This window comes from Ambystoma mexicanum, chromosome 3p (genome assembly GCF_040938575.1).
Source record: "Ambystoma mexicanum isolate Mex_15411 chromosome 3p, UKY_AmexF1_1, whole genome shotgun sequence".
Classification (NCBI taxonomy): domain Eukaryota; kingdom Metazoa; phylum Chordata; class Amphibia; order Caudata; family Ambystomatidae; genus Ambystoma; species Ambystoma mexicanum.
This window is the reverse complement of record NC_090925.1, coordinates 754,591,891-754,736,069: the sequence shown is the minus strand read 5'-3', so window position 1 is coordinate 754,736,069 and position 144,179 is coordinate 754,591,891. Positions and strand designations below refer to the sequence as shown.

General features: G+C 48.5%; 1 protein-coding gene across 2 annotated transcripts; it reads left to right on the top strand.

Moving 5' to 3' along the window:
- The first annotated feature begins 61,200 nt into the window (after positions 1-61,200).
- LOC138580807 (uncharacterized) lies at positions 61,201-103,290 on the top strand. 2 transcript variants are annotated; one of them, XM_069651658.1, is made up of 5 exons: positions 61,201-61,308; positions 66,794-66,857; positions 84,651-84,683; positions 89,629-89,787; positions 103,017-103,290. In XM_069651658.1, the coding sequence occupies exons 2-5, from the start codon at positions 66,809-66,811 to the stop codon at positions 103,115-103,117; spliced, it is 342 nt and encodes a 113-aa protein (XP_069507759.1). In that variant the 5' UTR covers positions 61,201-61,308; positions 66,794-66,808; the 3' UTR covers positions 103,118-103,290. The 2 variants fall into 2 exon arrangements, with proteins under 2 accessions (XP_069507759.1, XP_069507760.1); XM_069651659.1 differs by having other exon boundaries at positions 61,274-61,438.
- The last annotated feature ends 40,889 nt before the right edge of the window (positions 103,291-144,179 follow it).

Here is a 144,179-nt window from a genome sequence, read left to right as displayed (position 1 = left end):
CAATTGGTGTAGAGTGTTTCAATTTAGATACACTGTTAACTGTTTTGTGTTCTCTTGCAGCATTGGTTTGGCGGTGTGCGTGTGCCCCGCTCTTTTGTCTGATCAATTCCTCTGTCTGTCCAAATAGGAATTGCAGAGAGGTAACGCTTCGAATCTTACACTTCCCGCTGGGTCGTCTACCATCGCCCCGAGCTGTCAGGGGTGGTGAGTAACAATGGGCTCTTAGTCTAAAGGACACTTGGCACCTTTTCTACATCTTCCTGAAAGAATGCTGGTCTTTGTCGCATCAGTGACATTTGCTGTGGGACTTCCCATTTCACAATCTTTATCCAATATGTAATGCTTATGAAAAACACCAGCTCATCATCTATACCTTCATCTCTAAACATATCTTCATCTGTTATATCAGTCAATTTGTAGCCCTCCCCAAGAGCTATCACAGTTCCCCATGATCTGCCTTTGTAATCTACTCCCTCAAGCATTGCTATTTCCCCTTGTACCATAGCTGCTTCCAATTCTGTTGGAATAATCTACCCATCTTCCTCATTCATAGGTATGTGTGGTCTAAATATAAATTCAACAAGTATCCTCACAGTTTTCCCTACTAATCCAGGTAGTCATGTTAATAAAATACTCAGCCCATACATGAAGACTTCCTGATCTACCGGAACCCCTCGTAGGGCCACTTGTCCTGTGAATGCTAGTATAAACTCTCCTACGTTTAAATAGTGAATTCCTGGAGTGGAGCACACTGTTCCTTAATCCGTGAATGAAATCGTCATATTAGGTTTTGTCATCAAATCTCTACCCAGAATGTTAACTGGCGTTTGTCGTGAATATAACAAGGGGACAGACATATCACATTCCCCTATAGAGACCATGCAGATAAGCTGGATAATATATCCAACTATTCAGTTGCTCTCATGATGTCCCAGAACCTGGATTTCAAAACAATGTTATATATGTTCATCCAATGTATTCCTTGAATTTAAATTAATTCTTGTCAGAAAGAATAGGCCAAAGTCATAAGTTTCTTTTTCATAAAGTAATTATATTGAGTTAGATTCACTAAATATTCAGGTGAGGTGGACTTCAGCACAAGTGTAAATATCTTTAAGGATTATAGTGCCAATGCATTACGGAATTATTCCTTCGTCAGGGATATCCTTTACATATATCGAATCAAAAGATTACTTCAACATAAGTATAGACATGTAATTTTACAAACCAAATGAAGCAAATAAATGAAACACATACCATGAATTCAAACATTTCATGTAGTTGTCACACTATTTGATATGCAAGAAATGGAAATACAAAAAAGGTATATCAGTGTTTCGACAATGTCTTCCTAGTTTTTTTTAAATGAGTGGAAAGATTCTTTCCACATACCTTCATATGTTATGTCTTTAGCTAGTGCTGGATTAGTCCATTCTGTGACTAAACAGCCGCACTGCAAAACTCAGGAGCTGTTTAATAGGCAGATCCTTGTTTAGTATCACATTCACATAGCCAGGTTTGTGGTAACTGGATACTAAGTGTCCCCTGCTTACCTCTCCATGTAGACTGCTTCGTTTCACATGGGCGCGTCGCTGCTAGCCCGCGTGCCCAGCTCAATTCCCTACTTAGAGTTCGTTGTCTTGGCAACGGGACTCTTTCATTGTATTCTGCCCCGTATACGAACGGTATACTTTTTTTTTTTTTTTAAATATATTTTTATTTTGTTTTAAGTGAAAACAGTATAAACAAGCTTGTGACATTATATACAATAGGACAATGAACACTTAAGAAAACACAACACTGCACTCCCCCCCTCCCCCCCCAAGAGCTTATCAACAGGGTAGTTCTGTATCGACCTGGAGTGGCCGGGTGACTTCCTCCTCCGAGGCAGTAGGTTCTCCTCGCACCCCAAACAGACCAGTGACTAACAATCTCCAGGCTACTAGGTTGCCCACATCCTCCTCCCCGCATTTACTGCATGCCTCTTGCCAGACCATGGTTTCGGCTTCCGCCCATTTTTGCAGATCCCTCCACCACATCTCTATCCTAGGTTTGTAGCATTGCTTCCAGTTCATAGCTATCCTCCTCTTAGCGAGTATATACGCTAGGTCTCTCAGTTTCCCCAGATGTCTGGTGTTCTTCGGTCTGTGGAACCCCCCTAGGAGGCAAGCCCAGGTCGTGTCAATGCTTATCGAGACCCCTTTGTCAGCTAACTTCTGTGACACTTCTCTCCAGAAGACTTCGATTACTGGGCAGGACCAGAACATATGCGTCATGTCCGCGTCTTCCTCGTTACATTTCGGGCATGCCTGCCTGCCCGAGTTCGCAAACTTAGCTATTCTCTTGGGGGTCATATACGCTCTGTGTGTGATATATAGTTGGATTTGCTGTAATCTAGCATTTCTGGACACTTTTTTATGATATCCCAGAGCCCGTTCCCACATCCCATCAGTCATCTGAGCCCCCACCTCCATTTCCCATTCTAGTCTCAAGTCTATCAAGTCCTTTCCCACCCGGGACATCACCACCTCATACAATCTGGAGATCTCGTGTCCGCCCTCTGATATATCATATATTGTATCAATCAGGGCGTCCGGATCCTCCGCTAACACCGTCTCAGGCCAAGATTTTCGGATAATCCGTACCAACCTGAGGTATGTAACGTATTGGCCCCCATGTAACCCAGTCTCTTCTTCTAGGTCTGCAAAATCCTTGATGGCCCCATCCTGCCATATATCTCCTAACGTGGCCAACCCAACCGATTCCCAGTACATTCTAATCATTTTTCTAAGTTGACCATCCCCCGCAGTCAAGGCGACCAGTGGCACCTGCGGCGAACACGGATCCGGGCTTTCCAGTAGCCGACATGCTCTACGCCACATTTTCCACCCAAGTAGCAGCATACCAGGGCGAAGATTTAAGTCTTGTCTAGGGACCCAGATGATCTCCTTCAAATAAAACGGGGTGCAATCTGTCCCAACCAACCTGGACTCGGGAGATTCCTCATCAGAGAGCCACTGTGTAACATATTGCAATTGGCTCGCTATCTAATAGGCCTCAAAATGTGGTAATTTAATCCCTCCTTTATCGTAGAAGTTTTGCAGCTTCCACAGCGCCACTCGGTTGCGAGTGCCATGCCATAGGAAGTCCCTGCACATACTGTCGAGTTTGGTAAAGAACCTCCTAGCTATTAAGTATGGTATGTTGTTGAAGAAATGCAGCAGTCTAGGCAGGACAACCATTTTAAGCAACGCCCCTCGCCCTATCATCGCCAGCGGCAGCTTTTCCCAAAATCGCATGGACGCACGGATTTTATCCACAGCAACCGCGGTATTGTGCAGATGTTCGTTTCCCACAGTGTGATATATGTCTATTCCGAGGTATCGGAAGGACTCGGCTGCCCAAGGCATGGGCAATACCGGTAAGCGTTCCGTGGGGACCCTCGAATAGTACCCTAGGGGGAACATGCTCGACTTGCCGGGATTAACCGCTATGCCGGACAATTCGGCATACTTTTGCATGACCTCCAAAACATACTGGAGGTTCTCTTCCGGATACTTTAGGTACAGCAGCAAGTCATCGGCATATAAGGATATCAAATGGCTCTTTCCTCCCACCTCGATGCCCACCAGGTCATATTGCTGTCTAAGATATACCGCTAAGGGTTCCAGGGCCAATATGTATAACATCGGGGACCAAGGACATCCCTGCCTAGTGCCCCTACCTAGGCGCCACTTATCGGATATCACTGATCCCGTGCGCACCCTAGCCATTGGCTGGCTATACAGCAGTCTCGCCCATCTGATATAGCCTGGCCCAAACCCGTATTCCCCCAGGACCGCAAACAGCCACGGCCACCTCACCGAATCAAATGCCTTAACTGCGTCTAAGGAGATCACTGCCATTTCATCATCTCTTCTGTTCCCTTCTTCTATCACTCGGTGGAGCCGCCTGTGATTATGGGTTATATTCCTGCCAGGGACATAACCTGTCTGATCCGAGTGTATCAGTCTGCCGATGACCTTGCGCAGCCTGTCCGCCAAGACCGCTGTCAGGATCTTACTGTCTTGGTTCAACATCGACAGCGGTCTGTACGACCCACAGTGTTGTCTCGGCTTGTTAGGCTTAGGTAGTGGTACGATCAGCGCTTCTCTGAGCGTGTCCGGCAATCGGCCTCCCTCGAATGATTCGTTATACATCTCCAGCATAGGGGGGAGTATCTCTGCGCTATACGTTTTGTAGAACTCACTCGGGAATCCGTCAGTGCCCGGGGTCTTGCAAGTAGGCAGCCGTTTCACCACCTCTTCCAGTTCATCTAGCGTAATGGGACCATCTAACTCCTCCCTTTCCTCTGCACTAATCCTGGGCAGTTCTATATCTTCCAGTGTGTCCCTGATTTTATCCAGATTGTCTTCCCCTTTGTCCTCATACAGCGCTTTATAATAATCTAAGAAAGCAGCGTTAACCTCTTCCTGAGTGTGAGCCTCCTCCCCGTCTTCCCTTTCTATCATCATGATCGGGGCCCTGGGGGTTTCCCTCTTATAAAGCCATGCCAGTAGGCGACCAGTTTTGTCACCGCCTGCATGTTGCCTCTCCACGTATTTCCTGTAATTGAGGTCACAAAGCCGCCCCCAAAGCTCCGAGCATCGTTGTTGTAATTCGAGTACTAGGTCTGTGTCCCCTCCCTCTCTGGTACATTCACGCTCCAGTTCTTTCTCCACTTTTTCAAGCTCGGCTAAAACCCCCCCCTGAAGGCCCTTTGATTTAGAAATAACGTCGCCCCTCACTACCACCTTGAAGGCCTCCCAAAGTGTACCAGCCGAATCCACACTGCCCGTGTTCTCCTCAAAGTACCTTATAATCGTCTCTCTAATATCTTCTCTAAAGACCGGGTCTCTGAGCGCCTCCGCCCAAAGGCGCCATGTTGGAATCCGCCCTCTGGGGCGGCCATATTGCCAGGCCATCACCAAGGGCGAATGGTCCGACAGGACCCTCGCTCTATATTCAATCTGTGTAGTTGCTATCGCTATTTCTGGCGTAGCAAAGAAGTAATCTAGTCTCGTATGCAACTGTTGAGGGGCCGAAATAGTGAGAGTACTGCAAGGCCGTGGGGTGTTTCAATCTCCAGACATCTTCTAGTCCAAAGTCGTCTAATAGTACCCGTAGAGCCCTAGCCGCTGGGGTGGGCCTGTCCACTTTACTGTCGGACCTATCTATCTTGGGGTCAAGAACACAGTTGAAGTCCCCCACCCAGATGATCGGTTCCTCTGCGCACGGGCCCAGGCGTGTACATAGAAGTATGCAGCAGTATTCTGATTGGGGGCATATGTATTAATAATACTCAGTCCTCTGTTCTCAATCAGTGCCCTCAGTATTACCAGCCTACCCTCCGTGTCTACCTCCTCTCGTACAATTCTGAGTGGGACATGTGGGGCCACCCAGATCAGCACACCTCTGGCATAGGCCGAGTACGGGGAGCCCACCACTGTGCCACCCCATTTTTTCTTTACAAGATCTAGTTTATGTTGGGTCAGGTGCGTTTCTTGTAGTAGGGCAATGTCGATCTTCTGTCGTTTAAGATACAACATGACTTTATTCCTTTTCAGGTAATTATTGAGACCACAGACGTTCCAGGTGGCAATCTTGAGGTCACCCATGGCGGCTATGTGTCTTCCCACCCCACTTACGGGAACCTTCAGCGGTTCTCATGACACAGAAGGCGTCCCACTGCAGCCACTCCGCGAATAAGCTCATTCCCAAACTAACCACACACACAACCAAACTCCAACTCCCTTTCCCCTCCCTCACCCACCCTCCCCCCAACACCACACACCCCAACTGTTGCCCAGCTTCAACAAAAGAGCTCAGGCACCCCCACATCTAGTTCCGCAAACACCGGTCCGTGCACGGAGCCCAGTAGGGTGAGGTCGCCCTAATGGCCACCTGTCCTAAGCTATTGTGGGGAAAGAGTATCGCTCCATGGGGCTCCTGTTCGATAATAATCCTAGTGTTTGTGACAAACAGTACAACCAACTGACCTTCCATACCGAAGGTTCCGAACCGACTATAATCAAGTCTCAGAGTCCATGAGTCGCGCCATCTTGCGACGCCATTTTACGCCTTCCGCAGCTCCTCCGAGTCCTTCTGGGGCCGGTCCGCCGATTCTTGAGGGCACCCCTGTGCGTCGAGCCACTCCATGGCGACCTCTGGGGTCTCGAAAAATAAAGTTTTATGCGCCTGTATGACCTTCAGTTTTGCAGGGTAAAGCAACATATATTTATAACCTGCCTTCCTCAGCCTCCGTTTCACAGTCCCAAAGTTCATGCGGCTCCGCTGCACAGCTAGGGTGTAATCCGGATACGCCGTGATGTTTGCTGCTCCTCTCTTGATCGTGCCTCCTTTTCGAAAATGTTCTAATATTCTTTCCCGATCACGATAGTTAAGAATTTTGGCAATGATGGGTCTGGGCGGGTTTCCGGGAGGCGGCCTCCTGGTTAGGGCTCTATGTGCTCTCTCCACTGCGAAGCCTTGGGATAAGGCCCCTCCGGATATCTCCTGCAGCAACATGGTCTCAACAAAGTCAGTAGGGTCACGGCCCTCCGTCCCCTCCGGTAGGCCCACAATGCGGATATTGTTGCGACGGGCCCGTCCTTCCGCCTCCTCCACTCTACTTTCCAAGTTGCCCACCCTTTGGATTAGGGCGTGCAGTTTTGCCTTGTGGGTGGCACAGTCCGCCGTATTCGGGCCAACTTCTTTTTCCAGGGACTCTGTGCGCTCCGCCAGAACCCTAACGTCTTGTCTCAGTAGATTGACGTCCTCCTGGACCTCCCCAACTTTGAGGTCCAATGCCGTTTTTAATTCAGAGACAGCCAGTTCTAATTTCGACTCCCAGGCCGCTCTCAGGTCCGCAATCGCTGCCAGGATTTCTTGGTTAGAGCTCGAAGTCGTCGCGCTACCCACGGCCGGTGCATCCTTATTCTTGGTGGCGTCCGGGCCCGGGGACGTTTTGGTGAAGTCGTCCAGCGTGGGCTGTTTCGCCTTAGGTCGCACTGCCTTACTGGACATGGTTCTGAGGATGTGCAGGTCTGCCGAATGATGAGTGGGCGCACTGCACGCTGACCTGGTTAGGTCTTCCCGCAACTCTTTTCAATTCCGGCTCGGGCCTATGTCGGCCATTTTGAGTCGCCCTTTGTTCTCAGCGTCTCTCGACTTTTCTTCTCCGATCTTAGCCGTCTTAGCTGCTATGACCTCCAAAAGTTCACAGTGCTTCGGTAGCACCTTCACACGCTGGCATGCATATCGTCGGTATTCAATAAGCAGTCGTACTGCACTAATTTGCCCGGATCTGTTCAGGATCTCGGGAGCTCCGCTGGAACGCGTCCTCCTACATGGCTCTCGTAGCCACGCCCCCCACGAGCGGTATACTTAATGGAGAAAATATCGATCTTGTGTTTATTTTACCATCTTAGGCGTTCTGCGATTCACAAAGAGTAACTGTGCAACTTTAGCGTGCCCTTCCAATGTGCGTTGTTCTTACTTTCGGTTTCTCACAGGCACATAGCTGCAAGCCCGCATGATAGTTCCATTTCCTATTTACTGTTCGTTGCCCTAGCAACGAGACTCCTTTGTTGTGTTCACCACGTTTCAAAGCGGTGTATTCAAAAGGAGAAAGTATGAGATGATGTATATCTCTAATTCGCATGAACGTTCAGGAATGGGTATGTTAAAAGTGTAGCTGAATTTTGTGTTGCTACCGCTTGCATGCTCAAAGTAAGTTCCCATGGTAACTAAGGCATGCTCATAGGTGATTGGATGTACCAGTGTGTCAAGGATTACAGTTGCTTATGGGGTGTGTGTAATCGGGCCAGGCTAATTGGTGTCGCTACGCGGCACCTCAGATCCCAAAAGTCAAAAGGAACGTTTGAGATGTGTAGTCTAATCCCCAATAACGTAAAGGTTAGATGTGTACAATCCAATGAGTTAATCAACAATGTCACACATTATTACTAGCACATAACACGTGCTGGTTTTCACTTATCTATACATATAATGGTTACAGATCTCCAATTCAAATACAGCAGATGGTTACAGATGTCCAATTCAAATTTAGCAATGGAAGTTGATCTCCTCATTCATTCCATTCGGAGTAAGAGACCCCAATCGATCAATCCGAAAAGTTTCTCTCTGATCCAGTCTCAGATCAATATCTTCATGTGGATTGTTTTTCAAAAGTACTTCAAGAATCACACATCTTATTTGGGATAAATTGTGTCCTTTTTTAATCCAGTGTTACCGCTGAATTAGTGTTGCAATTCCTAATGCATGAAGGGTGTTCATTCCAGCGAATTATTGCTGCTCTTGTAGATTTACCTACATAATATTGTCCACATGGGCATTTTATCCTATAAATAATATTGGTGCTGTCACATGTTCCCAAGGTATTCAATTTTATCTTCACACTTGTATGTGGATGGTACACTGTGTCACCCTTATTCACAAAACCACAGCTGGCACAATGCAAACAGGGATAGGTTCCTTTGCGTTGCGTTGCTAATTCTCTTTTGGGTGCTTTGGTTTTCTCCAGTTAATCTCGTAGGTTATGGCTTCTCTGAAATGCAAAAACCGGAGGCTCCTTAAAAAGATATTGAACTCTTGTGTCCTCATGAAAGATCTTCCAATGGTTCTTAACAGCGTTTTTGATCCTACCACTCTGTATTGAAAATGTTGACACGTACACTGGGGTTATGAGTTCTTTTTTAGTCTTAACTCTGGTGGTGAGCAGTGTCTCTCGGTCTGTGGTGTTGATCCTTTGTATTGTGGATTATAGTTCTTTTTTATAGCCTTGTGCTAGAAATGTATTGCACATCATGGTTTGTTGCTGGTTATAGTCTTTTGGGTCACTCACTATCCTTTTCACCCATAGTAGCCGACTAAATGGTAAGTTGCGAATTAAGCTTGGCTGGTGAAAGCTGAGTCTATGTAATAAATTGTTCCTGTCTGTTGGTTTCCTGAACAGACTACTGTTGTATCCTTCCTCTGTGATTTTAACTCTGACATCAAGGTTATGGATCTCTTTCTTGGAGATTTCACTTGTAAATTGTATTATTTCATCGATGATGTTGATGTACGTGAAGAAATTGTCAAATTATGTTTCCGTTCCATCCCATATCCCGAAAATATCGTCTATGTATCTTACCCATAGTTCAATATATCTATTCCATTGGGAGTTCTTCAGCACATGATCTGTCTCATATTTATGCATGAAGCAGTTTGCATAGGTGGGGCCATGGTACCCCCCTTCGATGTACCAGGTGTTTGTAGAAAGTAGTGGTTCTTGTATTGGAAGTATTAGTTTTCTGATATGAACTGTAATATTGACATGATGAATTCCTTTTTGGCTTCTATTTTGTAGTGCTTCTAAGAGTATCCATTCTACTGCATTGATGCCCAGTGTGTGTGGTATGGATGTATATAGACTCTTGACATCTATTGTGAATAGAAGATGGTCTGGATGAAAGGTGGTGGCTTTGAGTATCTGCAGGAAGTGTGTTGTGTCCTTAATATACAATGTAGTTCCTTGTATTAGTGGTTGCAAAAAATGATCAATGTAGATTCCTAAAGGCTGAAGTATACTGTTCATTCCTGCTACTATCGGTCTTCTTGGGGGGATGGTGTAGGTCCTTGTGTATTTTAGTTAATGTGTAGAAATTTGGAATCCTCGGATGTTGGTTGATCAGGAATTTATGTGTATGCTCTCTGATCAATTCTAGTTCTTCTGCTTTTTCCAAAAGAATCTCAAGGTTGTATTTGATCTGTGTTGTAGTGTCATTATCCATTGGAGCATTAACGTTGCGGTCTTGTAATTGTCAGTTGCATTAATTTTCATAGTCTTTGGTGTCCATGATCCCCAGAGCTCCCCCTTTGTCAGCGGGTCGTATGGTGATTTCTTTTGTGCGGTATAGCTCTCTAATCAATTTCATTTCATGCGGCTTCAGGTTTCTGTGGGATGCCTGTAGGAATTGAAAACAATCCACATGAAGATATTGATCTTGGACTGGATCAAAGAGAAACTTTTTAGATTGATTGATTAGGGTCTCTTACCCAGAATGGAATGAATGAGGAGATCAACTTCCATTGCTATATTTTAATTGGACATCTGTAACCATCTGCTGTATTTGAATTGGAGATCTGTAACCATTATATGTATAGATAAGTGCAAACCAGCATGTGTTATGTGCTATTAATAATATGTGGCATTGTTGATTAAATCATTGGATCGTACACATCTAACCTTTACGGTATTGGTGGCTAGACTACACATCCCGAACGTTCCTTTTGATGTTTGAGACCCGAGGTGCAGCGTAGTGACACCAATTAGCCTGGCCTGATTACAAATACCCTATAAGCAATTGTAATCCTTGACACACTGGTACATCCAATGATCTATGAGCACGCCTTAGTTACCAAGGGAACTTACTAAGAGCATGCAAGCGGTAGCAACGCAAAATTCAGTTACACTTTTAACATACCCATTCCTGAAAGGTCATGCGAATTAGAGATATACATCATCTCATACTTTCTCCTTTCAATACACTGCTTTGAAACGCGGTGAACACAACAAAGGAGTCTCATTGCTAGGGCAATGAACAGTAAATAGGAAATGGAACTATCATGCAGGCTTGCAGCGATGCGCCCGTGAGAAAGCGAAAGTAAGAACAACGCACATTGGAGGGGCACACTAAAGTTGCACAGTTACTCAGTAAATCGCAGAACACCTAAGATGGTAAAATAAACACAAGATCGCTATTTTCTCCAATAACCATACCGCTCATATACGCGGCAGAATACAATCAACGAGTCCCTCTGCCAAGACAACAAACTCTAAGTAGGGAATTGAGCCGTGCATGCGGGCTAGCAGCGACACGCCCATGTGAAACGAAGCAGTCTACACGGAGAGGTAAGCAGGGGACACTTAGGATCCAGTTACCACAAACTTGGCTATGTGAATGTGATACTAAACAAGGATCTGGTTATTAAACAGATCCTGAGTTTTGCAGTACGGCTGTTTAGCCAAAGAATGGGCTAATCCAGCACTTGCTAAAGACATAACGTATGAAGGTATGTGGAAAGTATTTTTCCACTCATTTTAAAAAAACTAGGAAGATATTGTCCAAACACTGATATACCTTTTTTGTATTTCCCTTTTTTGCATATCAAATGGGCTGACAACTACATGAAACGTTTGAATTCATGGTATGTGTTTCATTTATTTGCTTCATTTGGTTCGTAAAATTGCATGACTATACTTATGTTGATGTAATGTTTTGATTCGGTATATGTAAAGGATTGCCCTGATGAAGGAATAATTCCGAAATGCATTGGCACTATAATCCTTAAAGATATTTTTACTTGTGCTGAAGTCCACCTCACCTGAATGTTTAGTGAATCTAACTAAATATAATTACTTTATGAAAAAGGAACTTATGACTTCGGCCTATTCTTTCTGATAAGAATTAATTTAAATTCAAGGAATACATTGGATGAATATATATAACGTTGTTTTGAAACCCAGGTTCTGGGACATCATGAGAGCAACTGAATAGTTGGATATATTATCCAGTTTATCTGCATGGTCTTCGTAAGTCTGGGTGTCTCTGGGCTCTTTTTCAGTTAGCTCCTTTAAAATATTAGGCAGGAAATGAACAATGATTAACTAAAACTTAAAACATTTACCAACGTGGTGCCCACCGTTCAAGCTTTGTTACATTCCCCTGTAGAAACATGTAATGTATCAGTAAAAGGAACTAGATTTGTAGCTACAGAGAACCCTTGAGCATTTATGGGAAGGCCTGACATTGGGTATTTTCCCTCCCTTATACAAGAGCGAGTCACCCCGGTGACAAGAAAAGAAAAAGATTTGCCTCCTATCCTCACATCGATCCTTGGTTCCTCTTGGGTCTGGTGTTACTGTTAGTACTGAGCACATCAAGTCACCCTGTGAGCTGTCCTATTGACGGTACAAATTCATCCCTGTCCCTGTACAAGGATTCCCTCCTACCACAGTGACACCCCCTAACCTAGGTGCAAGTGGTTGCCCTATGTTCGCATTCTGTTGTGTCTGCATAGGTGCTTGTTGCAACTGCCATTGCGGTGAGTACATATTCACTGGCTCCTGCTGTTGTGCTTGCTGTGCTTGTGGTGCCAGCGTCTGATAGGATGTGTGATCCTGGGCACAGCCCTCTTACATTTGTGTGCTGTATGGCGGTGGATGACCTGTCTCGCCTCTTGAGTTTTGTTCATTTTGTTGCATGTTTCCTTGGTTTCTACATACACATGCAATATGCCCTACTATCCACAAATTCCAACATGATGGAGGTGGCCCTCAGGCATACCCACCATTGTATCCTCCCTGACTGTTCTGACTTCGACCCTGAGCATTTTGAAATCCACCTTGGGTGCTCTGAAATCCACCTCCTCTTCCTCTGATTCCTCCACCTCTTTCTTGTGGCCTAAACCCATACCCACTTTGATCCACTGGGTGTACATTAGTCACCTGTCGATGCACACATTGTGTCTTGCATTCCTCCTCCTTCTCCACTTATCAATACCTGCCCCTTCTATAGCAAATTTTGACAATTCTTTCTGAACTAACTTGGCTTCCTCAATCTTCCTGTTCTCCTCTTTCTTTCTATTCTTTTCTTGTAACAATCGGCAATAATGAACAATAGTCAACTGTATCTCAGCCCATGGCTTGGCTTTCATTCCTACTTGTTTTTTCATTTGTTTCTGTACTGTATCTGGCAATCCCTGACAGAAAATATGATAGAATAATGCCACTGTTTTTTCTCACGGCTCACACATCTCAAGCTGCCATCTCTCTTGAATATCCTGATTAAAAGCAATAGGGTCTTCTTCTTCTTTCATTTTATGTGTCATAATTGCACCAATATCTGACGTATCGGGATACTGTACCCTGAGAGCCCTCCAAACATCTGCCCTGCAATTATTAAATGGCACTCCATCATACGCCATTTTTGTGTTGTCACACTTGCATATCCGTCTCGTTTCCAAATGTCGTCAACTAACTCGCCAAGAATAGCTGCCAGTAGACATTTTATGTCCCCGATGGCCAACATAATTCCCCCTGTCATTTTCTCTAGTTCGTACATGCATTTTCCAGCCCACGAAGTTAAACCATGTAACTTGCATTTTAAATTATCCTTATCCATCTGGAGCCATGGAATATATTGCGGTCTTGCCACTCCCTTTTCTAACAATGGGAACTGTGGGTTCCCCGTCTCATAATTGGACCCCATTACTCAGTTATTCAATCCAGAGGTAACAGCCCCTGTTTGTCTTCGTGCTTTTAACAACCTTAACCTACTCACATAGGGTGGGGATTCTCCTCTCATACTACACAATCGTCGTTGGGAAAATTTGGGATATGGTTTAGGATCTGGTGTTCTTTCCGTAGGGTGTTCCAGATCTGACCATCTTACCTCTTTGTCCAGATTTTGACTTCCCAAGGGACGCATATACCCTCCCCTTCTATCTTACAAGCAGACTCCCTTTCTTAGTCTGACATTGTTACACCCCAACTGGTGTGACTATCATCCTCCTCTCCCCTATCTAAATCTAATTTACTCAAAGACAATGAACATGTTTTCCTCCTCATCCCTTGTTTCTGGTATCAGGGATTGTCTGCCACTCCCCTGAGTCCCATATTCGCTGTTCTGTCTTATTTGTTGATATAACTTATCGATCCTCTCTCCAATACCTTCTGCATCATATCTTTCCTCTTCTTGTGCTACTTTAGGTATTTCTTGACTCACTTCTCTCACTGGGAAAAATGTCTCTTATCTTTTCCAATCGCTCCTGTATTTCGTTGCTCGATCTTATTCATACTTTAATAATGAGACTAGCGTCAAGATCTCACAGCCTTCTATTCTGTTTTATTCCTTCTTCCACTTCCCTTTGCTCTTTCGCATCTCTTCTTACCCTCTCTTCTTGTTGTTTTTGTGCTTCCCTTCTTATTTCTTCTGTTCGTTCTTCTTCTTCTCTTATTCTCTGTAATCTTTTTTCCTTCACTCGTTGTGCCTCTACTTCCTCTCTCTTTATTTCTCTCCTAGCCCTTTCTTCCTTTTCTTTCTTCAGACTTTCATATTCCTTTGTTACTCTACCCGCTTTTAGTCTTTCTCTTGTTCTTCTCTATACATCTTTTCCTGTTGTTCCCTGCTTTTCCGTCCTTGCTCATCCTCCCTAAACCACTTCTCTTGTTCCTTATCCTTCTTTTCTTTTTCGTATTTGTCTTCCTTTTGCCTAACCTCCCCGATGCTTTTCCCATCAAACTTGAGTAATATCTGTCCTCCCATCCATTAGTTCTGTAAAAGCGTTACCTCATCAGCCCTATCCTTCTCTCCTTTGTATCTCTAAATTTCTTTGTCTATATTTGTTCATGTATTCGATCTCTCCCCTCGTTCCTCTCATATGAACCTGCATGCATCTTCCTTCTGTTTAATTTCTTCTCGACTGTGATCACTACTATAATATATATAATAATCTGCCTCTTTCCTTGCGCGAGACCGTTGACCATTTCACTTTCCGGTGAAACCTGAAAACATTACTGTTTTAAATTTTCACTCTCGCCCTCTGTTGGCTCTCCTGCTCCTCTCTCTCTTTCAGCACCAAGATACCTTTGGGTGAGCGTACGCTTTATAAAACTCTATAACATAACATAACATAAGCGGGGATGCATATACTGTGTTACTATACCGTGCCGCTGCTTTTAATTCCTTTAAAGGATAACATCCTGTCTCCTATGCATATACATTCTTGGTTTCAGGTGGAGTAAGAGGAGACGAGGGCTCGATGTCCCCCACTTCATGCTGATTAAGACTCCTCTCCTCCGGTGGTGGGTCCCCTTTCTCCTCTTGATACATTTTCCAGAGTTCTAAAATGGACACTCTTTGCTCTAATTTCTTTCCTGTGTATGCAGTGTGCACATATGTGGTAATGTGTTGTAATACTGCCTTTGACAATGATCCCCCTTGTGGCCATGGCATGAACATTTTATCAGCTGTGCTCTTTACCCTATTCTGCACCGTACTGTTTGAGCTAGGGCGCATTTTGTGGTAGTGTTTTACAAATGTGCATAAGAGGAGTGTCCCCCATAATGACAAGTCGTAATTAACTGTCAATACTTACCAGATCATTACCTTGTTATATTTAATACATCAATATCTCTACTTATCTCAAAGCTTATTGCTCACCACTTTTAACCACAAAACAATACATATGAGCAAGCACCATCAATCGCTGCTCAATCCTCTTTTGTCTCAACAACCTATCTGTTTTCTGACTGGCCCTATCTGTCTTCTGACTGGCGCCAATCGTTTACTACACTTAACTCAAACAAACTTCAATTCCAACTTTCACAATGTATCATTTTTCAGAACTTCATGCATCAAATAATAATAAAAATAATAACACAATACACATTAATAACCCCTGTGATCACCTTCTCTATTTTCTATAATCATTCATAGGAAGAGGTATTCTTACCACGCATCCAATTATATTACCAGTTTAAGACTTCACCTTTAAAAGTCCTGACCGTGGGTTTCCTCTCTCTTTAATATTCAGCATGGCATCTAAGACGTCTTCTTCTATCTCACTTGAAATAGGGTTACCTAGGCGTTCCTTTATCTGCATAAAATTCTCGTTACCCAACTTATTTACATAAAATATTACAATCCCGCCACTTTATATTGCCATTTCCCTTAGTCTACTTACATCCATTTAATCGATTTGAGGCCTTCGGTATCGACTCGTCCTCCAATCCGACCATTCTGCCTTCTGTCGCGGAGCACCTGTGGAAACAGAGCAGGGATTTCTTCAAAGTGGGACCTGCACACCTTCTCGGTTTTTCTTGCAAGTTTATTTCTATTGGCCGCTCTCCACAGGTCTTCCATCTAATGGCAGAAGATTCCCGATCGTCCGAAACTCTGAAACCAAACTAGTTTATATCTAAACCATCTGCACCGCTGCCATATGAGGTAATAGCCCTTGGAAACGTGCATCTATTACTGGATGGGATTACACCAGAATAATTCTGAGTCCAAATAACCCGACAAACTCAAGAAGATGGAAAGTTGCTATTTTATTAGCAATTATCTAAAACAGGGCATTACAACGAACTCCAAGTTCAAGCCCTATTTTCAGCCTGCACTCACGTGACAAGAGACCACGAATCTGCTCATTCTGCTCATTCTGTAAGCTTTTAAATGTTTTAATGAAGTAAAACTTTGCATCTTCTGTGCACTTTCTTGCACCTTAACGTGAGAGGATTCCTCCTCTGCACACATACATGTTCCCCTTCAGCGTAGATAGCCGACTTCTCAGTTCTTGACTTGAGGCCAGACAGCCTCCCAACGCAGCTCCAACAACCTGATATTCTACTGCGACACAGCCTTTCATTTTCTCTTCATTGTTCCTTGGCTTATTTATTCCATGATACCAATGTTGAGTTTCTGCACAATTGCGGCTCCGCCTGCATTCTATTCACTACTTGTACCTAGCCTATACGATGACTTGATCTATCTTGCATTTCAGCACATGTACATATATTATACTTCTGATTTCTACAGCACTTTCTATCATGAAATCTTCTTCTTTTACACTTTTAAGGTTCATTTGCTTCTTTACTTCGTCATTTCTCCTGTAGGATTCATACGCTGTCTTCATTCAGTATTTTAGGACTTTGTGCACACTTTCTTATGACGTCTACACTATATTTTCTTAGCTCCTTCTCATATTCCTTCAGGGATCTCCTCCTGCAGGCTGTCATCAACTCAAGGGTACATTTGATATGGTTGTATTAGTGGATACTGGCTTCCAAATGCTAGCTACAGTATTGGCTCAATAGCTGGTGTCAGACAGGGCACGGCCTCATGTCTCCAATACAAGGGAGGTAGGGGGGTAGAATTTTCCGCAGATGTGGACGTCTGCTCCTCTACACCCCTCCTTCCCATGAATAGGAAGTCATCCAGGTAATGCAGGACCTGTGTCCCAACACATTCCTTCTTTACCACCCACTCGAGGAATGTGCTATGTTTTTCAAAGTAAGCACATGAAATGGAACACCCCATCGGTAAGCACCTGTCATAATATAATGCGCCCCCCACTTGAAACCCCAAGAGGTGATAATCCTCGGGCTGCACTGCCAGCAACCGGAAGGTGGCCGCAATGTCCTCCTTTGCCAGTAATGCACTGTTTCCCAATTGTTGCAATCGCGTTACTGCAGAATCAAAACATGTATACTTTACTGCGCACAGGTCGCTATCAATGGCATCATTCACAGAAGCCCCTTTTCGGAAACATAAGTTATGAATTACCTGTACTTCCCTGGTTCTTTTTTCGGGATGATCCAAAGCGGAGAACAGACCAAATCCCTCAGTGGCGGAACCGTAAAACGCCCTGCCACCCTCCCCAAATTGACTTCCTTTGCCACTTTATCCAACAATATCATTGGTAGTTCCCAAGCGAATCTCTGGTTCTCCGGCACTGGGGTCTCTGCAACCCCTCGACCAGTATCCAAAAACCCTGTGCAAACCCATTAACCAGCAGGCATGCAGCTTTTACCCAGGGATACACATTTGCCCATGCCCTCAACACCTCCACACCTACAGGTGAGGGTAATCCCTCTGGCGGCCCACAGAACGCTGCGCTCCTACTTCTGTTCTTTGCTTCATTTAATGCATTTAACTTCCCCGTGCCATAACATCTGGCAAAATGAACAGACTGGCCTCCTGCAGGAGGATTTGTTGAAAGCCCAACATGCCCCTTTTTTGTCCCTGCTACCCCCGCATTCCACACTGTTCCGAAAGGGCTGCACTGAGCGTCTGGTTGTGAAAACCTTGTTGCTGGATGGGCGTGCTACCGTGCAATTAGCCCACAAGTCCATTGCCCTAGATCCTCGATCAAGTGCACCAATGCAAGCCTTTGCGCTCCTAAATCTCTCATCGTGCACCAACCAGGCGCCGAATATACAATCCTGATACATGGTTATAACACCACAATTTCTGACTCAGCTCTGTGCGTTTTTCTAGTAGTTTGGCTGCAAATATCGAAAAATGCCTGTCACCCAATTGGCTAAAGATCTTTCCACAAAGATTTTTTTTGTCTTTTCCCTCACTCTTTCCATTTTTGCATTCCTCTACCCTTCTATAATACAAGAGAGAGACTATGTCAATGTACTTTCTTTCCATATTTTTTCTTTTGTTTCCATAGGTACATGCTAGGCTAACATCCCTGGCACTGTTGCCAAAAATGGTGCAGAGGCTTGCTTTGCCTGCTCGCCCCAATAAAACGTTGCCCCTGCACCTGCTGTCATTGTTTCTTGCGCTCTCACCCCACCTGCATTATTCCCCACACTCCCGGATGCCTGTGAGTGCTCACTTCTTCCCCCATGGATACTCATTGTTGGTTCCATATGGGCACCGGCTCCTCCTCGTGCCCCCAACCGGGCTGGCATTCCTCCCCCCATTATTTGTTTGCACTGGGCACTCGCCAACCTTGGCTGCTGTGTTTGCTGCCCTGGAACGTTCCCGGCCGTTGACACCCAGCCTCCCTGCCGTGACCCTCCCTGCCACCCTGCCTCCCCAACTATTTGTGGAAGGGCCCACTATTGCCCCACCTTGAGGTCCAGAAGACGGGAGGCCACACCCGAAACCCGGGCCCCTCATTCATTCCCCAGGATCCTGTCAGAGCCGGACCCCCCTGTCCCCAAGAGGTGCCTGACAGACCCATTTTCACATTGGCCCTTGCATCACTGGTTGTGTTATATACTCCCGCTTGTGTGCCTCCTAGAAGGAGACTCCCGGAGGTACCTGCGACACCCATGCTCACATTGACACTTGCCTGCAAAAGACCCCCTGACCTCAGAGGTTCCAGCCAGACCCAGGCTCCCATTGCCGCATTATTTGCCCCTACTTGTGTGGTGCCGAAAATCTGTGTTACCTGGCCCCATTTCTTGACACAACTGAATTGCTAGCTGCATGGGATTGCGTGGGTGGCGGTGCCGCAGCCTTACTCCCCCCTCCTCTTTTTTGCTGGGGAAAAGCCGCCCTCTGGGGCACTTTCTTCTGCCTTGGCCTCGAGGTCAGAGGCTCCACTGAGTCGTCCTCCGCCTGAGAACCCTCAGCCTGCCCCACACACCTACTATCTGGAAGTGAGCCCAGCACAGATCCCAGCCCCTTCCCTTGTAATAAGAAAATGATAGCTGCTATCGTAGCAGGATCCATTATCCCTTCTTTGCTCCCTTTTATGATTCCCTCCCGAGCCCTTACTGCCCACAACAACACCCCTATGACCGAAAAAAGATCCTCCCTTTCTGTTCCACGAGCTACAAAACTACTGCAACTTATTTCACACTTTTATCATCAAAGCAAAAAACAAATGCGTACCTTCTCCCGGCAAAACAAGCCTAACATAAACCATACGTCTCTGATTGCCTGCCACACTAACTAACTGTTTTCCCGTTACAAAAATTATGCACGAGTTTCAAATATATGGGAACAGTGCATGTAATATAAACAGGTGTGCTCGCTAACGTGATGAGAACACACGCCCTAACAAGCACTCGACCCAAAAGCCTCACTAGTGTGCACACTAGTTTAACACATAGAAAACGTGCATGTAATATACATACCAGGGAGATCCCCATTGGACACCCCCACCTCCTTTGGTCAGTACAATAAACAATGAAATGACTACACAGACAACTTTTAAAGTTTGGAAAACACAAGGTCACAGTTTATTAGGAGCAAGACAACTTGGGACGGTCCCAGCCACATTACAAACAGTCAGATACGGGTGAAACTGTCACCTCTTTAGCTACTGGCCAAACTGACAAACTGCTGGTTACTTCCAGCTACACTGGTACACCAGTGAGACACTCAGGGGCACTGACCAGGAGATTGTTGGCCTATCGCCCTAAGGAAGGGAGTCAGTGCCCGTCGAGGGATCGGCTCGAGCCCGGCCAATCCCGAGCCGCTGCAGCTGCAGCGTGAAATCCCTCATTGGCTAGGACCGCCCCGATACTTCGCCACGCTTTGATGGTGGTTCACGCTGCCATCAATGCCCCCAAACCTTAGGCCCTTACTTCTCTCTTAGCCTCCATCTTGTTACCATACTCACCATTAGTTCATCTGCAACCAGCCCTCTTTAGCTCACCCAATATAGCCGTCAGGAAAACATCGTTGCCTTTGTCAGATAAGTGGACCCCATCCGCATCAAAATGAGAAGGCAAGGAGCTCAAGCAGGAATGCCCTACAAACCCCAGGCCCTCTGCCTTGGTGAATTTCGCAACACTTCTGTTGAGGCGCTTACTGGATTTCTCCATGCCGGGCAGGGAGATGGCGTCTCTCCACACCCGCCTTTGCACCATTTCCGACCAGAATATTTCCGTGCCTGGTAACTCGTGCGCCGCTATGCGCAAAGCCACCTGTATTTGGGCGAGCAGGCGTCCACGGCCCAACTTAGCCAGATCATTGCTCCCCAAATGAATCAACAACCACCTTGGTGCACTCTTCCTCTGTAGCCGCCATTGAATGGCCGGCAGCAAGGAATGCCACCTCATTCCAGGAGTGCCCAGCCACACACACTCGGTACCCTTGAATCCCAAGTTGTGTCCGATCGTCCATTGCCTAGCCCTTTTTTCCGCCCGTGTCACAAATGAGTGGCCGATCAGCCACACCGCATCATCTGTGGGGAAAAAATACCATAACATAAGTTTTGTGCTTCACCTGTATCCAAACCGCCCCCCTTCCTTGCCCTGGCTCCTGAGTGCTCTTGGCATCTAGTATTCTTCTGGGCATGCACTGTGCTGGGGCGGACATAAAGTCGATAGCGGCCTGACTCCCACCTACCCACCTTCATGAAAACCCGGGGGGGACATGCCTTGTTGAAAGGCTGTGGTGGCTGCGCCTATCCTAAAACTATGTGTGGACCAACCTACGCCCTGGATGCCCAAGGCTCTCAATGCTATTGACAGCACTTTGCGGAATTGGAATACAGAAAGTGGGGAAGTATCTGCGTGAGTTAGCAGGGGGCCGGCACTCGTGGCTCTTAACTGTACAAAGGCCTTAAAAAGGAGCACTGGGCAACATTCTGCAAGGGGTGCCCCATGCAAGACTATGTTATAACCTTTCCCTTGCTGGTCCGTTTTGCTTTTCCTTAATAATATACTGACCCCTTCCCCGGTTTCTTTGTGGAAGAGAGATACATCCCTCAAAGCAATGGCTCTCCCCGATGTGTCCTTCTTGGATGAAGAAACTAGCTCACTAATCCTAAATGCCCCAAAAAAGGCCCAAGCGAATGCCAACCTGAATAGTGCCATTTCGTACTCACTGAAGCATATGCTAGGTAACGTGGCCAACAACTTCACCAATAACCCAAAGTCAATTGGTTTGCGCACATCCTTAGACCTTGGCTCCGAACGGGCCCAGCCTTTCAATGCAGAGCGCACCAAAAAACTTTTTGCGGGGTCACCCTTCCCATCCAATTTGAAGTGGAAGGCAACTGCAGCCAAATGCGATGCCGCCCAACTCTTTGACATGCCCTCTGTGTGTGCCCAGACCACAAAAGCGTGTATCTGATCCTCCGCAGTATGTTCCTCAACCTGCAGCTGAGAAATCACGCTCTTGAACTTACCATAACCTCGCTGGTATTTACATATTACTCTGGGCGTGAGTGAGCGCTCACTCAACTCAGCGAGCGCCCTGTCCACACCACCAGCTGCCACCACTCCTTTTTGAACTGCTCCCCCTCGAGTCTGCCCTCCGGGTGGGCCTTCCGGAACGTGGACCACTGAAAGCGAGAAAGAGCATCAGCAGCAATATTTGACGTGCCCGGCACATGTCGAGCTCTAAATTCAATGTTGTGATACAGACATAGTTCCACCAATTTTCTCAACAGGCTCAACATTGCAGGGCAGGATGTGGACTGTAAGTTAATGGCTTGAACTACAGCATTGTTGTCCGACCAAAAACGAACCCTCTTGTTGGCCAGAACAGTAGGCCATAACAACAGTGCGACAACAATGGGAAACATCTCTAAAACCATTATGTTCTTTGTTCTGCCTTTCTTGTGCCACTGCTGTGGCCACTTCTGCGCACACCACTCAGGCCCTAGGATTACCCCGAAACCTTCACTTCCTGCAGCCTCTGAAAACATCTGTAATTCAGTGTTGGTTTCCCAAGGGGTTCGCCAGATTTGTACACCATTGAAGCTGTCTAAGAATCTGTACCACATCCTTGAATCTTCTTTAAGGGCAGTGCTTAATCTAATGTGGTGCTGCTTCTTAACCACGCCAGCCGTTGCCCTGGCCAGCCTTCTTGCAAAGACCCTGCCTGCAGGTATTACTTTGGCTGCAAAATTCAGCTTTCCCAGGAGTTGTTGCATTTTTTCTAGGGTGGTCCTATCCTTTGACAAATTATTTTCAATCTCAGCCTTCAATCCAACAACCTTATCATCCGGTAACCTACAAGTGCCCTTAACCGTGTCTATCTCAATGCCAAGGAATGTCAGAACCTTGCGAGGGCCCTCTGTCTTCCCAGGAGCTAAGGGAACACCCAACTCTCCCATCAATTGTTGAAAAGCAGACATTGCTATTGCACAATCCTCTGGCCCTTCCTTGCCAGAAAATAGAAAGTTGTCTAGATAGTGAACCATTGCCCCCGTTGCTCTCTTCTGCAGGCCGCCCATTCGAGGAATGTGCTGAATGTTTCGAAGAAGGAACAGGACACTGAGCACCCATGGGCATATATTTCTCCACAAAGAAACCCTCATTCCACTGGAAGCCCAGCAAATGGAAGCTGGCCAGATTCACTGGTAATAAGCGGAATGCAGACTCAATGTCGACTTTGGCCATCAAGGCACCTCTCCCCATACTGGCAACCACCAGCATAGCCTGGTCAAAAGAAGCGTAATGAACAGAGCATAGTTCAGGGCTCAGCCAGTCGTTCACCGACTCACCCTTCGGGTAAGAAAGGTGATGAATGAGCCTGTACTTACCCAGCTCTTTTTTGGGAACTATGCCTAATGGTGACACAATGAAGTTGGGGAGGGGGGGGCAACAAATGGTCCAGAAATTCTGCCTAGTTCCAATTCTTTGTTCACTTTCTTATTGACTTCCCTAGGGAGATACCTCGCTGAAGATAAGTTCCTAGAAAAGCGGCAGGTTAGGGGTCCATCGTAAGGAATAACAAATCCTTCTGTGAAACCCTGAAATAGCAAATCCCTCTCGCGCTTTCTGGGGTAATAGTTTAGCTGTTCCACTAAGACCTGCAAATTGACTGGAGAGGGACCCTTTTTAGACAAATCCAAATTCCGTGTTGCTGCACCTGTTGCCGGGGGTGGAAGGGTGGTGGTGGGAGACCTACTATCATTTTCGCTGTCCCCTGCCCCCTGAGGCACCTTCCCGCTTGAAACATTTGACCAGGGGATGGTTCCCCCCACATTTCCCACACTCGTGGCTGAACCTACACTTAGGACCCCAGTTGCAGCTGCCTTTATTAAAAAACCGGCACTTCCTATTCGCTGCTTTCTTATCCTCTTGTGATCCATTTTTGCTACCAGATCCTGTAGATCCTGCTTCTTGGCCCCCCCGTCCATGAGGGGCACTGAGAAAGGGTTGCCCCTTAAAGGATAGTTCCGGGACTTTTTTTTTATTGTTCCTACGGTTCGGCCATGTGTTTTTAAGCATAAATCGGTAGATCGTCGAAAACTTTCCTATGGACCTTACCCGACTTTTCGGCCATTAACGCACTCGAAATCAGCCGCCATTTTGTGATAATCCTATCATTTCCCCCCATCGACCTGGCTCACCTGCGTTTGCGGCACTAAATCATATCCCCCGCCCCTGAGCCTGACATCAGCAGACGCGTAGCGCCCATTTCCCAACGCCAAAGCACGTTTCGTGTCAACAATCGCTGTGCCTCAGCTAATGAAGTGTCGCCATGGAAATGGCAGGACGCCTCTTTCCTCAATAAGTATAAACACACCGTTTCACAACACACAGCAGCAGATTTTCGATTCCATTACTCTCTCTGTGTTACTTTGAGTATTCTGTGACTCGTTTCTGTGCTCTGGTCAGCTACCTTCGCCGCTTCTAGGCCTTGTGAACACCTGTACCATCTCTGTAAATTATTTTACTTTCTTTACCACACAATGGCTACAATAATGCCGTATATGTACGAGCCCGAGTACACCGAGGAGGAACTACTGGAAAGGCAAGCACGCGAAAACGATGGGGATTCGGACGGCAGTTGGGAGGACCAGTCAACGGATGAAGAGCCTGGACCATGTCGCATGGACGGCGTCTCCACCTGGTGCACGTGCAATCGGTGCGAGCTAATGCCAACTGAGGAGGAGAACTGCTGCTGCCGTGAAAATTCCGGGTGCTTGGCCTACATTTCGGAAGGCGAGCCAAGTCCGCAATGCATCACCGAGCTGCCAGAGTTCAGGGAAGCCTGCCTCTCACGGACCGTGTTGAGGATGATGATGGTGCTTATGCACGAACTTCACGGCACTGTTCGTCCGCGTAATCCGAGTAACGAGTAAGTATACTCTGGTTGTGATGTCAGTGATGCCACTACTATTTCATGGTCGTCTCCCACATATAAAATTACATCTACATATCATTCGAACGCATGTAAATTGGTTCCATATTGTGCATTTTCTAGATTGAATTTTTTTCAATGCAGAATGACATTTTTTACCTTCATCGACATTGATAAGAAAGTTTTGTCATTTTAGTACCGTTTGCATCTTTCTTTTTCACCGGTGGTACAGGCTGGTGGCCTATCGTTGCTTCACTTGGTGGCTTCACGGGAGGCTCCCACACCGCGTTCGGAGAGTAATACCTGCCTGTGCGGTACTTGCCATTAGACAACATTTCCCCAGCGACAGTGGACAATACTGCGGATTTTCCCTGGATGTGCTGCAACCGGAACTTTACAATGTGTAATGTTTATTATTTACGTTCAATTGAAATTAAGATCTAAAATAAAACCCAACATATATTTTAACAATGGTTGTTTTGATGTTTTAAATGAATCTAGTGTGTCTCCATTGAATAGTCTTCCTGTGCCTTGTCTTGTCACACCACATGTCTCCGGCCAGCATCCTCCCTCACGCTGGCCGCCCACCTTCAATCCACATAACCGTTGAACCCATATGCAGCAGACATACATATGTTATTTTGCGGGTTGGCATCAAGCCTCCCGGCCTTTCCTCCTCCCCCAAAAATACTTACCACACCACTTTGTTCAAGCGTTGGCAATAAAAGGCCGTTGGATTTTATTGATACAAAACATGGTTATAGGTAAATAATCAATATGGTTGATCATAATAAATCATCCTTTTGGGCACCGGGTACAGAGATGACCCCCTCTGGCCCGTGCCGCCTTGCCACCACAGGCCAGCCTGCTGCTGACTAACTGCCTAGGCATCCAGGGTCTCCAGGGTGAACTGCACCCATATATTCTCCTGGGAGGGTGAGGTATTTATAAACTCACCCCCCTGCCTTCCATGTACTAGATCCTGCAGCCTGCCTCTTACATGCAGTTAGATGGCCTCTCCTTGGTGAGGCCCTGCCGCAAACGAGTCTTGTCTGCACGACCACCGCCCCAATCCACCCCCCCACCCTATCAAAGGCAGTTTGCACCGGGGTACTTGCGCTGGCAAGTGGAGCTGTCAGGGAGCGATAAAGGCCAAGAGGTGCCAAAGACCATGTACACTTCAAAGTGGTCTATAGAGCATGGGTTGTTGTTTCCATGTCTACCTCCAGACCCCGTGTCTCCTGCCAAGCATCCCCCCTCACGCTGGACGCCCCCCTGCAAACCGCATAATGCCACGACATATTCACGTCATTCATTCACAAACACACCCCTGTTTCGAATTCTTTATAACCCACTTCATATTTCTAATGAGAACTTCTTTGCGCTTTGCTAGTCAACCCGTGAAGGTGCTGGTTATCTGCTCTTCGTCTCTGTGAACTTCCATGACCACTTCGAGCAAACTCGTCAGTTTGCAACCTGTGAACTGCTCCCTGTTCTACTACAAGAAACTACTCTGATCCCTGCATCTAACTGTTTGTTCGTCAAGGTAAGGCCATGTACCATAATCATTTTGCGTCCAATTTTTTAATTTATATCTATTTGCTAGTAGTCATCAAATTGCATCCATGTTTTCTTTTCGTTCAAGACAGTACATGCAAGGAACTAGTCACATGTTCTGAGTTTAGTCAAATTATTTTTCTATTTTTTTAAAGTTATTCAAATACTTAACCGCATGTGAATAACGTGTATAGTTCCAAGAACCAAAACGAACCTTGCATTGAACCTTTTATGTGTCATTTAATTTTTTAACACATTGGTATTCATAGACAATTGTTGATCTTTACTTTTCAGAACTTTCCACAATGCCTGCCTGTTCCATTGGCGGTTGCCCTTCGAAGACCCATAAAAAATCTGAAGGTACTATAATGCATGGTTTCCCTAAGACAATAGATCAGATAAGAGAATGGGTCCGATATTGCGGATATCCACCGTCTGAGCTTGAAAGTAGAGTCCTAGAAGTCTTTGCGGACAAGAGGGGTGATCGATACCGCATCTGCAGCAGGCACTTTAGCTCAGACATGTACTCCACATCATTGCTAATAAAGAAGAACACACCGCGAGCGAAGCGAAAATTGCTCTCAACCGCTATTCCCACTCTATTCGTCCACATCCCTCCACTGGTGAGTCAAGTTTACGGATTTAGCTCTCGGCCTTGCGGTAGTGTATAGCATTAGCTAACAATAATTTCCCCATTTATGTATCCACTCAATATGAAGGTGGAAGATTCTTCATCCGTGTCGTTATTGCAGTCATCAGCCACTTCAAGCGCCTATCGGGTAATCTTACTTAGCTATTCTGCCACTGACTTGTTTTAGGCATGTAAATTAATAGTTTTAATTTATCGTGTAATTATTTTACCTAATGGTACACCCTAGTACTCGTCCTCTAGTCTTTCTTTGTTTTCAGTTATAATTATTGTTATCGAAAATAATGCAAGTACTGTCTTTCAGGGAGATGCTGAGGAGTCCAACGCATTGACGACAACCGTTGATGTCACTCAGATGCTCGAGGTACGTTTCCGGACAGTTCCATCGATGGAGATCATCAGATCTTGCATTCTTGTAGCGTGATTGTTACACACAATGTTTCTTTCGTTTTTAGCCATTGATATGTCCTTCTGTCGTCGCCCTCCTATGTGTCCTCTTTTTTCAATATTGTGTTCATTACTAATGAAAGTCCTATGTTTCAGGGAGTCGATGGAGCATTAGTCCAAGAAGAAGGGGGAGCATGCAGTTACGGGTCGGCGCAATGTTCTACAAGAACATCACCCCTAGTAGTTGATGCAGATCTCTGGGTGGTGACACTTCCAACTATCGAGCAAATCGAATCATATTTAGATATCCATTACTTATTTTAGACAACTGATCATTTGTGCAGGTCTATTTAGATGAGCCGTTGACGCCTGCACAAAGTTTATGTTCTTTTTAACAAAATAGAAAACCATACTAATGCAATTACTGTGTTTCAGGGAGTTGCTGAAGCGTCATCTTCAATAATATCATCAATGGAAGTCTATGCGGAGCCCGAGGTATGGATCTTGACAGTTCCATCTAACTAGATCAACAATGCGTGAATAATTGTCGTTTGAATGTTCTACACAATGCGTTCATTCGTGTTTTGCTATTGAGATGTACGTGGGTATTGGTCCCCAAGTACATTTTGTGTTTTCAATATTATTATACATACTAATGAAAGTTCTATGTTTCAGGGAGTCGATGGAGCGTCAGTGCATGATGGATGTGCTTATAATGAAAATATAGTCGTTGCAGCGCAAGAGGAAGTGGAGACATGCACACACGAGTCGGAGCAACAGCGTCCTGATGTTGAAGTTCGAGGCAAGAAAGTTTCAAAGAAAAGAAAGCAAAAGAAGGTTAGTGTCCTGGTCACTATATTATGTTGTTTTTCACTGTTAATAGTTCAATACTGTAAGTTGTGTTTAAACTGAACATCCCTTTTCCAATCTGTCCTCTAGTTGCGAGTGGGTGTACGAACTAGATCTACACAGACAGTGAAGCGAACGAGAGATGTTGCTTGTCAAACCTTTTGGCAGGGACTTAAGACTGGAGATGCATCGTGCCAATGGGAAGAATATGAAGTGATTGACAACGGAGCTATACCACCACCAGCCATTGATAGTGAATGTCCTCCTGGTAGTTCGGATGCAGTCGGAGATCAATTCACAGAATCCACACCCGCAAAAACTAAGACCGCGAGAAAGTTGAAGAAATTGTTTTATTCACCCATCGCCGGAGAAGGAACAGATGTTGCAATGGAAGAGAATGAAGTGGACGACAATGAAACACCATCAATATCACTGAACATAGCGGAAGACGATATCAGAGATTCTACCTTTCATGTGAGTGACATGTCCTCAACGTTACAGGCCGAACCAGCTGGGATGCAGAGTGACAGTATAAGGAAAGAGGCCAAATTCATTGTATTCGATAGTTGTCTGATTGATATTATTATTAGGATGAAATGTGGGCATTCGGTTGGTGGGGAAGTATGTGGGGAGCCATTGATTAATGTGACTCGTGCAATTCGAGGCACTAACCTTAAAATACATGCCACCTGTACAAAATATCATCCTTTCTCATGGTCTGCACAACCCATGCTGGGGCAACTGCCAGCAGGCAATCTACTTTGTGCAGCGGCCGCACTTTTTAGTGGTTCAAGTTTTAAAAAGTTAGAGTATTTCTTTCAGTTTGTGGGAATCCATTTCATTGCGAAAACTCAGTTCTACGAATACCAAATCGATTATCTATTTCCAGCCATTAGCGAAGCTTGGAGAATGGAAAAAATGTCTATTGATAGTACATTCGCGGGCAAACGGTTCAGGCTAGCCGGTGATGGATAGTGCGACAGCCCAGGATTTTCAGCCAAGAACTGCACCTACCACTTTCAGGACATGGAAAGTAAGAAAATTGTGAGTTTGGTGGTCGTGCAGGTGTCACAAAGTACATCCTCAGTGGCCATGGAGAAAGTTGGCTTTGTAGCATCATTGCAAGAACTACAATCGCGGGGAATGGTGATCGACCTGATAGCCACGGACAGACACGTTTCAATTGCCAAGACAATGAGAGAAGAGTACAAAAATATAAATCACCAATTTGACGTATGGCATCTTGCAAAAACAATCAATAAAAAAATGTCGGCTGCAGGTAAAAAAAAAGATATGCAAGGTATTTCACAGTGGTCCAAGTCAATCAGCAACCATCTTTGGTGGAGCTCAAAAACATGTGGAGGGTCGTTGGAAATTCTACTGGAAAAATGGCGGTCAGTAATGCTACACTGTAGCAACGTTCACCGCTGGACCACAAACCAACATTTCCACAATTGTGAACATGGCCATTTGTCCACAGAGGAGGCACGGAAGAAGAAGTGGTTGATTCCTTCATCACCCACTCACAAAGCCATTGAAAAGATTGTATTTGATAAAACTATAACAAGAGATTTGAGGGGACTCACGGAATTCTGCCACACAGGAGATTTGGAGGTGTTCCACAATATGTGCCTAAAGTACAGGCCAAAACGATTGCATTTTGGCATGGAGGGCATGATAAATTGGACTCTTCTAGCGGTCTTGGCACATAACCATAATGTTGGCCGTCAACAAAGTAGGACGACCGGAACTTTAGGGACACTTCGCTACAATAAGGCCTTCACTAAAAGAAGTAAACAATGGGTGATCAAACCAGTGTTTCAGGATATGCAATATGAGTTTATTGAGAGACTTATTGTTGATGTCCTAGATAGGCACATACATGGAGTTGTGAACGAACCTGTGCAGGGGACAACTGCATTGCCACCCAACATTGCCTCTGTTCCATGTCCACCTAAAGCAGAGCTCATTGAGAAATACACATCACGGTTTAAATGATTGTAATTTGATTGTCTGTTCTCTCGAGTCTCCTCATGTTGCAGGCCCATTGAATATGTGTATCTATGTAATGTGTAAATAAAAGTGATTGCTCAGTGTACATGCAATGTGTCTCTCCACCGTTGCCCCTCCCTTCACCGTGCAGTTGTGCGAACCACCCGGGTGTCACCTGTGACTTTGCTCTGGAGTCTCCTCATGTCGCAGGCCCATTGAATATGTGTAGCTATGTATTGTGTAAATAAAAGTGATTGCTCAATGTACATGCAATGTGTCTATCCAACCTTGTTCATTTGCGCATTAAATTAAACCAAACAGTAATATAAATCATTTTTCAAAAAATATAGAATGTCTCCGTATTTATGGTTCTCTGGGGCTGCAAATGCACGCAGACAAAATGCAAAGATGGAGTGTAAATTTCAAGTCCTGTGAGATGGCCTTACACTGAATGTAGCTAACTAGGAATGTGTGCTCGTTCAAAGTGAAGGTCAGCTGCTTTGATTTTTTGCTCGGGTGCCGGAATGGCCCACGACTCAGTATAAGGTTCTATTGTTATTTGACCTTGACAGGCCGGGACCATCCCGAAAGACTTCTTTTTGGGGGTGTGGTGCAATAACGTAAACGATAATGAATATAATTTCAGAAACGAAAGCCATTTAATGTTCGTTCATTAGAAGAAATAACGTCGGCATAGAAGGAGTGGTATTTCGGGGCTGCCCTACGCACAGACATAATGGAAAATGCAAATATAATGTAAGTAACTCTTTAGATGAGTTTATACCGCAATTTAATTACTATACAGTAGCTTTAAAGACGGGTTAAGTTGTACTTGTTCGTTCTATGTGGCATATTGTTTTGTACCGCGCACTATCTTGAGGAGAACCATCTCCTTTTACGGAAGCCCCCCTCAAAACCTTCCTCTTTGCTTCTGCTTTCTCTCTCCCTCTCCCCTGCTACAACTGGTCCACTGTCTGCGACCTCGGTCCTGGGCCCTTCCACTCTCCACATGCACTGCCTCCCTGTCAACCCCTGCACTGGGGGACTGTCTCAGTATCCTACAGCCCCCCCTTCCCAGCACTTGTTCTGCACTTACCTTGCACTCGCCACCAGCTGGCCCTATGTATTTATTATTTTATGCTACCTACCTTGTACTCCACTTCCCCCCTCCCCTTCCCTTTGCACTTTTAATTTCCCCCTACCACTGCACTTGCGCGATCTGAATGACACCTGGCCTAGTAGGATCGTTGTCTGTCTTCTCCTTGTTCCCCCCCTCCCTGCCTCGCCACGCCTTGAAACACTTGTGTATAGGCGCGTTGCAATTGCCATATTATATCATATCAGTGACGAAGTGGTCCACTGGCGCTCAGGCGGCTCTGAAAAAGGCGGAGGAGAGGGGGTGGGTTACTGGAAATGACGTATAATACCCAGTTGCACTGTCCTAGCTATGAAATAATTTCCCGACCTAATATATAAAATGAATAATTTTAATAAAGATCTGATTGTGAGACTAATTTCATTTCTTATGTTTTTAAAACAGGTACATCCTTCATTATTGTATGTGTCACGAGTACCAGACACCGGCGGATGGCTTTTACAACCGCCAGTTGCTTCTCCGCGTGAACAACGTTACCACCCTGACCATTTTATGGGACGATCGCCAAGTACAAGAATGCCCTAATGCGGTACTAATGGCTAGATGCAACATACATACCGTTGTGGTGGCCTAGTGCCTCGTTGTTGGAACAGCCATGCGATTATCAGTGCGACCGAAGAGCTTATTTTATCGTAAACCAACACCCTGTGTACTGCACACGAACATCGCTTGCCTCAAGACGAACTATTTTGGATCGAGAGCAAAGAAAAATGCAAATCGCTGAATATTCTCTAAACATTTGATGTCAAATAAATGTACTTTACCAAATTTACAATCTTGCGGTTTGATTTAAAAGTACAGTTTCATATTCCGAATGGTGGCGCGCTGTGTTGTGAGCTGATCTGTTTTGGTTTCCGGGTTCTGTGTGGAGTCGCGTAGAAGACGCCTGGGCGCGTTTGCCTACGCAGCACAGTCACGTCACGGATAGAGGCGGGGAATATGAATGTTTTGATAAAGTCTGTTTCAGGGGCGGGGGATATGATTTAGTGCCGCAAACGCAGGTGAGCCAGGTCGATGGGGGGAAATGATAGGATTATCACAAAATGGCGGCTGATTTCGAGTGTGTTAATGGACGAAAAGTCGGGTAAGGTCCATAGGAAAGTTTTCTACGATCTACCGATTTATGCTTAAAAACACATGGCCGAATCGTAGGGACAATAAAAAAAAAGTCCCGGAACTATCCTTTAACCCCATTATTTTGCTTATTATACCAATTCTTCTTCCCGCTTTTGTAAATATCTGTCCAGGCAATACTCTTCCTTTGTTTACCACCCATAAAAGTGACCCAACCGTCCATCATTTTTTGATCCCATGTCATAGCGGGGCAGTGTTCCATCATCTGTCTAAACTTCCTGTCATAGTCTATCCACCCTGTTGAACCGTATTCCCTAGCTTCCTCTACAATTGCTTCCCTGTATTTAACCAGACCTGGCCCGTGCTCGGGATTCTTTTTCATCACTACAACTGACATTATATCAAACGCTTTCTCCCAGTTAGTGATGTTCTCCTCAGGATGATACTTCCGGTGCCTCTTATTGTTATCTTCAGCACTTAATGTGACATTGGGGCCGGCATCCTCTATTGCCAAAAGGCTGAATATGTCAATACTCTTTCTGGCCCATATCTGTTCCCTAATGTCCTGGGGTATCTTACCAGGCCAAGGATGACCAGCCCGATAACAAGGGGGCAACTGTCACAGGTTTTTCAGCTCTTTTTTAACGGCGCTGAAGGCGAGGCAAGAGGAGGGCTGGGTGTGCTGTTGGCAGGACATGGAGCTGTTGCGGGAGCAGTGAGGGAGGTAGTGGTGAGATGATTGTTAGTCGTAGAGCCCACACTGCTACCCTCCCACACACTCCTTGCCACAGGTAGGGTCGCCGCTGCTGCAGCGGGGGGACCATTACCCCTGACCAACAACAACAATTCTTCTAAAATCATCCCAAACCTCTCATTGCCTACAGCGCCACCGCCCGATGGCGTCATACCTGACTTCTCCCCCGAAACCTGTAAAAGGGGGGTGCTATGGGACTCATTTGAGCTACGTTCACATTTGCAATACCTGGACCTGCTACCGGTGGCAGGGCTGTAGCCCCTGTCCCAATTTGCGCCAGCTCACTGGCAGTTTGCATCGTAGGCGCAACCTGCAACATCTCAGTTGTTTTCTTAAATTTACACGTTACTAACCGGCCTTACTGCACTACACATTGCTCTACCGAATAAGGTGCACTATAAAAACGACTGTTTTACCCCTCTTGCTGTAAGACAACATTCCTGGCCTTTACCTTACTCCACTTCCTTTCTTTTCTGATAAAAGCCTTAGAATTCCTCTTACCGCTGCTCCTTTGCCTGACCTGTATTCAAAGATCAAACAGCTAAGCATTTCATTTCATTCATACCATATTGCAAATCGAAAACTCCCCACACCACCACTGGCAGACAAAACGAAGCAATGGGAAAGAACATGCCCATTACCTTCCAGACATTGGATTAGAACTCAGGTCTCCAGCATTACAAGACCAAGCCCTCACCACTTCAGCCACTGGTGGCTATGCAGAGTTGAGGGGAGGGAGGGGGGAATTGGAGGGGCGTGTGGGATTGGGCGCTCGCTAAACCGTGTACCCCCATGCCATAATTAAAAACATTGGCTGCGGTGAGATCCGAACCCACGCCTCCAGAATTATTTAAATAATAATTTGGTGCTTGTAAAGGCTACAAACCCCCATGTATCTGCTGAGCGCTGCTTATTATTACCCACGGTATGCGGTGCTCATTTATCGACCTCGGAAGATGAAAGGCTTATTTCGACCCCTCCATGCAAGCGCTCTACTCGTGCTCCACTAGAGCCAAATTCCAGCGCCTTAGCTCTCGGGCCACAATAACATCACCCGCAAGATCGAGTCCCTACACGGCTGTAAGACACTTTAAACGAACATTGCATCATAAACAAAACAAACGCATGTACATAAACGGTGTTCGCGCTCGGGGGGAATCCCCCCAACAATGCATTTTTCTTTATCGACCTCAAAAGATAAAAGGCTTATTTTGGCCCTGCTGAGATTCGAACCTGCGTTAGCAGGCTCTGCCTGACTCTAAATGTGAGCGCTCTATTCCCTGTGCCACCTGACCGGCTCGGCTAGAGCCAAAATTCCAGCGTCTTAGCTCTCGGGCCACAACAACATTACCCGCAACATAGAGCCCCTACACGGCTGCAAGACACTTTAAAACGAATATTGCATCATAAAACAAAACAAACCACACTCCATATATCTAAATGGTGTTCGCGCTTGGGGAATCCTGCCCACAATGTATTTTTCTTTATCGACCATTGGCCCCCCGCCGAGATTCAAACCTGCATGCTCTGCCTGACTGTAAAGGCGAGCGCTCTATTCGCTGTGCCACTTGACCAGCATGGGTAGAGCCAAAATTCCAGCGCCATAGCTCTCGGGCCACAACAACCTCACCCGCCAGATCGAGCCCATAAACGGCTACAAGACACTTTAAAACGAATATTGCATCATAAAACAAAACAAACGCATGGCACGGCGGCCATGAATACACACCCCGTATACATAAACGGTGTTCGTGCTCGGGGGAATCCCGCAACAATGCATTTTTAACGAAACCTCCGGCACGGCGGCCACACCAACGAACCTCTAATACTTGTGATAACAGCCCGAGAGTCTTATACACAAAGCGACCCTTGCTCACGAAAGCCAGTTGCCGTCACATTATTAACCAAAAGGCACCCGTTAACCATATTATTGGTGAAAGAATAAAGGGCAGTCATATAGGAACATTCAAATTAAATTAATTATACTCTGATAGCTCCCTTGAACCCACAGTCTTTTGTACTGTAGTCAGAAGTTCAACCATTACTCCAATGCATTACCCCTGCCCATTACGTCTCGTAGCTGGCCCCCAAGGCCACCATGGAAAAAAGCATAGAACAAACCAACATATTAGGGATAGTTCCCTTGCACAAGTCGGGTCCGCTCAAGCTGACGAGGATGCCAGCGAGCAGACCCCTGTCCCCCCCATACTTACCACTCCTCTCGGAATCCGACGATCGCCACAGGACTGCTTGGTACGGACGATTCACACCAGGGGGGAGCTGCTGGAACAAGAGACTGATGGCCAGCAGCTCCCGCCCTTATAAGTGCCCCCAGGAGACCTGACCGGAAGCCAGGTGTCCCCGGGGACGCCCCTTCCGCCTCACAGAAGGGGGGGAGGAAGAAGAGAGGCATGACCCGCGCCCGGAGGGGGGTGGCCAGAGGGGACAGCCCGCTATGTAGGCTGTCCCTCTAGCGCCTCCTGCGGGGGCCGGTCAGCCTCTAAGTTGCGCTCTCTAAACGCAACAGAAAACACACTGCCCCGCAAGTACTCGGCCCCGGATCTGCACCCCCGAGCCCAGACCCCAACACACAACCACCTCAGCACAGCCCCCACCGCACAAAACGCAACCTGCCTTACCTCTGCCGCAAGTGCTCCCCCCAGCCGAAGAACGGGTATAGCTACCCAGTGTTGGCTCCTTTCTCCGTCCGGGGACAGCACACAGCAGGCAGAGACGGCAGCTGGGTCCAGGTCGGTGTGGCAGGAAAAGACTCTGAGGTGGCTTCGAGGACTCCCAGGTAGTGGTGCAGGCACAGGAACTCAGTCAGGCAGGGCGAGGCGAGGCAGAGACTATGCTCACCTCGTCCTCTGGGGGCTCTATTTAAGCCTGCATGACTGGAGCCATGCCCGCGACCAGAGCCCGCAAAACCTGCCATGCTGGCCCCCACTTGGGAGCCGGCTTAAACAGACATCCACCTGCTCCTACTCCCCTGGCCGCCACCTGCCTGCCCATCCCGGCGACCCCGTAATGGTGGGGTTCCACCTTCGATTTCCTGACCCACCGTCTACACTGGCACAGATACAAAAGGGGATCATACGAAAATAGAGAAGGAAATAATGTCGAAGCCAAAAATCCCCTGCATATATATGTGGTAAAAAGCGGTTAACAAATCTGTCTTTTTTCTGATTCGACGTGATTTTTTCACCGTATTCCCATAGATTTGGCTAAAAGGTATAAAGCACAGGCAGCAGCACTGAAAGCTTTACACACACACTGCAGACACACTGCACATGCAGCATTAATGAAGCGTCACACACTGCAGACATGCTGCACATGCAGCATCAATGAAGCGTCACACACTGCAGACACGCTGCACGTGCAGCATCTATGCAAGCTTCACACACTGCAGACACGCTGCACATGCAGCATCAATGAAGCGTCACACACTGCAGACACGCTGCACATGCAACATCAATGCAAGCTTCACACACTGCAGACACGCTGCACGTGCAGCACCAATGCAAGCTTCACACACTGCAGACACGCTGCACATGCAGCATCAATGAAGCATCACACACTGCAGACACGCTGCACGTGCAGCATCAATGCAAGCTTCACACACTGCAGACACGCTGCTCTTGCAGCATCAATGTAAGCTTCCCGCCTCAAACAAAATAAGAAGTACGGGGCAGTAAGCAGCAGTCCAAGCTTCACACACTCGAATCATGATTACATGCAAGGAAGAACCGGTGCAAGCTTCTCAATCTGCACAGTGACAAGAATGGCAAGACATAACCCGTGCATCCGTCCATTTGGACCCATTACATAGCAATTGCTCCTTCCACCTTTCCCCCTAGAAATGTGTAGAATGAGTCTTTGTTTTTGTTTTTGGCATAAAAAGGCTGCAGAGTTATTTTCCACAACATCATAAAAACCACACTGCACATATTAGTGGAAATAACTCAGAAGATGCGTCAACTACTCTGTGTCCAACAACCTGCTTCCCCCTTTCCTTCCAAAAGTCCAGCAAAGGCCCAACTCTCCCAACCCTTTGCGCCTGAGCCTCGCCTGCCCATGCAGGTGTTCCTGGGCGGGGAGAGTGCCGTTTCCTTGGGGGAAGCTGATCCTTGGGGGAAGCTCAGCCCTTGTTGTTCCTCCCCAGACGCCTCTGCCGCTTAGGCTCCCAAGGGGCGCTGGTCTGAGAAGAGCAAAGACCCTTCCGGCTTTCTCCTGGCTCATCCGGAGTCTGTCTCTTGTGCTTGGTCGCCCAAACACCGCCACCACCACAGGTGGGTTACTGCCTACCGCGGCTCCCCCTTTCCTTGCCTCACATTTCTCGGATTTTGATGCAGAGATTCCAGTAAAAACGATCCATTCCCATTGGTGACAAGTGCACCCCATCCTTGCGATAATACTCTGGGGATTTCAAGTTAATTAGGCTGTGCCTGATCTGCCCAACTCCTCTGCCCCTGCAGAATTTGGCCACTGCACAATTCAGCTTCCGCTTGGATCTCTCCACGGCTGCGTGATTCTCCGTGCCTCCCTATTCTGGTCTCAGGATTATCTCCGACCAGCTGATTTCTGTTGCACTCAGTTGTCCTGCTAGCTCCTGTAATGAGAACATTATTTCCTGCATTAACACCCCCTTCCCCAGGCTTGTCAAATCATTACCTCCCAGCTGTATGACCAGTATGTCTGGTGTTTGTTGATTGCCCAGCCATTTGCGCACCTACCCCTGCAGTTGCGCCTATCTCATTCCTAGCACCCCGTGCCACCCAATCCTGAACTTGCTGGCCGTCCACTCCTCCTGTTCCGCCATCCAGCTTGCCCCTGCCCTATACACAAGTGAGTGTACTATCACTCAGCCAGATCTCCTTCTCCTCCGGCTGGTGCTAGTGGGATGAGAAGGCAGCATGTCAACCTTACAGTTTCTCCGGGGGCGTGGCCTGGTGCTCATGGAGTGAGGAGGCTGGAATCCCGAGCTCCGGCCGAGCCCGTAATCCGATCCTGACTAGCGAGTTCATCCACCAGCAAAACCGAATACAAGCGGACCCACTTGAAGCTGGGACGATCCCCCTTCTTTCCCAGCTAAGCCCGACGAAAATCGGACGGCGGGGACAAAGCGGGAGCTCTGGCGACGGCATCCCCCCGTCCCCGAGTGCGACGCGCAAGATGGCGGCCGCGGGGCACTGACGCTGCGAACCTGAGCGGCGAAGGCGGAGCGCCATCAGCGGCCGCTCCCTCTCCTGTCGCCTGGAGGAGTTCGGCGGACCGGAGAAGGCGAGACCCGGCGAGACCCGGCGCGGAACCTCTGGAGCTCCCGGCGCCGACTGAGGACCGCGGCGCTGGGCGCTGCGGACCGTGCGAACCAGCGGCCCAGCGCCCTGCAACCCGGCCCATCCGGGCCGCGCAACAACGGGCGGGATTCCCCCCGTGGAGCCCCCAGCGGAGGACAGACGAAGAGGCGGCCAAGACCTGGGGCCAGCGCTGGTTCCCGTAGGCGGTGAGTCGCATCCCTGGGCCTACCTGGGTTGCTGCCTCCCCCGCCCTGGGGCTAGCACACTGAGGCCGCGGATGACGCCCTCCACCACTAGCCTCCACAACTAACGGGGGTGACCCCGAGAGTCCTGTCTACCCGGACACACTGCGACACCGCCCCCAGCCCGTCATCCTTGCGGAGAACAGGCCCCCGGGGCCAACATCACGCCCAACACACCCAGGCAGGGCACGGCCCTGCACCCGGCGCCACTGACCTCAAGACATCAGGGACCCTGGGGCAGTACGAACCCCCCAGACCTAGAGGAGCATACCGCAGACACTCCTTACCACGACAACTCGGAACACCGCAGGAGGGGCCACCGGCGAAACGGACTGGCGGGGCCCACGCAGCAACCCAGCCCGAAGAGGCGTATCAGCCGATCGAACAACGCCACAATGTCCACCCTGAGGAGCAAGCCCAAGGCGGCCACAATGGACCCCTTCCTCACAACCAAGGTCCACCCATCCGCCCAATCCACCCCAAAGGGGACGGCGCCGCAGGACACTCAGGGGGAGAGCCCCGCAAACAGCCAAGTACTTGAGGCAATAGCGGCCCTAAAGGAATTCATAGACACCAAGATAGGGGAGGTAAAGGCCGATATTCAGCTCATCCGTCAAGATGCTCGCAACCTGACAGAACGTGTCACTAACATCGAATCCGCCCAGAAAGACACCATGGAGGACACGAAAGATCTTAAAGCCGAGGTGGCAGATCTCAGGAGGAAGGTGGACATCCTAGAGGCTAGGTCGGAGGAGGCGGAGGGACGAGCCAGGCGAAATAACATCAGGATCCTTGGCGTCCCTGAGGGAACAGAGACTCCCGACCCAACCGCATATGTAGAATCCCTAATTCAGCAGGAGATCGGGGCCGAGAAGTTGTCACAGGGTTTCGCTATAGAGAGAGCCCATAGATCACTCCAGAAGAAGCCTCCCCCAGGCTCGTATCCCCGACCCATCATAGCGAAGGTTATCAACTTCCGAGACAGGGAAGTGATCCTGAGATTCTCCAGGGAGGGCGGAGCGATCAACAGAAACAACTCCAAAATCACCATCTACCCGGACTATACACAGTCGGTGCAGAGGGCAAGGAACTCTTTTGTCCCAATCAAGGCCAGACTGAGGCAACTAAACCTGAAATACATGCTGCTGTACCCATCCAGACTAAAGGTTATCTACAAAGGGAGAGCGATTTTTCTTGAAACCCCGGACGCGGCCACCATGTGGATGGAACACAACAATCTGGCTGAGGCCCCTGAAGAGCCTATCCCTGACAACAGCGTCGCAGCCCGCAAAGCACGATAACCTGGAGCCAGCGCCTTTTCTCCTGATCCGCGCACAGAACTTCAACCTAGCACAATACAACGAGCATGCTGGACCTCAGCATGACATGAGAGTGCAACATGATTACGGGGCCGGCCGGGCCTCCCACACATGGACACGCAACGACAACCCCCGAAAGATCAGTGCTGGCCCGTTGCCAGCACGACCCTGCTCGCGCCGGAAACCCAGATGGGGCCAGATTGCGCGACAGCACCTGAGCACTGCACCTCACCGGCAGGAGCTGGGTGCACCAGTTATAGTTATTTTGTATGTGTTACTGTTGAGACCGCCCCGCTACCCGAAACAACCCAAGTAACGAATGAGTACCTGACACCGAGAGAAGCACTCGGCCGATCCGCAGAACTAGAGCAAGCAACGGCACCCAACAACACGAGATCGAGCGCAGGAGAGGCAAGGGACCGCCCAGGACAGAAACTGCACTCCAGCAATGGCATCACCACTTAACATAATCACATGGAACGTCAGGGGGATGGGATCCTATGTAAGGAGAAACCGCGTCCACTCTTACCTGAGGCGCAAGAAGGTATCGATTGCGTTGCTCCAGGAGACACACCTCCTGGCGGAAGCCACACACAAACTAGCAGACTACTGGGGAGGGCAGGGCAGCGGCGCATCTTACTCCAAATATGCACGGGGGGTATACACATGGATAAGCCCACACACACCATTCCACCAAATGGGAACAGAAGCAGATAAGGACGGAAGATATGTAGTGGTGTGGGGCATGTTGGAGAACACACGGATATGTATAGTAAACTCATACTTCCCCCAGCACGGGGTCCCTTCCCACCTGAAACAACTATGCACCAGAATAGTGCACCACAGAGAAGACGCCTTCCTGTGGGGAGGCGACTTCAACTGTGTCATGAATGAAGAGATGGACAGGTCCAAGACGCCACAAACCACCAACAACTCTGTCTCAAGGGCACTTCGCAACGCAGTGGAAAACCTGGACCTGGTCGACATCTGGAGAGACCTTCATCCAGCCGATAGGTCCTACTCATTCTTCTCATCCCCGCATGGCCTCCACACCAGGATAGATTACTTCTTCATCAACGGTGAACTTACCCCACAGGTGCACTCTGTGGACTACCTGGGCAGGTCGATCTCGGACCAGTCTCCCCTGCTCATGCAACTACGCTTGCAGGGCCCCAGGCCCCCCATCCCGATGTGGCGTATGCCCACGGAGACCCTGACGGATCCTTCCTTCAAGGACACCCTAGGAGAAAAACTGGAAGAATACGTAAGAATCAACACTGGGTCAGTTGAGAAATGGAGCACGCTCTGGGAGGCAATGAAGGTAGTAACCAGAGGCGAGGTGATAGCAGAGGCAAGTGGAATCAGGAAGCAACTGAAGAGGGAACTTGAGGCCAAGGAAGAGGAGATCAGGCGACTGGAAAACAGCCCGACCCCACCCAGCGAGAGGGAACCCAAGCTGGCAGAAATCAGGAACGAATGCCGACTCGCCTGGGACAGGCTGTCCAAATTCGACTTCTCCACACGCACAGCTAAGGCACACAAGGAGGCGGACAAACCGGGCAGGATACTGGCCTGGCTGTGCAGGAAAGAGCAACCAAGACAAGCCCTCAAGGAAATCAAAGACAAACACGGAGTAACCCAGCAGGCAATTAACGATGTCTTCTCAAACTTCTATGCTAAGCTCTATGCCCACGATGAACTGGTCCCAATAGAAGACATTCGAGACACCCTGGATGAAGTGGGTCTCCCCAAACTGAGCTCGGAGCAGCGAGAGATGCTGGGAGAAGCCATCACGAAGGAGGACATCTCGGAAGCAATCAGGTCCCTCTCTACATGCAAGACTCCCGGAACCGACGGCCTCACACCAGAATTCTATAAAGCCTACGAGGAGATCTTAGCCCCGGTTCTACATGGAGTATATGTAGAGGCATATGAGACCGGCATACTACCTGGCAGCATGAGAGAGACACTCATAATACCTATGCTTAAACCTGACAAGCCCATTGATGAGTGCGACTCGTACCGTCCCCTGGCAATGCTGAATTACGACAGCAAAATCCTTACAACCATACTGGCTAAGAGGCTGTCCAGGGTGATCGGGTCTATAATACACGAGGACCAAAACGGCTTTGTCCCGGGGCGCAACACCACAGCCAATCTGAGGAGGCTCCAGCATGTCATAGCACAATCCGCAGGGAGCAACGAAGACCTGGCTGTGCTCTCACTGGACGCCATAAAGGCGTTCGACTCAATATTCTGGGAATGGTTGATCGAGACCCTGAGGGAGTTCGGACTAGGCGAGCGCTTTATACGACGGATCAAGGTGCTCTACAACACCCCAGTGGCGAGGGTGAAGACAGGGGGCGTGGTGTCTGGATCCTGGGACATCCAAAGGGGAACAAGGCAAGGATGCCCACTGTCACCAATGCTGTACGTCCTGGGCCTGGAACCGGTAGCTATCTATTTCAGGAAGCAGCTCTTCGACGCAGGGATCAGAACGGGTGAGACTGATAACATCATCTCGCTGTATGCAGACGATGTCCTCCTCTATCTGCGCAACCCCCGAATGAATGCACCCACAGCGCTGGACATCCTCGACAACTTCGCAACATACTCCGGGATAAGGTTCAGCAGGCGGAAATCATGCTCCTTCCCCCTGGCCGGGCTTCAGGGGAAGGAAACAGAAGAGCTACCGGACATTGGGATCCAATGGCAGACGGCAGCATTCCGCTATCTCGGACTCACCATCATGCACACGCCTGCCTCCACACACGAAAGCAACACGGAAGCAGCAATGCGAGGGGTACGCAAATCCACCAAATTCTGGTCCCGACTCCCACTCTCCGTGATGGGCAGAGCGGCCATCGTGAAGATGATAATATTACCGAGATTCCTGTACTACTTCACCAACATAACGCACTATATACCCCCCCCCCTTCTTCAGAAAATTGGAATCTCTCATCAGGGACTTCCTGTGGGGCCCGGCCAGACACAGGCTTTCGCTGCACACCCTCACTCTCCCGCACAAAGAGGGCGGAATCCAGTTGCCTGAATTCCAAAAATACTACCTCGCAGCGCAACTGACACACGTTGTTAAGTGGTTGTCCGACGAACCAACAGCTGAGACAGGCCTCCTTCGCCAGCTGATAGCCCCAATGCACCCCAAAGAAGTAGTATGGAACTCAAAGGTTGGGCCTCCCGACCCGCCCATGCTGGTGAGGCTGGGGAGACAAGTCTGGAACAAGGCACGCACGTCGCTCGACCTGGGCCAACCATACATGCCTGAAATCCCCATGCTCGCTAACGTCTGTAAGACACCCACCGATTTACCAGCAATGAGGAAATGGGAGAACTCTGGCTTATACACCTGGGGGGACATGTATGAGGATGGAAGCTTCAGAGAATTTGACTCACTACAGATGAAAGAAGGGCTTGCTGCTGGACAATTTCTATGGTACCAAAGGGTGAAACAGGTCGCTAAGGAGACATGGAGCACATGGCCAGAGGAACCGGAAACCCACCCCCTCGTGCAAGAGATGCACAACTTAAGCGACGGCTGGAAACCCACGGCGAGGCTGTATGCCCAACTGAATGACAGGCGCAACCCGAGGAGTGCAATCCTGAAGGAAAGGTGGGAGGCGGACCTGGGGACAGACATCACGGAGAGCGAGTGGGACAGGGCCCTGATACACCCGAAGGAAGTGTCCCGCAACGCCAGGTTCAGGCTCATCCAGCTGAACGTCCTATATAGGACCTACATGACCCCACAGAGGGTATCCACATTCAGTAGGAAAACCCCACCAGTGTGCCCATGGTGCACCAGCGAGCACGCAGACCTAATCCACATGTTCTGGACCTGTCCCAAAACCAAGAAACTCTGGTCCGCTGTCGAGAGGACTTGCAGGGGAGCCAGATTGGAAGGGTACGAGTGGACGCCCAAGGAGTGCCTCCTAGGCACATACCCCAGACTGAGCAAAATCAAGCATACGGTGAAACTAATGGACATGGCGTGCATTCTAACAAAAAGAACGATAGCAATGGCCTGGAAATCCCCAGGAGGCCCCAGATACGAACCATGGAGCAGGGAAATGGAGAGATGGACCAGCGCTGAGACCAAAGCCTGGGAGGAGGGGAACAACCGGGGAGGCGAAGACGTGAGCGCAACACTGGAGTCCTGGAAGACCCTCCTGAAGGACATGATCTACCTGACGGACTTTAAGCCCCCTTGAGTGCACCCTCAGCCACGAACTGTCGCCCTGATGCAAACTTAACAGTCACATCCACAACAACCCTAACCCTGGGACTTTAAGAGACAACCGGATGGTGCCTGGAGCGAGGCCCGAAGCGGGGCCGGCAGGTACCCACGCAGTGGAGGGAGGCGGGACGGTCAAAGTTATGGTTTGTTGTTTGTTTCTGGTTTCTTCTCTTTCTTTCCTCCCTTTTTTCCCTTTTCTCTTTTTTTCTTTTTTCCTTTCTTTTGTTGCTGTTATGTAATGTTTATCGGGCGAACTCGCGACAAGCCGGATGTTGTTGTGCATCCATGTTTAACTGTTCTTTGTCAATATAAATGCCAATAAAAACATTTAAAAATAAATAAATACAGTTTCTCCGGTCTGATGTATCTCGTAAAACACCCAGACCTCCATTTCCCGATCTGCTTGATTTCTTCTGCTCCCCGGCCCCTGTCTGCGGTCGGCGTGGCTGCCCCATCCTATGTGAATGCATCCCACACACCCCCTTTGTCACCCCAATTCTCCCTAGCGCTCGCTCCATACCCCTACTACTGGAAGCAGCTTAGTGTGGACCTATCCTGCCTCGAGATTATTTCGGACCAGACGTCTCTCCCAACTGTGCTGCCAGTCCCTGCAATGAGAACATAATTGCTCTCATCAAAGCCCCCCTTCCCAGGGTTCTCAAGTCATTACCCCGAGATGTATGACCCAGACAAGCAGTTTATTGCTGCTTACCCAGAAATGTGTGCACGTGCCCCTGCCACTGCACACCTTTCCACCTGGGCACACCATGCCACCATATTGTGAATTCGCTGACACAAAGGAGTGTCCTACTACCCAGAACCTAATGGAGGCAGAGACTTTTCTTTACCCTGTGACCCTGAAATGGGCATTGCCCCCAAAGTGCAACTGTACCTGGGCTGGCCCCATCTGGAACTGACCATTCCCCATAATTGTCTGACTTAACCAGACAATTTGCATGCAATTATTACTCCCCATTCCTTTCCCTTATGACCCAGTACCAGTGGCACCCATTACAATTAAATAAGCTGCCATTCGTGTATTTCAGAATCTGCACCAGCAACCCTGATCGAATTCTGCACAATCCATGCGTAAACGTCTTTTTTAACATCAACCTCCATCATGTTCATCACAGTGTTTACATTGGGTGTACTGCTAAGCCAGGCGTTGGTGTCGCCCTTAGCAGGCTACGCCAGGCTGCCCACTAACTGGATACAGCTCCCCCCTTGCTGATGAGATGCCAATTTGTTCCTTTTAGGCGGCATCTACTGTGGCCCACTGGTGGGAAATTATGTACTTGCACAGCCACGCTTACTCCACTGTGAATGTCCATTAAAACCCATTTTTACCTGTTTTATACCCGATCAACCTTACCATTCCACTCCTGTATATTGACCACCTTGCCTAGTGATCTTCTCCACTTATGGCATCCTTAAACCTGTATTTGCACATAAACCATTTATTACCCAAAGCAGACACAAGGCATTATGTTCCCATCCTTTAGGGACTTATAAGTTTTCCTTTCCCAAAACCATTGCCTTGTGGAAGAACCTTCCCCATACCTAAACTCAGTAGTCACCCTACTGATTAATTCGCCAACCTGCCCCAACCGGGAACTCTTGGTCGATGTAATCGCTACATTGCCATCTGGATCATCTACCCTCCCTAAGTAATGCCCCCTGAACTCGCTCCCGATCAGCCCAGCATATTATCAACTCGTAACTACTGCGTTGCCCCAAATTCGAACCACTGCATGCTATGTTAACGCTGTCTGCTCCATTGCACCCTGGTATTTGTAGTCTCCTTATCCACGAGTGAGGCATATTTATATCCATACAACATCCACCTTATCACCTAGCTGCCATGTGTATTGCCCCTAATTTTATCCCCCAGTAGTGGCCCCTCGCAGCGCTACCAAGAGCTGCCGCCCAGCTTTTGGGCTGTGTATAAACATGGGGGACCTCCGCCAGGCACTCGCACCATTCTTGCACCTGCTAACATCAAAACACCCACTGGCAAATGCCTTTCTTATGCTTCCCCAAACCTAAGCATACGAGTAGAGCCACAGCTTGTCGGTCCTTGAGTGCCATCTGAGACCCTTTTCTTTAGTGCGCAGCAGTGTCTGGTCCATGAGCAAACCTTTTACCTTTTGAAGAAAGATTCATAGCAATGTTTCCCTATTATGCGGGTGGTCCGTACAGGGAACCAGCTCTTATTACTTTTCGTTCTGGAAAAGAAATCCCATGCATTTGGATTGAAAGAAAATTGTGTGCAGCGGTAATTCCTTCAATTTCCAAAGTGCTCTCACAGAGAGCGCCACAATCAATGCAGAGCAGATACCTGAAAGCCTCCCTATGTAGGAATGTCATTGATAAATGAGTTAACTGCATTCTGAGACTAGTAGTCTTGCATGTATATGAGGATGCAACCAAAGCAATCCACGATAGCGCATCAAGGAAACCCGAAAAAACCCAATTCCGAATTGAAAGCCCAGCCTGGCGGCCGTTAGCCCCAGCTCATAATCATGCTAGTCCTAACAGCTAAGAGTCAACTTCGACCTTGTCAAAGCACCCGCAAAGCCATTTCCTGTAATGCCACCATCCCCTTGCCGCAACTTTCCTGTTTGTAACAGGCCTCTAAGTTTACCCCCTGAGGCACGTCGGTCAACACAGGGCACCTACCCTCTACGTGGCTCAAAAAGACCTTCCCCTCTTGCTAAAAATAGCAAGGGGCAGAGGGTTCATCCCTTAACCAATCCTGTATCCAAGGGCGCTGCTCAACCAAACACCCCTTGTTGCTCTGCGCCGAACTGCTTCCAAAACTTGCGCGCTTCCCATGCTCTCAATTCCCCGAAGAGTAACCCTTTGGCGACCGTAAGATCCCCTTTTCCCATGTGGACTAATTTGTTCGCTGGCTTGAGCGCTCGTAAATAAGCATGTTGGGGTTGGCCCCCCTGTTATGTAGATTTAAAGTAGCAAAAAGACGTTTTCCTGAAGTCCCCCTTTGTAAGTAAAGCGAAGCCTGTTCCCAGGTTCCCTAAAAACGATTGAAAACCTCTGTATTGCAACCGGACATGCGGCATGGCCTCCGACCCTGAGCGTCAACTTAACATTCACCGCCACAATCCCTGCGTTCTTAGTTACACATGCAGTCCTATACTGACGCGGGATAGCGGACCCGACCCCCAGGCAAGCACAATTCACCCCAATGTACATGTCCTTGAAAGTACTCGCAACCAGCACAACACTGAACTTCTGCACCACATGCCCCATGCTAATGGCAAAACTGCCAGCGCGGAGCGGACCGCCTAAACACGGGCCTGTTCTACCTTGCCCATGGCGCACACCGTTGTCATACATTATTAATCTACTCATATTTACGCAGCAAGGCCTGCCACAGAATGGCCAGTGCAAGAGACCCAACAGACCTCCCGAACACATCATGGCATTTATGCAAACACAGTAATATAAAACCCAGGCTTTCCGGCCGCTGCATACCTAAACATCCTGTGTTGTGACATGTTTATAAAAGAATGATAAGAAGCTTCCTACACTTGAATCCTTTTGGCAGCGCAACCCAGATATTGTGGCGCTGCCCCGTGATGTAACACGCACGCGGCGGCGTGACGTTGCACGCCGCCGCGTGCTGCATAAATAAACAGGGCGTTCCCGGCCGCGGGAGAGCGACCGGGAAGCCCGAAGTGGCAAGACGTGTGCGTGTGTGTCTGTCGAGTGTGGGGGCTTACGGGACCGCATGGGGCCCCGACCGACCCCCAACAGTGGCGACGAGTGGATGCGGATGCCCGGACCCGGTGGTGATCGATGTCACAATTTTTCTAAACGAAACAGAACGAATGACATTTCGTTTCACGCCGTGGCTGCGGATCGCACACGCGGCTGGTGGCCATTTTGTCAACACGATCGTGGAACTTCTCCAAGCTCCGGTTTGGATAGGGAAGGTGATCCAGGTCTAATTTTTGGACAAACTGCTTGCAGGCAGTCTAACCTGCATATTCATGCCCAATTTATGGTTTTTCCTTCACATTTGGGCCTCCTACTTCGAGTGAGAGCAAGGAGAAAGTCTAAAATGGCAGGGCTTGCCTAGCCCAGTTTTTCTTCTTCTGTCCTTCAGCCAATTTTTGGAACATTTACACCACTGGTGTTGCTGCAGTGGAGGGGCACTGTGCTTCTTTATCCTCTTCATCATCAGGCTGCTGTGGCCTATTCTTCGTCCTCTTCATCATCAGGGCGGAGTACTGCAGTGGCGGATCCTCAAGTGGGCAGTCATCTCTTCCAATTCATCAGAGCCGAAGGCAAGTTTCCACCATACCTTTCCCAGTTTTGACTGTTGCTGTGCCTGTGGAAGGGGCATCCAGGTGCGTGGTGGTGGTGGGTGACTGAGTTGCGGCCCCCAGGTCCTAGTGTGGGGGTGCCTGTGCGCTCAGGCCCAAGCAGGAGGTCAACAACAAGCTCCTCAGGCTCCGGTGATTCCAGCTCTACAAGAGGTGGCCGCTCCACAGCCACCCCCTCAACCTCACATAGGTGGTCAAGCTCCTGCGCCTTCGGGGCCACCGGTCGTGCAGCCAGTTGCCCAGCCAGGACCTCCCATCATGGCCCAAGCGCGAGCCCATACAGCCCTGCAGCCCATCCCAGAGTTTGATGCGTCGGGCCCGCTGTCCAGCATGGGGCCTAGGTGGAGGAGGTGGGTCGGTCGTCTCGACATATACTTCCGGGCCACCCAGGTGACGGATGACGACAGCAGGGTGGCCACGATGCTGTACTCCGCTGGGCCGTCGGTCCAGGAAATCTTCGAGTCGCTTCCTGCAGGGGATGGCAGCTATGATGCAGCCAAGGCGGCACTCCTGGCCCATTTCCTGCCCCTTGCCAATGTGGACTATGTTTGTCATGCTGTTGGCCAAGCAAAAGGACGATGAGACATTGGACACTTTTTATGGACGCCTGCGTCGCCTCTCCCAGGGCTGTGCGTGGGAAGACGCGGAGGACATGATTCGCACAATGCAAATTCAGGCGTGCTCCTCAGACAAACTCAGGAGGCAGGTCCTGAGAGAGCTGGGTATCACTCTGCCCCACATCCTGGAACTGGCCCGCTGCCATGAGGTGGCTGAAGCTCGAGCAACTAAGATCGAGGTGGGTTCCCGCTCAGTAAAGTCTGAGGAGGTGTGTGCCATGTGGCGTGGTGGAAGAGGAGTGAGAAGACCTGGGTTGGGACCCCGGGACAGAGCAGGGAGAGTGGGAGAATCATGCCAGAAGTGTGGATACGACCTCCCTCACCCGACACAGTGTCCGGCAGCTGGAAAGACATGTGGTTGGTGTGGCTTGCCTGACCATTTTTCGGGGGTGTGCAGGGCTGCCCTGCCCGTGTTGGTACCGAGAGGACAGGCTCGAGTGTGGGTCCCGCACCAGAACCGCCCACCAAATGTGGCCCAGGTGGACCAGGGCGGGGAGGATGCCCAGGAGGAGGAGGCAGAGGAGGATGAAGAGAACATTTTCTTTGTCTCCGGTGTGAAAGTTCTAAAAGGAAAGAACAGAAGGCAGCTGAGGTGTGTGGTTGAGATCAATCATTCGCCTGTCCCGGTGCTGGTGGATACGGGAGCCTCGGTCAATGTGATGGCCAGGGGGCACTATGATACCCTTGAATCCCCGCCGAAGCTGCTCACACCGAGGGCCCGCATATTTGCGTTTGGAGGACTGGAACCAATACCACTGGACGGTGCCTTCGTGGTGAAGGTGAAGCATGAGGGCTCGCAGATCAAAGCCCGGTTCTACGTGACGCCCATGAGCAACAACACTCTGCTAAACTGTGCGACTGCGGAGGCCCTCGGAATTGTCAGCTTCACGTACTCGGTGTACTTTAAGACATCAATGACTTACTCGATAAGTATGCCGCCCTCTTCAAGGGCATTGGAAGGATGACTGGTGACCCGGTGCGATTACACATCGACGGGTCGGTGCAGCCCGTTGCCCTGAAACACCGGAGGGTATCGTTCCATCTCAGAGAGCAGGTAGATAAGGAGCTGGACAAACTGGTGAATTTGGAGATTATTGAAAAGGTGGAGGGCCCCATGCCTTGGGTATCCCCGATTGTTGTGGCTAGGAAGCCCAAGCAACCTGACTCTGTCCGCATTTGTGTAGATATGAGGCTCCCCAACAAGGCCATTAAGAGGGAGCGGCATCTCACCCCCACCATCGATGACATTATTGCGGAGGTGCAAGGGGCTCAGTTCTTCTCCAAATTAGATCTCCGAGCGGGATATCACCAGGTCGTTCTCCATCCGGAGTCTCGGTATATCACCACCTTCACCACTCACTGGGGGCTCTACCGATACAAGAGGCTCAGCTTCGGAGTATCATCAGCTGCAGAGGTATTTCAGAATATTATTCAAGGTGCCCTCGCAGATCTGGAGGGCGTTTTAAACATCAGCGATGATATTCTGGTGTTCGCAAAGACCGAGGTGGACCATCTGAGAAAGCTGGGGAAGACTTTTGAGAGACTGCAATCGCTAGGTTTCACCCTGCACCGGGACAAGTGTTAGTTCCTGCGCCCCTCCTTCGAATTCTTCGGATTTGTTTTTAAAGAAGGGGGTGTGTCACCAGACCCGAGGAAGGTCCAGGACATTAAGAAGGCGCATACTCCAGAGTCGGTGTCGGACATTAGGAGTTTCCTTGGCATGGTGACATACTGTGGGCATTTCATCCAGAACCTTGCCTCAAGGTCAGAGCCGCTCAGGGCTCTGACGAAAAAAAGAGTCAGCCTGGCACTGGGGCCCATTTGAGCAGGCGGCCTTTGAAGACATCAAAGGCGCCCTGACAGTGGAGGACACCGTGGCGTTTTCTGATCCAGCGCCAACATCGGAGATTGTTGTGGACACCAGTCCATTCGGTCTAGGGGCCGTCTTAACTCAGGTGGACCGGGACGGGAGCATCCGGCCACTGGCCTACGCCAGCAAAGCGCTCTCCGAAACTGAACAAAGACACTCGCAGATCGAGCGTGAGGCTCTGGCGGTCCTCTGGGGCTGCAGGCACTTTCGCCTTTACGTCTTGGGGCGTCCAGTGATGGTGGTGATGGACCACAAGCCCCTGGTGCCCATTCTGGCAGGGTCATCCTCCAAGCCACCGGCCAGAATCGAGAGGTGGATGCTCGCCCTTCTCAAATACGGAGTGACACTGATGTACCGGCCAGGGGCCAACAACGCAGCAGACTATCTCTCACGACATCTGGGAGTGCGTGGGGGAGAGGAGTACGACACCTGCGAGGAGGAGGCCGACAATCACGTCCGGATGGTGGTGGAGGCAGCCACGCTGAACGCAATGCCTCTCTCAGAGCTGGAAGTGGCAGCTGCCGAGGACGAGTGCTTCAAGATCCTCCAGCACTCCATGCAGCACGGCTCCTGGAAGTCCGTCCTAGAATCCCTGGTGGGGCGGACCCAGGAGGCCAAGACAGCACTCGAGCAGCTGTAGAAAGTTAAGGAGGAACTCTCATTCTCGGCGTCTGGCCTGTTGCTGCGAGGCGACCGGATCGTTGTCCCCCAGTCTAAAGTACAAGATGTGATCGCTCTGGCTCACCATGGGCACCAGGGCGCCGCCAAGACTAAGGGCAGGCTGCGTCTGAAGGTCTGGTTTCCCGAACTGGAGCGCAAGGTCGACGACTTTGTGTCGGCCTGCATATGGTGCCAGGCGGCGTCTCCCTTACAGCGAGAGCCCGCAATTGAAGCAATGCCCCGGGACACTCGGCCGTGGGAGGTCATCCATGCGGACTTTGGGTCGACATCTGTGGGCACCCACTTTCTGGCAATCGTGGACGAATATTCCCGATATCCGGAGGTGGAGATTGTCGAGTCGGTGGCCTTCGAGCATGTGGTCATGGCTGTGGAGAAGGTGTTCGCAGCTCATGGGTTTCCCCACACCTTGTGCTCGGACAACGGATCGCCGTTCCAGAGTGAGCGTTTCACGGAACTCATGGAGAGCTGCGGGGTCCAGCACCGGAAGGTGTGCCCATTGTGGCCCAGGGCGAAAGGAGATGCTGAGAGACTGATGTGGACGCTCAACAAGACTTTCAGGATTGCTCAGGGACAAGGACAGTCACTACAGCGAGCCCTGTATCAGTTTCTTAGGGTGTACCGCAACACCCCCCATGGATCCACGGGGGACGCTCCAGCAGAGGCCCTGTTCAAGCGGTGCCCCCGGGGACTACTACCCGAGGTCAGAGAAAAGGAACCCGGGGTGGTTTACAATGAACAGGTCGAGGCAGACCGGCTGGTGAGGACTGATCAGGAACACCTGCGAAGAGGGCTCCGCCCCCAGCGGCTGGAACCGGGGGACGAAGTCCTCATCCGTAATTGACACCCCCACGGAAAGCTGTCGCTCCCCTACGAGCCGGAGCCGCTGGATGTGGTGGCTGTAAAGGGATCCATGGTAACGGCATCCGACGGAAGGTCTGCTGTCACCCGGAATGTCAGCTTCTTCAAGAAACTGGGTGACTCAAGAACTGAACTGCCGCAGGAACCGGATGTGGGGGAGATACCTGAGGACGGAGGAGGTCCCTCCCGCACCCCTGCGTCCCCTGCCAGGGAGACGCCTGCTGAAAGACTTCACATGCCGGAGGTGAGCGGGAGGTACCCCCAGAGGGCTGGGCGAGGGAAACCCGCTTACTTCAGCGATTATATTTTGGGACTGTTGGTTAACCAACCTGAGTAAGGGGATCCGGGTGGTTGAAAATAAATGGGTTTTGGGCAAGTTGTGTTATTAAGTGAAGCAGTTTGTGTTCGGGTGACTTGTAGTGTGTTTAAAGTAGTTTTGTGTTCTCCCGAAAAAAGGAGGAGTGTGGCGCTGCCCCGTGATGTAACTCGCATGTGGCACGTGACGTTGCACGCCGCCGCGTGCTGCATAAATAAACAGGGCGTTCCCGGCCGCGGGAGACCGACCGGGAAGCCCGAACTGGCAAGACGTGTGCGTGTGTGTCTGTCGAGTGTGGGGGCTTACGGGACCGCATGGGGTCCCGACCGACCCCCAAAAGATATGTACATCCTGCACTCCGAGCAGTGCAATGGCTGAATAGGCAGAATTGCTGGAGTTGTCGCTTTGAGGCATCTCTCTCCTCCCAGGCCCCCTTACATCTAGCACTGTTCTGGCTTAAACATTAACTCTCATAGCTTGCACATTTTTAGCCCGTATCCTACCATATGCAGAGAATGCGGCTGGTATTTTCAAATCTAGTTCCTTGGATCTTGCAAGACCTCAATCTTCGGCCCGATTGTTGCCGTGAACAGCAGTTGTTTACGCATTTAGACGAGAAAATGCACTGCGTGTGCTTTTCCATGTCTATGCGGCCATTTCCTCTACGGCCCGTGTATGTGCTTTCAGATTGGACGTGAAGGGATGTTTAAAAGGACATGAAGGCCATAGTCACAGAACACGTTTCTGCTCAGGAAATGGGCCCGAAGGTATAATCTGATAAAGAATGCAGATGCAAACTGGTGCTGCACAGCAGCTGCATTCCCCCTCATAACTGCTGAACCCATATGCATGCATTAGTATTGGCCCCAAATCCTCTCCCGTAATGATAGGCTCACAAATTGTGTCAAGTGTTGGCAATAAAAGGCCGTAGGATTTTATTGTACAGATATGAGTTATGGCAATAACAATATCACATATCATGATGGTATCATACTTTTGGGCACCGGGTCCTGAGGTTACCCCCTCTGACCTGTGCCGCCACACACAGGCAGGTTCCCGGCTGACCATGTTACCCCAAGAGTATGCCCTAGAGACAGCCCCTGTGAGCAAGTGTTCGTTGATTTCCCGAAAGAAATGCTCCATGCCCTGATTAGACAAATGGGTACCATCGTCGAGGAAGAGGTCTGGGTTGCCTAGTGTAATGGCTGGGTGTTTTATGAAACCCAGTCCTCTTGTCATACAGAATCTCTCTATTGTCCTGTTCAATTTTCTTCTGGATATGTCTATAGATTTGTAGCAGTTGGCCCCTAGCCATTTCTTTCTTGGTAAAATGGCTGAGAAGTATATTTCAGTACCCCTCCAGTTATGCGAAATGTCTGCTTGGGAGGGGCAAATTTCTTCGCATAGGATGCGTCTAGCTGTGTTGACTAGGTCGTTGCCCCAGATGAATGATCAGGAATTCTGGGGGGTCCCTGTATGCCACCAGTTCTGCTAGTGTTTTCCATGGACGTCGGCACAACGTAGGCCTCTGTATCCCCACCAAGAAGTACTGGTGTTTCTGAAAGGTGGCCCTTCTTTAGTCTCTTCTGCCCATCTGCCTGTCCTGAAAACGAATGAGTGGCCAACTATCCATGCTGATCGGAGTGTGGTCCTCGATTCGCCTGCTGTTTCTGTGGTGGTGGGAGGGAGGGAAAAGAAAGAACATTTTTGGGGAGGATGGCTATATCAGTTGTGGTCTGATATATCTTTTATAACAGTCTGACTTCCATCCCCCTATGTTTTTTAGCTGTTGCGGTGCTAAGCCTCCCTGCCATGCTGCAGTGGCGGCACCTATCCTGAAGGAATGGGTGCCGAACTGTTTGGGATCCCACCCTGCTTTGCTGATTGCTTTTATCAGCACTCCTTTAAATTGGTAGTGACTTAGGGCCGATGCATCCTTGTGGATTAAAAAACTCCCCCCCACTTTGGGTCGTTGTGCGTAATAGCGGTTGGTGATGCAAACCGGACAGTTTGTTGCTTCGTCGATGCAACAAATTTTGATGGTTCTTTTTGCACCCGTTTTCGACTGTTGCATTTCTATGTTAACACTCTCCTGTCTCACCCTGATTTCCATGACACCCAGGCCGTTTGTGGCCTTGGTGCTGGAAGCGATGAATTCTCCTACCCGGAAGGCCCCAAAGTAGGCTAGGAAAAAGGCTGTTTTAAATAAGATTATCTCGTATGGGTGCCAACATATGGCTTCCAACTGGCTTGGTATCTGCACCAGTTTGCTGAAATCAAGGGGTTATCGGGTGTCCACTTGGGCACCCTCTATTCTGCCCCATCCCTTCATAGCATAAGAGATGAGGGCGTTCTGGGTGGGGTCTGAAACGCCCCGTATTTTTGTAAAATATGAAATTGCCACCAGGTGTTTTTTAGCCCAATCCCTTTTGAAACCTTGTTCTGGGGCCCATTTTAAAAATACTTCTATATCTTTAATCGTTATTAATTATACGTAGTTTACACCTGTGGCCTTAAATACTGTTTGCAAACACTTACTGTACTGTGTTGCAGTAGTGCTAGCCACTGCCCTCTCTGCCATCTCCGTTAAGAAGCCTGTGAGGTTGTTGGCACCCATTGTTTATGTGCCTGATTCTTGTTGGGCATCCCGGCCTGGGCTCTCTGGCGCTGGCATTGATGCCAATGTGTTGTTGGCACCAGTTTTTGAGGTGCCCACTTTGTATTGGTCATCCCAGCCTGCACTCTCTGATGCTGGCGTTGATGCCAATGTGTTGTTGGCACCAGTTTTTGAGGTGCCCACTTTGTATTGGTCATCCCAGCCTGCACTCTCTGATGCTGGCGTTGATGCCAATGTGTTGTTGGCACCCGTTTTAGAGGTGTCTGGTTTTCGTTGGGCATCCCAGCCTGTGCTCTCTGGCATTGGTGTTGATGCCGTTATTCTTGTCTTCCCATTATTGCCCAGCATTCTGCAGGTATTGGCGTCATCTGTTCTTGGGCGTGCGGCGCTAGCTCTCGGAATCTTGTCCACTGGAAGCGAGATAAAGCATCAGCAATGTTATTATCTGCCCCTGAAATGTGCTTCGCTCTGAGTACAACGTTTACATGTAGTGTGACTGTTGTAATGGCTCGTAATACTTTCAGTACTAAAGGCCATTTTGTTGACCTTCTGTTTATGGTGCCCACTACAGCCATGTTATCGCACCAGATCAAAAGTTCCGTATTCGCTAGTCACCTGCCACAGATGTGTAATGTTAGCCAGATGGGAAATATTTCTAGTAGGGTGATATTTCTTGTCCACCCTGCCGCTTGCCATGAAATGGGCCAGTGTCCTGCCACCCATTCGGAGTCGAGTATGGCTCCAAACCCCTTGCTCCCAGCTGCGTCGGTGTATAGGACCCTGTTTGACCGGGTATTTAAAGGCGTTCACCAAAGTAAAGACCCGTTGAAATCTCTGAGGAATTTTCCCCATGTTTCCAGGTCTTGTTTCACCTCTCTGCCTAGCCGGATATTCAAGTATGGTTTGGTGAGTGATTTGATTTTGAACTCTAGGCTTCTGGAAAATATCCTCCCTTGAGGTATTATTCTGGATGCGAAATTGAGGCTGTCTGCTAAGGATTGTATTTCCTTTACTGTCCCCTTTTCTTTCGTTATCAGGTTTTGTATTTTAGAAAGGACTTCTGATATATTTATTTTCGGGATTCTGCAGAGCACCTTTGCTGTGTCTATTTTGATGCCCAGGAAAATTCTGTTTGTGTCTGGTTTGGTGGTTTTTTCCCTCGCTAATGGAATTCCCCACTGTGCGGCCATGTGCTCAAGTTTTGCTTAAGCCTGGCCGCATTCCCTGGAGTTTGGTGGCCCTATGACCATGAAATCATCTAGGTAATGCACTATTTTTGTCCCTGGTCTCTGCTTTAGGAAAGCCCATTGGAAAAAGGAACTGAATTTCTCAAATAATGCACAGGATACTGCGCACCCCACGGGGAGGCATCTATCTACATAGAATTTGTTGTTAAAAGTGAAACCTAGGCACTGCTGTGACTCTGGGGGGACTGGCAAAAGTCTGAAAGAAGATTCGATATCCAGCTTGGCCATCAAGGCGTTTCTGCCGCACTCTTGTATGAGCCTTACCGCCTCTTGGAAATGCGTGTAAGATACGGCGGATTCTGTGTGTGGGATGCCGTTGTTTAAAGACTGGCCTTTAGGGTAGGAGAGGTGATGGATTAGCCTCTTTTTCCCGGGTTCTTTTTTGGGGACCAGGCCTAGTGGAGATATTAAATAGTTCTTTAAAGGCATGGCGTCCCAGGGACCTGCTACCCTGCCTAGTTGCAGTTCTTTCTTGATTTTGGTTTCTATTATCTGGGGGTTGTCCCTGGCTAACTTTAGGTTCATCAGGATGGTATGTGACCCAGTGCCCTTAAATGGGATGGAAAAACCTTTTGTGAAACCCTGCCATAGTATCCTGCTGGTTTCCTTGTCTGGATAGTTGTTTAGGGCGTCCCTAAAGTTGCCCGGGTTGATGAGTGTTCGTCCTGGTTCTAAAATTGGGATATCATTCTTTCTTGGCTGGTAGTCTGGTGCAGTTGCTTGCTGCATGGTCGCCATTGCAGTTTGTGCAAGCGTGTTTATACCAGCATTCTTTGCCCTATGTACACTGGTTTTTCCCAAAATTTCTGCATGGGATGTTGAATTTGGCAGCCTGCTGTTTGTTCTGTCTGTGCGCATTATTCTTAGCCGCCCAAGGCTGGTTCCTCCGAAAGGGCTGCTCCCCTTTTTTGGATTTGTCATTGTCATGGGTTTTGCTTCCTTGCAAATTTTTTCTATTTTTGGAAGAAGAATGCATGGTATCTTCTTCCTGGGGAGGTTCGGCGTTGAGGGTGTATAAATCGTTCTGGACTTCATCCCACTCAATGGCCGGTCTTTCTGACATGCTCCTCCTAAATCTGATGTCGTATGCTAGCCATGTCTTCCCCCTCTGGGTTACTTTTACTTCCCTTATTTTATCAACGTATGCCCAGATCTTCCTACCATCCATGGGGAATTTTTCTTCATATATTGTTGCTAAGATGGCAAAGGCCTGTAACCAGTTGTCCCAGTTTTGTTCGACCTGGGCATTTCTGGCAATAGCTTTTTCTTCTATCTTTTTGGGGTCTCTGAAAGCGTCTTTCCCTTTGCGTTGGGCTTCTATTAGGGGAAAGATTTCTATAAATTCCTTGGCCCATATGGCTTCTTTGATTGTGGTATCAATGTTCCATGTCAAGCATCTTTTGTATCTATTTAATATCTCTGTTTGAAAAGATTTCATTTTTTGGTCTAACTGTGCATTACAGATTGTTACAATGTCAGTTGTATTGCTTCCAGGTGTCCCTGTCACGGCCGTGATGTCTGTGCTGGGGGTTGCCCATGCTTTTAGAGCACCTGCTGAATCTGTTGCTGGAGTTGTGGAGGCTGTTGTATTTATAGCTGTGGGTGCTACTGGCAACTGCTGTACTTGTGGCGGGATTGCTGTAGGTAGTGTTGTGGGTGGGTTGACAACCGTTATTGTAGGTTCTACTGCGATGGTAGGGTTTGAGGCCCCAGGTTCCCTTGTGGGTGGTGTCTGTTTCCCCCTTATTTCTACCATTAGTTGCTGTAATTCCGCTACATTCTCGCATAGTTTTGACAGTTTTTTGGTACCTTTTTTGGCACCTTTGGATATTTTTCTCCTTTTTAATGGTGCAGAAACCTCCTCTTGGCTGGGTGGGCTGGTAATTCCTTCCCTGGGTAGGCCGTACATGTTTTCTCTAACCCATGCCCATCCGTAGTGTTCTGCCGCTTCAATGGCTGCTAACAATTGTGGTGATTTCGGCTTCTGCACCAGTGTTGAGGGTGCCCATGCTTTCCATTTGGGCCCCATGGTCTTCTGTGCCTGTTATAGGAAAAGGAAAAAGTTTTATCAAGGAGTTACACTGTTGTTATCAGCGAGCTCTTTGAGCCTGTTCTATTTGTTGCCCGTGCTGGGTAACTGTTGGCTGGTGCCTTCTTGACAGGGTTCTACGAAAAATGGTCTCCTAGTGCCCACTTTGTGTGGTGTTTATTTTAAAAATTGGGCAGCCCCCAGGCTTGTTTTACTGGTATTTAACTAATTGGTTTCGCTATGAGGGCGCCCGTGCAATATTACAGAAATTATTTTAAATCTGCAGTATTTGGGGCCGCCGAGCTTGAACTTGTGTTCGCAAGCTCTGCATGGATGTCACGAAAAACGAGCTCCCGGCTCGCCGTGCTACCAAGCTGGTTGTGACTCTGCCCGAGTTTAAAACAGGCTTGTGTTATCTAGCCCCGCCTGCCTTAAAACGCGGGGGCTCCAGTCCAATGTAACAAATTGTATCTCTTCCTGGACACCAATGTCTCTTTTTCCTCCCTCTTAGCTCCAGCGCGGTGGCTCACCTGTAAGTTGTTGAATCGGCCGCCGTCCCTGCTGAGCTGTACGGGTGCCTCTCTCTCCTTCGTTCGCACTGGTTTTGGGATGATTCCACAGCACGCATCTTTGTTTGTTTTGTTTTGGACACGCTCTCCGCTCGCTTTTTCCTCTGTGCCGAGACATTGAGATTGACGTCATCCACGCTGGCTGTTCGGTTGCCTCTTCTTCCTTCGTTAGGACTGCAATGCAATTGCTTTGAACAGTACAATTTTCAAGAAGGAGAAAAGACGCTGCGATGTACAGCGAACTTCAAGAATTGCTAAAGGAGCAAGAAGATTTGGAAGACACTGAGTAAACAGTGAACCTCCTGTTTGCTTGGGTCCCAGTTCAGGGTCCACAAACAGATTGTGTTTACTCTGAGCATGCTGCTCTCATTTATAGGACCCAGGGAGGCCCTGGGTCTTTGTTGTGTATGTGGTGGGGGCTGCTGTTGTCGCAGCCCCCGGCCGGATAGCTGACTGTCTGGCCCCCTGGTGGGGGCAGATCTTTTGAACCTGGGCCCTGCCTGACGGTTGTTTTCCTTATGGTGCTTAGCACCTTGCTGTTTGGAGGAAGGGTGAGATGACTGTTCGCACCTTACCCTTCCGTGGCTTTGTGCTGCCGAGACTGCGTGTCTCTGTAGCTGGGGGGAGGAGAGGAGCAGGCACGGGGAGGTTGGGGCTGCCCCTCTCCCAGCTGCCGATTGTAACAGCAGTTACCCTGCCTCGCTTGTGGGATGCTCATGCAGCATTGCCCAGAACTGCCTTATCCGACACGAAGTGCCCAAACCGGCAACTTGACACATCCTACCCCCACATTCCTACTATTGTGAACATACCATTTAAATCACCCCACCGATGTGGCACGACAAAACACCTTGCGCGGCGCGGAAGCCTTATATAGCAAATGCAATTTTCAAACAGGTGCCCATACTCGAGGTGAGAGATGCACCTCCCGGCTCGCCCGTGCTTATAGTCCACATACTTTTACACTTAATGCCTGTGCAACGCGCCCGAAGGGAGACAAAGAAAAACAGCCCAAGCATGAATGGAGCACAAGACAGGTGGTTCACATGCACCAGCAGTGCAAGCTTCATTCACTCCCATGTACACGTAGGCGGACGGGGAGAGACTGACAAGCCAGGCAGACTTTCCAAACATTCCAATGCATGCACACCATGGTGAATGGCAAATGGCCAGCAGTGTATATAGGCTATGGAAAAGAAATAAACATAACTGATAATAGTTTGTTTTATATAGTCCTTATTTATTTATTTATTTATTTATTTATTTATTTATTTATTTATACATGTATAGCCGTGCGCAAATCCAGTGGGCATCTAGGCGCTAGTGACATACAGCGGTTAATAGCAGCCAGGGAAAACACCTTAATTCATCGGGCTGGTGTTAATAATGGCAATTTGAACACATTTTATCAACCCTAGAACCCCCCACTCGCCCCCCTCCCCCACAGATTTTACTCTTTGAGGACGTGAACTTGTTATCTGCAGTGTGAGTACAGATCGCAGTAGGAAGCACCTGCATGGCTGCAGGAGAGCAGTGCTACAGAAAGTCACACGGGTCCTTTACACCGATATCTAATGGGAATTGTTTCGTAGCTGAAGCAGCCCTTGGAGACGATGCAGCGAGGCAGGCCTAAACAATGAAGGGACCAGCCTGGGAGCCAGCCTTTGATGCTGCGGGCCCGCCGGGCCGACGCCCGGGCTGTTTCAATAGCCAGCCTGCCCCTGCGTGTTCAGCACAGGGGGCAGCAGATCATAACACAGGCTGGAACCTGCCTCGCGGGGGGTGGGGGCAAAGCAACACCGATTCGTGCCTCCCTCGCACACATGTGGAACAGGACCATCCACCTGTTGAACAGGTACTGGAAGGGCGGGGGTAGGGCAAGCGGGGGAAGAGGGGGAGGGGGCCGTGTGATGGGAGGGAGCAAACACGCGCCCACTATATATATATAATGGGGCAGAGCCGTGCCAGACTCCAGCAGCGTCCAGGAACCAGGCGACTCTGCAGGTACTTCCAGCCTCGGGCATAACCAACTCTCCTGGCCCCCCCTCTCTTTCCTATCCGGCGTAAGCACTAGAGGTAACAGGGCACCCGGGCCGGGTAAGAGTGAGAGAGAGGTCGCCCGGCCTCCTCCCAGGTAAGACGCAGCTCTGGCACAGCTGATGAGGCCGGGCAATTGCACAGCCAAGGTAGAGAGAGAGAGAGGGGGGGAGAGGGAGAGAGAGAGAGAGAGTGTGTGGGGGAAGGCTGTGCGCATGTAGAAATTATTCAATGTTACAGGGCTTCATAGTTACCATCGGTGGGGGAGGAGCAGGTAGGCGGTAAGTACTTGGCTTTATAATTGCTCAGGACTCATGTTTAGCTACATTCGAAAAAGGGGCGCTGGGCGCATACACGTGGAGTAAAGATGAACTCTAGGGGTGCTGGCTTTGGCTGGTCGAGGTTTGCCAAAAACAAGACGCTAAAAACTGTGCAGCTGGAAAGGTCGGTTAATCAGGAGTGCAAGCGCGCGCTGCTGGCACGGGTGGGTCTGAGGTCAAAGCTGGGGTCTGCACTCATGGTTTAGACTAGGGTGGGACGAATGCCACTCACCGCATAATGGGACGGGCAGAGCTAGATTGGGGAAGTAGGGGTGAGAGGTGGGCCACTTTGATGAGTTGCTTCACCATGCGGCTAGTAGTTTTGACCAGTGTTACTGAATAAATATTCTTTAAAATACACAATTAGCAGCACATTTTATCAGCCCATCCTCCCCGCCCCCCTCCACCCCTTGGGTGCTACTCAAACAGTCTGTCACAAAGGCAATGAATTGCCATTTGCGACTGTGGGTCCCTTTTTCGTTGGTGCCCGAGACAATATTATGCCCCAGTCTGACCCTGGCGGCAGTGGCATGGAAGGGTCAGGTCGTGGTGCTCAGCTATTGCCCACCCGGCAGCGGCTGAAGAGAAAGAGGCGCTATACCGCGCATGGTATGAGCGAAACGTCATGGACACGGCACTGATTTTCAGGGTTGCCTGCATTAGAGACTCCACAAAACTTCGGGCCATTTGTGCAGATTTTTCTGGGGGGCAAATGAGGCGTATGTTCGTGATACACCTGTGGTATTTATCAGCATTTCCAACCTTCCCGAACACACATACCGCACAGGCGGCGGCACTTTAAACTCACCTGGTGCACAGGCCAGGCAGCAGCACTTCAAGTGCCCCTGAGTCACAGCACAGGCAGCAGGTCAAGCCCCCTGGCACGAGGCAAAACAAAAAAAAAACAGACAGCAACACTCCAAGCTCCCAGATACACAGCACAGGCACAGCAGCACCCCCAAGATCCCCTAAAACGTAGCAAAGAACCCGCGCAAAAGCCGCACTTCAAGCTCCCCTGAGACACAGCACAGGCAGAAGCACTTTAGCCCCCCGCCCCACCCCCCTACCCTCCTGCGGCACATAGCAAAGAAACTGCACAGACAGCAGCACGTCATGCACCCCTGAGACACAGCACAGACAGCAGCACTTTAACCCCCTGGCACATTGCAAAGGAGCTGCACACAGCACCCCATGCCCCCCTTTAACGCTGCATAGCTACTGCACAACAGATGCAGCACAGGCAGAAGCACTTTAACAACCCTCCCCCAACCCCATCACCCTCCTTCGGCACATAGCAAAGAAACTGCACAGACAGCAGCACGTCATGCACCCCTGAGACACAGCACAGAGAGCAGCACTGGCACATAGCAAAGAAGCTGCACATGCAGCAGCACCCAATGCCCCCCTTACACGCTGCATAGCTACAACACAACAGACACAGCACAGACAGCAGCACTTTAACCCCCTGGCACACAGCAAAGAAGCTGCACATGCAGCAGCACCCAATGCCCCCCTTACACGCTGCATAGCTACAACACAACAGACACAGCACAGACAGCAGCACTTTAACCCCCTGGCACACAGCAAAGAAGCTGCACATGCAGCAGCACCCCATGCCCCCCTTACACACTGCATAGCTACAGCACAACAGATACAGCACAGACAGCAGCACTTTAACCCCCTGGCACACAGCAAAGAAGTTGCACAGGCAGCAGCACCCCATGCCCCGTTACGCGCTGCATAGCTACAGCACAACCGATACAGCACAGACAGCAGCACTTTAAGCTCCTGGCACACAGCAAAGAAGCTGCACAGGCAGCAGCACCCGATGCACCCCTGACGCGTTGCATAGCTACAGCACAACAGATACAGCACAGACAGCAGCACTTTAACCCCCTGGCACACAGCAAAGAAGCTGCACATGCAGCAGCACCCAATGCCCCCCTTACACGCTGCATAGCTACAACACAACAGACACAGCACAGACAGCAGCACTTTAACCCCCGGCACACAGTAAAGAAGCTGCACATGCAGCCGCACTCCATGCCCCCTGACATGCTGCATAGCTACAACACAACAGATACAGCACAGACAGCAGCACTTTAACCCCTGGCACACAGCAAAGAAGCTGCACATGCAGCAGCACCCCATGCCCCCCTTACACGCTGCATAGCTACAGCACAACAGATACAGCACAGACAGCAGCACTTTAACCCCCTGGCACACAGTAAAGAAGCTGCACATGCAGCCGCACTCCATGCCCCCTGACACGCTACATAGCTACAACACAACAGATACAGCACAGACAGCAGCACTTTAACCCCCTGGCACACAGCAAAGAAGTTGCAGAGGCAGCAGCACTCCATGCACCCCTGACGCACTGCATAGCTACAACACAACAGACACAGCACAGACAGCAGCACTTTAACCCCCTGGCACACAGCAAAGAAGCTGCACATGCAGCAGCACCCAATGCCCCCCTTACACGCTGCATAGCTACAACACAACAGACACAGCACAGACAGCAGCACTTTAACCCCCTGGCACACAGTAAAGAAGTTGCACAGGCAGCAGCACCCCATGCCCCCTTACGGGCTGCATAGCTACAGCACAACCGATACAGCACAGACAGCAGCAGTTTAAGCTCCTGGCACACAGCAAAGAAGCTGCACAGGCAGCAGCACCCGATGCACCCCTGACGCGTTGCATAGCTACAACACAACAGATACAGCACAGACAGCAGCACTTTAACCCCCTGGCACACAGCAATGAAGCTGCACAGGCATCAGCACTCCATGCATCCCTGACGCACTGCATAGCTACAACACAGAGATACAGCACAGACAGCAGCACTTTAAGCTCCTGGCACACAGCAAAGAAGCTGCACAGGCAGCAGCACTCCATGCACCCCTGGCGCACTGCATAGCTACATCCCAACAGATACAGCACAGACAGCAGCACTTTAACCCTCTGGCACACAGCAAAGAAGCTGCACAGGCAGCAGCACTCCATGCACCCCTTACGCACTGCATAGCTACAACACAGAGACACAGCACAGACAGCAACACTTTAACCCCCTGGCACACAGCAAAGAAGCTGCACAGGCAGCAGCACTCCATGCACCCCTGATGCACTGCATAGCTACATCCCAACATATACAGCACAGACAGCAGCACTTTAACCCCCTGGCACACAGCAAAGAAGCTGCACAGGCAGCAGCACCCCAAGTACCCCTGACTCACTGCATAGTGACATCCCAACAGATACAGCACAGACAGCAGCACTTTAACCGCCTTGCACACAGCAAATAAGCTGCACATGCAGCAGCGCCCCATGCCCCCCTTACACGCTGCATAGCTACAGCACAACAGATACAGCACAGACAGCAGCACTTTAACCCCCTGGCACACAGCAAAGAAGCTGCCCAGACAGCAGCACCCCATGCCCCCCTTACACGCTGCATAGCTACATCCCAACAGATACAGCACAGACAGCAGCACTTTAACCCCCTGGCACACAGCAAAGAACCTGCACAGGCAGCAGCACCCCCATGCAACAGCTACAACACAGCAGATACAGCACAGACAGCAGCACTTTAACCCCCTGGCACACAGCAAAGAAGCTGCACAGGCAGCAGCACCCCATGCACCCCTGACACACTGCATAGCTACAACACAACAGATACAGCACAGACAGCAGCACTTTAAGCTCCTGGCACACAGCAAAGAAGCTGCACAGGCAGCAGCACTCCATGCACCCCTGACGCACTGCATAGCTACAGCACAACAGATGCAGCACAGACAGCAGCACTTTAACCCCCTGGCACACAGCAAAGAAGCTGCACAGGCAGCAGCACTCCATGCATCCCTGACGTGCTGCATAGCTACAGCACAACAGATACAGCACAGACAGCAGCACTTTAACCCCCTGGCACACAACAAAGAAGCTGCACAGGCAGCAGCACCCCATGTACCCCTGACTCACTGCATAGCTACATCCCAACAGATACAGCACAGACAGCAGCACTTTAACCGCCTTGCACACAGCAAAGAAGCTGCACATGCAGCAGCACCCCATGCCCCCCTTACACGCTGCATAGCTACAGCACAACAGATACAGCACAGACAGCAGCACTTTAACCCCCTGGCACACAGCAAAGAAGCTGCACAGGCAGCAGCACTCCATGCACCCCTGACGCACTGCATAGCTACAGCACAACTGGGCACCAGATCATTACTGGGAGCACAGAGAGGGGGGTAGAGAGACAGCTGGGGGCAGAGATCAATGTTGCCTAAAGCTTAAAGGGCCGTCTGGAGTGGAGAGAAGGGGTAGAGGCAGGGAAGGGGCAGCTGTCTCTCCCGCCGCCCAGGCAGGAATAGCCAAAGTCATCCATCTAAGAGCAAGGCCGACACAGGCGGCCGAGCTCTCACAAGGGAGACCGCCTGAACCCAGATACGAGGCCTCCTGTCACAGATATAGCCCGCCTGCCGCTGTCCAGTAAGTGTCGCTCTGAGTGTACACTCCCCGAGAGCCCCCTTCTTTTTGTGCATTAATGGCTTTTGTGTCCAGGGGCGTTGCTGGGGTGAGGGGTGTGGGGGGGTTGGGGGGAGTGGCTCTGGGGGCAATAGACCCGGGTCTTTTGTTTGTAGCCCCGGATAGAAGCTCAGGGGCTGCAACCAAAAGGTTACCTAGCCCCGAGTCATGACAGTCCTGACATTAGCATCAGGCTAGCAACACCCCTGGTTGCTACGTCTCCACTCAGCGACCACCCGCATCACACGGTTCAATCTCAGAGGGGCTGCACATTCAATTCCGGGGTGCGCGCCCTCCTGAGTGTGTGCTTTGTGGTTCTCTGCCCTCTGTCCTACTATGCTCGCAAATGCTATGCCTGTTCCAGACCTGAGCCAGAGCAGCGCAAACCCCCATCATCGCACTGCCTTTTGGGTATTAATCATGTGTTTAGTTGCTTTGATTTAGCAGCAGAATTTGGTTGCCGGGCCCCTTGAGTGAGGGGCTGTAACATCTGAGATCATTGGATCGGTGGGAGGTCTCCGGTGTATTGTGCATGTTGCTATGGTGCCGTGGCTGTCACCAGGTCGTATTAACGCCCTCGTCTGCTCCCCCCCTTCTAGCACTGAGAAGACAAGATGAAGACCCAGCTGATCTCCGCCGTGGCTGCTGTCTTCCTGCTGCTGTGTAAGCCTCTTTACTGTGGGGGTGGGGGGGCAGAGGGCGGCGGGGGAGGGGGAATTGCCCGAGGGTTTTCCACCTCTCCTACATCCCAAGAAGTTCCCCAACAAATTAATGTGATGTTATGTTAAAGGTTCTTATACCGAGCCGCTGTTGCCACCTGCGTGGTCTCTTGGCGCTCTGGCCGGTCTGTAATGCAAGGAGGGCGGGGCTGGGGTGGGTAGTTAGTAGGAGTGAGCAAGAGCAAGAGAGATTTGCTGTAGGCAGCTTCAGTTTGGATGCACTGTTCACTGCGCGTCTGTGCGAACAGTGCATCCGATTGGTTGGTGGCCACCCTGTGCCGTTGAGCAAGATTATGTGTGGTTTGTTTTGTTGTTATGGTGTTGTGAAGTGTGTGCGGTTTGTTGTGCTGTAGAGGCCTGGTTGTGTTTAGTTCAGAGTTTGAGAGGTCTACGCAGAAGTGTGAGATTTTAGAACGGTCAGTTGGTGGGTGTACATTTCTTACCCCCGCTGTTCTGCCTAAATACGATCCATATCTCTCCCCCTGCTGTTCATTCTACAGTGTCACAATTAAAAACCCCAAAAAGCCCTACCGCGGTAGTGTGTTCCCTGTGCCTCATGTTCTGGCCGTGGGCTGCATGTTTCTGTGTCCAGCCCTATTCCTTTATGTGTGAAGAGTTTCACTCCCTCGGTGGTCCGATTAAGTGGGACACATCTCCCTCCCCTGTCAACACTTGGGGAAACCCTGAAGGGGAATCTGAGAGGTGGCGGGCACTGTGATCATCCGGGAACTTAACATAAAACAGGACTCGATTCTGATGAGGGTCTTAAGGTTGTGCAGTATCACCAAGGTGTTTCAAAATGGCGTAGCACCGCCATAACTTCTGGGCGACGACACTGAGGGCACACATCTAAGAAGGGTGCACATTTGGGCAAGTGCCTTTCTGTGGCAGCATGACACTTTTCTAAATAGCGCCATATTCTGTGAAAGTGATGGGCTCACAAGGTATCCACTACTTTCGATTGTTCTTTATGAAAGCGCCTGGTGACCGTACAACAGCCGTATGGACCACAAAAAGGGTAGTGTACCATGTTCCTGCTCATTCTGTACGCCCAGCCTCACTTTTGGCCCTGAAAAAAGGTGCTAAACTGCAGCACCCGTGAGGAGGCGTTCGCCGCGAAAAGAGGCGACATTCCTTCCAAAGTGTTAGGTTTACTAACGATAGAATGTCTTTCGGAGTCCCTTCACTTGTAATACATAATGACACACAAGATGGCGGAGGAGTCGACTGTGAAGAAGTGTCTAGGACAGTATGCTATCTGTCCCACAGTCTTATTATAAGGGGGGTGGACTGGGAACTAGAAGAGACCCTGGAAATAATTCTCAAACTGGCGCCATATTACAGAGGCCTAACGGGAAATCTGACCAGAGTTCCCTATAGGCCAGTCCACCACTGCCCAGGGTTCAGAGGCCTACATGAAAATTACCAGAGTTCCCTATAGGCCAGTCCACCCCTGGTCTTATGCCACATCTTTACTTCACAGATAGTGTTGCAAAGTGTCTGCAAACTCGGACACACTTTGGTATAGAAGACATTGTCTTGAATGCTTGTATTTGGGTCGCTGGAGGAGGTCTACGCCTGATAAATGCGTAGCGGTCCTTCTGTTCTACCTTTCACATTAATTCACAAGCTAGCTACCCCAACACCTCCCCACAACTCCACCCATCCCCCTCAGGATGGAAATGGAAGGATTTGGAGTGGGGGGGGTGTCGGATTTTTATAGCCACATTTGGACCTTCCTTAGAATCGGCCTTGAGGCTTACCTAAAATGGTGTTGTTTTGCTTGTTTGCGGCTCTTTCACTTCGTACTAATGCATTTCCAACAACTGTTTTTGAAAGATGTTAGGTTGGGATGAGGGCCTTAGGGGTGCACTCGTAAGGTCCATGTCTTCATGAAACACACATTACATTATACAAATGGCACCACAACATTTTGGAGGTAAACAGGCTGCACTATTGCATACAAAAATCTCAGAAATCAAGACAGGGGCCACACGTGTTTTACATCTACTATATTCAGTTACCATGACCTTGACCGTAGCAGCCCTGCTGACCCGCCAGCTGCCGGTTTGGCCTACTAGCTGTCTGAGCTGTCCCAGGGTTACTTGCGGAATCCAATGTCCAGCCGGACAGTCCAACGCCCAAGCCTGGGCCACATTTCCACCCAATGGGAAACCCGAGGGGCTACTCCCTCTGTCCACGCGGGTTTGGCCTATTGGACATGAGTGGACCTGTCAACCCAGAACCTGGGTAGCAAAATCATAGTTAATCTTAGACCAACATTTTTGTCATGGTTCGAACATTTTCATAATCCATTCTGTAGGTCCCTGTCAACAGCGCAAAAATGCGACACAAAATTAAAACACAGTATATTTACACAAACCAATATTCAGAAGACAACTGTAACAAAATTATGCTACAAACAAGATAGACTGTCTAGATTGTTTGTAGCGAATTGCACTTTAATAGATTTTACTAGATCTTATATCTGTTTTTAGCATTTACCGTGTACCATTGTATAACAATGCATTCCTTTTAAATAATTCAGTTATGCCCCTCTGTGCATGCTAAACGCATCCCTTGTTGCATTCACTGTAATCTACTATCTTTGAGCGATTAAAAACAGAGTTTAGTATCCTCTGCACACATCAGAACTCCTAAAACTACATTACCCAGAAGTATCTGTAGTCCTTGGGACTACTTCTTCAGTAACGCGGCGTGAACGTGCCGGCGTGAAAGCGGTAAGCCGGTCTGTGCCGGGTCAGAGGGGACGGGAGCTCTGTACCCTGATTATGGGAATTGTTGAAGCTTTAGCCGCTATCGAGGTGGCCAGAGGAATTTTCACTAAACATGGTAACGTCCCTCAGTACATATATAGTTTAAATCCTAAATCAGACTCTATTAATCCTCCTAAAGAAACCAATACCGAAGCAGATTGAAGGATATGTGACGCTAAATGTACAGAAATTGACCTGAACGCCGATACACAGCTAGATACGCCCATATTCACAGAAATACTATGTGCAAACGTAGGCATGCAGACTGATACTAAACCAACAGCTTACATTGAAGAGACAGATTTAGTTAGGAAAACCTGCCCTATACTGATAAATTAATCAATTATAACTGCCACCCACAATACTGTAATTAAGGCCACACTTAATGATTCTAATTTAAGTGGACTTTATAAATCCATGAATGTCCCAGAGACAGACTCCACTACACCTGCTAATAACTCACTAACATTTGTGGATCACAGCACTAGTGCAAATACCGTTAGGAAAGCAGTTAATCAAAGAGGGTCTCCTACACCAACTTCAAATATTAAATTTGTTTTACTCAACACTAGATCACTTGTGAAACATGCCACAGAGGTGGCCACGTACATAGAGGACAACAATATTGATGTTTGCGCACTTATCGAAACATGGGCATATCTGGCCGCAGCCCCCTCACTTAATCTAGCCATTCCAACACGATATGGCATGCTTAGATGTGATAGAAAGGAAGGTAAAGGTGGAGGTGTTGCTATAATTCACAGGCTAACTCTCACGGTCTGGGAAACCAATGGGTTTGTTATGGAAGGGATTGAATCCCTTTGTGTTAAAATCAGCATGAATGCGGAAGCTACATTGAATGTGCTACTAATTTATAGACCACCGCCTTTATTTGGAGACTTCCTAGCTAACCTCTCAAGCTTCCTATTCTCCTCCCTGAAACCCAATTCTAACTCCATGATTATGGGGGATATCAACTCATGGATAGACCACAACGATGACCCCATTGAACGCGATTTACATCTAGCATTAGACGAATTAGGATTTGAACAACTTATCTGTGAACCGACTCACAATTTAGGGCATATCCTTGATTGGGTTGCCTGTCACAAAGTGAAAACCAGCGACATAGTAGTTTCCCCATGTCCCTGGTCGGATCACTCCTTTATGGATTTCACTGTAATCTTCAACTTTATTAATAAACTGAAACCTAGCAAGGATAAAGACATCCCCACTCGAAATCTAAAACAATTACATCTACTAAGCTTGAACCCTTAAAGGAATGGTTCGCCCAAAAATGTTTATTGCCCAAAAGATGGGCAATAATAAAACAAATATACTTGCACTTTTTTTTAAAGTTTCTATGTAAAATTTTGAGCAATTGAAGCTCAAAATGTACAAAAGCAAGCACAAGGGGGCATCCATTTTGTGAAATCGATGCCCGCCTGTGCTCGCTTTTGCGGCACTAATGAAGGAAAAGCCAGCCAGCTGTAGTAAGCAAAAGCTACCACTGGGCGGCTTTTCCTTCATTGGTTTTTCTAAGTTTCTCAGGCTCCTCTGAGAAACTTAGAAAGAAAAACTGCAGCGTTTTCGAAACACGGCCGTGTTGTGTTTCTGCTTACAGCTGCTTTCCCATTTGGGGCTCTCGGGCTCCCCAGAGGGAGCCCGAGAGCCCCAAATGGGAAAGCTGCTGCAAGCAGAAACACTGCGGTATGCAAACACAACCGCATTGTGTTTCTGCTTACAGCTGCTTTCCCGTTTGGGGCTCTCGGGCTCCCTACGGGGAGCCCGAGAGCCCCAAATGGAAAGCTGCTGCAAGCAGAAACACGGCGGCATGCAAACACAACTGCGTTGTGTTTCTGCCTGCCTTGGCTTACACTTTGGGTCTCCGGTGCGCCCCCGGGGGAGCTGTTTTTCTTTCTAAGTTTCTCAGGCTCCCCCGACTCGGAGGAGCCTGAGAAACGTAGAAAGAAAAACCACAGCATTTTCAAACAGAATAACGTTGTATTTATGTTTGCGGTAGCTTCAAAAGCTACTGCAAACATAAATACAACATTTTTAAAGCTGCGGTTTTATTTCTAAGTTTTCCGGGCTCCTCCAGCCCGGAAAACTTAGGAAAAAAAACGCAGCTAGTGCTTTTTTAAAATTAAAAATAGCACTTACCGAGATGCAGCTGCAGCTTTTCTGCCTGTAGTCTCCAGTCTCCATCCTGCGAGTCCCGGCACCAATGAAGGAAAAGCCACCCAGTGGTAGCTTTTGTTTACTACAGCTGGCTGGCTTTTCCTTCATTAGTGCAGCAAAAGCAAAAGCGAGCACATGCGGGCATCGATTTCACAAAATGGATGCCCCCATGTGCTTGCTTTTGTAGATTTTGAGCTTTAATTGCTCAAAATTTTACATAGGAACCTAAAAAAAAAGTGGGAGTATATTTGTTTTATTATTGCCCATCTTTTTGGGCAATAAAATTTTTTGGGCAAACCATTCCTTTAATCACGCCACTAAATAAGCTTTCCAATAGGGACACTCCTGAAATACTAGCAAAAGTCATATCAGACAATTTGTGTAGAGCTGCCAATATTTTAGCACTGTCAAAAAGTAAAACGGAAGGAAGGCATTAAACGTAATTTATGTTTCTCTCCTGAACATCAAAGCTTAAAATCCCACACCCTTAGACTTTTCCATATCTGGAAATCCGTAAGAACGCAAGATTCAGTAATAGAATACAAGACAGTAGCTAAAAAGTATAGAGTTGCCATCATCAAGGCAAAAAAAAGCTCTTTCAACACCAGAATAACACAGGCCCAATCAGACTCTAAGGTACTCTTTAAAATATTGAAGGAGCAGGAATTCATTAGTTCCACACACTTAGATTTAGTTAATAAGGATAATGCATGGTGTAATGCCATGCAAAAAGCTATGCAAGACAAACTCCATAATATTTTAAAGGACATTGCCACAAAAAAATATAACCAAGATGACAATATTATTGGCACACAGGAGTCTTACATTAGATGTCCTGCCATTCCCATTTTTGAATTTGCACCAATTACTACTACAGAATTAGCTAGCATAATCAACCACCTTAAAACTACTAAATGTAAGAATGACATTCATACAGCCATGATGATTAAAACATGCCCCCCTACATTAATCTATGCCATTTTCACCTTTATCAATGCCTCTTTGAACACCGGGAGTGTCCCTCAGAAACTGAAGGATGCCTGGGTTATGCCGATCTTGAAAAAACCCAGCCTAGATGTGAATCTAGCAAAAAATTACAGGCCTATCACTAATACCAGCGTTCCCCTGAAAATCCTGGATCGTGTAGTCTACGAACATATAGCCATGCACCTCCAAAAATACCCAGTTCTACATGATCACCAGTCGGGTTTTCGAGTGGGCTTTGGGACAGAGACAGCTCTTTTAGAACTTAAATCTAAGCTCCTAGCGCACTTGGACAAACAGGAGCTTCCATGTTGATGCTACTCAATCTTTCGGCCGCCTTCGATCTGGTGGACCATTCCATCATGTCCACAAGGTTGAAGGAGGTAGCAAATTTGTCTCCTCTGGCGGTCCGATGGATTTCTTCATTTCTTAGCAACCGAGAAAGTAGGGTATTCTTTGGCAAAGCAGAGTCGACTCCTATTACTGTTGCTATGGGTCTACCACAGGGCGCTTGTACATCATCATGTCTATACAACATGTTTACTGCTCCCCTATTTGCTATGCTGATGCATGAGGATGTAATCTTTACGAACTAAGCTGATGACACACAATGTGTCATCCGTCTAACTGGCAACTATGAAACAGACACTTGTCTGATCAATAAGATCTACTCCCTAGTGGAGTCATGGATGATTTCCAATAAGCTAGCACTCAACAAAGAGAAGACGGAATTATTGCGGATCGGTTCCCCTGACACATTACAGAAATTAGGTCCCAACTATGACAATTCTGCATTAGGAGCTGTAAAAATCGCCCCTCTGAAAAGAAAAAAGTTAAAACATTAGGGGTAGTGTTTGATCAGCACCTTACCATGAGATCACATGTAAGTAGCTTGATATCATCATGCGCCTACTACATAAAATGACTTTCTCATCTTAGATCCTTTGTATCGCAAAAGAGCACAGAAACAATTGCGAGAGCGATCATAGGGGCAAAAATGTATTATTGTTCTAGCCTTTTGATAGGCATTGACAAAGCCACATGCAACAAATTGCAAGTAGTCCAAAATGGATTGGTCAGGGTGGTCAAGAGGCTTGACCACAGGGACCATGTCACTACAGCAATGCGGACCCTGCACTGGTTACCTATTGAATCACAAATCCTTTTTTGTATTCTCGTCATCACTCGGAAATGTTTTCAGGGAAACATGCTGCTTTATTTACAAGAACTTCTAACTAACAAAACCTACGTCAGATCACTTAGATCTAGTCAGCAGCATCTTCTCGTTATTCCAACATGTAGGACGGTGAAGATCGCCAATGCTGCCTTCTATGCTATTGCCCCGAAGACCTGGAATGCTCTTCCTCTAGAAATACGTGGCATCGAATCTCTTGATATATTTAAAAGAAAGCTCAAGACTTACTTATTTGCATAATTCCTGACATTAATGATCAATAGGCCTAATTCTCTAGCATGACTCTCATGAATTACTTGTTATATGTTGTCTTTGTTTTTGTCATGCCCTTAAGCCCAAAGGTCAATGGCTGCTCAATATAAATGTAGTAAAGTAAAGTGAAATGGATCCCAGATAATGGCTCCATCAAGACCGCCAAAATAGAAGGTTTGGTGAGTGGGCAAACTTCTGCTGGATGTGGGCGGTGGGGAAAAGAGGCAGGGCCTCATTACACGGAAGGCGGTAAGCCATGGCGCTATTAGCGCCATGGCTCATGCCGGTAAAATACCGGTTTTGCGGTGCCGTAATTAGCTCCGAGGTCCCTTAGCGGGTCGGATTTTAATTCCTGCAAAAAGCAGGCGTTAAATCCCCCAACCCGCAAAGGGACCTCGTAGTAAGGCGGTAGGGATTTACCGGTACCAGTATTTTACCGGTACCGGTAAATCCCTAACGCCATCCGTGTAATGAGGCCCGCAGATTCTGCTGCTCAGCCCTCAGCTCAGCGCTCATTTTTGGGGTGAGCCATCGGATAGAGGTAGTCTAGACACCCCTCACCTTCTGCCCCCTCTCCTTGCCCCTCTAGGACGTTCCTTGCCAGCAAGCAAGGCCCCGCCATGCCCACAAGGCGGCCCCTAATGTCGCTGCTCGTGTAAGGCCATGGCAGTGCCTCCAACAGATTGTGAGGTGCATGTAAAAATAAAAACATGTCTTTCCTGGGAATGTCGGGTTTTATAGCCACATTTGGACCTTCCTTAGAACCGGCCCTGAGGATTACCTAAAATTGTGCTGTTTTGTTTGTTTGCCACTCTTTCACTTCATCCCAATCATTTCCAACAGCTGGTTTTGCAAGATGTTAGGTTGGGACTGATGGCCCGATTCTGAGGTTCATGTAAAAATAGAAAAGTGACTTTCTAATTTCGACCAGATTCACTTGGAAGGCAAAAATGTGGGATTGCGATGTAATCCGCCCCTTTTGTTCTCCAATCCACGTCCTCACTTTATGGCTTGGCAATGTCCCTAGTGACCGCACCAACCACTGAGCAGCAAGTGCATGCTTATTCTGCCCACCCAGCACCACACTTGCACCTAAAATAATAGGTGCTAAAGTACAGCACACGTGAGCTGTCCTTAACCCCTCGAGTGCTAGGCTATTATGCAAGTCTTAAGTGACAGGCTATTATGCAAGTCTATGCAAAAAGGACGAGCATACTCCTCCTTGGCATTTAAGGGGTTTAAGAAAGAAAGAAGCAACCTTTGTTGCATGCTTATTGGCAAACGGGTTAGTTAGACTGTCCCTACAAAATGGTTTCCTAGTTAGGCCACAAGAAGACACTTTAGTCTGTAAAGAAAAGAAAATGAAGCGCCTAAACCAGAATGGTTATTCTTACTACAAGTGCCGTATAACCGTGCTTTCTATTGTACTAGGTCACATTTCTATAGTACCGATTGCTACTGAGGGTCTGCGAGCTGGGTGAGACTTTCGTTACTATACAAATGTGTCCTTAAATATTTCAGTTTAACACATGGAGCTCTCCGCCACTCCTCCCTCCACCTCAGAATGGAGGTGAAAGGATTTTTGTCTTCAGCAGTGGCATGTCCAGGGTCTGGCCTGTGCTGGCACATGCTACCCCTGGAATCTGACTGGCCGCCCAGGTGCCACCCCATTATCCTAAACTATGATCATTATGTGTGTGTGTGCTCGTACTTGATGCCACACCTGCAGAAGTCTGTGCCCCACTTGGGCCGTCCCAGTCAGTCTGGACACAGCACTGGTCTGCACACCAGGGGGAGCCTCCCGCTGCATGATGCAACCCTTGGAGGTAGTAAATGGGGAATTCCCTAGAGTTCCCTCAGCTCCCCAAGTCTGGCAAGAGAGCCTCAGTGCACATGGGCCTCCTATATAGGAGGTCAGAGCCTTTATAGATGAGTTGGAAATCACACACAGCAAGACGCAGGGGTTGTATACGAATTGTTCGTTTTACAACTGTTCGAATTACAATTGACCTTTTCACAATTGACCGAATTGTGAAGGTCAATCGTAACATTTATGTGGGGGGGAAAACCCCACCCAACGCCAAACCCCCCCAAAACCCCTATATATATATATATATATATATATATATATATATATATATATATACAAACCGATATATATATATATATATATATATATATATATATATATATATATATATATATATATATATATATACGGTCAATTGTGAAAAGGTCAATTGTGACCCTTTAAATTCAGTCAATTGTTCATTCGAACAATTGTAAACAAACAATTTGGGTAATACCGACGCAAGCACCTCCAGAGAGACAACTGGTTCACAACAGTCTTCTCAACCCCTTTGCCTGAGGACTGGCAAATGTGTGTTGGAGAGATAGTTGGCCGGGTCATCCGCGCCAAGTGTGGTTTTCTTCAGGAGGTAGAAGATCGGTCTTGTTTTTAGGGCCTCTGTTGTCAGCATTCAACATAGTAACACTCCACTCGTGACATACACACACCCCAGACACCATCTCCAGGTCCTCTGCCTTGCTCTGCACACATTCATCATAGTGGGGACACCCCACACTTGGCTGCCCCTCCCACCTCCCTTCCCGGTCCCCCCGACTCATCACCCCCACCCCCGTTCTCCTCCCCAATAATTCCTACCCACACAATTTCTGTGGATGATCAACATGCCGCAGCTGCTTTAATTTGGCGAGAACTAGCTTACAGGTGATCCGTATTGACAATCCCAGTCGCAGGATCTACGCTGAGCAGGAATCCATTGGTGCACCATGTCGTCCAGGTAGCACTTGCCTCCCTAAACACCCCTGTTTGTCTTTTGCTGGCGCAGGCCAGTTACCTCGTCCCCACTGCCCAAGCCATGACTGGCTTTTCAGATCCTCCACCTTATATTGCTGACCTTTGCCCCTTGGCATCAGCTACTCCCCCTTTGGTGCCAGCTGCCCACGTCCCCTCCTTTCCCACTAGTCCCGCCTAACCCGAATTGCATTTACCATAGCCAGCCTTCCCTTAACTCGCGTGCAATGGCAAGATTCCCCCTTCTCTTTATCCCATTGCGTGCTTACGCCCCATGCCTCCCCAAGACCTTGTGCCCCAGGGGGTGTACTGCCTATCCTCCTCCTCCTCCCCTTCGACTGCTGGACCCTATTGTCTGTTATAGCACATTTCCTCTTTGGATACAGCAGGTAACTCCGCTGCGGCACCTCTGCAAGACAGTATCAACACAATGGGCCTCATTACGAGGTTGGAGGTAGCCATGGAGCTATTAGCTCCATGGCTTCCTCCAAAACCCTTCCGACTCCTCCCTGGTGAATGGAGCAATTACCGGCCCATTCCGAGGTCGGAGGGACCAGTAATTCCCCATTCACCATTTGAGCCCCCATAGGGCTCAATGCGAATGGGGAAGGTACTAATAACGGTACCGCAAATTGCGGTACCGTTATTAGCTCTAGAGTCCCTTTGCAGGTCCCGTCCTTAACGCCTGAAAAAACAGGACCCACAAAGGGAACTCATAGTAGGGAGGTAAGGGATTACCGGCACCAGTGCCCTTACCGGTGCCGGTAATCCCTTACCTCCCACCTCGTAATGAGGCCCAATGTGTCAGACATTACATGTGATGTTCGCATTAACCCTCCACCCTATCCTTAGCCTAAGGTGAGGGCGGGCGGGTTCCTCCTCTTGCTGTCTGCAACTGGAAACATAGGGGGTTATTCCTCTTACTCCCTCTCCTTTATTTGACCCATGACATCACCCCACTACCATCACCCAGGACAGCTCCTCACACCTGTCTGTTCCCATGCTCCGCCCTCTTCTCTTGCCCTCCCGCTCCTTGCATGTCCCATGCTGTCCCTCCTTTTTCTGAGTTGGGGATCTCCCGACCAGGGGGCATCCCACGCTAGGTGGGCCAGGGGCAGCCAAGGCCTTCCTGCAGGTGTCGCGGCCCCCTGGATGAGCTTTGAATTCCCACAGTGGCTTTCTGCACACCCACAGACGCCACCTATAAGCTGTCAGATCATGCCCTCTCAAGTCTACACACACCGTGTGACCTCGGCCAGGCTCAAATGTGTTTCATGGATTTATTTTCATTGTGGGAAGAAAACGCACTGCACAGGTCTTGTGACAGAGGGGTACAAAGGGTTTCGTCCAAAATGATCGTGGGCAAAAAGTCAAAGTCCCAAAATCCAACCCCTATTTGTTTGCATATATATGGGGGGGTAAAGTTAATAAAAAATGTATAGGGGTAAGGTGGGGGGCTGTGGGCGGTCTCCCCATATGAGAGCCAGAGTATGCATCCTTGATGTACCACAAAGGTCACTGGGAGATTCTGAGGCCTAGTGATGTGAATCTGGGCAAGCTGGTGTTTGCTATTTAGGTAATATGCGAACAAATGGGAAATAAAAAAATAGATAATATGCGAACAAATGGGAAATAAAAAAATTAATCAGTCTTTTGGGACACAGACTTTTTAATTCAGTCTTTTCACGCAGATCCGTACAAAGCGTTCCTGAGGTGCAGTGCAATGCGATCACAAGAAGACGAACGCTGCACCTTCAGTGCTGATCCCGTAGAGAGTGTCTGGAGTTAGAGGGCTCAGGCTACTTGACATTCTCCCCCTTTCCCCCTCCACGCTAAATGGCCCCTCTATGAATTGATTGACCGAAACTCTAGGACGAGCGCCCTATTCTGAGCTCGTGATGATAGTCACGTGGAAAGCAGGCATTCTTCCCTCCAGTTTCCAGCACCACTATTCTGAGTTTCCAGCAGCAAAAGATGCTAAAATATCTCATTGCAGGAGAAGAATGTACTCCAGTGGCACTACAAGCATTAATTTTGAAGACTGCCACTAACAGGAGTCGTATTTTAACTCCTGTTTTTGACATGTAAAGCAGTACGACATGTAAAAGCAGGTCGTACTGATCCGACCTGTCCTCCCACAGGAGAATACCCTTGCAGCCCCTGTCTTGCATTCCTGATGGTTACTAGGGCCATTGTCAGGCCGTAAATCAAGCACATGCAAAAGCTGAGCCTTTCATGTCCCTACACCACATTCTTTCTTCATTAGAACATGGTGCTTTTAAGGAAAGTGTTCCTCCTTCATGGAAGAACATTTTTCTATTTTTTGCATGCACATTACAATCGGGCCCGAGCAGAGGGGTTTCTGGAGGGGGGGGGTACTGAGGGGGCTATAGCCCTGGGTCTTTTGGTTGTAGCCCCGGAGTCAAGCTCAGGGGCTACAACCAAAACGCTATCTAGCCCCAAGTCCTGATAGACCTGACATTAGCATAGCCCCAGATATTTTCCAGACCTAGCAACAGCTAGGCCAGAGTCTCACCCTTAAGTGTCTACAACCCCCCTCTGCCACCCCAAAGGAAAATACCAGGAGCCTGCTGGGCTACCTGCTTTGATTGATTGATATTTTATTTCTATCGCGCTTATACACAAGTGTTTCAGAGCGCGACAAGGCAGGGGAGGGGAACAGGGGAGAACAAAACAGTGATCTTACTAGGCCCTGTGACATTGAGAACGCGCAAGTGCATGGGAGAGGGGGAGGGGAAAAGTGCATGGAAGGAGGGAGAAGTGGAAAGTGTGAAGCAGAGGAGAAACAGATAAATAACAATAAATAAATAATAAAGGCAACAAACAGTGGTAATGCAGCCAGCAATTTGCAAGTGCTAGGTTTAAGACAGCAGACAGGGTAGGTCTGATAAGTGCAGGAAGAAAAAGGGGGGGCTGTATGGGTACAGATGCAGACCCCAGTGCAAGGGGTGGCCCGGAGGCAGTGCGGGAGGGTGGCAGGGTGAGCAGGTACCTGGGCCCGAAGGACAGAGGGTGGCCAGGTGGACAGTGCCAAGAGAGAACAGATCAGCAGGGGACAGGGGGAGCGAAGACAGAAGAAAAGAGGAAGGTCTTGAGGTGCTTCCGGAACCGGAGATGGTTCTCCTCAAGTTTTAGAGTGGCAGGGAGGCTGTTCCAGAGGGAGGCCCCAGCCGAAGACTGAGATCTACCCCCAGCTCGTTTCTTTGAAAAACGACTGATCCTGAGAGAGTTGGAGGTAGAGGAGCGAAGAGCTCGAGAGGTTAGGTATTTGCGGAGGGATAGCTGAAGGTATTTTGGACCCAGGCCCCAGAAAGCCTTGTGGACAATGCAGAGGGTTTTTAATTTAATCCTTGCATCCACTGGGAGCCAGAGCTGGAGAGATACGATCCCAGGGCTTGAGGCCAAGGACAAGTCTCGCAGTCCAGTTCTGGGTTAGTTGCAGAGGGCGGAGAGTAGAGGCAGGTAGATTTAGAAAGAGGCTGTTACAATAGTCCAAGCTAGAGAGAACCAGAGCTTGGGATACCATGAGCTTCTGGGGGAAGGAGAGGAAAGGCAGAGTACCTCTGAGGAGGTGCAGTCAGAAATTTGACTTTTTAGAGACCTCAGAGATGTGGGCGGAGAAGGAAAGGGTGGAGTCAAAGATGGCCCCGAGGTTCAAAGCCTCGCAGGTGGGGGTAGGAAGAGGGCCAAGGGAGGCCGGCCAGAGAGTGAGGGGAAAGGATGGTGAAGGTGTGCCGATGAGAGGATCTCCATCTTGCTGGCATTCAGACAAAAATCATTGGCGGAACACCAATCTTGAATGGCAGTTAGTCAATCAGAGATGAGAGAGGGAGACGAGGTGACAGAGGGCAGTCTGAAAATGAGTTGAGTGTCGTCAGCGTAGCACTGGAAATTTGAGCAGAAAGTGGCAATGCAGTGGGTGAGAGTTGCCAGGTATTGGTTGAAAAGCCAGGGCAAGAGGTTAGACCCCTGGGGAACACCACAGGTAGAGAGGAAGATGGATGAAAGGAAGGACCCAAGTTGGACCTGGGAAGGTCAATCTGAGAGGAAAGAGGTCAGCCAGGCCAGAGCCTGATCAGTGATACCCAGGTTTTCACGGAGGCGGTTGGGCAGGATGGTATGGTTGACCGTGTCCAAGGCAGAAGAGAGATCGAGGAGGATGAGGAAAGAGGGAATGTTAGAGTCAAGGTTGGAGAGCAGATCTTCACAGATGTTCAGGAGAGCAGTTTCCGTGCTTCTGGCAGCTCTGAAGCCAGACTGGTGGTCATGGAGACAGTCATGAGGCACAGCACAGAGCCCAGCTAGAAATGAAGCAGCCTGGGGATCCAGGACTACTGCTAACTACAAACCCTTTTGGGAGCAGCTGTGCAGCAAAGGGGCCAGAGGTGATAGAAAAGGGCTCCAGTCTGTAGTTCCAAGGAGAGGTGTGGCAACATAGTACATGAGGTCATTTGTGATCTTGCAAATAGCGTCATTTGTGATCGCAAATGTGAAATCATAGTCGCATCACAAATTACATTGTTTATGCAAAATACATATATAAATATAGCTAAATATTCTTTAAGGAAGTCGGTGCATCTAAGACCTAGCTTCCCCTCTTAGCTACTCCTCTTCTAATATCCCGGGGAGGCTCTCCGCTTAGGTGGGAAAAACGAGAAGAAACCTGGCCTCAGACTGCAATGAAGTGACAGATGCCACAGCCACAACATCCTCACATGCACATCTTGTGGCTGTTCAAATAGTATATATATATATATATATATATGGTTCATGTTTACAAACACTTTAATGTTAGTATACGTGTTGTGCAAAATGAAATGAGCACCAAGCACAGTGTGCATTGTTTATGGACTTAGTGATTCATCATGCAACCCTTTTACCACAGACATATTTGTCAAATATAACAATCTGTGGTCATTCTTTTTTTCCCAACATAACTTTTGATTTTATGTAAATCAGCCAGAACGCACCATTGTTGCTATTTGTTGCCTCCCCTTTCTCATAGGGATATTTCAAAAGGATACAATAGGAAATAATTGATATGGTTATTTTAGGTTTTGATAACATGGATTGCCCAGTAAGGCAAGTGTAACACTGATATTGTAACTAGTAAATATTGGAAAAGAGCTTTAGAAAAGAATTATAACATTTTGAAAACAAACAGTTTACAAAGTTTGTAAAATTAAATAATGTCCTTTTTGATTTTTTTCCAATTATGAGGTGTGCCAGAGCCCCACCACCTGTGGCGGAGCCTATCCATGCTCCGCTCACCTTCCCTTGTACGGACAATTCGCCTTCAGTGCGATGGTGACAAGCCTGCATGACACACGCAATGACAATTTATGTCTCCATGTACGAGGCCCTTCCCCGCCTAGGGCGATGCTTCTAATGCTGACACCCTCATTCCAATTTTAAGCATAAAAAACACGGCAGCGCCTCCTTCAACATATCTGTTTTTCCACTGGTCACACTGCTGCCATCAACAGCTGGAGTGTCTCTAGCTAAAGGCTGCAAGAGATGTGCCATGGGAGAGGGAATGGAGAGGACTGGGTGCAGGAGGACTGGAGAAACCGCCCCTACCCCACATGGAGCCCTATGAACTGCCACTTTGGAATACTGCTCCGAGGGGCTCTATGCCGGGATATCGCCCTGAATGGCAGGGCGAAAGAATCATGCATTAGTACATACTCTTGAGTGTCAAGGGCAAGACGTACAAAAGCTTTTCAAATACAGGTGACTTAATTAGCATTCCAAGTTATTCAATCACTGCCAACCAGAGAGCATCATCGCACGCCCCCTGCTCTTCTGAAGAGTAGTCCTACTTTTATATTGGTGGCATTTCCCAAAATACACAGCCGCAGCTAACCTTCCCACCCCTCCTTTGCAAAAGTCAGCGAGGCTCTTTATCTCGCATCCCACACCACAAAAGAGTGCTAAAACACAGCAAGTCCCTCTGGACAGCTACACTCCCGCTCCTGGCTCAGCCCCTCTTCCCTTCGCATCCCAGGACACGTTCAGGAACAGGGCGGGCCTTCGCGATGGCAGCGCCCTGGGCTGTTTAAAAAAGAACGTGACCCTTCCCCTCCCTGCACGCCCCTGGTCAATGGGAGTCGGAGGGGGCAGCAGCGCCCTTTTTTTTCTAACTGCGACTACGGGGCCTGGCAGGGAGTTAATTACTGGAATAGGGCTAGTGCATGAGCGCCCTATTCCAATGAATAACGCCTTGCTCCCACGTCAGTGCAGGGAGGTAATCATCTGAATAGGGTGCTCATGCTAAGCATCAGCACCCTATTGTTATTAAATGCGCATTACCTCAGCAGGTGCATTTAATAACAAAAGGACGCCTGCTGCGCCTTCTCCCACTATGCCTGCTCAGTGGAGCCCTTGAAAGACTCCCCTGAGCTGGTGTGAAGGGGGGCTAATAGCAACTTGGAGAGGATGGGGCCTCAGGCGGTCGCCCGGCCTAACCTGCCCTAAGGACGGGCCTGTTCTGGTAGAAGGGTAATAGTCGAGCTGAGTGACACTTATGCACTAAAGCATAGAGGGAGAGATAAGTGAGAGGCCAGCGGAAGATAGACAGACCGAGAACAAGAGAAAGCAAGAGAGGGCTAGTTTGAGACGATATTACACCGGGCTGCAGGCTGACCCTGTCAGTAGCAGTCCGCCGCCAAGTTAAGGGCCCACGCGAAGAGAGGGTAACTTAAAGTGGGCGGTGGTGCCATAGCCGTCAAAGTCGGGCCTGCGCCGCGTGTAATATCGCCATTAGCACCTACGCGGGTGCTAATGGTGTTTTTTTTTTGTGAAAGAAACATTCCTTTATCCCGTGCCCCGTCGCCACGCAGTGCTTTCACCCAGCAAGTCTGTCTTCAATGTTGACTGATGTCATCAACATTGAAGAGGAACCACCTGGACAACAGCGCTGCGCATAACCCAACGGTGGGATAACCGTATGATTCTTTTTTTTCTTAAAAAAAATGACTCCATTAGCACCCGTGTAGGAAACTACACGGGGGCAGAAGAGTTGAAGGGCGAGCAGGAAAGGGAAGGGGGTGCTGGCTGCACAGGCAGCTCAGAACACGGGCTTGAACCATACAGTACAGCCCGCGTTCCGAGCCTCCTGATTGGCCAGCACCCCCACCCAGGATGCTAATGACAGGCAATGCGCTGGATCTAACTTGTGTATTGTAATTGTTTTTTATAGCGTTCACGAGATTGTGATCCACAAAGTCTTAATGTTTGGAGCTTGTGACTAAACATTGCATATGAGGGTAGGCCTTTAGGAATGTTCCAAGGAAGTACTATTTAAAGTATCGCAGTGCAGGGTGTTGAAACTTAAGCCATTTACTGAAACTATGAATTGCACTGATGGGTTGCATTGCGGGATTTCTGTTATTTGTTATATTGTAATGTATGCCTTTTAATTATAATGATTCTTGTGGCTCCTTTACAAAAATGGGGAGGGGCTTTCCCTTTTAAATGTGTCCTTTCTTCCCCCACTTCTCTCCACAGATGTTGAGGCCCTGCTTGCCCAGCCTTCACAAGGTATGTTTCCCAAAGCTTTCTTCATCCCATTTTCTAAAACTTCATATGGCACAAAGTTTCATGTGCAACTCCAAAAAACCTCCCCATGCAAGTATTGTACATTTCCCTGTACAACTTCCCATGCAGCTTGGGGGTGATTGACTCTCATTAAGCCTTCCGCAAAGCTATTAAAACAAGGTTATTTGTGTGCTTGTATGACCCTGTACCAGCTCCCACTCTCACATCTTTGCTGCTTTGTGGCCGGATGCCAGCACCATTGATTATGAAACTCTCCCAATAATGCATCATATGCTAATATTGAAACTATGATTCTTGCTGTTTTGCCATTGCTGTAAACCACCTTTGTGTTGACCACTGTATCTGTAACAAGAAATCCTACTTTGTGCCGCCTCCAATGTAACCCTTGAATCAAACTTGCGTACAATTTCCTGTAAAAGCGCCTCAATATCTTTGGGCTGTAGTGCTCTCTACAAATACATAAAATAAAATAAACGTATAAGGCTGTATTCACAACGGCTGTGCACCCTGATATCAAGCTCGTTTGAAGCGATTTGGCCAAGTCGTAAAAAAAACCTCACATGCAATTATTCATGAAGCTCCACCGTTCCTCACACATCAAAAGAACTTTCTTCAAGATATGTGGGTCCTGTGGGACCCCACTAATGCAATGTTTCAAGTTGGAGGATTCCCAAACGTGAAGAAACTAAAATGGATGCATTGTTACAACTCCAATGTTCGCCAGCATTGGCAATTTATGCTGCGGAAACCAAGATTCATGCTCCCAGCTCGCACCATTCTACCAGTGGACCCAACAAAATAGATAGCTTACCCCTTATTTTTCGAACTGGTAATTCACATGCTGGAAATGTAATAGCCCTCGGCCCAGTGGAGGCACCCTCAGAGAAGATCGGAACAGTAAATCTAAAATCCAAAATGGTGTACAGGCCCGCTGCTGGCTTAGTCCCACGCCCTTGAGGCCCAAGTAGCCCTAGGTGCCCTCAGAAAAGATAGACAATCCCAGCCCTCACTAAATCCACACTCACAGGTACAGACCGTCAGTGTAGGACTTACCCAGGCGCAGGAGAAAACACAGTATAACTGCAACAAGCCCCAGTTGCTGGGTGTGCATTGCAGGAGGCTTGTCTTTGGAGAATGCTGGAAAGTGGTAGGATTAGTGGTGGGTGGAGAGCAGGAAAAGGCTGGAGTGGTGGCGGGAGTGAAGATTAGGAGGAGGTGGTAAAATTAAGAGTGGAAAGTGAACAGGTGAGAAGGCGGTATTGTCAGTAGTGGACAATGGACAGAAAGAGGTAGTGGTAGTAACGAGAATGGATGCAGTACAAGAGATCAAGGAACAGGTGGCATCATCAAGAGGCAACTGTGAACTGGTGGTAATAAGGGAGACCAAGGTGGAGGTGGTAAAATATGAGGATGAGAAGTGGCAGAAAAGGTAGTGGGAAGGAGGAGGTTGAAGGAAAAGGTAAAACAGAGAAAGAGACGAGATAAGTGGAGGCAATGAGAACAAAAGCATGCGGAGGAGGCGGTGAAGACAACAGCATCATTCAGGTGTGGAGGAGAGGTGATGGAAAACCAGGGTGCAGGAGGATGTGCGGACACCAGTAACCAGTACCAGTAACCAGTACCAGTAACCAGTAACCAGTGATTTATTTGCAGGAACAAAGAGAACAAAAATAAAGAGTACCAAATATTAAATTTGGCTAATAAAGCGGGCCACTAGGGCAAAAAATAACTACTAGAGTAGGTACCAATGTCGAAATACAGGTAGTAATGTAGAATTACAGGTAGTAATGTAGAATTACAGGTGTGAGTTTTAGTTGTAAAAAGACTTCAGTATAAAATAGTCTAAAGGGGAGGGAGAAAAAGAGGGTTAATGGATAGAAGTGGTCACGGGAGTTCAGGGGTGCCTCCTCCCCACCCCAGTAAAGGGTATTTGTAAGACAAATATAGGTAGTAAGATGGGTTAATGAAATTACATTAATGGGTTAATGAAATGACATTAAAAACCAACAAAAACGGGAATCGAATGATTAAAAGGTCCACTCGATGGCTGTCTCAAGACTATAGAACCAGACTGCATGTTGATATTAGGCTCGATGGAAAAGGTACGTTGTTATATTTTTAAAAGTTATTTAAGTTTTGTTATATATGTAATTAGATGTTATCCCAGTGTTTAAATCACATATAACCATGGACATCAGTGCCCGGGAGTAAAACAGAACCAGTCACATAAGGTGAATAAAGTAGTATGGAAAAGGTCAGAGGAGCACAAAAAAGATCAAACAGTGAGAAAGAGAGTTAGGAAGGCCAGGACAGAGATAGCAAGAATGGCGGGAAAGGTCAGTGCTAGGCAGGGCCAGACAAGGAGAGGGAGGTTACGTCAGCTCAGGGAGGTGATAGGAAAGAAGTCTAGCGTGCTCTCAGCACAGCACACAGACCACAGACCTGACTATTTGCAGGCCTTGTAGCCAGAGTCAGTCATGGAAGTATGGGACCCTGAAAGCCCCGTGTCTAGTCTAGACAAATCCAGTGGGTTCTGGACACCCATAAAACCGCAACACCGAAGGGAGGAAGGTGAAGCACCCTGGTAGGAAATCTAAAGGCTTGAACATTGGCTCCAGGAGCCGGAAGGCCTAACTACCCACCCGACTGGGTGAGGCATTTCATTGGTGTAAGATCACAGTGGTTATCATAATTTCTTATCGAGAGATCCTAGCTTTGTATTTAAGTTGGCCCCTACTTTTAGACCAAATAAAAATGGGAAACGGACAATACTTGGTCTTGGAGGCCCTATTGATTCCAGGTGCCCAATGTGACAGATGGAAAGGGGCAGGGCATGTGCGAGAAAAAAGGAAATTCTGGGTTACCTAACTAGGGCAGCAATAGCAGAGGGACAGTAACTAGGCCAGAAAACATACAATATGTTGTACAGTTGGGATACATAACAAATTGTACTTTTCTGGGATGGTATAACTCCATCTGTCTGTCCAGGGGGCCAGGGTAAAAGTAATTTCAAAATTCAGCCCCTGTCACTCAGGCAATTTGCACTGCCTGTCACAGTTCTGCCCGATGTCTGACAACCCCCGTAAAGCTTCTAACCCCAAAGGTAACCTTTTCTCTTCAGGTTTCCACTGCATGTCCATCTACACATCCATGGAGGGCGGCTTGCATTCTTTAATGCAGTCTAATACTGTAGCCTCTATGACTCTCGAGTGCACCTCCTTAAAAAAGCGGGAGATTGCAATTCCCTTTCCCGTGCAGCCTGAAAATGATGGGGGTGCAGGGACCATCTATTGCCCATTTTGAAGGATGGAGGATCCAGTGGCCCTACTGTCGCCATGTACGAGTTGAGGGTCCAATGAAGACCCACCCCTCAACACCAACAATGTGCACGTGCCCACACGCGCCTGACCCATCGAATTCTGCAAGACCCTGTGGTCCCTATGCCCACATTTAAATGGTGGAGGGCATAGAGAGCCTTTAGAGCATTTTAAATTGCTACAGGGACCTGGCCCCTTTAACCATTAACATGTGTGGGGGTTATAATTGCACCCTTTAAATATTGGGGAGCTCAGTGGCCCACCGTGACCCACCTTGCATTTCTGGAGGGCGCCGGCAGCCACTCTTTTACATTCTTGTTTGCCTCCTCTGCTGTCCTCCCACGCCCTCTTGAAATGCCTAGGCTCCTGTGTCTCTCTGCTGCCTGCCCCCATGCATGTGGGAGTACCAATGTTCTCTTGTTTAAACGTCAGATGACTTGGTGACCCCCCCCCCACTGCATTCTTTAACCATTCATGACACTACTGCCCCTTTAAATACAAGAAAGCATAGTAAACAAATCTCCTCTGATACATTCAAATGCTGGAGGGCCAGTAACATCTCCCACTACTGTCTTAAATGCAGGAGGGCCCTGTTATATCTCACGCTACTGCCTTAAATGCTGTACGGCCCTGTAACATCTCCGGCTACTGCCTTAAATGCTGGAGGGCCCAGATACATCTCCCACTAATGCCTTAAATGCCGGAGGGCCCTGTAACATCTCCCGTTATGGGCATAAATGTTGGAGGGCCCACTTACATCTCCCACCACTGCCTTACATTCTGGAGGGCCCAGTTAAAGCTCCTGCTACTGCCTTAAATGCTGGAGGCCCCAGTTAAATCTCCTGCTACTGCCTTAAACGCTGGAGGGCCCAGTTAAATATCCCGCTGCTGCCTTAAATGCTGGAGGCCCCCGTTACATCTCCCGCTGCTGACTTAAATGCTGGAGGGCCCAGTTAAATATCCCGCTGCTGCCTTAAATGCTGGAGGGCCCATTTAAATCTCCTGCTACTGCCTTAAATGCTGGAGGCCCCAGTTAAATCTCCTGCTACTGCCTTAAATGCTGGAGGGCCCAGGAGATCTACTGGCTTAAATGCTGGCGGGCCCCGTTAAATCTCCTGCTACTGCCTTAAATGCTGGAGGGCCCTGTAACATCTCCCGCTGCTGACTTAAATGCTGGAGGGCCCAGTTAAATATCCCGCTGCTGCCTTAAATGCTGGAGGGCCCATTTAAATCTCCTGCTACTGCCTTAAATGCTGGAGGCCCCAGTTAAATCTCCTGCTACTGCCTTAAATGCTGGAGGGCCCAGGAGAGCTACTGGCTTAAATGCTGGCGGGCCCCGTTAAATCTCCTGCTACTGCCTTAAATGCTGGAGGGCCCAGGAGAGCTACTGGCTTAAATGCTGGCGGGCCCCGTTAAATCTCCTGCTACTGCCTTAAATGCTGGAGGGCCCTGTAACATCTCCCACTGCTGCTTTGTATGCTGGGGGTCCCAATGCCTCCACCCCAGCACCCCAATCAGCCCTAAAGGCAGCACTGTTGGCACTATCAGGCCCAGGATTGTGATACTTGGTCCAGTAGTGATGGTCTCTCTCTCTCTCTCTCTCTCTCTAGGACTGGAGTGCCACGTATGTACCGACCCGCCGAGTTGCCTAAAGAAGAATTCGGTGATCTGCAAAGAGGGAGAAATGTGCATACGCATGCAAAGGAAAGCCCACAATCCCAGTGACAAGCCAGAGCCCGGGGATGAATACGGAACCATTGGAGGCATGAGTGAGTAGCAGCCTGACCAGGGTCTGGGCTTCACCGGGACACTCTACCCAACGAGTCCTTTTAAAAATGGTTTAAACTCAAGAGGCCGTTGAACTCAGAATAAAGGCGTACATCAGGATGCCTGCTGTTGCAACCGCCCGCGTGCCTGCAGGCCACGCACATGGCGGTGGAACGTGGTATATACATCGACGTGAACAAGTCTACAACACGAACGAATCCTCGACATGTTCTACTGCGCACTCGGTAACACGCACTGCTTTGCTCACTTCCGCGCCAAAAAGGCATGGACCGAAAGCTTTGAATACACGCTAGTCACAGTCGGTGGTTATTCTGCGTGAAGTGCGTGTAATTGAGATATATGCGTTGACTGCAGGTGACACGTTCAAGCCCAGGAAAGTCCAAATCAGTATTTCTTTCTGGGTTGGGGAACATGTGTACCTTTAAAATCGTACACAGCACCATCTAGAACACGGTATGTTCAGTTATCTGAGTGTTTACACCGCTGTGGCGTTCTGAGCAACGTGTTGTTAGCAAGAACGTCAGTCCGTGTACTGCTGACGCTGCCGTTGTATCATTGGGCCGGGAAGTCTTTTTGTGGCAGTGCGTTTAAGTGTAGAGGTGTTCACACAGTGACAGGTATGGAAGGGAAAGGGGGAACATTTTTCGAACTGGACTCGAGTCCCTTACTGTCTGGGCTGCTGCTGGCCTGCGTGTTGGCCCAGGACTCCAGCAGCCTCATTTTAAAAGGGGCATTGAGTTCAGGACAGGAGTGGACTGGCAACCAAAAGAGGCCCTGGAAATAATGTTCAAAGTAGCCCCATATTACACATTTTCAGCAAGCCCAAAACTTTTCCCGTGGGAACATTTGGGAATACCACACAAAAGAGGCCCAGGGTCCAGAGCCCTACCAGTAAAGCCCCAGCGTTCCCTATAGGCCAGTCCACCCCTGTAAAGTGAGGTGTACTGGTTTCCCACCTACATTTTTAAGCAGTGGCGGGGTGGAGGAGAGGCACAGAGAGGACCTCCTGCGGCTCATCAGGGCGTCCCATCGTACTATGTGCTTAGATTTTCATGCAGGTGTAGAACAAATTGATTCTCATGGAATGCACCTCTGTTTTGCACCTGGTCAAAACCAGGCAGATTTTGCCGGAATCCATTATTAAACAATACCTGCAAAGCATATTTTGTAGGCAAGCTCACTTTTTCACTGGTCTGTCCGGAATATTAAAGAATGAAAGTGAGTTTACCTTCTTTTTAGTCTTTGCTTTTCCTCTCTGCCTCGTGAACTTTTAAAATTGCATGCAGGGACCCCTCCCCCCACCCCCAGCATGTAAGTGCTAACGTTGGTGGTCCCCTGCATGCAGTTAGTATTTATTGTAAAATAAGCCTGTTGGTATCATTCTAGAAAGGGGCTAACTATATAAATCGGTCTCTGGCCTGCCACCATTAGGATACGTGCATCACCAGCTGCTAAGCTTCACACAAGCACACACCATACATTCCAAAGAGGCCCTAGTCCAGTCGTGGTTTTAACTTTGCATTCTGGGACTTGTAGTCCTGGATTTGCCCATCACAAACCCAGGACAACAACTCCCAGAAGGCAACATTAAAACCATGCCTGTATTAGTGTCTCCAGAATGAAATGAATAAGGTTGGTATGTATGAAGCTCACGTGTGTTGCGGCTTGTTGAGTATCATGGGGGACGGGGGTGGGGGGCAATTTTCCAGCCATCATTTTTGGGATAATTCAGTGAGCAATAGTAAATATGGACCTAAACTGCACCTCACTGATTATGCCTGGGAAGGTCGAAGACATGGCTGGGGTTATGATATGATATGATATGATAGTTTATTTACATAGCGCCTATACACAATGTGTTTCAAAGCACTTCAAGGCAAGGCAGGGAACAAGGGAAAATACAATGACATTCGTACAGGCCATGAACAGTAAGAATGTGAAATTAACTATCATACTGAGCCTAGCGACATTTCAGATAGTGCAAAAACTAAAACAGAGATAAGGAAGTCGAGAGGGGGAGAGTGGGAAGGAAATGGAAACAGACAGGCACTACCGTACTAGGCTTGCTACTCCCATGTAGAAGGCGTGTGGTGACTTAGCAGTTCTTTTCGGGAGGCCGAATGCTGATTTTCTTTCCTTTCTTTAATGACCCAAAAAGGCTATACACAATTAAACTGATAATGCTTTGAGAATTACAAGTGCCAATTGAATCATTAATAGCTTTCTGGACATCCATTTTAGGGTTACAGTCACTTGCTGATTACAATGGCTGTAACATTCCCCATCACACATGCTGTGCCATTCCCATCACACCCGATGAGCCATTCACTGTCACACAGTGGGAGCATTCACTATCACGCCCTCTGTGTCATTCATTGTCACACCTGCTGTGCCATTCACTGTCACACCTGCTGTGCCATTCACTGTGACACCCGCTGTGCCATTTACTGTCTCACCTGCTGTGCCATTCACTGTCACACCCGCTGTGCCATTCCCCGTCACATTCGCTGTGCCATTCACTGACACACCTGATGCGCCATTCACTGTCACACCCACTGTGCCATTCCCCGACACTCCCGCTGTGCCAGTCACTGTCACACCCGCTGTGCCATTCACTGTCACACCTGATGTGCCATACACTGTCTCGCCCACTATGTCATTCACTGTCACACCTGCTGTGCCATTCACTGTCTCACCCACTGTGCCTTTAATTTACTGTCACTCCCACTTTACCATCCACTGTCACACCTGCTGTGCCATTCATTGTCTCACCCACTCTGCCTTTAATTTACTGTCACTCCCACTTTACCATTCACTGTCACACCCACTGTGCCATTCACTGTCACACCTGTCATACTCCCTGTGTCATTCACTGGGACACATGCTGTGTCATTCAGTTTCACACAGCGAGAGCAGTACCCATCACACATGCTATGCCATTCACTGTCACACCCGCTGTGTCATTCACAGTCAAACCCGCTGTGCCATTCGCTGTCACACACGCTGTGTCATTCACCGTCACACCCACTGTGCCATTGACAGTCACACCCACTGTGACTTTCACTGTCACACCCACTGTGTCATTCATTGTCTCACCCTATGTGCCTTTAATTCCCTGTCACTCCTGCTGTGCCATTCACTGTCACACCCGCTGTGCCATTCACTATCACAACTGATGTGCCATTCACTGTCTCACCTGATGTGCCATTCACTGTCTCACCTGCTGTGCCATTCCCCGTCACACCCTCTGTGCCATTCCCCATCACACCCGCTGTACCATTCACTGTCAATCCGGTTTCCGCCCCAAACATGGGACTGAGACCGCACTATTCGACCTCAAAAGCCAGATGGATGATGCAAGGGACCTAGGCAAACCCATCCTGCTCCTTCTCCTCAATTTTTCCGCCGCATTCGACCTTGTTGATTACAACGTCCTATGCCACCACCTAACCTCCACTGCGAACTTCTCAGCTCATGCTACTGCTTGGATTACCTCATTCCTACAAGGAAGAACCATGAAGGTTTTCTCTGATCTAGCTACTGCCTCACCCACCATTATGCTATGTGGGGTACCACAAGGCCCCTGCCTCTCTCCTACCCTCTACAATATATTCACTCGCCCCCTCTTCCTCATCCTTGACGCTATGGGGATCTCCTACACTAATTACACGGACGACACGCAGATCTTCCTCACTCTGACAGGCGACTATGACACTGACTCCAAGACCCTCAACATCATCTGCAACACAATCCAAACCTGGATGGCTGCTAACAGCCTCTGCCTCAACTCAGATAAAACCGAACTCCTGCTTGGAGGCTCCCCTGACACTCTCAAAAAACTTGACGACCAGTACAGCACTTCATCATCGACTCCATCAAAATTTCATTATCCGAGTCAGTAAAAACCTTAGGCGTCTACCTGGACTCAAGTCTGTCCATGACCAGACAAGTGAATGCCATTGCCTCCTCGGCCGCCTACCATGCTAAACTCCTCAATGCAGTCAGACCCTACCTTTCCAACGACACCTGCACTAACATAGCTAGAGCTATCACTGGATCACGGTTGGACTACTGCAACGTTCTCTTCCTAGGGACCTCGACGAAAAATCTTGAGAAACTGCAAGTTATTCAAAACAATGCCTTACGCGCAGCACAAGGCATCTCCAAAAGAGAGTACATCTCTACTGCCAGAAGAGCCTCCCACTGGCTCCCCATAAAAGAGAGGATCATCTTCAAAGCCCTGACCCTCACCCACAAATGCATTCACCGTACCGTGCCAGCATACCTATCGCAAAGGATCCACCCTGCCTCTTCCTCAAGACCAACTAGGACCCCCTATTCTAACCTACTCACAGTACCCATGGTAAAAAGAGCAAGAGCAGGTGGTTCCAGCTTCCCCTACCTAGCTGCCATGCATTGGAATGCCCTCCCCACTGCCCTGCGAGCTGAACCTTCACCGCCTTCCGTAAAACCATGAAAACCACCTTATTCGCCTGATCACCTTACCCCTTCCTGACGTCCATCCACTATACGGATACCTGAACTGTGTACGTTTTGTGCATAACATGTATTACATCTCTGTGCTCCAATGCTGTTACATCTGCATAATGTAACTAAGCCTGCTGCAAGAAACAGCGCCACAATGCCCCTGGGCTGTCTGTGTGCTATATAAATGTAAAAGATAAATAAAATAAATAAATACTGTCACACCCGCTGTGCCATTCACTGTCACACCCGCTGTGCCATTCACTGTCACACCCGCTGTGCCATTCACTGTCACACCCGCTGTGCCATTCACTGTCACACCCGCTGTGCCATTCACTGTCACACCTGATGTGCCATTCACTGTCACACCTGCTGTACCATTCACTGTCTCACCCACTGTGCCTTTAATTCACTGTCACTCCCACTTTACCATTCACTGTCACACCAATTGTGCCATTCACTGTCTCACCCGCTGTGCCATTCCCCGTCACACCGTCTGTGCCATTCCCCATCACACCCGCTGTGCCATTCACTGTCACACCTGCTGTGCCATTCACTGTCACACCCTCTGTGCCGTTCACTCTCACACCCGCTGTTCCAATCAATCTCACACCCGCTGTGCCATTCACTGTCAGACCTAATGTGCCATTCACTGTCTCGTCCACTGTGCCATTCACTGTCACACCTTCTATACCATTCGATGTCTCACCCACTGTGCCTTTAATTCACTGTCACTCCCACTTTACCATTCACTGTCACACCCACTGTGCCATTCACTGTCACACCTACTGTGCCATTCACAGTCTCCCCCACTGTGCCTTTAATTTACTGTCACACCCACTGTGCCATTCACTGTCACACCTGCTGTGCCATTCACTGTCACACCTGTCATACTCCCTGTGTCATTCACTGGCACACATTCACTTTCACACAGTGAGAGCATTACCCATCACACATGCTGTGTCATTCACAGTCACACCCGCTGTGTCATTCACAGTCACACCCGCTGTGCCATTCGTTGTCACACACGCTGTGTCATTCACCGTCGCACCCACTGTGCCATTGACAGTCACACTCACTGTGCCTTTCACTGTCACACCCTCTGTGTCATTCATTGTCTCACCCTATGTGCCTTTAATTCACTGTCACTCCTGCTGTTCCATTCACTGTCACACCTGCCACACTCCCTGTTTCATTCACTGTCTCACCTGCTGTGCCATTCACTGTCTCACCTGCTGTGCCATTCACTGTCTCACACGCTGTGCCATTCCCTGTCACACCCTCTGTGCCATTCACTGTCACACCTGCTGTGCCATTCACTGTCTCGCCCACTGTGCCATTCACTGTCACACCCGCTGTGCCATTCACTGTCACACCCGCTGTGCCATTCACTGTCACACCTGCTGTGCCATTCACTGTCAGACCTGATGTGCCATTCACTGTCTCACCCACTGTGCCATTCACTGTCTCACCCACTGTGCCTTTAATTCACTGTCACTCCCACTTTACCATTCACTGTCACACCCACTGTGCCATTCACTGTCTCACCCACAGTGCCATTCCCCGTCACACCCTCTGTGCCATTATCCATCACACCCGCTGTGCCATTCACTGTCACACCCGCTGTGCCATTCACTGTCACACCTGATGTGCCATTCACTGTCTCGTCCACTGTGACATTCACTGTCACACCTGCTGTACCATTCACTGTCTCACCCAATGTGCCTTTAATTCACTGTCACTCCCACTTTACCATTCACTGTCACACCCCCTGTGCCATTCACTGTCACACCTGATGTGCCATTCACTGTCTCACCCAATGTGCCATTCACTGTCAAACCTGCTGTGCCATTCACTGTCTCACCCACTGTGCCTTTAATTTACTGTCACTCCCACTTTACCATTCACTGTCACACCCACTGTGCCATTCACTGTCACACCTGCTGTGCCATTCACTGTCTCACCAACTGTGCCTTTAATTTACTATCACTCCCACTTTATCATTCACTATCACACCCGATGAGCCATTCACTGTCACAGAGTGGGAGCATTCACTATCACACCCTCTGTGTCATTCATTGTCACACCTGCTGTGCCATTCACTGTCTCACCCGCTGTGCCAATCACTGTCTCAACGGCTGTGCCATTCACTGTCACACCCGCTGTGCCATTCCCCGTCACACCCACTCTGCCATTCACTGTCACACCCGCTGTGCCATCACTATCACCCCTGATGTGCCATTCACTGTCACACCCACTGTGCAATTCCCCATCACACCCGCTATGTCATTCACTGTCACACCCGCTATGCCATTCACTGTCACACCCGCTGTGCCATTCACTGTCACACCTGATGTGCCATTCACTGTCTCGCCCACTGTGCCATTCACTGTCACACCTGCTGTGCCATTCAATGTCTCACCCACTGTGCCTTTAATTTACTGTCACTCCCACTTAACTCACTGTCACACCCGCTGTGCCATTCACTGTGACACCTGTCATACTCCCTGTGTCATTCACTGGCACACATGTTGTGTCATTTAGTTTCACACAGCAAGAGCATTCCCATCACACATGCTGTGCCATCCACAGTCACACCCGCTGTGGCACTCGCTTTCACACACGCTGTGTCATTCACCGTCACATCCACTGTGCCATTGACAGTCACACCCACTGTGCCATTCACTGCCACACCTGATGTGCCATTCACTGTCTGGCCCACTGTGCCATTCACTGTCTCGTCCACTGTGTCTTTAATTTACTGTCACTCACACTTTACCATTCACTGTCACTCACACTTTACCATTCACTGTCACACCCACTGTGCCATTCACTGTCACACATGCTGTGTCATTCAGTTTCACACAGCGAGAGCAGTACCCATCACACATGCTATGCCATTCACTGTCACACCCGCTGTGTCATTCACAGTCAAACCCGCTGTGCCATTCGCTGTCACACACGCTGTGTCATTCACCGTCACACCCACTGTGCCATTGACAGTCACACCCACTGTGACTTTCACTGTCACACCCACTGTGTCATTCATTGTCTCACCCTATGTGCCTTTAATTCCCTGTCACTCCTGCTGTGCCATTCACTGTCACACCCGCTGTGCCATTCACTATCACAACTGATGTGCCATTCACTGTCTCACCTGATGTGCCATTCACTGTCTCACCTGCTGTGCCATTCCCCGTCACACCCTCTGTGCCATTCCCCATCACACCCGCTGTACCATTCACTGTCAATCCGGTTTCCGCCCCAAACATGGGACTGAGACCGCACTATTCGACCTCAAAAGCCAGATGGATGATGCAAGGGACCTAGGCAAACCCATCCTGCTCCTTCTCCTCAATTTTTCCGCCGCATTCGACCTTGTTGATTACAACGTCCTATGCCACCACCTAACCTCCACTGCGAACTTCTCAGCTCATGCTACTGCTTGGATTACCTCATTCCTACAAGGAAGAACCATGAAGGTTTTCTCTGATCTAGCTACTGCCTCACCCACCATTATGCTATGTGGGGTACCACAAGGCCCCTGCCTCTCTCCTACCCTCTACAATATATTCACTCGCCCCCTCTTCCTCATCCTTGACGCTATGGGGATCTCCTACACTAATTACACGGACGACACGCAGATCTTCCTCACCCTGACAGGCGACTATGACACTGACTCCAAGACCCTCAACATCATCTGCAACACAATCCAAACCTGGATGGCTGCTAACAGCCTCTGCCTCAACTCAGATAAAACCGAACTCCTGCTTGGAGGCTCCCCTGACACTCTCAAAAAACTTGACGACCAGTACAGCACTTCATCATCGACTCCATCAAAATTTCATTATCCGAGTCAGTAAAAACCTTAGGCGTCTACCTGGACTCAAGTCTGTCCATGACCAGACAAGTGAATGCCATTGCCTCCTCGGCCGCCTACCATGCTAAACTCCTCAATGCAGTCAGACCCTACCTTTCCAACGACACCTGCACTAACATAGCTAGAGCTATCACTGGATCACGGTTGGACTACTGCAACGTTCTCTTCCTAGGGACCTCGACGAAAAATCTTGAGAAACTGCAAGTTATTCAAAACAATGCCTTACGCGCAGCACAAGGCATCTCCAAAAGAGTGTACATCTCTACTGCCAGAAGAGCCTCCCACTGGCTCCCCATAAAAGAGAGGATCATCTTCAAAGCCCTGACCCTCACCCACAAATGCATTCACCGTACCGTGCCAGCATACCTATCGCAAAGGATCCACCCTGCCTCTTCCTCAAGACCAACTAGGACCCCCTATTCTAACCTACTCACAGTACCCATGGTAAAAAGAGCAAGAGCAGGTGGTTCCAGCTTCCCCTACCTAGCTGCCATGCATTGGAATGCCCTCCCCACTGCCCTGCGAGCTGAACCTTCACCGCCTTCCGTAAAACCATGAAAACCACCTTATTCGCGTGATCACCTTACCCCTTCCTGACGTCCATCCACTATACGGATACCTGAACTGTGTACGTTTTGTGCATAACATGTATTACATCTCTGTGCTCCAATGCTGTTACATCTGCATAATGTAACTAAGCCTGCTGCAAGAAACAGCGCCACAATGCCCCTGGGCTGTCTGTGTGCTATATAAATGTAAAAGATAAATAAAATAAATAAATACTGTCACACCCGCTGTGCCATTCACTGTCACACCCGCTGTGCCATTCACTGTCACACCCGCTGTGCCATTCACTGTCACACCCGCTGTGCCATTCACTGTCACACCCGCTGTGCCATTCACTGTCACACCTGATGTGCCATTCACTGTCACACCTGCTGTACCATTCACTGTCTCACCCACTGTGCCTTTAATTCACTGTCACTCCCACTTTACCATTCACTGTCACACCAATTGTGCCATTCACTGTCTCACCCGCTGTGCCATTCCCCGTCACACCATCTGTGCCATTCCCCATCACACCCGCTGTGCCATTCACTGTCACACCTACTGTGCCATTCACTGTCACACCCTCTGTGCCGTTCACTCTCACACCCGCTGTTCCAATCAATCTCACACCCGCTGTGCCATTCACTGTCACACCTAATGTGCCATTCACTGTCTCGTCCACTGTGCCATTCACTGTCACACCTTCTATACCATTCGATGTCTCACCCACTGTGCCTTTAATTCACTGTCACTCCCACTTTACCATTCACTGTCACACCCACTGTGCCATTCACTGTCACACCTACTGTGCCATTCACAGTCTCCCCCACTGTGCCTTTAATTTACTGTCACACCCACTGTGCCATTCACTGTCACACCTGCTGTGCCATTCACTGTCACACCTGTCATACTCCCTGTGTCATTCACTGGCACACATTCACTTTCACACAGTGAGAGCATTACCCATCACACATGCTGTGTCATTCACAGTCACACCCGCTGTGTCATTCACAGTCACACCCGCTGTGCCATTCGTTGTCACACACGCTGTGTCATTCACCGTCGCACCCACTGTGCCATTGACAGTCACACTCACTGTGCCTTTCACTGTCACACCCTCTGTGTCATTCATTGTCTCACCCTATGTGCCTTTAATTCACTGTCACTCCTGCTGTTCCATTCACTGTCACACCTGCCACACTCCCTGTTTCATTCACTGTCTCACCTGCTGTGCCATTCACTGTCTCACCTGCTGTGCCATTCACTGTCTCACACGCTGTGCCATTCCCTGTCACACCCTCTGTGCCATTCACTGTCACACCTGCTGTGCCATTCACTGTCTCGCCCACTGTGCCATTCACTGTCACACCCGCTGTGCCATTCACTGTCACACCCGCTGTGCCATTCACTGTCACACCTGCTGTGCCATTCACTGTCAGACCTGATGTGCCATTCACTGTCTCACCCACTGTGCCATTCACTGTCTCACCCACTGTGCCTTTAATTCACTGTCACTCCCACTTTACCATTCACTGTCACACCCACTGTGCCATTCACTGTCTCACCCACAGTGCCATTCCCCGTCACACCCTCTGTGCCATTATCCATCACACCCGCTGTGCCATTCACTGTCACACCCGCTGTGCCATTCACTGTCACACCTGATGTGCCATTCACTGTCTCGTCCACTGTGACATTCACTGTCACACCTGCTGTACCATTCACTGTCTCACCCAATGTGCCTTTAATTCACTGTCACTCCCACTTTACCATTCACTGTCACACCCCCTGTGCCATTCACTGTCACACCTGATGTGCCATTCACTGTCTCACCCAATGTGCCATTCACTGTCAAACCTGCTGTGCCATTCACTGTCTCACCCACTGTGCCTTTAATTTACTGTCACTCCCACTTTACCATTCACTGTCACACCCACTGTGCCATTCACTGTCACACCTGCTGTGCCATTCACTGTCTCACCAACTGTGCCTTTAATTTACTATCACTCCCACTTTATCATTCACTATCACACCCGATGAGCCATTCACTGTCACAGAGTGGGAGCATTCACTATCACACCCTCTGTGTCATTCATTGTCACACCTGCTGTGCCATTCACTGTCTCACCCGCTGTGCCAATCACTGTCTCAACGGCTGTGCCATTCACTGTCACACCCGCTGTGCCATTCCCCGTCACACCCACTCTGCCATTCACTGTCACACCCGCTGTGCCATCACTATCACCCCTGATGTGCCATTCACTGTCACACCCACTGTGCAATTCCCCGTCACACCCGCTATGTCATTCACTGTCACACCCGCTATGCCATTCACTGTCACACCCGCTGTGCCATTCACTGTCACACCTGATGTGCCATTCACTGTCTCGCCCACTGTGCCATTCACTGTCACACCTGCTGTGCCATTCAATGTCTCACCCACTGTGCCTTTAATTTACTGTCACTCCCACTTAACTCACTGTCACACCCGCTGTGCCATTCACTGTGACACCTGTCATACTCCCTGTGTCATTCACTGGCACACATGTTGTGTCATTTAGTTTCACACAGCAAGAGCATTCCCATCACACATGCTGTGCCATCCACAGTCACACCCGCTGTGGCACTCGCTTTCACACACGCTGTGTCATTCACCGTCACATCCACTGTGCCATTGACAGTCACACCCACTGTGCCATTCACTGCCACACCTGATGTGCCATTCACTGTCTTGCCCACTGTGCCATTCACTGTCTCGTCCACTGTGTCTTTAATTTACTGTCACTCACACTTTACCATTCACTGTCACTCACACTTTACCATTCACTGTCACACCCACTGTGCCATTCACTGTCACACCTGCTGTGCCATTCACTGTCACACCTGCTGTGCCATTCACTGTCACACCTGCTGTGCCATTCACTGTCACACCCACTGTGTCATTCACTGTCCCACCTGCTGTGCCATTCACTGTCTCATCCACTGTGTCTTTAATTCACTGTCACTCACACTTTACCATTCACTGCCACTCACACTTTACCATTCATCGTCACACCCACTGTGCCATTCACTGTCACACCTGCTATGCCATTCACTGCCTCACCACTGTGCCATTCACTGTCACACCTGCTGTACCATTCACTGTCACACCCACTGTGCCATTCACTGCCACACCTGCTGTGCCATTCACTGTCTCACCCACTTTACCATTCACTGTCACACCCACTGTGCCATTCACTGTCACACCTGATGTGCCATTCACTGTCTCGCCCACTGTGCCATTCACTGTCACACCTGCTGTGCCATTCACTGCCTCATCCACTGTGTCTTTAATTTACTGTCACTCACACTTTACCATTCACTGTCACACCCACTGTGCCATTCATTGTCACACCTGCTGTGCCATTCACTGTCACACCCACTTTGCCATTCACAGTCACACCTGTCATACTCCCTGTGTCATTCACTGGCACACCTGCTGTGCCATTCACTGTCTCACCCACTGTACCATTCACTGTCACACCTGTTGTGCCATTCACTGTCTCACCCACTGTGTCTTTAATTTACTGTCACTCCCTCTTTATCATTCACTGTCACACCCACTTGTCATTCACTGGCACACATGCTGTGTCATTCGGTTTCACACAGCGAGAGCATTCCCATCACACATGCTGTGCCATTCACAGTCACACCCGTTGTGTCATTCACAGTCACACACGCTGTGTCATTCATCGTCACACCCACTGTGCCATTGACAGTCACACCCACTGTGCCTTTCACTGTCACACCCACTGTGTCATTCATTGTCTCACCCTATGTGCCTTTAATTCACTGTCACTCCCGCTATTCCATTCACTGTCACACCTGCCACACTCCCAGTTTCATTCACTGTCACACCTGTTGTGCCATTCACTGTCTCACCCGCTGTGCCATTCACTGACACACCCTCTGTGCCATTCCCCGTCACACCCGCTGTGCCATTCCCTGTCACACCCGCAGTGTCATTCCCCGTCACAGCCTCTGTGCCATTCCCCGTCACAGCCTCTGTGCCATTCCCCATCACACCCACTGTGCCATTCCCCGTCACGCCCGCCGTGTCATTCACTGTCACACAGCGGGATCCCTCACTAGCTCACTCGCTGCAGCCCCCGCCACCTCTCCGCTGCAGAGCTGGATGTTTTGCCGGGCACTGGAGGCCATCAGAGCTCCCTGACTGGAATATTGCAGACGAACCGCGGGGGCAATACATTCATTTTTGGATGAAATTCTTATTCTTTTGCCTCCCTTTTTTTGCAGTCACCGGTCGTGGTTGTACCACGCAGGCGGGATGTGAGAAGTCGAAAAAGATCAAGCTGTATGAGACTACCTGCTGCAGCAACCCGAAGTGCAACGCCTAGTGGGCGGGCGAGCCCTGTCACGAGGCTTGAACCCTGCTCACACCACATCGCCTGCTTCCAGGCCAGACGACCTTCCCCACAGAAGATGCCTTCTCTCCCTCTATGGCTTTTCTTTAACCAAAAATAAATAAAAGAATTGAACCCTGGGGTATAAAAACCCGGGCCCTTTCTGAGCCCGTGAATGTGTCTTACTTGCTGTCTCTGCGTGTATTATTGTCCAGAGGGTCGTGGCAGGAGGGGGGGGGGGGGGTGAACTATGCGAGAAATGTGACTTGTGAGCATCGGCTGCTCCCAGCAAGGCAAGAGTGTGCGGGCGAACTATGTAAAAAGTCCTGATCTTTTTTTTTAATTGTGGAAATCGAGGTTTTACCAATGTTTGGTCAAAAAAGCTAGCAAAACTTAACTCGCCTTCTGCATTGGCTTCCATGCCCCAATGTGATGATTGCGGTACAGTCTAGGACAGTTGCAGCTGGTGAGTTAGTAAACATGAGAGGTGTAAATGTTTTCCTTGAATTGAACCTAACGAATATGCCTAAACTTAACACGGTAGGGTTTTGGCCGGCGCTCCCCCATAGAAATATTTTTAAATAATGGCATGCAATCGTGCTTTTCACAGCATAAAATTCAGAAAAATTCAGAAACAATGTAGATTTGCACTCCGTTTTGTAGGGCAACCCGTGAAGCACCCCAACAATATGCAGGGACCTAATGTATCAAGTGTTGATGCTGGCTGTCCTCAAAGAAAAACCATGCAGTCTTTCAACAATGTATGCCAGCATTGCCCACATTCAAGCAGCTCCTGCCCGAACCAGATCATGAGGTATGTCTCCCCCTTCATGCCAGCACTGCCCACGTTCAAGCAGCTCCTGCCCGAACCAGATCATGAGGTATGTCTCCCCTTTCATGCCAGCACTGCCCACGTTCAAGCAGCTCCTGCCCGAACCAGATCATGAGGTATGTCTCCCCTTCATGCCAGCACTGCCCACGTTCAAGCAGCTCCTGCCCGAACCAGATCATGAGGTATGTCTCCCCCTTCATGCCAGCACTGCCCACGTTCAAGCAGCTCCTGCCCGAACCAGATCATGAGGTATGTCTCCCCCTTCATGCCAGCACTGCCCACGTTCAAGCAGCTCCTGCCCGAACCCGATCATGAGTTATGTCTCCCCCTTCATGCCAGCACTGCCCACGTTCAAGCAGCTCCTGCCCGAACCCGATCATGAGGTATGTCTCCCCCTTCATGCCAGCACTGCCCACTTTCAAGCAGCTCCTGCCCGAACCCGATCATGAGGTATGTCTCCCCCTTCATGCCAGCACTGCCCACGTTCAAGCAGCTCCTGCCCGAACCAGATCATGCGGTATGTCTCCCCCTTCATGCCAGCACTGCCCACGTTCAAGCAGCTCCTGCCCGAACCAGATCATGCGGTATGTCTCCCCCTTCATGACAGCACTGCCCACTTTCAAGCAGCTCCTGCCCGAACCAGATCATGAGGTATGTCTCCCCCTTCATGCCAGCACTGCCCACTTTCAAGCAGCTCCTGCCCGAACCAGATCATGAGCTATGTCTCCCCCTTCATGCCAGCACTGCCCACGTTCAAGCAGCTCCTGCGCGAACCAGATCATGAGGTATGTCTCCCCCTTCATGCCAGCACTGCCCACTTTCAAGCAGCTCCTGCCCGAACCAGATCATGAGGTATGTCTCCCCTATCATGCCAGCATTGCCCACTTTCAGGCAGCTCCTGCCCGAACCAGATCATGAGGTATGTCTCCTCTATCATACCAGCATTGCCCACTTTCAGGCAGCTCCTGCCCGAACCAGATCATGAGGTATGTCTCCCCCTTCATGCCAGCATTGCCCACTTTCAAGCAGCTCCTGCCCGAACCCGATCATGAGCTATGTCTCCCCCTTCATGCTTTTTGTGCCCAAAGAAAGTAATTGGAATGGTCTTGAAAAAATACATGCCAGCATTGCCCCTGTGAAATACATTATCATGCTAATAGTGCCCCCCAAAAATGCCTAGTTCAACAATATATGCCTTTGCTGGCCACCTTTCAGGCTGCTAGTTCCTAATTCAAATTCTGCAGTATAGCTCACTATTTGCCACTGTTGCCCCTTGTTGTGCCATATGTGGCTCTCAGTGGCGCACAAACTGCCCCTTTGCCTCAGACACATGCGAATGTATAAATATATGCAAACGCAAACATACAGGCAAGCATACCTTTTTTAAACATGTTTCTTTTTTATGAGCCTTAAAGTCAGGAAACTTTACTTATTTTACAATTGACATTGGAAAACTTGAGACCTCCTTAAACCAAGGGTCTGCAACCAGCGGATCACCCGATCTTTTAGACTATGACCCCAAGGATTCCTGAGCATTGATTATGCTAGGAAGGGCTGATGGTAGTTGTAGTCCAAAACATCTGGAGAGCCAAACGTTGCAGACCCCTGCTTTAAACTGGCCAACACATCTTCAGAAGAACCTGTGTGATAAACACACCTGCTTTTAGTCATCATTTGACTAAGGTAGGCATCATGTACACAAACTTTGCACATCAAACAAGCATCAGTAACACTTCAGGCGAGCTGAGTGGTTTCAGAGGAAAGAGCTACTTGGGTACTATTTGCCATGCCTATTGCTAGGAGCACAACTATGCCAAGACTTCAGAGGTTGGGGAGCAGACTAACGCTTCAAATAGTGTTTCAATTGCTAGTCCATGGTACATGTTCATCTGCATTTTACTATAATACCATGTAAGTCTGAGTCGCCCACTTTGGTTAAGAAGTGAAGCCAGGATTTTGTCCGACTCTGTAATTTAAGCACTTGCCCATATACTTTCTGAGCTTCAATTGGTACACAAATTTAAGTTTTGGCTTTCAAATAATACAACAATACTGTTTTATAGTGATTGATTGCAAAATACACAAATCATAAATTAAAGCATCCGGGCAATGTATAAATCCTTATAGGAACATGTTAAGGAAAAATATAATTGTGGCTGTATTTCTACATTCTGAGTGGAAAACTTAAAGACCCAGAATGCAAAATAATGCAAGTTCAAACATTTCCTGTTTCACACCACTGAAATGTTAGCAATTTGAACACACTCAAATAATGTTTGTAGTAAGATTACCTGAGTATAGAGATTGTCACAAATTTCCAACTTGCTGTTACAAATATTAAGAACATTGACTATCCACATAAAAAACAAAGCCTTTTTTGAATATCAAGCTAGTAGACAAAATGGAAACCCTGTAGCTAATCACATTTCCTGATCCCACTAAGTGCTGTGAAAATGGCAGTTTTTTTAAAACGGCGTATCGTAAAAACACCTGCGATAATAGTCCGTTTTTTGCAAAAACAGCCATTTTAAAAAGAAACAAAGGGCTTCTCAAAACTTTTTGGGGCACAAGTAATGAAATGCGCTGGCACATCTCATAACTTGTGCCCAAAAAAGGGGGCAGCCAAATACAGAAAGGGCATCCCATATGCGCACATTCAGATGGCCTCCTTTACCTCTTTGCGCAGTGTCTTAAAAACAACAGGCCCAGTTGCATTGCCATGGTGGCCCTCTTGAGCTGCTGAATCAGGGACTGTAACCGACGCAGCAATAACCTTTAGTTCTCTAGTGAAACTTTCACTGCTTCTCTACCACGGCCTCTGCTGGTTGTGCTCATGTGCCATTGTGACCAGCTCCATCCAGACTAAGGAAGGGCAGGTGATAGCTTCTTTGCATATATAATGCGCTAAATACTCCTAAGCTTGGCAGTCTTTATTCGAAAGCATCTACTGGGTGCGAGCTTGTCTCCTCCCCTGGCCGCCCCACAAGCAGGAAGTCACCTAGATAATGCAAGACCCACTTGAGTTCACTTTCCTCTCCATATCTCCAATAAAAAAAGTGCTAAAATGCTGAAACATGGCACAAGACATTGCACAACCCACTAGTCATTTGGTGTCCCCTTCTCTCCACAAGTACCCCCGCCCCACGCGGACGCCCACATCCGGGGACATTCTCAGACACTGCAGGTACTCTTTCACTGGCTGCAAGCCCCACTGGTTATTCACATTTCAGCCATCTCCCTCCAAGGGTGGACTGGCCTATGGGGAACTCTGGAGATAGTTGGCCTCTTTTGTGTGCTATTTCCACATTTTCTCATAGGAAAAACATTGGGCTTGCTGAAAATGTGTCATATGGGGCCACTTTAGTTCCCAGTCCACCCCTGTCTCTCTCTCTCTCTCTCTCTCTCTCTCTCTCTCTCTTTCTCTCTTTCTCTCTCTCTCTCTCTCTCTCTCTCTCTTTCTCTCTCTCTCTCTCTCTCTCTTTCTCTCTCTCTTTCTCTCTCTCTCTCTCTTTCTCTCTCCTCCAGAGAATTTTGGCCGATATTTGGTTATTATCCGCCGACTTGGTTCCCCTCAACTGCATTATCTATGTCACCCCTTCCTCCCCTGCCAGTCTCGTAAATTGTAGTTTTGTTTTTTATATGTCTAAATCCCTGTCTGACACCAAATGTTGGGCCTGGGGGCGGTATGGGCAGGTTCCCCGAGTCACCCCACCATGGTACCCATCACATAGCAGGGGGAACCTTACAGTGCTGCAATTCTGGGAGATCAGACCACTCCCAACCCACTGGTTCAGTAAGACAGCGTAGGCAAGATGGCCTTCCCCCTTCACAAACCCTTTGGGAGCCCCTACAGTACAACACCCTCTCCCCAATTGGCAGAACCCCAAGCTCCTGCTAAGCAGACCCTAATTCATGACACAGAAAGTGGAAGCATTGCCTTTGAAGGGAAAACGATTCTCTAGAGTTATGGAAGATATCAAGTGTTTGGAGGGTGCAACAACATCTCGAAGAACAATTTCCCAAGGGCTTGCGGGACACTTGGCGAACTCTGCGGACTGCAGGCACAGGTAGAAGGTTTGCAACTTCCCAAACACTAAAAGCTCAGCCTGGGAAGGTACCATAAATCAGCAACACACGCCAGCGGGAGTCTCTCCCACCGAGCAGGCGATAAACTGTAGTGTCTGGACGCAGCGAGCACACAGGAGTCAGCAGGTACAAAAGGTAAGTAGGTTTTATTGTTATTTCAGGTTACAAGTTAGAAGGGAAGGGAGAGCATAGGTAGAGGCATCCTTCTCATTGTATCTCCCATCCTGAATCCCTAACCATCCTCCGTAGAACCCTGAAGGGACCCAACATCTAAGATTCCATGGCTTGCATTGCAACGGGAATGAAAGCCCCACAATACATATACCAAATTCCCCACACGTCCAGTAAAACAGAGCATTTCCGACCCTTATCCAGTTGGCGCGCTACCGGCGTTGCGCCCGTTAGGAATGACAGTGAGCCTAGAACCAACCGGACCTTACCTTGAACAGTAAGGAACAAGAAAGTAAAATCCAAGGTTGTGTAGGTACTACATATAAATGTGGCCCCAGCCCTCAGACAAAAAGCCAAACCAAGTGCATATAGAGCGGCTATCAAATCACATCCCACACAGATCTGTCAACCACAGGAGCAGGCCTTTACTGGGAGACCCACCCAGGAGGAGGGGAAATCCCACTAATAAAGGCACCAGACCCGGTCCAAATGTCTGTGTTGTGTAGGCTCAGATTCGGATAAGGCTGGAGGTTGGAAAGCAGGTCATGAAGCAAAGGCTGGAAAGACAGAGGAGAGTGGAGGAGTGGTGTCGATGGAGGGCAAAAAGAGGTAGCGAGAGCAAAGAGGATCAAGATGGTGAGAGTAATAGTAAAAGGGGAAGGTGGCAGGAGATAACAATCAAAGGAGTTGATGATATCAGAGGAGGGTAGGGGGGGAAAAGAGACAGTGGGGACTAAGTAGGAGGGTGATTTGGTGACTTCAAAGGTTATTGGCAGACAGGAAACCTAAATAACATCACAGGGATAAGGACAGGTGGAACAGGAGATAATAATTAAGGGAGGGAGGAGGAAGACAAGGAACGTGACAGGAGGGGAAAATAGCATCAAGTCAAGAGAGCAGAATACACCACGGCATGCAGAAGAAACTAGAGAGAGCCATGTAGAAAGGTGGCGGTAGGCCTGGGTAGAGGGAGAGACAGACCAGGAGAGGAGGGAGACAGAGAGCCACGAGGAGCCAGTGCCAGGAGTACTAACAGAGGTTTAGAGGAGACTGGGAGAATGCCGAAACAGTAACACCAGCTGGCAAGGAAGCAGACCAGCAAGAAGGCAAGCACTTGTCTAGTAGGAACAGGCAGGTTCCGGTGGGCTGGGTTTGCCCTAGGCAGGAACAGACAGTGGAGGGAGGTAGAAGTTAGGTTCAGGGAGCTTACAGTGAGCTCAGAGAGGTGGGAAACAAGGAAATGGAAGAGAAATGGAAGAGAATCCAACCAGAACCAGGAGGCCCCTCTCTCGTTCGCTCTGCTGGCTATCACCATTGGCATGCATGTTGACAAGAATCTATGATAGAGTGAGCAGTGGCGTGTAGGTCCCCAGATAGCGCGCATCTAGATTAGACCAAGAAGAACAAGGACAAGAGTCTGAGCTACCCTAGTGCCAACATCATCAGGAAAGGGTGAGGCAACCACCCCGTCCCCCGGAACTACTTAAACTGAGACCATTGTGTCTAAGGCTGAGGTGGCCTAGTCATCCAAATCCTACGGGGGAGTCATTGTACACAGGAGGGCTCCGCGGGAGGGGGTAACCAAGCTTTTCGAAGGAAAGACCATGCTGACCTGTATTTTTTTCTAAACATGATGCTGACATTTATTTTGTTTGGGGAGATAAGGTGATGTTTAGTGTCTCCCATCTTCGAGGTAAAACCCCTTAATAAAAGCTTGAAATACTGACACGTGAACCTGGCATATTTCTTTGGCCCTGGGGCAACCTTGTGACAGTCCTTCTGCCATTTCCTTCTGTGTTCCCTTGGCCGTTTTTGTGCCATTCTTTTCTGTCTCTGTTGCCTCTTTAGTCACCCGTTTCTATTTGTTAGGGTATTTTCTGGCATTTCGTGGTCTCTGCGTTATGTTGTGGCACCACGGTATCCTTTTCTACCCCTTCCCACATCATTTTATTTATTTATTTGTATACTGCGCCACACGCCCGTAGGCCTCAGAGCCAACTCTGCTGCCCTTTTCAGCCATTATCTCCTAGTGTATGCTTTCTAGTCTTGCCTCCCTTTGCTTTGCTGGCTTTTTTCTGCATTGGCGTTCTATGGCCTTTCAGTGCCATCCCTTTGGGACTGTGCTCTTTTACTGTCACCTCTTTCTCTAGCTCTGTTGCCTTTTTCTGTCTTCCATTTCGGTCTCTGTGGCCCTTTTCTGTCTGCACATTCTGTCTGTTGCCATTTGCCTGCCATCGCTTTCTTGTGTCTCTGTGGCCTTTTTCTGCCTACATTTCCTGTCTCCATACACCCAGTCTAGTTTGATGCATCAGGAGATTACAGTTTCCCTAACACCATATCGGACAGCATCAGATTAATGACCAAGAAGACCAGTTGCTCCATTAGCTAATTTTGATGAACTCCAGTCTCTGGCGAATGCTTCCAAGCGTAAAAGTAAACATGGTTCCCCATCACTGCTCCACTAAGAGAACAGAGACCACCACTGCAAGCAGAAGTCCCCAGAAGAGTTCAATGAGGCATGGACACCAAGGGATTAAGATTGCATTGTAAATAGCTACTACTGTGGAGGGCATGATGAGGTCTCCTGCTTAGCTCTGGGGGTGTATAGTGGGGTGTACAAGAAGGCCAGGTGCCTCCCCAAGCCAATGATTGACATGAGCTGGGGAGGTATGGTGAGGATTCCCTTGCCAGCCTCACTTGGACCCCTTCTCTGATCAGAGGAAAGTCCCAGAGACGCTGCTCCTGTAATGAAGCCAGTTTCATGTCCATGACCCAAGGGAAACTTCCAAGGGGGTCCCTTTTAGAGTTTCGGACATGGCGTGTGAGGAATACATTTTGTATCAAAGGGAACTACATTTCTGGCCATCAAAAGTGAACACCCGCTCAGCCATCAGGGACCCGTTATCATTTTTCCAGGTTCCCCGTTCGTGAACTCATGCACAGCAGCGAGCCATTTCACTTGTCCCTTATACTTGGAACCCAGTGGCCCCACACAGACCTCAGCGGGAAGCCGAAAGAGCTCAGTGACACAACTTAGAATGCGGCAGTGGGCATCCAGTGAACAATCAGCACGCAGAAAGTCCTCTGCTGTACTCTGCAGCGCTGATCACTTGCCCGCAGGTTCGGAACATTGCAAAACAGTGTAAAGTAGAATTAAACCCCTACCTGCAATGATCACAACCACCTCAACAAACCCTCACAGACCACTTGTTGGCCACTAGGGATAGCGATACTGGTCAAGAATGACTTCAAAATGGCTGTTAAACTTTTCCTAGCCTCGGTCAGGCCCACAGCATCCCACTCACTCTCAACTGTTGCAATTAAAATCAGCCAATCCAGAACAGGCTCTGATGCATTCCCATTGCTGCAGACTCTTGAAGCAGACCCGATCAGCGGGGAGGGACTATTAGACTATAGAAATAGAGAGCCTCAGTCATTCAGTTTGTGTGTTTGGAGAAGAAGCTACTGGAGAGATCTAGGAATTGGTTAGAGGGAGGAAGGAGTTTTGAGGACAGGAAGATGTTGGAAGCTAGAAATGGAGAAGGTGGTAGAAGTACGGTTCACGGAGGTGACGCAGCTGCGTCAGCGGAAGGTGAAAGAATGGCTAAAGGATGAGAAGTGGCAGCACCGGCAGAAGGTTGATGGGAAGTAGTAGGGACTAGGTTGGAGAACATCAAGAGATGCTTGAGGAGTGTCAGAAGGAGGAGATTGGGAACATCAGGCAGAGACTGCACTTCTAGAGGGAAGAGAAGGACCAGGGCAATACCGTAAGTCTAGGAAGGGTCATTTGGGCACATTTAGCCCACGTGAGTAGTGGCCCCTATCTGAAGGGGCCAAGCCCACAGTGTGAGAAGGTATCATCACTTTGTGACTGGCAATGAGAATGAGCAGGACAAGAGTAGGAGTAGTGAGGTGGGGCCGAATGTAGGAGCCAGGGCCTTCAGTGAGGGAGGCGTTAGACACCCTTGAGAGGACCCACTTACGGAAGAGTTCCTCACAGTGGTGGGAAACGCTTAGGGCCAGGTTTGAGACTTCCAGAACTAGGGGTGTACCAAACTTCGGCTTCAAGTAAATACTCAGCCGAATTTTGGCTGAAAAAAGCTATTTCGGCTCCGGCCGAATAGTTTCTTGCTTTTCGGCTATTGCCGAATACTTTGTCATTCTCATTTGAATACAATGCAAGAAGAACTCAGAAAGGCAAATATAGACTTCAGTTTGCAAAAGTGAATAGGATTAGACCAGCACTTAGCCACAAGACCAGACAAATTGCTATCACACAGCTGCCAAATATCTTATATTGTAATCGGCTCTTTAGGAGGAGTTTTGTTACAGATTCTTAGACATAAAAGGTGCTCACCTTTTATACTTAGCCAGCAACAATACAGGAAACAAATCGTTTGATGAATGTTTATATGCAATGTGCACTTTCTTCAGTTGGAAAAGACAATGTGCATATTTCACTTTAGGATACATTCAGTTCCTTTCATGTCACTTCCCATTAAATCATAGTCCCCCCTTTCCTTTTTTTCAAGGAGTTGAGTCCTGAGTTTAACATTATCTAATATTTTATCAGGAATGATAAGGTGCATATGTTTGTGTATTGGCAAGAATAAGGGAAAAGTCAGCAGCATGTGTTCCTATGGGCCAGGCCCATGGGGAAACATTAAGAATTCACAATAGGTAGTGGAGACTAGCAAGGCTTGGTTATGTCAGGCATAGTAATGCCCCCACCTAACAGGCCTTTCAGAGGAATTTATGTTGGGTAATCAAGGTGGGCCAATGTGTGACAGAGAGTTGCAAATTTCAATATCCTTTTTGTTCAATCTAGTCCTTTTGCATTTGTGAGGCCTCCTACTTTGACTGGTACTGGTTTTGAATATGCAACAGCATTCTGTACATTTGGTCCCTTCATTTAGGTTAAATCTGTTTTTTTCTGGCTGTTAAACTTTAAATAAAGATGCTGTATTGATTACAAAGAAGAGAAATAAAAGCACATAATACATTTAAAATGATGCTTTTTAAAAATAAGTGTGTATTTTCAAGTTTGGAACATGATTTATTAAATAAAGCAACTATATGGTTTCATATTCGGCTTCGGCCTAATAGTTGACAAACTATTCAGTATTCGGCCGAGTACTAAATATGCTATTCAACAGATCCCTATCCAGAACTGAGGGACATCGTGAGGAACATCACATGGTGCACGAAACCCTTAAGGCTGAGACTGGACATTGAGCAAAGACTGTGCTACTGGCTTTGATGGGTGGCAAGAACGGAGCTACACGTGCTGTAGTGGAGAGGATACACGTTTGAGGATGGTGATACATGTATATGTTTGTCTGTTAATTAAACCGGTTTTATTTTCACAACTTGAGTATGATAAGGGGTACATGCAATATAAATGCACAGATGGATGGAGAGAAATATTATACACATAGTTACAGAAAACATTGCATTAGAGAGTGAGCAGTGGCGGTTCATGAATATTTTAATTGGCGGGTGTAAATATTTCCCCCGAATATGCAGATCGACCGAGTGTAGCGAGGAAGCCCTAATAAAGTAAGGGGAGTTTGGGAGAGAGGGGGGAGTGGGTTCTCCCCCTGAGAAATATTTTTACATACTGGGTTAAAATGGTGCATATTCAGCACATTTTCTGTGAAACATTGGGTAAAAAGCCAGTTTGGGTTTTGTAGGGTAATACATGAAAAATCCAATAGATGCAAGTCATCCACATTAACAAGGTGTATTTTCCAGCCCATTTTTATGATGCCTTTGCACACCATACTGCAAGTATAAAACACATTTTCAAGTTGTCTATGCCTATACATGTCCATGGAGGCTGCACCAACAACATATTTCAGTATTACAATATATGAACATGCTCCTGTTGGCTTTATCGATACCAAATGCAATAAGAAAGTAAGAAAATATGTCCAAACTGGACCAACCAATGTGGGCCAGTATTATGTAGGAACTCATCATGCTATCTTCGCCCTCGATGCCCAATAAAAATTGCCAGGCCACAGAAAAGAACTTGTCCTTGTCCAGACTGGAATGACCAATGTAGGCCAATACCAAATATGAACACGGGTCATGCTGTCTTTGCCCTTGATGGCCAGTAAATATTGCCATGCCACTGTGAAAATGTGTCTAGACTGTACCAGGTAGGAAAATTCATTATGATGCCTTCAACTCTAATGCCCTGTAAAACTCCAATACAACAGTAAAGAAATATGCCCATACTGGACCCAACAATTTTGGCCAGTAGCACATAGAAACAATGATTTTGCTGCCTTCATGCCCGATGCACACTAAACAATGCCATACCACAGTAAAGAAATATGGCCAGACTGGATTCACCAATGTGGGCCAGTATGATGTAGGAAAACTCAATATGCTGCCTTCACGCTTGACGCCCAGCAATAGATGCCATGCCACAGTAAAGAGACATTTTCAGATTAGTCCGACCAATGTGGGTCAGTACTAGGAAGGAACACTCATTGTGCGGCATTCACCCTTGATGTCCAGTGAAACATGCCCAGCCACAGTAAAAAGCATGTGCAGAGTGGACCAACAATGTGGGCCAATATCAAGTAGGAACGCTCATCATGATAACTTTACCCTGATACCTAGTTAACAATGCTCTACCTCTGTAAATAAATATGTCCAGACTGGACCCACCAATGGTGAAGGCAGCATAGTGAGAGTTCCTAGGTGGTACTGGCCGACAATTGGGGATAGTACTACTGAGGACCTCTCAATATGCGCTATTAAACCTTGATGCCAAGTTAAAATGCCCTGCCACCATAAAGAAACATGTGCAAACTGGAACCACCAATGTGGGCCAGTCGAAGTAGGAACACGCATTGTGCTGCCTTCTGCTTTGTTGCCCAGTTGAAAGATGCCATACCATAGTGAATATTTGTCCAAACTGGACACACTAATATGGTGTATCCAGTTTGGACAAACATTAACTCATCAATGAAAAAAGTACTACTTCGGCTTCCGTTCATTCTTCATTCACTCTCACATTTAAACATACATCAGCATTTGTCATTTATACAACATTCATTCCTCATTCTTTCACATTTGCAAACATGCAGCAGCATTCATCATTCATTCGAGATTCATTCCCCATTCTTTCACATTTGCACACATGCAGCAGCATTAATCACTCATTCGACATTCATTCCTCATTCTCTCACATTTGCACACATGCAGCATTCGACATTCATTCCACATTCTCTCACATTTGCACACATGCAGCAGAATTCATCATTCATTCGACATTCATTCCTCATTCTCTCACATTTGCACACATGCATCAGCATTCATCATTTGTACAGCATTCACTCTTCATTCACCCTCTCATACAAGCATATTTATTCAGCATTCATTCACTTACATTCAAACCTCTGCATCAGCAGTCAGCATTTACACATCATTAATTCTCCATTCACTCGCGTTTAAACAACGCATGCAAGCGTCATTATCCTTCACCCATTCATACGCTCCCACATAAAAACACACGCCAAAACAACGTACGCTGTCTCATTCACACACCCACTTAAAGATGAAAACCCTTGCATACACGCAGACATGTTCTTTTATTTTTCTGCCTGCAGCCCCATTCCAGATTCCGGTCATATCGGCCTTGTCTTGCCTTGGCAAGAACGGCCTGAGTTGATAGGCCGGCATGGAAATATTTTTACTATCCCGCAGTAAATAAAATATTCCCAGACTGGCCCAACAACAAAGGCCAGTCTTGCCACGTAATAACAAAATGGGCATCAAGAATAAAGCAAACATTATTCACTGAGAGAGTTAGGGAGGTGCCAGGCCATGATATTACAGCCTCACTCCCCCTGCATTGCTTCCTTCCACATACAGACACGCAAACATTCATACATATTCATTCATACACTTCTCTCATTCAAGCATGCATTCATTGCTCCATTCACTTGCGCACACATACAGCAGACCCTCCCTCATTCACTCACACAAACAGATACAAACACTTGCATGCACACATGCATACAAAGGTACACACACATACGTACATATTCATTAATTTAAAAAATAAACACATTCGCCTTATCTGCTGCCCGGGTGCTGACGTTGTCTTTCACAGAGGCTCTCTGACTCCCACGCAGCATTAGCAAGAACTAGAAAGCAAATAGACCTTCTGTGCTGCCTGGTTCCTGAGGACTGCGCGGCAGCGCGGAAAGTTGCCCGTGGATTCCCAGGGAACCCTAAATGTACAGGGAGGCATGGGAGCTGCCTCTAGGCACATGTAGGCCTGCCGTTACCCAGACTCCATGCCCAATGGGCCATGCAAGAATGGGGGATTAAAACACCCCCTGGGCTTGCACGGCCCATTGTGCATGCATGCTAGGGAACTTGAACTGTCAAAGGGAAACCTTGAGCACTTTCCCTGGCCTGGCTTTGGCTCCTCCACAATGGGCAATGGGTGAGTCAGTGCCCCATCGCCCATTATGGAGAAGGAGGCCCTGAGAGTAAGGCAATACAATTCTGTGCAAAATTACAGGAAACAGTTCTTTATTTTTTGGGGTATAAACAACCCATAGGGGTTTTTAGAAGTTATAACTTTGGTATCATTCAACTGATATTCACAAAAGATTAAAAAAATAAATAAATAAAGACCTACTCTGAATGTTCTGGGGAGAATTGTTGAGCTTTTGTCAAGCAGGGGCAACATTTGCATTTGCTTGCAATTTCTCATAGGACAAATTGGACTGTCACCTGCAGCCCGAACTGGTGCGTAGATCTGCGGCAACATTTTGCATAAAGCGGACGCCTAGACCTAAAAGTGTGATGCTGTTGTCTGTTGTAAATATGTCCAGCATTTGTTAGGGTTATCTGGGTTTGCCTGGAACTCTCTGCAGATCCATAAATACTTTTTCAAGGTGATGAATTGTTTATCTTTGGCGGGGTTTGTGGATCCAGTGATGGGCGACCAAATTGGCTAGCTCAGCAGCAGTCAGTCTTTTTTATTTATTTATTTGAATTAACAAAACATAGAATACAGAATCTCACCAAGCAGTGACGTCATCAAAAAACAAGGTTAATATATAAGTTTAAAATCAACCCACCTTCGCGAGTACATCCATGGCAGGAAAAAGAAAAAGAACACTAGAGTAGGCATAGATTGCTATGCTGATTTGTACCCAATTCATCCATACAACTCCAGGAACAAGCTTACATGGCCCGGATCATATACCTTATGTTCTTGTATATGGCTCTCGTAAAGGTTGACAAAGTTGAATCCAATCATCAATGTTAAAAAAAGGTTTGTTGATTTCCACGCACGGAGAACAGTTTTCTTTGCTAGCATGCACCCCCTAAATAGCCAGACTTTTTGTGTCACTCTGTCACTCATCATCCCGGATAAATAAGGAAGCCTAGGAGTTCGGGCAGGGCTGCTCCCATTGGTGGCAGTACCTGACTGATTTGCAGATGGTTGGACCCCTTTGGCAATGGCGCAGACGGGCTAAAAAACAGTGGCGTGGAAGGTTGCCCAGAGCAATGCCAGTGGCTTTGATTTATTCCAAACTTTCCACCCATCACTTTTTTTGGTTTAAATAAGGAAGCCGTCATGGGCATTTCCGCTTCCAGTACCAAGTTTATTCTCTCAGATACCCCTTTCGAGAATTTGTTAGTCTTGTGGCAGAACCAGATCAGGTGACTCGGTGTTCCCTTGTCTTTCTTTACCCTTCCAGTCTATATCATTATCAAGCAAGTTCCTCCTGTGTATCGGCTCTGTTATCCAGTCTGTTCGGTGCAGCAGTTTCATCTGACGAGCTCTCAGGCTCCAGTCTAACGATCCTAGATTATGTTTTTATTACACCCTCTCCAGCACCCAGGTCTCGAATTGTTTCCCAGTTCTCTATCTCATACTGACAAAGTCTTTGTATCCTCTTCACCAGTTGCCACCAAGAGTCTGTAGGAGGGGGCTGTTGGGTGAACGGTAGTCATGCACACTTTCATGTGTGACAACACCCTGCTTTCAGGACGTAGGCAAGACGGTTGTCCGATACCTTCACTTAGGATTCCTCTCAGTGGTTCCATATTCCGTGTAGGTACAGCCCTGCAGGCCACGTCGCTGGCAAAGCGGGTTACAGGGGATCCATTTCCTGGTCTCAAAAAAGCTCCGTGACATAATGAATACCACCCCAAAACCAGTTAGGCCAGAATATGCATCTCCCCCTGAGATGAGAACCTGGAGTTTTACCACAAGGACACCTCCAAGGAGATGTAAGGGTCAGAATTAAATGCTTTCTCTGTCATATTCTTTGATTTAGTGCTAAGGAAAGCTCTGGGCTCCAACTGAGAAGTCAGCTTGTATGCAGCCTCTACCCATATGTCAGCATCAGGGCTCATCATTCTGTGAATATGTCTAACTGAGAAGGTTGACTGTACATTAGAGACATTTGAAACATTCAGACCCCCAAAGCTGGTCGTCAGTAGCAGTTTCCGGGGTGCTAGTCTTGGTGGCTTGTCTCCCAAATAAATTCTTGCTTCACGGCATTGATATCTTTGAAGATACCTTTAAGCTGAGCATAGAAAGGATGTAGTTCATTCTGGGCGATATATTCATTTGAATACTGTTGACTTTACCCCCACAAGGAAAGTTTTAGGAGTGACCATCTGTGCATTGATTCATTCACTTTCAAATAAATCCTTATTCCCAGATATGTTATCTTGGTGGGGACACCACGTGAAGCTCCATTGATCAACCATATGTTTTATACAGGATGGCGAAACTTAGAATCTCTCCTATTCACTTTGTAACCAAACATTTGGGAACATTTTTGCATTGCATCCATAAGGGAGGCCATGCTTGTTTCTGGGTCTTGTATTGCCACCAGAAGCTCGTCTGCATACAGCCAAATATTCATATAACCAAATAACACATAGCAGCCAATCCTGATGGGAGAAGGCAGCATAACATTTCCTGATGGGCTCACATTGTGCTCCACACACATTCATCGTGGATCAGGGGATCCCCACTGTGAACATTCATTAAAAGAAGGCATAATGTAGTCCTCTAGGGGTCATGCCCTCTGTAAAGCATAGCCGTAGGGAGGGCACCGCCTAAATGTGGATATATAGTGACACTTTTTTATAAAAGAATGTCAGGAAGTTAGGATGACTGAATAGATATCACTTTAAAGTTCCTCCGATGCTTTGGGATATACAGTAACTATATTCACACAAGTTGGTTTGGAAGATAGGATAACTACATAGGCTAGCTATATAGAACAAAAAAAAAATACTTATTAACAGCCAATGCCTTAAAAAAGCCCATTGGGGCGGTAGATGTGTAGGAAACATTCTTTTGTTAGTTTACATATTGAAGAGGTTGTGGTATTATTGGTTTGGCAACAGCTTTCTTGGTAATTTATTTATTGAATATGTTTTAATATTATTATTTATTCGGTTGAATGAAAGATGACGGCTTTTTCAAAGACTGATTATTGAGAGAAATTGCTCTACAGTGTATTAAAAAAAACATGAATGTTACTGATCATGGTTAAAGTAGCCACGGGGCACTAGTCCAACAACAATGCCAAGACCACAGACCCGATCACAACACGGAGTGGGTACTGAGTAAGAGAGCGAGAAGCAGAGAAGCCAGAAGCTAACCTGACAAACGGATGAAAGGATCCCCTCCTGATCGCAGGCCTGCTGACGCTAACCAGAAGAGAAAGAGCTAATGGGGAAGGCGGGAGACCCAGGAGGGATAGCGAATATTATGAGTGTAAGAACCATACTCGTCCTAGTCAGGACCTCAAGTTAATGTTCCCCAATGATAGTGGGAAGTCCTATGAGAACACTAATACTCGTCTCAGTATAGTTGAACCAAAGGAGAAAACTAAGAGTTGTTATTTGAACCCTGACATTCTTACAAATAAGGAAATAACAGTAAAGAACCAAGAAAAAATAATTACTGGTATCTTCCAACTCGTCACAATACCTGACAAGTGAAAGAGAAAAGCGAGAATCATTACTGGAACATTCATCCTCATCCCAGTAACAGTCAAGTAAAAAAAAAGAAAGCAAGGATTCTTTTGAGAGTCTTTATAGCTGGCCCAGCCAGGGAAACGAGTGGACATTGTGTAAAGAAAAGGTAACAACACTGATAAACAAAGAGAGACAGAAGAATAACCAAAGGAGGGGAAATCCAAGTGTCAAGATCACAACCGAGAAGCTGAAGAGCCTCATTTTTTAACTGTATGAACTGGTCAAAGTAGTCACCACAAAGTACCTACAAATTAGTAACTAAAAGGACCGAACTGAAAAACAGGCTACAGGAAAGGAAGTCGTTCTCCTGTGCCTTATTTTGGTTTTGATAGTTGTAGGGACATAATAGATTAGCTTTGGACAGAGGACAGATCTTCCTTTAGTACTCACAGATGACTGACAAGCATCCTAGTAAGTTTATGTTAGGTAGGGAAACCCATAGCTTAGGGATAGCCAGGAGATCACATAATTTAATTTTGTTTAATAAAACCCTTGAAATGGAAGATATAAGTCTCTGTCCTCTTTCAGACCCATTGCATCTGGTGTCAGGTGTGGGATCGGGAGTAGCTGATAAATGTTGGGGGACCCTGCAGTACACTAAACTAAGTGCTAAGGCCCATGCACCCACAGTGGCCACTGCAGAATCAATTGGCTTTGACTTGCAAAACACCATGAAAATAATAATTCTTACTAGTGAAAGATGCCTAATTCCTACAGGGTTAATTTTGCCACCTCCCAGTGGAGCATACATAAGATTAGCCTTGATATTAGGGTTAGCCTGGAGAGAGGGATTGGAAGTCATGGCAGGAATCACTGATCCCGACTATTGGAGTGATGTGAAAGTCCTTTTACACAAACATGGGAACAATCCATACATTGTGAAAGAAGGGGAAAAGATTGCCAATGGAATCTTAGGGACAGCACTATTCCCTATCCGACAGGACGTACAAAAACGAAAGGATACAGACAAACGTTCTCAGGGGTTTGGCGAGGTAGACAAGTAAAAGAAAAGAAAATCCCCTAAGTAAGTGGGGGAAGTGGATCTCCTGCCTGACTTAGCGTTTGCCCAGAGAAACATCCCCATACTAACAGAGGCCTTTTCTAAAGTCATCCCAGAAGGCAAAGTGAGAACTCAGGCCGGTCTAGAGGAGCAGACAAATGCCTCTACAGGAAGTCACGCCCCCCTTCTACCTATATGCTGGAAACCAGAAATTGTGCCATGCTTGACACCAGCGATTGTGACCATTCCACGTCGAATCTTCGAGAAAAGGTATCTACTGAGAAAGCTCTATCAGATGTATTCCCAAAGAGATGACAATCTCATGGAGGAGATTATCAAAGGAATATAAAAATGAGAGAAAGAGAAGTTGGTGAGGTCACAAGAGATGAGTGTGATGCACTGAGAAGATTGGCTCAAGAATAGAGTGTATGGACCTTATAGAAATTGATGACGAAGTAAAGAATCGAGTAAACTTTCATATGAGAGACAAAGATTTCACGTGTGAAGAGCACTGCAGAAAATGCAAGCCATTTGATAACTGTACAGATGCAGTAATGCAAGTAGACTAAGTGATCATAGAAGCTAGCTATACATAGTGAATAGACTGCAGGCGGAGCCACCATCATATAGAAGCTGAATGTCGGTGTCACAACTTTAGCTCAAACCCATGAAGAGAAGGGCTGAAAGCTGTGTCGCAGCAAGGAATTAGCTGGGATTGTGGAAGAATCAAGAGGGGCTGTCTGGCTTGGTGTCAAGGCTGAAGCAGCCAAGAATGGTTATCTATTCTTGAAGGCATTGAACGTGAGAAGCTGAATCATCCCTTGTTAAGGTGCAAAGAAAGAACACCATAAGTGGCAAGTTTTATTCATTTAAGACAATTAAATGCTGCAAAATGGGCCGTATTGCTGTCTTCTGTCACGTGAGCCAAGGATGGAAATAGAGTTCAGGCTTGAAGGACCAGAACAGTGATAGTGCATGCCCACACTCCCTTATATTCCCAGAGACATGAATACTTTGCAAGGTCAAGTTCAAAGACAATCTTCATGGCAGAAGGCATGGGTGATAACAGATGTTGGGCTAATTAGGTGGGGATATAATATCATATCCACCTCCTGACACCTGGGGTATGAGCTTACGAGCTGCTAGTGAGCTGAATGTTCCATACTGGCACAAGCGTGCCAACCAATTGTAGAGGGCCATATAACAAAGAGCCTTATAGTTTGAGAGCCAATGATGTACCATGTATCTAATAACTATTGAAGATTACTTGCACTAGGTGTGGGCATGAGTTGTCCACCTGACAGTAGATGTCCAATCACAACCCAACCCCATATAAAAAGTATACTTAGATGTTCCTTTTGAGCGCATCACACCCCCCGTCACGTATGATGAGTTTTTACTATATAAGTATGATTTTGAATACAATGCTCCGAGATAATGATTGTGCAACGGCCGTTGATGTCCGTTGTAACTCCCTGTTTTAGACAATTGATAATAAAACAGTAAAAAGACTTTGCCATCTTCCTGAGTTGGTTTGATTATTTGGTGTAAAGAGTTACTCTGCATCCCATCCACTGCATGACACACTACCCACTAGGGCCATGATTTCACTGGTCCTTTCTTTTTTTAAATAAAGGGCTGTTATATAGGAGCGATCTTACTCTGGAAGGAAAACCCCGGTCACAACTCGTAATCCCTAGAAGCCATAGAAGGGTAGTCCTGGAGTTGGCGCACTCCCACTTGACAGTCGAAGCTCAGGGAGTCAGAAAGACTCAGAGTCAGGGTATTTGCAGATATATATAAAGAATTTTGTTTTAACCTGTCAGAAAATGGCAGCTACCCCAGTTCTACCAGCCCCTTTACAACCAATCCCTATCATCGACATTGCTTTTTCCTGCATTGCAATGGATATCATGGGACCCTTAGAACTATCTAAATTGGGGAATAGGTTCATTCGGGTAATTGTCAATTATGCCACTAGTTATCCTGAAGCCTTTGCACAGAGAAATAACAGCAGTGAGCAAATCCTGAAAGACCTAATTCCCTTCCTTTCCCTTGTAGGATTTCCTATGGTAATATTTAAAGATCAAGGTACCACTTTTATGCCCCACCTCATGTCTGAGGTAAAGGAAATCCTCCATATAAAGAACCTAAAGACCTCTGTCTATCACCCAAGACTGATGGTCTGGTCGAGCACATTAACCAGACCTTTTTGAGAGGATCTTCAAAATGCTGGTAGAGGCAGACAGTTAGAACTGGGACACAGTGATCCTGTGGCCCCTCTTTGGTATTTTCCCCACTTGAGTTCTTGTAGTGAAGAGAACCACAGAATGTCCTTGACATTCTTTCAGAGACCTGGGAGGAAAGGAAGGAGGCCATCTTGCCCATTTCCCAGAAGGCTCAAAACTTGAAACAACATATGACTACCATCCGAGAAATTGTTAAAAAACATCTAGGACAGGCTCAGGAGTATCGAAGACCCATCATTATAAGAAAGCTGTTTCATCTCAGTAGGCCAACTTGTCTTGGTCCTGTTACCAACAACGGACAACAAAATGCTGTCTAAATGGTTTGGCCCGTAGCAAATCCTGGAAAGAAAAGGCCCTACTGACTACTTAATTTCCCTACCAGACAGAAAATAGGAAACACAACTATATCATGTTAACCTCTTGAAAGAGTGGAGGGTAGATCCCAGCAAACAATCCACTGTAACTATTGTCACATTATTGTCACAAGAAGTAGGACAGGAACATACCTTGATCTCCAGTGACCTAACTCCATCTCAACAGGTGGATTTCAGAGATCTGTTTGAGCAATTTACAGATATGTTCATATATCAGCTGGGGAGAGTTAAGACCTTCTTTCACAGTATCAGAGCACGACGAGGGACGATTGTAAATCTCAAGCCTTACTGGATTCCCGAGACACATAAGAAAATAATAGAAAAGAAGGTAGAAAACTTGATCAAGGCAGACATGAAAGAGCCCTCAGAAAGGCCATGGTCTTCGCAAATAGTCCTGGTTGCAAAACCTGATTGAGATTTTGCATTGACTTCGGGAAGCTAAATTCGATCTCACAATTTGACAACTATTCAATGCCCCAGATAGATGATTTGATTGACAAACTGGGCAACACCAAGTTTATCGGCATGATTGATCTCACTAAGGGCTATTGCCAATTCCGCCTCAACCCCTTGGATAGACAGAAAATGACTTTCTCAAACCCTAAGGGGTTATTTCACTTTAAAGTGTTACCCTTCGGGTTACATGGGGCCCCTGCCACTTTGCAAATCTTAATTGATACAGTTTTTTGGCACCTATCTTGTCAATATAATATTGTACAGTGATACTTGGGCAGATCACGTATTCCATCTATGCAAAACGTCAGGGTCTTAAGAAAGACAGGATTAACCGCTAATCCACAAAAATGCCACATGGCCCAATTGGCCGTCAAGTACTTGGGTTTCTTTGTGGGGAACTGCTTGCTCCAGCCACAACAGTTCCAATCAAAACCAAAAGAGGGCTTTGTGGGTTTTTAGGGCTAACAGGATACTACTGGAGATTTATACCAAGCAATTCCCCCACAGCTACACGATTCACTGATAAACTTAAGAATGCACAACCCCAACAATTGGTGTATTGCTCTCGATAGCAAAGTAGTTTTGATGGCCTAATGAACATGTTATGCAATGAGCCAGTCCTAAAAGTTCTGGATTCCAACCAAGAATATATCTGGCAGACCAGTGCATCTAAGACAGGTCTTGAGACAGTATCATCACAGGAGTATGATAGCATAGAACCCCCATCCTCTACTGGACTAAAAAACTCTTTCCCAGGGAGCAGAATTACACCACTGTAGAGCTGGAGGCCCTAGTCATCAAATGGGCAGTAAGCCATATGAAATACTACCTCACCGGAATAAAATCCCGGCTGATCACCAACCATTCTCCTCTCATGTGGATGAGCTTGTGAAAAGAAACACATGCTCTAATTATGAGGTGGTTCCTAGACCTTCAGCCATTCTGTTTCATGGTGGAACACTGGAAGGGGCAAGAGCAAGGACATGTGGACTTCCTCAGCTGATTTCCCATCTCTGAACAAGGGGAAGCCAGCGAACCAAGGGAAAGGTTATGTAACAAACTGCAGGTTTTAGTCACTTTTCCCCAGGGGGAACCTTCCCCTGTGAGGCTAGGTAGGTGAGCCCACTGCGCGATAATCTCCCTAGCGGTAGAGGCAAGCGGGATGACACTGGGAGAGACTCCCCCTTGGGAAAAAGGAATCCCATTTTCAAGACGAACTCCCTAAATTACTCACCCACAATCCACCACTGACAGCCTCTACCCAAAGAAGACTTGAAGAACAAGTAATGCTTGTTACTATTGCGTAGAAACCTTAAATCACCCTGAGAATGAAAATATATGTAATATTGATAAGAAAAATATGGTCCAAGTAATGCAGAGCAGTCAGGCAACAGAGAAAAGGGACATTGACGATCCGCCAGGGAAGTCCCGCAGATGTGTTTCCCAGAAATGTGTCATAAATGGAGGAGGAGGAATCCTGTCAGCGAGAGAAGATCTGGAGGTTGGAATCAACTGGGTGATGAGAGTTGAGAGAGACGGGGACGCGCAGCTTCCAAGCGTGAAAGAAAGCTGGCGAGCAAAGGCGACACGTTAGACACCTGAAGAGAGAAGAGCTTAGGGAAGGAAACTTCAGGCTAGTTACCGAGTCCTAGGTGGTGGAGTGACCAAGAGTCGGTGGACTGTTCAGTCGAACAACGATGATGAGACCACAGACATGTTCACAGCATGGAGCGGGTACAGAGCAGAAGAGTGAGAAGCAAGGAAGCCAGAAGGTAACCTTACGGACCGAGGAAAGGATCCTGTACTGACTGCAGGCCCAGTGATGCTAACCCCAAGAGAAAGAGGTAACAGGGAAGGTAGGAGGCACAGGAAGGATACTGAGTGTAAGAATCATACTCATCCCAATGAGCTCCTCAAGCTAATGTTCCCTACAGAGAGTGAGAAGTTCTATGAGAACCCTAATACTCGATTCAGTAAACAAGAACCAACAGAGAAAACAAAGAGTTGTTATTTGAACCATGACAATCGTACGAATAAGGAAAGAACAGTAAAGAACCAATAAGATCATTACTGGTATCTTCCTACTCATCCCAATACCTTTCAAGTGAAAGAGAAAACTCAGAATTATTACTGGAACATTAATACTCGTCCCAGCAACTGTCAAGTGAAAGATGAAAGCGACAATTCTTTTGAGAGTCTTTCTAGCTGGCCAGCCAGGGAAAAGGGTGGACATTGTGTGAAGAAAAAAGTAACAATTCTGATGAATAAAAAGAGAGAGTAGAATAAGCTCAAGAGGGGAAAGCCAAGTGTCAAGGTCACGACAGACATGCTGAAGAGCCCTATTTATGAACTGTATGAACTGGTCAAAGTAGTCGCCGAGAACTATCTGCAAATTAGTTTCTAAAGTGACTGGGCTGGAAATCAGACCACAGGAGAAGGGAGTCATTCTCCCATGCCTTATTCTGGTTTTGATAGTGGTAGGTACAGAATAGATTAGCTGTGGACAGAGGATGGATCTTCCTTTTGGACTCACCGACGACTGAGGAGCATCCTCGTTAGTTTGTGTTATGTAGGGAAACCCCATAGCTTAGGGATAGTCAGGAGTTTACATCATTTCCTTTTGTTTAATAAAACCCTTGAAATGGAAGATATAAGTCTTTGTCCTTCTGGCCCACATAACTTGTCAATAGACTTGTAAGCTTGCTCAAGCGCATGCGTTTGATTTACCATCTACTGTGTTGCTGTCCGAATCTCATCGCAGGATCTCTGTGTCCAATAAACGGAGACAGCAGATTGTTTTAATTCATCACGTAGAATAGGCACAGCATGGGCCTCAGCAGTGCAAGTGTTCCTCACATGCCAGAGGTATAGCATCGTCCTTACCAATGAAGTCTCTGCTCACATGCAAGAGGCACATTGAAAATACTGAAAAACCTGGCTCAATTGTTCATTTTGTAGCATATTTTCCCAACTTTTCTTTTCAGCAGTTTTTGTCAATACAAGATGTTCAAGGAGCTTTTCACTATCTATCACACCAAGTCATTCAGTTCTATTAGGGGACGTTTCCATGCCCTCATCTAGTGGTTCCTGTACACTTTCCAAGATCGCTGTTTTGTTCTCCCCTGTTCCCCTCCCTTGCCTTGTCGCGCTCTGAAACACTTGTGTATGAGCGCGATAGAAATAAAATATCAATCAATCAATCAATTCTTCTCTCTAGGTGATCTAGCACATGGATGTTCCCTCTCTCTGTTTCTCTCTATTTTACTTAATAGTCTCTCTCTTTCTGATACCAGTTTCTCCAATAGTGTAACGCCTCTTTCTTCTCTTGTTACATCCTTTTGATTACTGCTTTCTTCCCTGGGATATGTGTGATGTAACCAGTATCCAATCTTTCTGTGTATGACTCTTGGCCATTCACTGTGATGAGTAGGCTGAGTCTCTGAACAAGTATTATTCTTCTCAACACTTAATTCCTCCCTTGGATGAGTAAGCTTGGCCCCAGAATGATTCTCTCTCTTATGGATGTTTGGCACTTCACTGGGACGAGTAGGCTGAGTCCCTCAATACATATTATGCTTCTAAATACTTAATTCCTTACTGGGACAAGAAAACGGAGCACAGGAATGGTTTTCACTCTTCTCCATAGCTGAGATTGGAAGATATAAGTCTTTGTCCTTCTGGCCCACATAACTTGTCAATAGACTTGTAAGCTTGCTCAAGCGCATGCGTTTGATTTACCATCAACTGTGTTGCTGTCCGAATCTCATCGCAGGATCTCTATGTCCAATAAACGGAGACAGCAGATTGTTTTAATGTGCAGTTTGGGTGTGTTGCATGTACTTGTGTGTGTGAGAGAGAAAGAGAAGCTTATACTGGAGTTGTATATGTTCTACTTGTGTGAGATGCCTGAACTGCTGTGGCCAATACCCTACCTCTTCGTTGTCTGTGAGAAAGGATGTCTGAACTGCTCCTTCTGCAACATGAACTGTTTTTAGTAAAAACAAGCTTCCCACAATACACCTGCCTGTTCTGTGTACAATGAAAGCGTTCTCTGTTGCTGTAGATATTCTCTGTGAAGCAGGTTGCATTTCTATTGTTTGTTCTGTGTCTGTCCTGTCAGAACTGCCTGGAAAAACCTATACCTCTTTTGCTCATTTAGTTGGGAAAGTATGCTACAAAATGAACAATTCGGCCACGTTTTTCAGTATTTTCAATGTGCCTCTTGCGGTTTATAGTGAAAAAACCGAATCGCAAAATCTCGAAAACAAAAATCTCGAATCCAAAATCTCGAAAACAAAAATCTCGAATTTATTTTTTAATACGTTTTTATTTCGAAATGGGGGGGTTCCCCCCCAATCCCCCTTTTTTCTTTTTTTTTTTATTTTACCCTTTTTTTATACTTACCTGAACCCACAAATACATATAAATAAATAAATAAATAATTCGAGATTTTTTTTTTTGAGATTTTGGTTTCGATATTTTTGTGATTCGATATTTTGTTTTCAGTTTTTTGACCGACCACTGCATCTTGCATGTGAGCAGAGACTTAATTGGTAAGGATGATGCTATACCTCTGGCATGTAAGGAACGCTTGCACTGCTGAGGCCCTTTCTGTGCCTATTCTACGTGATGAATGATTGCACTGTTGAGGCCCATGCTGTGCCTATTCTACGTGATGAATGCTTGCACTGCTGAGGCCCATGCTGTGCCTATTCTACGTGATGAATGCTTGCACTGCTGAGGCCCATGCTGTGCCTATTCTGCGGGATGAATGCTTGTACTGCTGATTCCATGGGGCTTATTATAACTTTGCCGGTGTGGCAATAACATGCTGGTAATTCTGTTTACCAGCACGTTACCACACCAGAAAAGTACAAGTTTGCCAGTGGGGCATCCCAATTGACTCCCGCTAAGAGCTAGTGGTAGGTCAGGCACCTTACTGGCAAAAATCACTGGTATTACCGGCACCAGTATTACTGGTGCCAGTAATACTGGCAATTCCCCCCATGTAGTCCAATAGGACTCCATGGAATGGGGATTTAGTACCGTTCTTGGCACTCATAATACGGAGGTAATACCGCCGTACTGAGTGCCACTAACTGTATTACAGTTTGCTGGTATCCTGATCATATTACCTCTAGGATGCCGGCAAACTCATAATATGGTCCATGTGTCTGAGTGCGGAACCTAGTCTATGTGATGGAAGCTTGCACTGGGTGCTTCATGGGTTTTGTTGAGGAAAGGTTACCTTGTACCAGTGCAGCCCACAGTGTCCTTTTCTTTTTGAAGGAATCTTTCGCTGCTGGGGCTCATGCTGACTTGCTTTGTTAGAGGGAAGCTTGAAAGGCAGCAGTCCACGGTGGCTTGTTTTTGAGGGGACATTTTCTGCTTTCCATAATGTATCTCTTCTATGTAAGGCCGTGAATGGGCAGGAATCCTCCTTAAGCATCCTGGAAGATGTGAAGCCTGCTCGCCTGCGTCGCTCGCTCATGCAATTTGGAGGTTATTTGCACCCCATCTCTTCACAAGTTCACCCATTGACACTGCTTTTATTATGATAAAAAATGATTAGGATTTTATCCAATAGGCACAACATTCCAAGCAAAGAAGTCTTCAACTACTTCTCAACCTCCTGCACGTAGAACATTGCACGGTACTGGTGGCCGCCAAAGAAAAATGGTGAGGCCAAGAACCTAGTTTTTGCAATTTGAGCACTGCTCTTAATGTCCCTGGTGAACCCAATAAACAACAGCTGCTCAATCCTGGAGAGTGCCCACAGTGCCATGGCCAGGTGACGGAACACCTAGTAACCAGAAGGGAGCAGTGTGGCTAGAATAGTGTGAGTGCACTTCCGCCTGGGGGCGGAGTAGCAGAAAAGAGCCCCATCTATACATGGCGCAATGGATAAGAACACCTGTGCTAGGTCAGAAGAAGGAGACAGACTGCTGGTTGCCATTCCAACAAGTATTTATTCAAAATAATAAGAATGTGCCTCACTTTCCCTAATTTATTGGGCTGCCTACCTAACACAACTTAACTAGGGTGCTCGTCGTCAATGATGAACTCCACAACAAAAGTCTGTCCTCTGTCGAAAAGTACCCTTTGCTGACCCAAGCACTAATATTAGACAACTAATGACCAGGAGAATGACTTCCTTCTCCTAGGTTTCTTTTCAGCAGTTTTTGTCAATACAAGATGTTGAAGGAGCTTTTCACTATCTATCGCACCAAGTCATTCAGTTCTATTAGGGGACGTTTCCATGCACTCATCTAGTGGTTCCTGTACACTTTCCAAGATCGCTGTTTTGTTCTCCCCTGTTCCCCTCCCTTGCCTTGTCGCGCTCTGAAACACTTGTGTATGAGCGCGATAGAAATAAAATATCAATCAATCAATCAATCAATCAATTCTTCTCTCTAGGTGATCCCGCACATGGATGTTCCCTCTCTCTGTTTCTCTCTATTTTACTTAATAGTCTCTCTCTTTCTGATACCAGTTTCTCCAATAGTGTAACACCTCTTTCTTCTCTTGTTACATCCTTTTGATTACTGCTTTCTTCCCTGGGATATGTGTGATGAAACCAGTACCCAATCCTTCTGTGTATGACTCTTGGCCATTCACTGTGATGAGTAGGCTGAGTCTATGAACAAGTATTATTATTCTCAACACTTAATTCCTCCCTTGGATGAGTAAGCTTGGCCCCAGAATGATTCTCTCTCTTATGGATGTTTGGCACTTCACTGGGACGAGTAGGCTGAGTCCCTCAATACATATTATGCTTCTAAATACTTAATTCCTTACTGGGACAATAAAATGGAGCACAGGAATGGTTTTCACTCTTCTCGATAGCTGAGATTCACTGGGACAAGTAAGATTACTCCAGTCGTTATATTCGGTGGTCAATGTTACTTGAACATGTCTCTCCCATTCGTTACATATTTCTGTTCCCCAGGTGCCCCGCTCTCCCCATTATGTGGGGTGCAATCAAAGGCCCTAAACCGAAGGTCCTATTCACATGAAAAACAGGTTTTTAAACACTGACACAAAATAGCTTTGCATGTGTGTTTGCAGGTGAAAATTGAAGGGCCATGTGAAAAAGGCCTACTTGTCATTACCAAAGGAAAAAGCAGCATTTTAATTCACAAAGGAAGAAGAAATTCAAAGGTCCATTCCACATGAAAAACAGGATTTGTAAACACTGACACAAAAACGGCTTTGCATGTGTGTTTGCCGTTTCAATATGAAAAACATACCCCTGCTAACATAACATTCTCAGGGAAAAGACATGGTGCGCGTTGTCAAAAAGTATTGTATATTATGTTTTGCATACAAAATACCTGCAGACATTGGAAAAGAAAAGCCCACTTTGTTTCCATGAAAACGTTTCTGTAGGCCAGAGGCCAACCCTTTTGCTGGCTGTGGGACACATGTCGAAAATAACACACCCACTGGAAATCTGGTTTACATCCCCCAGCTATTTTACAACTGCAATAAAATGTGGCTTGCTTGAAAGTTTCCTTTAGACTTGCTGTCTAACCAACTTCAACGAGACTCATAAAAACTCTGGTCACAGACTGACCCAGATAGATAAATGGCTGGACGAAGTAGAGCGCCAATTTGCTGAAAATACAGATTTACAATTAATTTTAAAGGACTATAATAATTTAGGCCTTTTTCCCAGCAACCATACGGCACATATTCTTTATGTGTACATTTTTAGGTTATTTCCAGGCAATTTTGGGGGATTTAAAATTCATCCACCTAAAATCAGGGAACTGTAATGGCCATCTAAAATGGGTTTGTGGCTGATCTGAAAATGTTCAAAATTTGGGAGGTGGTGAATGGGTGGACAGTGAAATTAGGAATGTGGGGAATAAATTGCATTTTTCTAATGATTACTCTTTTTGTGAAAATGGCAGAAAATTGCCACAAGGCCGTGCAAAATGGTGCAGACCTGGCTGTCAGCTTATTTAATTCTCCATGATAAGCTCAATCAGAATGTATACAGGGTAATTCATAGAATTTCGCACAAAAGTGGCGCACGCGGCTGGCGCACAGTCTGCGCGTACGAATGTCTGCGCCAGCCGTGTGCACTAAAATCGATTTCCACGCACATCGTTTTCATGGATTTTAGCCTCCAAAACCAGCCGTGGTGCAGAGTGGCGCAGCGACCCTGCAGCAGCGCCAGTTACGCCCCCAAGAACGCCCTCGCGCAAGGAAAAGTCATCAAAATTCCCAATTCAGCGCAAAGGGCTGCGCTAACCCTGGACCAGTTTACAGGGCTGCAAAAGAGCAAACGCCAAGTGGGGAACGTGTATTACTGGGATGCGCGTGAAGTTTCACACACAAAAGGGCCTGTGCGAGTGGGGTACGTGTATTACTGGGGTTCGCGGGAAGTTTCACACGCGATTTCAGCAGGGTACGTGTTTTACGGGGTTCGCAAGAACTTTCACACGCGAAAGGGCCTGTGCGAGTGGGGTACGTGTATTATGGGGGTGCGCGGGAAGTTTCACACGCGATTGGCCTGGGTACGTGTATTTCAGGGGTGCGCGGGAAGTTTCACACGCGATTGGCCTGGGTACGTGTATTTCAGGGGTGCGCGGAAAGTTTCACACGCGATTGGCCTGGGTACGTGTATTTCAGGGGTGCGCGGGAAGTTTCACACGCGATTGGCCTGGGTACGTGTATTTCAGGGGTGCGCGGGAAGTTTCACACGTGATTGGCCTGGGTACGTGTATTTCAGGGGTGCGCGGGAAGTTTCACATGCGATTGGCCTGGGTACGTGCATTTCAGGGGTGCGCGGTAAGTTTTACACGCGATTGTCCTGGGTACGTGTATTTCAGGGGTGCGCGGGAAGTTTCACACGCGATTGGGCTGGGTACCTGTATTTCAGGGGTGCGCGGGAAGTTTCACACGCGATTGGCCTGGGTACATGTATTTCAGGGGTGCGTGGGACGTTTCACACGTGATTGGCCTGGGTACGTGTATTTCAGGGGTGCACGGGAAGTTTCACACACGATTGGCCTGGGTACGTGTATTTCAGGGGTGCGCGGGAAGTTTCACACGCGATTGGGCTGGGTACGTGTATTTCAGGGGTGCGCGGGAAGTTTCACACGCGATTGGCCTGGGTACGTGTGTTTCAGGGGTGCGCGGTAAGTTTCACACGCGATTGGCCTGGGTACGTGTATTTCGGGGGTGCGCGGGAAGTTTCACAAGCGATTGGAGCAGGATACCTGTATTACTGGGCTGCGCATGAAGTTTCACTTGCGATTTTGCTGTCAGAGCGGGGAGCGTGTATTTCGGGGGTGCGCAGGGAGTCCTACACGTGAATTGGCAGTGTGGGTCCTCCCAGGTGTGTCCCCTCTACCCCCTCCATGGCCCCTGCAGGCAGCCCACACCACAGGGGACTACCCTGCACCCCTGGTCATGTCCCGCAGGCAGCCCATCCACCATGGGCATGCCCCCCAGCCAAGCCACATGTCACTTTGCAATATGATCACCAACTCATGTCTCCTAGCACCCCACCCCCCAGTGTGAGGGGCACCTGCCAGCAGGCCCCCACTCATGTCCCCCACCCCCCACCCCTCCATCATTGACAGGCACCTGCCAGTAGGCCCCGACACATCTCCCCCAGCACCCCCACCACCCAGCAGTGAGGGGCACCTGCCAGCAGACCCCCACTCATGTCCCCCAGCCCCCCCACCCCCCCATCATTGACAGGCACCTTCCAGCAGGCCCCGACACATGCCCCCCAGCACCCCCATCCCCCAGCAGTGAGAGGCACCTGCCAGAAGGCCCCCACTCATGTCCCCCAGCACCCCCACCCCCCAGCAGTGAGGGGCACCTGCCAGCAGGCCCCGACACATGTCCCCCAGCACCCCCACCCCCCCAGCAGTGAGGGGCACCTGCCAGCAGGCCCCACTCATGTCCACCTGCACCCCCACCCCCCAGCAGTGAGGGGCACCTGCCAGCAGGCCCCCACTCATGTCCCCCAGCACCCCCACCCCCCAGCAGTGAGGGGCACCTGCCAGTAGGCCCCCACTCATGTCCACCTGCTCCCCCACCCCCCAGCAGTGAGGGGCACCTGCCAGCAGGCCCCCACTCATGTCCCCCTGCACCCCCACCCCCGAGCAGTGAGGGGCACCTGCCAGCAGGCTCCCACTCATGTCCCCCAGCCCCCCCCACCCCTCCAGCATTGACAGGCACCTGCCAGCAGGCCCCGACACATGCCCCCAGCCAACACGTCATCACAATCCAGATCCCTGGCTCTTATGGCCACCCAAATCCCACCCCATGCCACCCGAGTCCAAACACCCAACCAAGCTTTACATCCAATCCAAATTGAAATCCCCATTACATGATAGATCACAAATAAGCAGTATGCGCATGAGTACAAGTCTGTCAGACCCACACAATGGCAACACATGACTAAGAAAACCCACAATGTGACATGCATGAAACCAATGAGAGAAGACCACACATTGAAGTAAGAAACAAAAATGTATTCAAGTCAAAATGAAGGGAATGAAATCAAAACACACAATAATGCCAATAATAATCAAAATGCAGCATGTCCCAAAAAATGATCAATAAATAAAATGAGAATCCAAATTAATCCAAATGAAAATGTGTCCAAAGTCACCGCCCAACAAAGCAAATCCAATGGGAAAGAAAAGTTTAATATCATTGCTCCATGGTGAAAACAAAAAAGATGAAGGAGAAAAATCCACTGTAAAACTATGTACAAATAGCAAATCCAGGGTCCATGAGCCCAACGACATAAATGAAACCTACAATGAAACCTACCTAATTACTAACTATATACAAAAATGTGGGGCATAGTCCATGCGCCCCAAATGAAAGAAAAAAGAAATGAAACTTAACACTAATGAACTATATACAATGGCGGCGGGCAAGTCCAACGGCTCACTTGTTGATGTCATGGGCCAGGGCATCATCGAACTCCTGTTCAATGTCTTGGAAGCGGGCCTGTTCCATGGCCCCGAGGTCTCACAGGGATAACGCCATGTCGACCTCCAACTCCCTGCGAATTCCCTCGAGGCACTCAGCCCGCCTCAGCGCCCTGCGCATGGAGTTCTCCGCCCTGACCATTGTGAGCCGTGCCTCCTCCGCCGCTCTGCACCTATCCGCTGGCCCAACCTCTGCCACATGGAAGACACTCCCATTCCAGGGTCCTCCTGCCCTCCGGCCGATGCCTGGCCCTCTGATGTAGATGGCCCCGAGCCATGATGCCTCCCACGTTGAGCCTGCCGCTGCCTCTGACGCAACTGCCTCTGCCAGCACAACGGCATCCAGACTGATGGAATCCACCGACGCCGTCGTGCACATGCCCTGCCCGATGATGCCGGCACATCCTCCATCTGCTGGGGTCCAGTTGCTGGGGTGTCCACCCCTGCTGGACCTCCGACTCCCGACTGTGGCAGGGATGGGATCCCCACCGAGCTGGCTGCGTTGGTCAGGGCAGGTCCACAGGGGGCCCTGGTGGCATCTGGGCCGGAAGACGGCATGGAGAACGACTGGCGCATAGTCTCCACAGAGGAGGAGAGGGCCGCCAGAGTGGCCGACACATGTACAAAACCCCCGACCATGGACACTCCCAACTGGGCCACGTTGGCACGCTGCTCTTCGTGATGACGTGCGTGCTCCCCGCGGACCTTCTCCATACAGTCAGGGGTCCCCTTGTCCGCAGGTAGAGGAGTGTCAGATGACATGGACATCCCCCCTACCTGCGGACGGGCCTGGGATGGGGCATCCCTGCTTGTGCATGGTGGTGCAGTCACAATGTCAGGGACAGTGACATGCATAGGGCCCTCCACGGCCCTCCACGGCCCTCCACGGCGACCTGTGCTGCCTCCTGCCCCTGTCCCTGGACTGCACCACTTGCACCAGTGGTACCACCCCCACCAGGCCCCATGTGCGGCTCAGTAGCGTCCTCCTCCTCCTCTGTGGAAACCACCAACCTGGATGGCTCCACACTGTCTTCCGCTGTTGCAAGCCCCTGTGGGGGCTCACCCACCCCTTCCTCTGCAGCCATAGTGGCAGACGCAGCACCAGTCCCCTCACTCCCAGACGATGGTAATTTCTGGGAGGGTGACTGGGCCTTGCCTCGCCGGCCGGTGGGGGCATCCCCGCCGCTTTGCTCCACAGCGCCGTCTCCGCCCTCTTCATTACTTGCCACTGTGTAGAGGTAGACATAGAACTCAAGCATCAGGGTACTGTACAATGGTCCCCTAGACAGGAAGCAATAGCAGATGAGTGGCACTGTCAAACATCACTTCCATCATGTCCCTCCACAACACATGGGTCAGTGAAGGCAAAACACATGCAGTAACAGGCATGGCGCATGCTATGAACATTAGCATACATGTCCAAGGGACTCTTGAAACATACAATGCTGGTTTGAAACTCACATGCATCATGGGTCATGCCCATTACATGCACACACTTCACCGTAGTTTCATCCATCTGGCCTCGTACACCCCAGACACAGTGGATACAAGGATGAGTAGGCTGCATCAGTGAATCTGAACATTGTCACAGACCAGACATGTGTCATGCATCTATGGCATTTACAAGTCACAGACATGCAAGTCAGACACACAGACATGGACACCATACATGTCCATGACAGCAGCACCCATCTCTCACACCCCATCCATGTCCAATAACAGAGACAGGCATGCATTAATGTGTCCATTGCGCATGCTGCTCCGCATGTTGCATTGTAACACATGCACCAACCATGTCGTTCACACATTACTGGTCTCGCATGCATGACCATGATGTCCCCGCACACAAACATACGTACATGGCCTATGTCACACATACAGGCAAGTATCAGACAACCAGCACCCTGCAACATGCCCTGTCTCACACAGCAATGCTTGGCCACTTACTGCTCAACTCCAGACAGGTCTGCCTCCGAAGGATCTGGGCGTGGAGCGCTGGGCCTACGCGTTCCAGGACCCTCATCTGGATGGTACTCATGCTGCCCCGGCCCCCCTCCATGAGGCGCCGGTCCTTTATGAGGGTCCTGGACCTCAAGTCCTCCCAGCGCTTCTTGACTTGCTTGATGTTGCGGGTTGCCACCCCCTCCGCGTTGATGGCAACCACAAAGTCGGCCCAGATCCTATCCCGTCCTTCCTTGTTGGCGCGTGATGTTCCGAAGAGGGCATCATAATGCCCCAGGACATGCTCCACCAGGACACCAACTTCCTTCTGACTGAAGCTGGTGGCCATCTGCCCCTCTGGCTGAGGGTCGCCAGTGGTCTCAGATGGTGTTTGCCCCGACATGGCGACGCCCGAGGCAGGCGTGGGTGGGCAACTGTGTCCTGGGGCTGGGCTGTGGAGCGATGGTATCCCAGTTGGGAGTCTTCTGTTCCAGCAGGGGTGGACACAGCAACTGGACCCCTGCAGATGGCTGATGTGCAGGCACCAAATAGCAGGGCACGTGGGGAGCAGGCAGTCAGGCAGCAGCAGATGGCAGGTGGGAGCGTGCTCGGGGCTCTGCGGGGCAGGAAAATGGCCTTCAGGGCAGGAGCGTGGTCTTCCGTGTGTTTTCGCGTGGCCAGCTTGATACGGAGTGATTTGGCACGTGAAAAAAGTGCACGTCAGCGTGTAATTCGAGGAAAGGCCCTTAGCGCGTAAGCGCGTCAGCACGCATACGCGATTTCATTGGACCAAAGGCCCTTAGCATTTGACATTTTTTAGTTCCATGTGTGGGATTTGCTCATTGGGTTGATGCATGTGAAAATGTGGGTTTACACAAGCAATGCCAACCAGTGTATGTGTGTGATGGACATGTGTTGATGTACATAGTTGACCTTTGGTTTGTGTCATGAGATCGTGCTGGGGGACATGTGTGGGGGCCTGCTGGCAGGTGCCCTGCACTGCTGGAGGGTGGGGGTGCTGGGGGATATGTGTGGGGGCCTGCTGGCAGGTGCCCTGCACTGCTGGGGGGTGGGGGTGCAGGGGGACATGAGTGGGGGCCTGCTGGCAAGTGCCCTGCACTGCTGGGGGGTGGGGGTGCAGGGGGACATGTGTGGGGGCCTGCTGGCAGGTGCCCTGCACTGCTGGGGGGTGGGGGTGCTGGGGGACATGTGTGGGGGCCTGCTGGCAGGTGCCCTGCACTGCTGGGGGGGTGGGGCTGCTGGGGGACATGTGTGGGGGCCTGCTGGCAGGTGCCCTGCACTGCTGGGGGTGGGGGTGCTGGGGGACATGAGTGGGACATGAGTGGGGGCCTGCTGGCAGGTGCCCTGCACCGCTGGGGGGTAGGGGTGCTGGGGGACATGTTTGGGGGCCTGCTGGCAGGTGCCCAGCACTGCTGGGGGGTGGGGGTGCAGGGGGACATGAGTGGGGGCCTGCTGGCAGGTGCCCTGCACTGCTGGGGGGTGGGGGTGCCAGGGGACATGTGTGGGACATGAGTGGGGGCCTGCTGGCAGGTGCCATGCACTGCTGGGGGTTGGGGGTGCTGGGAGACATGTGTGGGGACCTGCTGGCAGGTGCCCTGCACTTCTGGGGGGTGGGGGTGCTGGGGGACATGAGTGGCACATGAGTGGGGCCTGCTGGCAGGTGCCCTGCACTGCTGGAGGGTGGGGGTGCAGGGGGACATGAGTGGGGGCCTGCTAGCAGGTGCCCTGCTCTGCTTGGGGGTGGGGTTGCAAGGGGACATTTGTGGGACATGAGTGGGGGCCTTCTGGCAGGTGCCCTGCACTGCTGGGGGGTGGGGGTGCAGGGGGACATGTGTGGGACATGAGTGGGGGCCTGCTGGCAGGTGCCCTGCACTGCTGGGGGGTGGGGGTGCAGGGGGACATGAGTGGGACATGAGTGGGGGCCTGCTGGCAGGTGCCCTGCACTGCTGGGTGTTGGGGGTGCTGGGGGACATGTGTGGGGCCTGCTGGCAGGTGCCCTGCACTGCTGGGGGGTGGGGGGACTGGGGGACATGAGTGGGGGCCTGCTGGCAGGTGCCCTGTGTTAGGGAGAATTCTCTGTTTAGGCTGAATTTCCTAACCTAGTGAGTCCCCCAGCAGCTTTGCTGGATTTCTGGAGTTTGTTTTTGTCCATCCTGCCAAGAGTGAGACTTTTTTTCTCCCACTCTTGGACGTGAATGTGGTTAATTCCTTTGAATGTCAATGTGTTCTATGGGCTATGGGGTCTTTTACACCATAGGGTCTCATATGTTTTACTATGTGTGTTACACCGCACCCTCCGTGCCGTAACACTGGGGCATCCTAGAGGATCCCCACCATAGACTCCATACCCTGGGACTGACTACTGTCTCCCAGGGCATGTAAAGTCACCATTGGCTTTACTAGACCTAAATTTACTAACAGAACTAGTACAAACCATCCTAATGTGGACGTACTAGTAGAGGTAATTCGATTACCCCTGAGTCTGTTATGCGAGGGGGCACTGTCCCGTCCCCCCTCGTCGAGTTTTGGCTGGTGGCAGTGGAAACTACTTGTTATATTCGACCCCGAATATAATTCTATGGGATTCTTCCCATTGTTGGGGGCTAATACTTTTTCCTGTTAGTCTCTAACATACCACCGGTTTATTTGTCTTAAATAAATCTACCGGTCAGTATTTTCTGCAAGAACTCGGTTTTTAAAATGGCGTCTGTGTTCGCCTCTGTAACTCCGAACCAAAGGTTGAGCCCTTTGTTCCACTTTTGTCGGGCTTCTACACAGAAGCCCTCCAAAGTGGTGCCATTCTGTCTGGGTACCACAGGGGGTGTGGGAGGGGTTTAGGCACCCTGGACTGAGTTGCCTTGCCAACTCAAGTCGCACTCTGGTGTGATTGGCCCAAGTGGTGAGCCACCCCGCTCACCACTTAGCGTGTTTTGATTGACAGCTAGGCTGAATGAATGGGGGTTTGCTGAATAAAAGCAGGGCTTTTGGGACTGGATCTTCAGAAGTCGACACAGGACCTAAGAATCCGACGAGGGTAAAGCTGAGCCGACCTGCAACGACGACACCTCCGGTGGAGCCCTGCTGAACCGTCTCACCAATTCCCAACTACAGAGGAGATTTCCGGCTGGAGAGTCTTCTTTCCCTGACTGGTGGGAACAACCAGTCCCTTTGCTTTTTCTTCGCTTCCAGGGCGTAGTGGTCGAATTGCCCGTGCTGAGCACCCCGGCAACCGGATAGCCACTAGCCCGTACCGCGACCAAAAGGTGGTGCCTTGTGACGGAGCACTCCGTGGCTGGTCTCTTCCCTGGTGGTGCAACGATCTTCAACTTTCCTTCGACTACGAGATCCTTTCATCTCTTGGCAAATCCCCGAGTTGCATCAACCATCAGGAACAACTACCCCCGCCGGAGCTGTCTCTCCTCATACAGGGTACCGTGTCTGCCTGGCTTCCCTTGTGACGGTTAGCGTGAGGTGTCTTAATCCTTGCCTCTCTATCGGGTCGCCTCCAGACCTTCTTAACTTTTTGTTCTAAACTGGTCCAACCTTTCTGTGACAATTTGCTACAAAGACTTGAAGTGCATTTCAACTGTGATACTTTTTGGGACATATCGCCTTGCCTCTCTCCGAGTGGGCCTGGCCTCTGAACTTTGTAATCCACAGTAGACCCTGCCTTGCGGGCCTTGCATTTGCTTCGTAAAAGTGTTGGTACCGAGTTGGTTTCATACCCTGCCTTTTCTCGCCCGTTCTAACGAATATTAGAGTGCCATCTAGGTTAAGGCATTCACCTCTGTCTGCAAATAAGTGGTGCCGTTGAACCTAGACTTGTCGAAATATTGTTAGGGGATTGATTTACTTATAGTAATTGTAATTGAAGTTGTTTGCCGTATTAGTGCCAGAGTGTTTTTCATAGATGTGTTGTTATAAATAAATACCTATATATCTTTACACCCAAACTCTGTTCCGTGTTTGCTTGTTCTACGGTGTAAATTGCCCTATTTTGTATACTCCACATACTGCCTAACTTTTCTTGTGGGAAGTCTGACTGCTCAGCCACAGCTACCAGGTGAACCTGTGTGGTACAGACTGCTACCAAGTGGGTTTACTGCCAAACACCTGTAGGCCTAAATCTTTTGCAGTGGTCCAAGAGGGAACTGCACAGGTTTCCGCTTAACGCCCTGCACTGCTGGGGGGTGGGGGTGCAGGGGGACATGAGTGGGGGCCTGCTGGCAGGAGCCCTGCACTGCTGGGGCGTGGGGGTGCAAGGGGATATGTGTGGGACATGAGTGGGGGCCTGCTGGCAGGTGCCCTGCACTGCTGGGGGTGGAGGTGCAGGGGGACATGAGTGGGACATGAGTGGAGGCCTGCTGGCAGGTGTCCTGCACTGCTGGGGGGTGGGGATGCAGGGGATATGAGTGGGACATGAGTGGGGGCCTGCTGGCAGGTGCCCTGCACTGCTGGTGGGTGGGGTGCTGGGGAACATGAGTGGGACATGAGTGGGGGCCTGCTGGCAGGTGCCCTGCACTGCTAGGGGGTGGGGGTGCAGGGGTCATGTGTTGGTGATCAGTAGTGCAAGCTGACATGTGGCTTGGCTGGGGGGCATGCCCATGGTGGATCGGCTGCCTGTGGGACATGACCAGGGGTGCAGGGTAGTCCCCTGTGGTGTGGGCTGCCTGCAGGGGCCATGGCGGGTATAGAGGGAACACCTGGGAGGACCCACACTGCCAATTCCCGTGTTCGACTCCCGGCATCCCCGAAATACACGTACCCTGCTGAAATCGCGTGTGAGACTTCCCACGAACCCCAGGAATACACGTACCACACTCGCACAGGGCCAATCGCGTGTGAAACTCCACGCGAACCCCAGTTATACACGTACCCCACTCACACAGGGCCTATCGTGTGTGAAACTCCATGAGTACCCCAGAAATACACGTACCCCACTCGCACAGGCCCTTTCGTGTGTGAAACTTCCCATGCACTCCCGAAATACATGTACCCGGATCCAATCGCGTGTGAGACTTCACGCGAACCCCAGAAATACACGTTCCCCACTCGCACAGGGCCAATCGCATGTGAAACTTCACGCGAACCCCAGAAATACACGTACCCGGATCCAATCGCATGCGAGACTTCACACGAACCCCAGTTATACAAGTACCCCGCTCGCCCAAGGCCTATCGCGTGTGAAACTTCCCACGCACCCCCGAAATACACGCACATGCTATTTTTCACACAGCGGGTGTCCGTGTTTTTCGCGTACCCCTTTGCACATCATTTGTCCTAGAGAGACACAGTATGGGACATTCATCATAGCTGTATGTACGTGCTTTTTGTTAGCGCACATTTTTTTCATGCGCAGGGACGCTACCGCCTGCCTTCGTGTGGCGGACGTGTTTAGGCCTGTGCGCGTCTTTGCCCGTGCGCTGGTTTGCCCTATTTGATTCCATGAATACGTGTTGTAGGCGAGCGTGTGGGCGTTCCGTGCTCTTACCTACTGAACTGTCCCCGTGACGCCCACATTTTCACGCGATGTTCCCCATTCCGCGTGTCACGCCCCATGTTACGCCTACTTTTGTTGTGTGCGCCGCGCTATGGATTTCAGCGCACATCCATGGATTTCCACGCGCACGGACTTCCATGTATCGCTGTGAGTGGGTTTCGCTGCGATTTTCGCACTGGCACTGCGATTCGCATGCTTTCGCTGCGAATCGCACACTTTCGCACGCTTGCGCTGAAAATTTCAGCGCACATTAATTCCATGAATCGGCCTCATAATATTCTAATCAAATATGCCCGTATGGATCGCCATAAGATACTGGCCAAGATTCAGGATATAGAGGAGGAACTGGAAAAACTCGGCCAGAGTGAAGAAGGGAAGAGCCTCCGTACCACCATTGAGAATGGATACAAAACATATGAGGAGGAAATCAAACTACGTAAACAAAGGAAATTCATCAGGGATAAACAGGATTATGAACAGGGAAGAGTATTGACTTTTGCAAAACGCCTTGACCATTTACGTAAAAACCTTCCCAAACCAACAACCAGCACTACTGATGATATTCCTACTTATTTATCCTCCTCTGATGTTGATACTACTGAGAGTGAGGGTGAACAACAGCCCTCTAGAAAGCTTAATTTTTTAGAGGAGATGAGACTGTTGGCTATGTAGGGCAGGCTAAACAGCAGAAAGAAAGCCAGAGGCCGAGGAAGAGGAAAATCCTCATGCCAAAGAGGCCGAAAAAAACAAGGAGGGGAAGGCGCAGCATCTACATCAAACGCGGCCAAGCCGGAGCGATTAACACGCTCTGGAGCAAAGAAATAACTCATACAGACGTGAACATATCGGACATGTTGTTAGGAAAGATTTCGTAATTGTGGGTAATTTTCCTTCCATGTGGCAACCCCTAAACGTTTTGCTGTTGTTTTCACCATGATCTAGACTTTGCCAGAGAAGTGCAGCCTTCTGCCGCACTCCTCTGGGCTTTCGTTCCATTCTTACGGGGAAACTGACATGCCCTTAAGACAGTCAGTACCGGGAAACGCTGTTTTCCGTAGTTTCTTTATCATGTTGCGGCTTTCGTGCAACATGACACAAGAGGGCACTGTAAGCTAAGTTACTGCTCTCTTGGGTCTCTAGCCTTCTAGAGGCCCTAGATACTCTTTTTGGATTGTAACTGATCGGTGCAAGTGAATCACGGACGGGAATGGTGGCAGCGATCGTTTCTTGTGTTTTGAGCTCCTTTTGGCGTTTTAAGCGCGTTTGTCGCGCTTAGCCCAAAATGGTGGCCTGGCTCCCAAAATGGCCAGACCATGAGGCTCCTTTGTCCTGTCCGCTGACCGTCTTGCTCCCTTCACCTTCCCCAGATCGAGCCGACCCCGGGCCTTCCTTATTTGGGCATGTACTTTCCCAC

Bases quoted from the DNA above. Each gene is read 5' to 3' on its own strand.
- LOC138580807 (XM_069651658.1), top strand. From the start codon at position 66,809: ATGAAGACCCAGCTGATCTCCGCCGTGGCTGCTGTCTTCCTGCTGCTG. The intron at 66,858-84,650 runs GTAAGCCTCTTT...TTCTCTCCACAG, and splicing joins TGCTGTCTTCCTGCTGCTGT to ATGTTGAGGCCCTGCTTGCC. The intron at 84,684-89,628 runs GTATGTTTCCCA...CTCTCTCTCTAG, and splicing joins GCTTGCCCAGCCTTCACAAG to GACTGGAGTGCCACGTATGT.